This window comes from Mustela nivalis (genome assembly GCF_964662115.1).
Source record: "Mustela nivalis genome assembly, chromosome: 17".
In the NCBI taxonomy this organism is placed as follows: Eukaryota; Metazoa; Chordata; class Mammalia; order Carnivora; family Mustelidae; genus Mustela; species Mustela nivalis.
In genome coordinates, this window is record NC_139036.1 from 3399028 (window position 1) to 3535136 (window position 136109).

General features: G+C 50.9%; 7 protein-coding genes and 1 long non-coding RNA gene across 23 annotated transcripts; 6 read left to right on the plus strand and 2 right to left on the minus strand.

The window, feature by feature from the left end:
- The first annotated feature begins 8489 nt into the window (after window positions 1–8489).
- On the plus strand, window positions 8490–14277 carry LOC309851950 (polyunsaturated fatty acid (12S)/(13S)-lipoxygenase, epidermal-type-like). 2 transcript variants are annotated; one of them, XM_082707904.1, is made up of 14 exons: window positions 8490–8669; window positions 8846–9044; window positions 9214–9292; window positions 9377–9499; window positions 9589–9692; window positions 9836–9996; window positions 10766–10909; window positions 11003–11212; window positions 12295–12381; window positions 12541–12710; window positions 12830–12952; window positions 13377–13476; window positions 13581–13748; window positions 13824–14277. In XM_082707904.1, exons 1-14 carry the CDS (start codon window positions 8535–8537, stop codon window positions 14031–14033), a joined length of 2013 nt encoding a protein of 670 aa, XP_082564030.1. In that variant the 5' UTR covers window positions 8490–8534; the 3' UTR covers window positions 14034–14277. The 2 variants fall into 2 exon arrangements, with proteins under 2 accessions (XP_082564030.1, XP_082564031.1); XM_082707905.1 differs by having other exon boundaries at window positions 13854–14277.
- Window positions 14278–38808: 24531 nt separating this feature from the next.
- LOC309851955 lies at window positions 38809–93175 on the minus strand. 6 transcript variants are annotated; one of them, XR_014305009.1, is made up of 5 exons: window positions 93003–93152; window positions 91063–91143; window positions 90787–90893; window positions 39949–40054; window positions 38809–39695 (listed from the first exon to the last, which is right to left on the minus strand). It is a non-coding gene; the product is annotated as an uncharacterized lncRNA (long non-coding RNA). The 6 variants fall into 6 exon arrangements; XR_014305014.1 differs by lacking the exons at window positions 38809–39695; window positions 39949–40054 and adding exons at window positions 85960–86793; window positions 88402–88544 and having other exon boundaries at window positions 90684–90893; XR_014305010.1 differs by lacking the exons at window positions 38809–39695; window positions 39949–40054 and adding an exon at window positions 77739–77930 and having other exon boundaries at window positions 93003–93175.
- Window positions 78401–91757, plus strand: ALOX12 (arachidonate 12-lipoxygenase, 12S type). Of its 2 annotated transcripts, XM_082707909.1 has the most exons (14): window positions 78401–80758; window positions 81225–81426; window positions 82333–82414; window positions 82517–82639; window positions 82753–82856; window positions 83107–83267; window positions 84095–84238; window positions 85016–85225; window positions 87527–87613; window positions 87820–87989; window positions 88473–88594; window positions 90738–90838; window positions 90960–91130; window positions 91252–91757. In XM_082707909.1, exons 1-14 carry the CDS (start codon window positions 80624–80626, stop codon window positions 91429–91431), a joined length of 1992 nt encoding a protein of 663 aa, XP_082564035.1. In that variant the 5' UTR covers window positions 78401–80623; the 3' UTR covers window positions 91432–91757. The 2 variants fall into 2 exon arrangements, with proteins under 2 accessions (XP_082564035.1, XP_082564034.1); XM_082707908.1 differs by lacking the exon at window positions 91252–91757 and having other exon boundaries at window positions 78402–80758; window positions 90947–91130.
- A 15-nt stretch (window positions 93176–93190) lies between the features above and the next one.
- RNASEK (ribonuclease K) lies at window positions 93191–94937 on the plus strand. The gene is made up of 3 exons (XM_082707916.1): window positions 93191–93620; window positions 94221–94297; window positions 94603–94937. Exons 1-3 carry the CDS (start codon window positions 93543–93545, stop codon window positions 94742–94744), a joined length of 297 nt encoding a protein of 98 aa, XP_082564042.1. The 5' UTR covers window positions 93191–93542; the 3' UTR covers window positions 94745–94937.
- A 117-nt stretch (window positions 94938–95054) lies between these two features.
- On the plus strand, window positions 95055–97887 carry BACC1 (BPTF associated chromatin complex component 1). Of its 6 annotated transcripts, none has more exons than XM_082707915.1 (6): window positions 95055–95288; window positions 95498–95592; window positions 96089–96190; window positions 96856–97046; window positions 97257–97361; window positions 97616–97887. In XM_082707915.1, the coding sequence occupies exons 1-6, from the start codon at window positions 95268–95270 to the stop codon at window positions 97678–97680; spliced, it is 579 nt and encodes a 192-aa protein (XP_082564041.1). In that variant the 5' UTR covers window positions 95055–95267; the 3' UTR covers window positions 97681–97887. The 6 variants fall into 6 exon arrangements, with proteins under 6 accessions (XP_082564041.1, XP_082564040.1, XP_082564037.1 ...); XM_082707910.1 differs by having other exon boundaries at window positions 95129–95288; window positions 97620–97887; XM_082707911.1 differs by lacking the exon at window positions 96089–96190 and having other exon boundaries at window positions 95108–95288.
- A 4627-nt stretch (window positions 97888–102514) lies between these two features.
- BCL6B (BCL6B transcription repressor) lies at window positions 102515–109292 on the plus strand. Of its 2 annotated transcripts, none has more exons than XM_082708322.1 (9): window positions 102515–103577; window positions 104110–104300; window positions 104547–104768; window positions 104879–105226; window positions 105462–105586; window positions 106365–106529; window positions 106613–106743; window positions 106861–106998; window positions 107318–109292. In XM_082708322.1, exons 2-9 carry the CDS (start codon window positions 104122–104124, stop codon window positions 107432–107434), a joined length of 1425 nt encoding a protein of 474 aa, XP_082564448.1. In that variant the 5' UTR covers window positions 102515–103577; window positions 104110–104121; the 3' UTR covers window positions 107435–109292. The 2 variants fall into 2 exon arrangements, with proteins under 2 accessions (XP_082564448.1, XP_082564447.1); XM_082708321.1 differs by having other exon boundaries at window positions 103499–103635.
- A 1128-nt stretch (window positions 109293–110420) lies between these two features.
- SLC16A13 (solute carrier family 16 member 13) lies at window positions 110421–115136 on the plus strand. The gene is made up of 4 exons (XM_082707920.1): window positions 110421–112264; window positions 112408–112551; window positions 113167–113904; window positions 114643–115136. Exons 1-4 carry the CDS (start codon window positions 112066–112068, stop codon window positions 114837–114839), a joined length of 1278 nt encoding a protein of 425 aa, XP_082564046.1. The 5' UTR covers window positions 110421–112065; the 3' UTR covers window positions 114840–115136.
- A 494-nt stretch (window positions 115137–115630) lies between these two features.
- Window positions 115631–118273, minus strand: SLC16A11 (solute carrier family 16 member 11). 3 transcript variants are annotated; one of them, XM_082707919.1, is made up of 5 exons: window positions 118093–118273; window positions 117642–117849; window positions 117245–117388; window positions 116277–117044; window positions 115631–116191 (listed from the first exon to the last, which is right to left on the minus strand). In XM_082707919.1, the coding sequence occupies exons 2-5, from the start codon at window positions 117841–117843 to the stop codon at window positions 115962–115964; spliced, it is 1344 nt and encodes a 447-aa protein (XP_082564045.1). In that variant the 5' UTR covers window positions 117844–117849; window positions 118093–118273; the 3' UTR covers window positions 115631–115961. The 3 variants fall into 3 exon arrangements, with proteins under 3 accessions (XP_082564045.1, XP_082564043.1, XP_082564044.1); XM_082707917.1 differs by having other exon boundaries at window positions 118098–118176; XM_082707918.1 differs by lacking the exon at window positions 118093–118273 and having other exon boundaries at window positions 117679–117808.
- Between the last annotated feature and the right edge of the window lie 17836 nt (window positions 118274–136109).

Here is a 136109-nt window from a genome sequence, read left to right on the forward strand (position 1 = left end):
AATAATAGACTTTATGATTATTTTTGATTCAAATTCAATTTAGTTGACATATAGTGTATTTTTAGTTTCAGAGGTAGAGGTCCATGATTCATGAGGTGCGTGTAACACCCAGTACTCCTTCCATCGCGTGCCCCCGCCTTGCCCGTCACCCAGTTACCCCAGCCCCACCCACCTCCCCTCCAGCAACCTTCTTTGTTTCCTGTAGTTAAGAGTCTCTTACGGTTTGTCACTTTCTGTTTTTATTTTATTTTTCCTTCCCTCCCTCTATGTTCATCTGATTTGTTTCTTAAATTCCACATATGAGTGAGATTTTATGGTATTTGTCTTGGAGAAAGGGGAACCCTTTTACACTGTTGGTGGGAATGGTGCAGCCACTGTGGAAAACACTATGAAGGTCCCTCAAAAAGTTGAGAATAGAATTACCCTGCAACCCAACAACTGCACCACAAGGTATTTGTCCAAAGGATACAAAACAGTGATTCAAAGGGGCACACCCACCCCAATATTTATAGCAGCAATCTCCACAGTAACCAAAATATGGACAGAACCCAGACATCCACCGACAGATGGACAGACTTTTTATTTATTTTTATTTTTTTTAGGATTTTATTTATTTATTTGACAGACACAGATCACAAGTAGGCAGAGAGGCAGGCAGAGAGAAAGAGGAGGAGAGAGAGCTGAGCAGAGAGCCCGATGTGCGGCTCGATCCCAGGACCCTGAGATCATGACCTGAGCTGAAGGCAGAGGCAGAGGCTTAACCCACTGAGCCCCCCAGGCGCCCCCAGACTTATATTTTAGAACAGTATTAGATTTACAGCAAAATTGAGTAGATAGTACAGAGAGTTCCCACGTATCCCTGTCCCCCATGTTATGCACAGTTTCCCTATTCATGTTACAGACTAATAATAATAACAATATATAAGGCGTCTTGCATTGATGTTATACATTCCTTATGATCACTGAACTGATACTGACATCGTAACTAAAGTAAACACACATAACCATAATTAGTGTTGAATTTTACTTAAGTCCAGAGCTTCCATTAAAGCTGACTGTGGTGTACACCTGAAAGGGTCAGGCGAGGGCGTAATGATCTATTCCCAGCATGACAGTATCACACAGATGAGTTTCACTGATCTAAAGTCTCCCTGTGTCCCGCCGGTTCATCCTTCCTGCCTGCCTCCCCACCACCTCTTTGGCAACCAGTGTTTTTTTTACTGTCTCCTTGGTTGTGGCTCTTTGAGAGTGGTATGTAGGTGGAGTCGTGCAGGACGCGGCCTTTTTACACTGGCTTTTTCTTTTTTTAAACTTAGCAATACACATTTACATGCATTTAGGGTTTGTCTGTCTTTTCATGGCTTGAGAGCTCATTTGTCTTCATTGTTGGGTCACAGTCCATTGTCTGCAAACACCACAGTCTGTCTGTCCACGCACCTATTGATGGGTTTTGACCATCAGGAGGAAAATGACTATAGAGATTCATGTGCAGGTTTTTGGGCTGAGATCATTGCTTACCCGCCAGCAGCGGAAAATTGCTGAAATTCAGGTTTGTAAGAAGCTGCAACTTTCTTCCAAAATGGCTTCTCATCAGCAACGAATGAGTGTTCTTGTTGCCCTACATTCTTGTCGGTGTTTAGGGCTGTCCCTTTTTTTGTTTTTTGTTTCAGGCAGCCTAATCTGTATGCAGTGGTATCTTGTCATTCTCATTTACAATCTCCTAATGACCTGTGACATCAAGCATCTCTTCATATGCTCAGTTGCTGTCTGTCTATAAACTTCTTTCATGAAATGTCTGTCCAGATCATTTGCCCATTATTAAATTTGTATTCTTAATGATGGTAAAATGCACATAACATAAAATTTACCATCTTAGCCATTTTTAAGTGTATAGTTTGGTAACATTAAGTGCATTCGCACTGTTGTGCAACCCATCCCAGAACTCTGTTCATCTTGCAAAGCTGGAACTCTACATCCGAGAACACGTGCCTTTTCCTCTAGTACCAGCCACCCCCACCCCCCAGATGCCTGCAACCAGCGTCCTAGTCCCTGTCTCTAGAAATCTGACTACCCAGCTACAGGTACTCTATTAAGTGGAACCATGCAGTACTTGTCTATGTGTGACCATTTGTAAAACTTGTTTTCCTGATTGTTGAGTTCTCTGTATACTTCAGAAACAAGTTTTTTATCAGATATGTGTTTTGCTAATATTTTTGCCTGCTCTGTGGCTTGTCTGCTCATGCTTTTTTAACAGAATCTTCAGCAGACCATAAGCTCTTAGGAGTTGTACGTGGAAAATAAAGGTATTACGGGGTCTGCAAATAGGAACGAGGAACTCTCTTCAAGGAGTCCTTGAATACTAGGTCTGAGGCTTTCAACTGCTTCAGGTTTTAAAGGATACTGGGATGGTCCAGGGAGGGGCATGTGGGGTCTAGTTCCACTCTTAAGGGCTCTGTTTCCCAAATATGTCGTATGTCTGTTGATCTTGTAGCCAGAAGGGACTCAGGAATGTAAGTTCTGAATGAGGGACTGTCAGAGGGCCTGGGAAGTGGGAGGGGGTAAGATGTCCATCATCTGGGATTGCTGTTTTAACCCGTGTGTTTAAGGATGTCTGGGGAAGACAGGGCAGATTCCTGAGTGCAGTCTGATGCATTCTTCTCCTCCTGCTTTCTTCTTTTCCTTCTTCTTTCTCCACCACCTCCTCCTACACCCCCTACTTCCTCTTCCTCCTCCTCCTCCTCTTTCTCTTCCTCTTTCTCCTCTTCTTCCTCTTTCTCCTCCTCCTCCTCCTCTTCTCCTTCTCCCTACTTTTAACCCACTATCTTGTTTCTGGCAGTACTGAGTGGTGTCCTAGCATATTCAAGTTTGCAGGAAAGTCAAGGGTGGCCTCAGGGCCTTAGCATGATTTCTCTGGAGTCGTCCAGCTAGAGAGCCACGAGCTCACGTAGCTCAGCTCCCTCACCCTGTGCGTCTTCATGGTGTTGTGCTCAGGGGGAGGGGCACTCTCTAGTCAACCTGATGGCTTTGAATAGCCTTTCTTTGGCAAGGAACCCATTGACAACCCTGGTAATGACAGTGGATGTCACATAACCATAGAGTTAAATAATCCTTCCAGATGTTTTGTCAGTGGTATTTACAGCTACAGACCGATTCTTTGCGGTCTGCACCCTTGAATCTTTGACAAGCCAGTTTTAGATGGAAGTCCACGGGTATACAATGTAAAGCCTTTTCTCTGATCTGTCCAGCTCCAAAATAGGTATTTTGGTTCAGCTGTACGTCTTTATTAATTTTGGTCTTCCCAAACTACAGGGAGACATCTCCAGGTCCTGAAACTGCACTATTGATAAAGATCTGAAAGCCTGGAGAGTAGGACCCTAAAACTAACCTAAATAGTGCAGAAAATCCCTGCCCTCACTAGTTTCACTCTCAGACCCTCACAGAACCACAGTCTGATTTGCAACTGCAAACCACTGTGATTGATGACTTCACCTTGGTCCGTCTGCGCCCTGTTGGGTCCCTTCAGCTCAGTCACACACTCTGCTCGGCTTTAAATCCGGGCATTTCCTTGTGCATAGTGATGATCTCTACTATTTGCTGAGTGCTTATTAAACCTTACATATCATGTTAATAGCGGTGCTCATGGTAAGTCTTTTAAGGTCCAAGCAGCTCTAGGGTGTAGGTGCTGTAGGTTTTATTTTGTAGACGAGTGTGCAAGGACTCTGAGAATCTCAGTAATGTATTACAGATCTTACAGCAAGTTAGAGGCAGGGCCAGAAGTGGGCTCAATTGTGTCTGGCTCAAAACTTGTGGCTTTAACCACTACTCGGGACCCCTTCATCGTTTCACACTCTGAGATTCTTCCCTTGAGATGGTCTCACATTTTTAGGTCTCACTCACAGCAGAAGACCTTGTTTGAATATGACTTAACCTTGTTTTGACCTGGACGGTTTGCCCACTGCCTAAAGGTTTTGCCGTAGTAGGGATGGAATGGAATTTCCCAAAGTCACCACAAGTTTAATATTAATTTTTAAAGAAGATTTTGTTTATTTATTTTGACAGACAGAGATCACAAGTAGGCAGAGAGAAGGGAAACAGGCTCCCCACCAAGCAGAGAGCCCGATGCGGGGCTTGATCCCACCTGAACTTAAGGCAGAGGCGTAACCCACTGAGCCACCCATGCACCCAGGATTTCATTTTTTTTAAAAAAAGACTTTATTTATTTGACAGACAGAGATCACAAGTAGGCAGAGAGGCAGGCAGAGAGCGAGGAAGGGAAGCAGGCTCCCTGCTGAGCAGGGAGCCATACACGGGACTCAATCCCAGGACCCTGGGATCATGACCTGAGCCAAAGGCAGATGCTTAACCAACTGAGCCACCCAAGCATCCCAGATTTCATTCCTTCTGATGGCTGAGTAATATTCCATTGTGTATATACACTACATCTTCTTTATCCATTCATCAGCCGATGGCCATTTGGACTCTCTCCATAGTTTGGCCATTGTTGACAATGTCGCTGTAGACATTGGAGGCATGTATCCCTTCGAATCTGTATTTTTGTATCCTTTGGGTAAATACCTAGTAGTGCTTTTGCTGGATCCTACAGTAGTCCTATTTTTAACTTTGAGGACACTTTACACTGTTTTCCACAGTGGCTGCACCAGTTTGCATTCCTACCAATAGTGCGCAAAGGTTCTTTTTTCCCACATCCTCGCCAACACTTGTTGTTTCTTATGTTGTTAGTTTTAGCATTCTGACAGGTGTAAGGGGCACCTCATTGTGGTTTTGATTTGTATTTCCCTGATGAGTGACGTGGAGCATCTTTCCATGGGTCTGTTGGCCATCTGGATGTCTTCTTTGGAAAAGTTTCTGTTCATGTCTTCTGCCCATTTCTTCACTGGATCACCTGGTTTTGGGTGTTGAGTTTTGTAAGTTCTTTACAGATTTAGGGTACTAGCCTTTATCCGGCACATGGCTTGCAAAATATCTCCTCCCCTTCCACAGGCTGCCTTCTAGTTTCATTGATTGCTCCCTTCCCTGTGCAGAAGCTTTTTATGGGTTAATTAATGGGCTTTCATATCCCCTGGCTTCTAGCTGGGTCTGTCCAAAGGAGAGCCTTAGCAGGAGGTCTTAGGGAGGGAGGAGAATGAAGTCAGCATGTTTAATGCCCTGGGTCCCTCCCTAAAAGTTCACTGTAGGCTGTGTGACTTGACAAAAGGGCATTGCTCCATTCAAGGAAGCCTTCCCCTAGAACTTTCTCTTTCTAGGCGTTAGTCACCTTTTCCTTCACCAGGCCCATGAGTGATGGCAGCTTCGGGGCTGATGGGCTCAGGCCGCATACCTCTGTGGTTCTCTCGCACCCTGCCTCTCCATCCGTTGTCTCCTCCAATTAGCCTATTTTAAATGCCTCACCTGTCTTCTACTGGGTCCTTGGCTGCTGCAGGGAAACCAGCAGAACGTGACTCTCCCAGTGCCATCGCTGGCATGTAGGACAGTGGAATAAAAGTTACCAGAAGAGGGGTGCCTGGGTGGCCCAGTGGGTTAAAGCCTCTGCCTTCAGCTCAGGTCATGATCCTAGGGTCCTGGGATAGAGTCCCGCATCAGGTTCTCTGCTCAGCAGGGAGCCTGCTTCCTCCTCTCTCTCTGACTACTTCTCACCTATTTGTGATCTCTGTCTGTCCAATAAATAAAAATTAGAAAAATTTTTTTAAAAAGTTACCAGAAGTGTTCCAATGCCCCAGGAGTAGGGAGCACTGCCATTTCAGAACAGGGAATGATTTATCTTCCAGATTTGGTGGCATATACTAAAATAGTGTTTGCTCTTGATCTGGAGGCTTTTGAATGAAGGAATGTTGCTGGAGAGTTTTGAGTCTAGTAAGGAGTTCCAAGAAGGCCTGAAAGAATCTTAACAAATGTGTCCATTGTCAACTGAGTCTACCTCTCCGCAGTCCTTACAGGGTACAGGGTTCAGTGATTCCTGTACCTCTACATGAACAGACAGAAGCCAAGAGATTGCAGTTGGGACATCCGTCCAGCCTGACAATGGCCTTGGGATATGGCCCTGAAGGAACTTACTCTAGGAGTTCTTCCAACAGGAAGAGTGAGCGTGAAGTTAAACGTTACTTGTATAGACCATCATATCCACACAAGCAACCAGCAGTGGATGGCAGAGGTAACCTCTGAATTTCTCCACGCCCTCCCTCAGAGGATGTGTGAGAGCACAAAGTTCAAAGACAGAAAGATGAACTACAGTAAGAGTGACACTGCAGGTGGGTTTTACGTGACAATAAATGACACATAAATTGTGATTAGATGGGTGGGCAAGTGACATGCGAAACGTAGGGATCTGGAGGCAGGGTCGGTGGAGGGCACACGGGGCCAGGCTGTCAGAAAGTTCTCTAAGGAGATGTTCAGGCTCTGGAGGACGATGGAAGTTTACAGAGTGGAGGGGAAGTCGGCCAGGGGTTGGAGCCGATGCAGAGGAGAGGAGAGGGCTCGCAGTTTGGGGGAAGGAAGAATCAAGGGTTTATTGACAACAGTGTGACTGCGGAAGACAGTCCCCGAGGGATGGGACGGACATAGCTCCGTGGACATGTTGTGTGGCGAGTGCCAAGATCGCTCGTGGTCCCCGATTCTCGAGTGTCGGGAGAGGTGGCTGAAGCGGACAAGGCGGCATCAGAGAGCAAGTGGATCTTACAACGAAGCTTCCAGATCACCCGTGGGGAGCCACCTTAGCAGGTGACCGACACAGAGCGTCCCCTACAAAGACCCACAGGACCACCGTGTGCCAGAAGCACGTGGCTGGGAGCCTCATTCCTGCCACACGTGGCACTTCGACGACCACGGCTGAGCCTTCTGTTTGCCGAGAAGAGTGTGTACACCTGCCCCGACTGCTGTGTCCCGTGTAAATGTTATTGTAATTGTGCAATTTACAAACTGAAGCAATGGGTAAACAAAAAGGTATTGTTCTTATTAAAACCAACTTGGCTATTTTATGACTATAATCAAGGATCGTTTAAAAATCGCCATCAAATTAATGATCAGCAGACAGGACGGCTGTAATGGTTTGAGGAAGACTAAAGATCTGGGGAGACGCTGAATTTAGTCTTTCCCCCAGAAGAACATTTAGGTTTGAGTCCCTCCTTTTTGTTTTCTTTTTTAAATTTATTTAAATTCAATTAGCTAAGGGACAGTACATCATTAGTTTTTGATATAATGTTCAATGATTCATTAGTTGAGTATAACAGTCACGTCCCTCTTGAATCACCCAGCTACCCCTTCCCCCACCCACTTCCCTTTCTGCAACCCTGTTTGTTTCCCGGAGTCAAGAATTTCATATGGTTTGTCTCCCTCTCTGATTGCTTCCCATTCAGTCTTCCCTCCCCTCCCGTTGTCCTCTGCACTATTCCTTTTGTTCCACACCGGAGTGAAACCGTATGATAATTGTGTTTGTCTCCTTGCCTTATTTCACTCAGCATAATCCCCTTCAGTTCCACCCATGTGGATGCAAACCATAGATCTGAGCTCCCTTTTAAACGTTGTGAATGCGTCTGGGTGTGGTTTACACGACAAAGACCCTGAGAAGCTCTTTCTGCGGACCCGGACCCCCCACGCTGGAGAACTCCTGCCCTATATAAAAACATTCGTGGGTGGAGAGTCATTTACGGTTCTGCTTTCAAGCAAAACGCTTACGGTTTTCGATTCCCTCTGGATAAAGTGATTTGGACTAATTTAACGTGCAGAACTAGAAACGATATTTAAGCAAAAGGTTATGGACCCAAGACTGTTTGTTCACAATAGAGCAGGAGGGTCAGGAAAGAGGCAAGCCCACCGGAGCAGCAGTTCTGGGGAGGGATGGAGAGAAAGGAGCACTGGAAGAAGGAATTTGGAGGGGTCCGAGCAGAGCACAGCAACCGCCTCCAAGGAGGGCGAGGAGAGCCAAGGATCAGCAGGGGCCTGTGGTGGGCGGGTGCTGGTGGGGCCCCTTACAGGTGCTCGGGCAGGGCGCTAGCCTCACAGAGCCTGGCTCAGGAGAGCCCCAGGATGCACTTGAAGGGGAATTCCCCATTCCCCTCTCGGCTGGGAGTCTGGACAACAAGCCCATCTCGTGCACCTGTGTGGCACTATCTCCTGTTTGTCCTCAACGGAAAGCCCCGGATCTTTGTCAAGATGGTTACTCACTTTCCTCCGAAAACACCCCCGCGCTTCCAGCCTCCCTCCTCTCCACTGTCTGTTGCTACCACATTCACTATCTGTTTATTCACTATTTGGGTGGGCCTCGAGTGGGCGCTGTGCTGGCACCAGGCAGTGTCTCCAAGAGGACCAGGGTGGGGTGCACCTTGCCAAGAAACCTCGTCCAGCCGGTGGCAGGGACACATGCATCCAATCCAAGCGCAGAGGAGCCTGTGGGTGGGAGGCGGAGACCCTGGGAGCTCAGGCCCCAGGGACACTGGTCTGGGTGCGGCTTCACTGGGGGTTGGGCCTCACACGCTTTAAATTGCTAATCTCCCCCAAGCCCCCCTCCAAGTCCGAGCGCGATGGGCAAGTACACGATCCGCGTGGGCACCGGGGACTCGCTGCTGGCGTTTTCCTGCAACCAGGTGCAGCTGTGGCTGGTGGGCGAACACGGGGAGGCCGACCTGGGGAAGCGGCTGCGACCGCTGCGCCGCGAGGTGGGTGCGAAGCCGACGGGACGCGGGGGCAGGCGGGGCGTCTGGGGCGGGGATCAGGCTGGGCACCTGCAGCCGGACTCGGGTCTGTCCCGGGAAGTCCGGGCTCGGAGCTGCGCCCACCCGCCCGTCGGGGGAGCAGCAAGCCGGCGTCTGAGCTCGCGCGGGTCCCGCGACAGACGGAGTTCAAAGTCCGCGTCGGGGTCCACCTGGGGCGCCTGCTGCTGGTGAGGCTGCGCAAGCACAAAGACCTGACAGACTCGGACTGGTTCTGCACCTGCATCTCCGTGCGTGGCCCCGGAACCCAGGGCGAGGCCCTTTTCCCCTGCTACAGCTGGGTGCAGGGCAACCGGGTCGTCTGCCTGGCCGAGGGCACCGGTGAGGGCGGCGGGGCAACAGGGGTGGCAGGGAAGGAGGTGGCACGGAAGAGGGAGTCGGGGATGCTGGGACGTAAGAGGGGCAGGGTTGGGGTGCAGGAGAGGGGAAAAGGGGGGACCCGCGCAGACCGAGGTCCGGGGAGACCTCGTGCTCGTGTGCCCCTGCCCAGCCCGGACTGTGAGCAACGACCAGAGCCTGTTGAAGACGCACCGGGAGCAGGAACTCCAGGAAAGGAAGACGGCATACCGGTGAGCCGGAGCAAGTCTCCGATCCCCCTACCAGAGCCCAAGAAACCCAACCCCCTTATCACTGAATTCGCCTTCCTCCTCCAGGTGGGGCTCCTGGAAAGATGGGTTAATCCTGCCTGTTGTGGGGAGAACGCCGTGGGACCTTCCCAGGAATGAGAGATTCCGCGAGGACAAGGATCTCGACTTCTCCTTCTCGCTGGCAAGAGCGTATGTGCGGGGTAGAGGGTGGGCACTTGGTCCCTAGATGCCAGGTTGGGTCCTTCCTGGATCTCCCGGCACTGCCATTCTTTCCACAGGCTGGAGGGCTTGGTGCTCAAGGGGGCACTGGACCTCACCAATCCAGTTAGAAGACTGGAGGATTTCCAAAGACTGTTCCCTTGCGGGAAGACCCCGCTGGCTGGTGAGTTATCGCCTCCCCCAAACGTGTGTGCATATTTCCAAACCAGGGCTTCGAGAGAAGACAGGGAGAGGGTAACGGGGAGGATCTGTGAGTAAAATGAGGGGCTCCCAGCTCACAGCATGCTCCCCGACTGGTGTCTTTAGAGCGGGTTCGAAATTCCTGGAAGGATGACACGCTTTTTGGGTACCAGTTCCTCAACGGTGCAAACCCCATGCTCCTGAGGCGGTCGGCCAGCCTCCCAGCGCGGCTGGTGCTGCCTCCAGGGATGGAGGACTTGAAGACCCAGCTACAGAAAGAGCTCCAGGTACGGAGCTCCCTGAGTGCACCCAGCAGCCCAGCCATGGTGCCTCTGTCTCCCACTGCCTCACCATTCTCTCCATCAATACTCTGACACACTCCTCCATCTACACTCAGCGTCCCCCAGCTTTGACACTGAGATCTGGGGCCAGAGAGATTGTGGGGCTGTCCTGTGCATGTAGGATGCTAGAACCCCTCACGCCCATTGTGACAACCAAAAATGCCTCCGGACATTGCCAAATGGCCCAACATCCTGTGGTGGGGGGAGGTGGGACAAAAACCACCCTGGTCAGAAGCAACTGAACTAACCATCTCCCTGTCTTATTCCTTTCTTTTCTCCCTCCTCTTCCTCCTTTGTTAGATGTGTCCCAGCCTTGGGGAAAAGCTCAGGTTTCTGGAGGGAAAGAGGAAGAGAGATGGAATGAAAGCCCCAGAGAGAGAGCTGGAGCTGTGGGGGTTTGGAGGGGAGGATGGCGGAACCGTTCAGTGTTCCATCCGGCTAAATCCTGAAGGGACGTAGCAGGGAGGACTCTAGTTGTGGGGGGAAGGGGTCATGGTGGAAAACCAGAGAGTTCACCTCAGGGAGCCCCAACTCTGATGGGAAAGGCCGGGCATGGAAACCTTGAGTTCGGGGCTTGGGTTGGGGGAGCGAGATTGGAGTTCAAAGGAAAGACTTGATGGGTAGAGAAAGGAGGGGCTAGGCTCCCAAAGGAAATAAGGCCAGTCCAGAAGTGACCCCAACCCCTTTATCGATCCCTTCTCCCCCCCCCCTCCAGGCTGGGTCTCTGTTCGAAGCCGATTTCTCTCTGCTGGAGGGAGTCAAGCCTAATGTTATCATCTTAAAACAACAATACGTGACGGCCCCTCTGGTAATGCTGAGGCTCCAGCCTGACGGGCAACTCCTACCCATGGTCATCCAGGTGAGAACCCCCAGGTGCATGTCATACACACGGGTCCCCTCGAGAGACCCTGGTGCACAGGTCCTGAGCTCCCCGCTCTGTCCCCTGCTCTAGCTGCAGCCTCCTCGTCCAGGATGCCCCCCACCGATGCTGTTCCTGCCCTCCGACCCCCCTATGGCCTGGCTGCTGGCCAAGACCTGGGTCCGGAGCTCTGACTTCCAGCTGCACCAGCTCCAGTCCCACCTCCTGCGGGGACACCTGATGGCGGAGGTTATTTCTGTGGCCACCATGCGGACCCTGCCCAGCCTGCATCCCATCTACAAGGTGCGTGTCCGCGTCTCTTCTGTATCTGGCTACCCTTCGGAGCCTGGGGAAGCACCTCCCGGAGTCTAACCTAGTGGCGTGCGAGGTCCGTGGCCGTCTTCGTGGACAGGCACACACACGGCCGTGTGCGCACATGCGGACACACTCCCAGGCCCGGGGAAGGAGCGAGCGTGTGTCTCACAAGGGCACTGTTGAAATGTGGTCTCCGGAGGTTGCCAGGTGGGCGGTGAGGGATGGGGTCGTTCCCGTCGGAGAGGTCCGGAGAGGGCTCTGGGGAGTGACTGAGGAGGAGGGTGTGAGGGACTGAAGGCCTGGGTGGGAGAAGGGATGAGAGGAAGCCGTGGTGCTCCGTGGGGAGCAGAACGAGAGTTGTTCTGGGGCACGTGCGGGTTCCAGACCCTGTAGACAGCCACACCCGAAGATGTCGGAAGCGGGTCAGATATAGGAGTCTGGGGAGCCTGGACCGGGGGAGGGTTGGAGACACAGATCTTAGGGTTGTGAGAACACGGGGCTACTGAAAGCCATTGTGCTAGATGGATTGTCCGGGGGTTTGTAGCCAGAGCAGAGAATTCGGGCCAGGACGAAGTGTCAGGTGCCCGGCCTTCACTCACTGGGAGGGAGTGGAGGAAGACGGGGACCAAGAGAAGGGGCATCCACTGAGGGGGCAGGGAAACAAGACGCATGATGTCAAGGCGGCCGAGAGGTGAGAGTGTAAAAGGCGGGCCGCGATCCTCTGTGTCCGAGGCTGCTGAGAAGCCAACCATGTCCCAGGGAAGCTGGGTCTGGAGGTCGGTGTGGCAGCCAGGATGGTGTGAGACAGGAGATCCCGGGGATTCTTAAGAACACCGCGAGACTGTGCAAATAAGTGAACCTGTAAAGCCCTCGACCTTGGAAGGCCTTGGGAAGACGTTGCTCCATCTCTGTTTTCCAAATCTTAACCTGACCGAATCCAACGCAAAGGGAGGTCTCTCATTTTACGGAGACCCACCCCCCCCTTCTCTATCCCTGGTCCTTTAATTTCCATTCCGCTCACGGATCCTGGGATTCCCCCCTCACGGTCCCGTTTCTTTCTCCCAAATCAGCTCCTGGTCCCCCACTTCCGCTACACCATGGAGATCAACGTCCTGGCCCGGAGTAACCTTGTCTCCAAATGGGGAATTTTTGATCTGGTATGGACAGGGATGGGTGAAGAGGGCACAGGGCTCCACAGTGGAAGGTTTCCCAGGGTTGTCGGGCCTGAGCAGGACCATGGACCTGGAATCTGACCCTGAACGCCCTCCCTGCGGACATGGCTGACCCTGGCTTACGTGCTGCGGGGTCACCCTCAGGTGGTGAGCACGGGCAGTGGAGGCCACGTGGACATTCTCCAGAGAGCCACGGCTTGCCTGACCTACCGTTCCCTCTGCCCCCCTGACGACCTAGCTGACCGCGGGCTCTTGGATGTGAAGGCTTCTCTCTACGGCCAAGACGCCCTCAGACTGTGGGGGATCATCAGCCGGTGAGGAGGACACAGCGCGGGGACCCAGCGGGCTTCGCAGCGAGAACGAGGGGGGCTACCGGTCCAGTTGGTCCTGCGTTGGCCGCCTGAGACCGGGGGCTTTCTTGCCTGGCGAGCAGGTACGTGGAGGGGATGGTCGGTCTTTTCTACAAGAGTGATGCGGCCGTGAGGGATGACCCCGAGCTACAGGCTTGGTGCAGAGAGATCACCGAGACCGGGCTACAGGGTGCCCAGGACCGGGGGTAAGCTCAGACCCCTCCCCACCGGCCTGTGTGGACCCACACCCACCCGCCAACCATCTGCACCATCTCACAGCGCCATCATAGACCACCCTGCCTCGGTTTCCCCGAGCATCCCAGGCACCCCTCCAGAGCACCCTTCAGAAATCTGAACGGTCGCTCCTCAGTCCCCAGCCCCTTCCCTCTGCATTGTCCGGCACAGCATTCCCTGCCCTCACACACTCAGAGCACCCCCTGGAACCAGACACACTTCCCTTAGGCACTTTCCCTCCTTGAGCGCCTACACGTACATCGCGTGCGAGCTGTGGACTCTAGGGGCCACAGCCACGGACAGAAACTTCTCTGAATCTCCAGATACCTTGCACTGACTGAGGCCTGGGGCTCATGTCCTGGTCTCAAAGCCTCTTCTTCTCTTCATGTCACCCAGGTTCCCCGTCTCCTTAGAATCCCGGGCTCAGCTCTGTCACTTTGCCTCCATGTGCATCTTTACCTACACGGGTCAGCATGCTTCTGCCCACCTGGGCCAGGTAGGCTGCTGGGGTCGGTCCCAGGGGCTCCCGGGATGGAGGAGATGGGGGACCAAATGCTTGGGTCGTCAGCCTGGACTTCGGAGAGGCTCCCCTCCTTGCAGCTGGACTGGTACGCCTGGATCCCCAATGGGCCGTGCACCATGCGGAAGCCCCCGCCCACCTCCAAGGACGTGACAGAGAAGGATATAGTGGACTCACTGCCCACTGCCCACCAAGCCCGCATGCAGAAGACCTTCACAAAGTTCCTCGGCAGACGCCAGCCCGTCATGGTTAGAGACAGATGCCGGGTCCTGGGGGAGGCGGCGGCTTGAAGGAGGGGTGCTATTCTCAGCCAAGGGGTCCAGGGCCGAGCCGTCTTGCTGTCCCCTTCTCAGGTGGCCTTGGGGCAGCACAAGGAGAAATATTTCTCGGGCCCTGGCCCCCAGGCTGTGCTGGAGAAATTCCAGGAGGAGCTGGCTACCATGGACCAGGAGCTGGAGGTCCGCAATGCAGGCCTGGAGCTGCCCTATGAGTACCTTCGACCCAGCATGGTGGAGAACAGTGTCACCATCTGAGGGGCCCCAAGCTTCGCCCTCCCTAAGTGCCTTTGAGGACCTCCTGTTTCTTGGTTACACCCTCTGGGGAAGAGACTGGCCCCACAGCTGTGTTGTCAGGGTCCCCAGGCTGCAGCCTCAAACGGCTCTGGGGAGTTCACCAGGAGTGGTTCCCAGTGACTTCTGGAACTCAGCACCCCCGCAGTCGCCCTACCTCAGTTTCCATCTGGTCCCACACGTTGTCACCCATGGACTCCTTGCATCCCCGTCCTTCTCCCCAGAGAACTTGACTTTCATATTCATAAAAAGGTCTGATTAAATAATAAAGTCGGTGATACATGCTCTGTTTCCTGCCCTCTCACTCAGATTTCAAGGAAGAAAAACAAAGATGGTGTCTTAGAACACAAATGTCTTCCTGTAGTCAGTGCTTCCTCCAAGGGTTTCGTAAGCCCCTGGAAGCTAAGTGACAGAAGTTCCCAGTGCGTCCCGGGATCTGGCTGCCAACAGCAGCTCTTGGCCTCAGGCTTTTTGGAATCCTCAACCAACCCGTCCCAACAACGCCCCTCCCCAGCCCTGCCTCCCCTCCGCCATGCTCCCAGCGCCCCCCCTTCCCTCCCCATGCCTCTTGATAAACCCTCACCACATTTCTGTTCCTCCTCCTTCCCACCATCCAAATGCACACAGAAGCCCACAGTCGGACGCAATGTGAGCAGGGGACAAGTGAGGGACCAGCAGAACCGGCACTCTGGGGTTTCAAATGCACAATCTTGATGTATCTCAGTTTGACTTTTTTTTTTTTTTTTTTTTTGGCCCAGTCACTTCTGCATACAGCAGGCTCACGCTGCTTCTGGATCTTCCTCTGTGGTGATTCCTACAGCGGTGGCTCCTCTCTAGCTCGGGAAATGCACTAAACCGCAGGGCCCTGGCTGGACCTGCAGTCCGGCGCTGTCTGTGTGCTGTTTTATGTGAATGGCATTCCCTGCACTTTACTCCAAGAAGCTAGGTAAAAATGTGCGAGAGCACCCTGAGTTCTGGAGCCACACCTGTTCTGTTAGGCTGGGCACCCCGTGCAAGTTCATCTCTCCATCTCCTTCTTATTTTATTCCAACAGCAGGTCCTCTGTAGTTGTTTCTGGTGCATAGAGGGATTTCGATTCAAAATCACAGGATTGTCCAAAAATTAATTTATATAAAAATTATATATATATATATATATATATATATATATATATATATATATATATACATATGGTCAAAGAACTGTCTCCAATCTTCTACCAGGCCCCCAAGTGGCCTTAGTGTGTTTCCTTCTTTGGAGCATTTGCATTTTTTTTTCTTTCTCGTTTGGTACAACCCAAAAGCAACATAACAAAACTAATCTCCTGTTATGTCAACAGCAAGCAGTTATGGTTAGAACTGAAAGGATAAAGGACCACAGCATTCAGCCAGGCTGGGCTAAGTATTTTGGACCAACTCCTTCTATTATATCTGGGTTAAGTCTGTTAGTGTAGCTGTCTTTCTTTTTAAGATTTTAGTTATTTGAGAGAGAGACATAGCAAGAGAGAGCACGAGCAGGGGGAGAGGAGAAGCAGGAGTCCCGCTGAGCGGGGAGCCTGAGGCGGGGCTCGATCCCAGGACCCCAGATCATCACGTGAGCCAAAGGGAGACGCTCAACCGACTGAGCCTCCCAGGCACCCCCATTGGATACTGGGCTTCAGTCCCTATGAGGTCAGATTTCCAGCTCCCCCTTATTCCTCGGAGGTGTAATCTCTCTGGTCAGCGCCAAGTGAAAGAGAGTGAGTCCATCAAAAGCAACAGAGAGGGCAATTACTCAAACACATCCACATCCACAGACTGAAATACCACCACAAGTCCCAAACTGGGTGAAGAAAAACCAAACCAAACCAAACCACGTGTCTTCCTAAAGAGATGGGGGGGGGGGGAACCCAAGAGAAATGTAAAAATGCTGGAAACCAAAGATGGGAGAAAAACCTTAAAAGTAGTCAGAGGGAAGGGAAAAAAAAAACGTTAACTTCAAAAGGGACGTCTTGGGTAGTGATTTTTCAAATGAAACAATTCGAACTGAAACACTGGGTGCCTGAAGGCAAAGGCATCCTTTCAAGTGGTAAGAGTACCTGCGGGCTAGAACAGATGAGGAATTTCTACAGTCTACAAGACAAAGCAGACCACCCCATCTAGAAAAGAAAAGAAGACTTATGGATACTCTACAGGAGTCCCAAATGTCCATAAGTGGATGGAAGGGATTGTATTTGCTGATTATGTCTGCCTCGCTTTAATACATCTGAGCAACCCGGAGGCAGTTGCAGGTCTCGGTGCGCCCCCAAAGGTACTGGATTTTAAAGATGAATAAATAACCCTCCGGGCTGAGGGACAAAAAGATCAAATCACTTATGAGAGAAAAATGAGTCTGGACTCAGACGTCTCCATGGCAACAACCAGTGCCAGACAGTAGTGGGTCCGTATCATCAAAATACTCAAGGAGAGAAAGGGGAACCCTCCTACACTGTTGGTGGGAATGCAAGCTGGTGCAACCACTCTGGAAATCAACATGGAGGTTCCTCAGAAAGTTAAAAATAGGGGCACCGGGCGCCTGGGTGGCTCAGTGGGTTAAAACCTCTGCCTTCGGGATGCCTGGGTGGCTCAGTTGGTTAAGCAGCTGCCTTCAGCTCAGGTCATGATCCCAGGATCCTGGGATCGAGTCCCACATCGGGCTCCTTGCTCGGCAGGGAGCCTGCTTCTCCCTCTGCCTCTGCCTGCCTCTTTGTCTGCCTGTGCTCGCTCTCTCTCCCTCTGTCTCTGGCAAATAAATAAATAAAATCTTAAAAAAAAAAGGGGGGGGCGCCTGGGTGGCTCAGTGGGTTAAGCCGCTGCCTTCGGCTCAGGTCATGATCTCAGGGTCCTGGGATCGAGTCCCGCATCGAGCTCTCTGCTCTGCAGGGAGCCTGCTTCCTCCTCTCCCTCTCTCTGCCTGCCTGTCTGCCTGCTTATGATCTCTGTCAAATAAATAAATAAACTCTTCAAAAAAAAAAAATAGGGGCACCTGGGTGGCACAGTCAGTTAAGGTGTCTGACTCTTGGTTTTGGCTCAGGTCATGATCTCAGGGTTGTGGGATGGAGGCCTGTGTCAAGCTCTGTGCTTAGCATAAAGTCTGCTTGTCCTTGCTCTGCTCTTCTGCATACTCGTACTCTCTCTCAAGTAAAGAAATAAAAAATTTTCAAAACTTAGTGAAAAAAAAAAGTTAAAAATAGAATTACCCTACAACACAGCCATTGCACTTCAAGGTATTTATCCAAAGGATACAAAAGTAGAGATTTGAAGGGGCACATGCATCCCAATGTTTACAGCAGCTATGTCCACAATAGCCAAAATAGGGAAAGAGCCCAGATGTCCATCGACAGATGAATGGGTAAAGAAGGTGTGGTGTAGGGACGCCTGGGTGGCTCAGTTGGTTAAGTGGCTGCTTAGGTCATGACCCCAGCGTCCTGGGATCGAGTCCCACATTGGGCTCCTTGCTTGGCAAGGAGCCTGCTTCTCCCTCTGCCTCTGCCTGCCACTCTGTCTGCCTGTCCTTGCTCTCGCTTCTCTCTCTATGACAAATAAATAAAATAAAATCTTAAAAAAAAAAGAAGGTGTGGTGTATATATACACAATAGAATATTACTCATCCGTCAAAAAGAATGAAATCTTGCTATTTGCAATGACATGGATAGAACTAGAGGGTATTACGCTAAGCAAAATAAGTCAGAGAAAGACAAATACCAGATGGTTTCACTCATATGTGGAATTTAAGAAACAAAACAGGTGAATATAGAGGAAGGGAAGGAAAGACAAAATAAAATAAAAACAGAGGGACTATAAGAGACTCTTATCTACAGGAAACAAACTGAGGGCTGCTGAAGGGGAGGGGGGATGGGGTAATTGGGTGATGGTCATTAAGGTGGGCACTTGATATAATGAGCATTGAGTGTTATATGCAACTGATGAATCACTAAATTCTACCCCTGAAACTAATAATACACTATACGTTAAGTTGAATTTAAATAAAAAAAATTTTTAAAGGAATAAAAAATAAATAAATAAAACAGTCTGAAAAAAAACCCCACAATATAATAGATCAATGAAACCAGGGGAAGTTTCTTTAAAAAAATTAATAAAATTGATAAACCTCTAGCCAGACTTATCAAAAAGTAAAGACTCAAATAAATAAAATCACAGATGAGAGAGGAGAAGTAACAACCAACGCCACAGAAATATAAACTATTCTATGAGAATATTATGAAAAACTATATGTTCACAAACTGGACAAACTGGAAGAAATGGATAAATTCCTAGAAACATATAAACTACCAAAACTGAAACAGCAAAAAATAGAAAACTCGAACAGACCAATAACTAGGAAAGAAATTGAATCAGTAATCAAAAAACTCCCAACAAACAGGGGCCCCTGTATGGCTCCGTCAGTGAAGCATCTGTCTTCAGCTCAGGTCATGATCCCAGGGTCCTGGGATTGAGCCCCACATCGGGCTCCCTGCTCATCAGGGAGCCTGCTTCTCCTTCTGCCCCCACCCCCACTCATGCTTTGTGCTGTCTCTCTCTCTCTCTCTCTCTCTAAAATAAATAAATAACATCTTAAAAAAAACAACAACAAGAACAAAAACAAACTCCCAACAAACAAAAAAGTCCAGAACCAGTTGGTCTCATAGGCAAATTCTACCAAACATTTAAAGAGTGATACCTATTCTTCTCAAACTATTCAAAAAAATAGCAAAGGAAGGAAAGCTTCCAAACTCCATGTGACCAGCATTACTCTAATACCAAAACCAGATAAAGATTCCACTGAAAAAGAGAAGTACAGGCCAATATCCCTGATGAAAATGGGTGCAAAAATTCTCCATAAAATACTACCAAACATAATCCAAAAATATATCTTAAAAAATCATTCCTCATGATCAAGTGGGATTTATTCTCAGGTTTCCAGGATGGTTTGATATTCACAAATCAATCAGTGTGATATACCACATTAATAAAAGAAAGGATAAGGACAATATTATCATTTCAATAGATGCAGAAAGAGCATTTGCAAGTCCATTCACGATAAACATCCATTCATGATAAAAACCCTCAAAAAAGTAGGGGTAGATGGAACATACCTCAACATCGTAAAGGTTATATACAAAAGACCCACAACTAATATCATCCCCAATGGGGAAAAACTAAAAGCTTTCCCCCTAAGATCAGGACCAAGATAAGGATATCCACAGTCACTGCAGTTATATAACATCATACTAGAAGAGCTAGCCACAGCAATCAGACAAGAGAAAGAAATAAAAGCCAGCCAAATCTTCAAGGAAGAAGGAAAACTTCCACTATTTGCAGATGACATGATACTCTATATAGGAAGGCTTAAAATTGTAAAGATGACAATACTACCTAAACCAGTCTGCAGGTTCAATGCAATCCCTATCAAAATCCCAACAACATTTTTTTTTTTTGCAGAAATGGAAAAACCTATTCTAAAATTCATATGGTATTTCAAGGGATCCTGAATAAGAAAAGTCTTGAAATACAACAAATCTGAACACTTATATAAACCTACAGTAATCAAAACAGTGTGTTCATGGCATGAAGATAGACATACAAATGGAATACAAGAGAGAGCACAGAAATAAATCTCCTCATAGAGTCAACTGATTTTCAGCAAGGGTGCCAAGGCCATTCACTGGAGGGCAGCCGGGGTGGGAGGGAGGTAGTGAAAGTCTTTTCAACAAAAGGTGCTGTCTAGGAAAACTGGATGTCCACATGCAAAAGAATAAAGCTGGAACCTTACATTAAACATATAGAAAAATTAACTGCATCAGGGGCCTAAATTTTATATCTAAAGCTATACAATTCTTAAAAGAAAACCTAAGGGAAAATCTTCATGAGCTTAGATCTGGAAACAGTTTTAAAAATATGATATTAAATGTGCAGGGAACAAAAGAAAAGTCACGGTAAGATTACCACTTTTTAACACCCACTAGGATGGTCACAATTTAAAACAACAGAAAATGGTAAGTGTTGAGAACATGGAGAAATTGAAACCTTGTACCTTCTGGGGGTACTGTAAAGTGGCACGGCTGCTGTGGAAAACAGTTTGGCAATTCCTCAAGAAGTTGTACACAGAATTATGATACGATCCAGAAATCCTACTCCTAGGTACGTACTCAAAAGAATCGAAATCACGGGCTCAATACTGTACACCAATGTTCATGATAGATTTGTTCATGGTGGCCCAAAGGTGGAAAAGACCCAATTGTCCATGCACAGATAAATGGATTTTGAAAAATGTGGTTCAGATACACAGTGGAATAGTATGCAGCCATAAAAAGGAAGTTCTGATACATGCCACAACAGGAATGAACCCTGAAAACATTATGCTAAGTGAAATAAGCTAGATAAAAAAGGACAAATATTGTATGATTTGCTTCTATGTTGTCCCTGGAATAAGCAAATTCATAAAGTCCATAGAGGTTCCCAGGGGCTGGGGAAAGGGAAAGTGGGGAGTTACTGCTTAATGGGTATAAAGTGTTTGGATGATGAAAAAGTTCTGAAAGTAGTGGTGATGATTACACACTGTCATGTCTTCCTAATGCCTCTCAACTGCACCCCTAAAATAACTGGAATATTAAATCTTCATGTATATATTTTAGGAGACTTTATTTTAGTTTATTTTTTTAGAGAGAGAGTGAGCAGGGGCGGGGAGAGGAAGAGAGACAATCTCAAGCAGGCTCCACCCTCGGCACAGAGCTGGACTCAGGGCTCAATCTCACCACCCTGAGATCATGACCTGTGCTGAAATCAAGAGTCAGACACAGAACCCACTGTGCCACCAGTCGCCCCCTAGTAGATTATCTTTAAAAGACATTTTAGGTCTGCAGCAGAATAGCAGAAAATACAGAGAATCCCCCAATTCCCCACATTACCATACTGCCTCCCCCACCACTGACAGCCCCACACCAAAGGGGTCATTTGTTACAATCAATGAACCTGCACTGACACTTCATTATCACCCAAGGCCTGTAGGTTACATTAGGGTTTGCTGCTGGTTTCGTACACTTCATGGGCTTTGACAAATGTATAACAACATGGACCTGCCATTACAGTGTCCTAGTTTCATTGCCCTAAAAGTCCTCTGAGCTCCACCTAGTCCCTCCTCCTAATCCTCCTAACTGATCTTACTGTGCCCATAATTTTGGCTATTTCAGAACATTACTGTCTCAGTCAGTTGGGACTGCTGTAACAAAAAGACCACCATCTAGGCGGCTTAAACAACCACCTCTCCCTCGCAGTTCTGGAGGCAGCAAGTCCGAGATCCAGGCATGGCGGATTCTCTGTTTGGTGAGACCCTGCTTCGGAGCTGGCTGTCTTCTCACGGTGTCCTCATACTGCCAAGACTGCTAGAGCTCTAGGGTTTCTTTCATCATTCGAGAGGGCTCTACCTTCATGACCTAATTACTTCTCCAACACCCTACCCCCTAATACCATCCTGTTGAGGGGTAGGATTTCAGCATGGGAACTGTGCGGGGACACAAACATTCAGTCCATGGTAGTTGTACAGTTGAAATAATTCAAGATCTAGCCCTTTCAGATTGGCTTCTTTTACTTAGGGAGAGGCACTAAGGCTCCCACGTGTTCTTTCATGGCCTGATAGCTCTTGTCTTCTTGGTACTGAATCATGCTCCGTTCCTGGCATGGACCATAGTTCCTTCCTTCTCTGTATATCCACATTTCTGGCCTGACTGTCCTTTGCTGTCTGGGCTCTGGTCTCTCAGCCTCAAACTTCTGATTTTACTCCCTTAGAGTGTCCCAGCTCCGCCATTTTGCTACCAGGAGCGTCTTCATACATGCTGGTCAGTGGGCTTCTGTTAACCCGGGTCAGCATCTCGCTCCCCCTTGGCAGCAAGCTCAAAGCTCCCGCAGGAATCCTGGTGGCATTTCCTCCAGCCGACTCAGAGCTTCGCTCTTTCTCCTTCGGTGTCCCACACAAGTCCAGGGAGGGGCACTTATGCCACATTCGTCGGGATGTGGCAGTGCACTGTCCACTGCAGCTGGGCGACACGGTGGCCCCGGAATGGGAAGAGAGAGGACCGAGGGTTCCCAGGCCAGGCCTTCTCTTTCGGCCAATTTAGCTCTGGGCTGGAGCCCATCAGGCGGCCTCCCCATCTTCCCCCCCCCCCCCACCCCACAGCAGCCACCGCAAGTCCTGTTGTTCCGTCGCTGGCCCCCAGGGGGCTCTCTGTTTCAACCACGGGTGACAAATTCGGGAATTAAAATGTGCGGTCAGGGCCTCACCAGCTGGCCAGGTGGGCCCCCTTTCCCACTTTGTGGACTGGCTGGAATCAAAGCAATAACACAGGTTCCTCAAAAAGAGGACAGCTGGCGCTTTTAGGGGAAAGGGTCCACTGTGACAGCACGAGCCCACACATGCTGGGTAATGAGGAAGATCGCCCTGCTGGTTCTGCAAATCAGGGATTCCAAGGGCGCTCCCCCTTTTCTATCCCCGCTGTGGTGTTCTTGCCATGTTTTTAAAAAACCAAACCAACCTATGCTATGTAAGTACTGTTTACTGCATCCTTTTTTAAAAAAGATTTTATTTATTTATTGGACAGAGAGATCACATGTAGACAGAGAGGCAGGCAGAGAGGGAGAGGGAAGCAGGCTCCCTGCTGAGCAGAGAGCCCGATGCGGGGCTTGATTCCAGGACCCTGAGATCATGACCTGAGCCGAAGGCAGAGTCTTAACCCACTGAGCCCCGCAGGCGCCCCTACATATCCTTTTTAATGCAGTTAAATTTTGCTCTCTCACGTTGTGCAAAAGTAAAGCTTGAGATTTGCTTGTTTTATTTTAAATGTTTTCTACATATTCTTGTCTCTCCATTTCCTATATGATCAATTGCTGGTGTCTGCCTCCTCCTACTCTCTGTACTGTTGAAACTGTACTTCTCTTTCTACATTTACAGAACTGAATCCTTAACCCATTCACTGCGGCAGCCGTCAGCTTCAGGTATGAGAGACCCAGGAGGCCGGGGGCTTGTTTTTCTTATAGAAGGTGTGGGTAGTAGGCTGTCCACAGCCACTGGCCTTTGTGGCTTTTATCTTCGTGTCACAAATGGCTTCTGAGTCCCCAGGCAGCCAGAGAGAGTCAAGGAGAGAGACATCTGTTCTTTGTTCTTATTTCTTTTTTGCGGGGGCGGGGGGCACTGGCTTTGTCAAGCAACTGTGCTCTGACGACTCCTGTCTCTTCTAGGGAAGATGTCACTGCCGAAAAGCACATAGCTCACAAGTGCACAGGTCAGTGATTGTCCTGGGGGGAGCATCCCCGTGGAACTAATATTCATTCAAGAAATAGAAACGCCCAGCATCCCAAAAGTCCTCTGGTGGCATCTTCTCCAATCGCGTCTCTTTTCTACCTCCTCAAAGCTAACTGTCAGTTTCAGTTTTAGCACCGTAAATAGTCTGGTATTAATGGAATCACACAGTAAATCGTCTTTTGGTCTGGCTCTTCTTTTTCGCTCAACATTTGTTTCTGAGGTTCATCTAACTTGTATTTAGCAAGAATTTGTTTACTTTCTTTTTTTAAAAGTATTTTATTTATTTATTTGACAGAGAGATCACAAGTAGGCAGAGAGGCAGGCAGAGAGAGAGGAGAGAAGCAGGCTCCCCACCAAGCAGAGAGCCCGACGTGGGGCTCCATCCCAGGACCCTGAGATCATGACCCGAGTGGAAGGCAGAGGCTTAACCCACTGAGCCCCCCAGGCGCTCCAAGAATTTGTTTGCTTTCATTGCTACGTAAGGTTTGCCTGGCTGTTACAAATGTTACCAGTCTTTTATAATCGCAAACTCTTGTTTTTTAAATATTCCCGGTTATGACTTTGTTTCTGTTTTATTAATTTCTGCTCATTACTATTTGCTCTTTTCTACTTTCTTTGAGTTCATTTGGTGTTATTTTTCCGACTTCATGCGATGGTACTCAAATGGTTGCTACTGAGCCTGGACTTTTTTCTGGTTTCATTTAGTGTTATAAATCTTCCTTTAAACATGGTTCTAGCTGCATGTTTTGACATATATTTTCATTTATATTTAGTTAAAATACTTTTTAATTTGCAGTGTTTTTTTTTATAGACCCATGGTTTTATGACGGTTCTTTTTGTTGTTGTTGTTGTTGAGCATCCTGCTTCATTTCCCTGTATTTGAGATTTTTTAATGATATTTATGTCATTTGATTCTAAATAATACAATTGTGGTCAAAAAAGTTACTCTGCATGACAAAATCCTTTGAAATTTATTGTGCCCCTATTTCTTCAATTATGGGAAATGCTGCACATGTACTTGGATATATATCACATGTTTTAGGTCAAATTAGTTACTTATGATTTTTATGACCTCACTGATTTTCTGTCTACTCGTTGCATCGGCTACTGAGATAGGTGTGACATCATTCCTTTCTAAAACTGAGGATGTGTATATTTTTCATTATGGTTATGCCAATTTTCACTTTATCTATTCTCAGACAATGTTATTAGGTACAAAGCAAATTTAGAAGTATGGTATCTTCCTGGTGGGTCTTCAGACTAGATCAGCCTCTTTGCTGTTAATGCCTAATGTTGTATTTTTCTCTTTTTACTTCTGGCATTTCTGTATCCATAAGCCAGCCCCCTTTCGGAGAGTATGTGGGTCTCCTGTGAGTTCTCTGCTGTTACAAGGAATGCCACCATGAGGAGTTTCACACTTACATCATTTCTTCTTTCTGTCCACATACTTTGGGGATGGATTCCTACAAGTGGGATTTCTATCTCGAAAGGCAAATTCATGTATGATTTAGCCACAGATTGCCAAATTCCCATTTTGCATTCACACCAACATGCATGAGTGTCTGTTTCCCTAAAGTCTTGCCAACAGAGGATTGACAAACTTTTGGATTTTTGCAAATCTAACAGAAGAGAAATGACACTTTGGTATGATTCTAATTTGCATTTCCCCTATTATGAGCAAGATGGAAAATCTTTTCTTCTAAGGGCCATTTAAATTTTTTTTTCCTATAAACTATATATATATTTCACTCATTTTTTTCCTATAGGGTTCCTGGTCTTTTTCTTCTTAAATTTTTTAAGTTCAGTATATAGTAAAGATAATAGCCTTTTGTGGTACAAGTTGCAAATTATTTCCTAGCTTACCACCTGTCTTTTTACTTCATTTGTGGGGTTTTGCTGTGCAGGTTTGTTTATTTGTTTTGTAATTACATAGTCAAGTTCATCTTCTTGCTTTATGGCTGCTGGAATTTTGGTCAGGGTTACAGAAGTTTTTCCACTGCCAAATTCTGCAAGAATTCACCCACACTTTCTATTACCACTTACAGGGGTGGGGGTGTGGATTATTTGTTTGCTATTGTTTTTTCACATTTAGTCACTTGACTCATTTCAAAATTTCCCTAATTTATGAAAGGCATAGGCTGGGTCCCTCATGTTTGGCTTAATATAGATACTACTATAGAAGTAATTATAGATAAATTATACATATTTATTACATATTTATGTATTTGTTTATACATTACTGTATATTATATAAGATACATATATTATAACATATTATAATACATAATATATAATACATATTATATATAATTGATATGGGTATAATCAATATCAATAATATCAATATATAATCAATATTATATATAATGTATATTATATTATATTATGGTATATCTATAATGACTGGTGGTAAGTACTGAATATTTATGTACTGTAGAACTACAGTACATGAAAACAATGAAGATGAAAACAATGGTGGGAATGAAGGTCACATAATAGAATATAAATACTTTGTTTTATAATGTGGAAATTCTATTTTACATATATATAACTATATATACATATATATACCATTGTGCAGTCAGCTGAGAGGGTCTAGAAGCAATGACACTCCAAAAGCAACATGCTCAGAACTTGGATTTAAATGCCATGCTCCAATAAAAAGAATTACGGCTACTTAGGGAAATGAATGATTCTACAACCAGAGCAGAAACTATGCAAGACTAGCTTAGCGTATTTTGTCATGGGAGAAAGTAAGGAAATGCTCACACACACACGCGCGCGTGCACACAAAATGATGGGTATACTTTAGGCAACATAGGAACCTACTGAAAACGTTTCTGATGGCCAAAGCTGAAACAATTTGAGCAACAAAATGAATAAAGCAGTTTAGGTTATAATTCAAATTATAAAATAAATATTTATGAGTGCATAGTCATGATACAGATAAACGATCAAATAAATAAGAAAATACAAATTCCAAAGAATTTATGTAGATACTCTGCTGTGAAGAAGAGAGAGCATAACTCCCCGTCCTTTAAGTGTGGACTACTCATCGTAACTTCCTTCCAAAGAGTACAATATGGGAAGGGGGTTAAAGAGTAACTTTACAGGGGAGAAGCCTGACAAAAAAAAAAAAAAGAAAAAACCCTGATCAATAGTGGTAAGTCATACGGATCACATGTACCCTTGATATGATAGGAATGGCATTTTACGCCTGTGGGCTTCCTCCTCCAAACTCATAACCTCCATCTAATCATGAGAAAAAAATGCCAGACAAATCTCAATATAGGGATATTCTACAAATACCTGACCAGCACGTCTCAAAACTGTCGAGGTCCGGACAGATCGTCCAAACAGAAAATTGACAAGGAAACAGTGGCTTTGAATGATACATTCGACCAGATGGATCTAACAGATATAGTCAGAACATTTAGAACATTCCATCTGGAAACAGCAGAATACACATTATTTTCAAGTGCACATGGAACATTCTCCGGAATAAATCACATATTAGGCCACAAAACAAGTCTCAACAAATTCAAAAAGACTGAAGTCACCATTCATCTCTTCTGATTACAATGCCATGAAATCGGAAATCAACCACTGTGGAGTTATTCTTAAAAAAATGTACTGTTGGTTGGACGACTGCTTTCGGCTCAGGTCATGATCCTGGAGTCCTAGGATCGAGTCCCACATCAGGCTCCCAGCTCCACGGGGAGTCTGCTTCTCTCTCTAACCTTCTCCTCACTCATGCTCTCTCTCACTGTCTCTCTCTCAAATAACTAAATAAAATCTTAAAAAAAAAAAAAAAGAAAAAAAATGTACTGTTAAATCCCAAGAGGTGACTGTGGAAACAACTGAGACATCAGCAGCACTCCTGTTCTCAGGCTATTCAACTCAATGGCCTGGTAGGAGCAGGATCCCATCATCTCCATGGAAGAGAGCTTAACCAACTGAACCAGCCAGGTGTCCCAAAGGAAGAAAATTTTTAAATAAACAACCTAACCTTACACCTATAAGAGCTAGAAAAGAAGAATAAACAAAACCCAAAAACAGTAGAAGGAAGAAGAGTAGAAATGATAAAAATGAGGGCAGAAATAAAGAAATAGAAACTAAAAAACCAAAAGAACAGAACAAAGAAACCAGGAGCTGGTTCTTTGAAGGGATCAACAAAATTGACAAACTTTTAGCCAGACTCATCAAAAAAAACAGGAGGTGGCGAGGTAGGGGGAGAGGACTCAAACAAAATCAGAAATGGAAGAGGAGAAATAACAACCAGCACCACAGAAAAACAAAGGTTTATAAAAGAACATTTTGAAAGATTATATGCCAACAAATTGGACAACCTAGAAGAAATGGGTAAATTTCTAAAAACATGTAACCTCCCAAGATCGAATCAGGAAGAAACAGAAAATTTGAGCAGACTGATTACCAGCAAAGAAATTGAACCAGTAACCAAAAAAACTCCCATCAAACAAAAGTACAGGTCCAGATAGTTTCACAGGTGAATTCTGCCAAACATTTAAAGAAGAGTTAATACCTGTTCTTCTCAAAGTCCTCAAAAAAAAAAAAAAGGAAAAGAAAAGAAAAAGAAGGAAAGCTTCCAAATTTATTCTATGAGGTCAGCATTACCCTGATACCAAAACCAGTATCCATGATGAACACACATGCAAAAATCCTCAACAAAATATTAGCAAACCCAATCTAACAATACCTTAAAAAGTCATTCACCACAATGCAAGGTGGTTCAATATTCACAAATCAATCACTGGGATACATCACATTAACAAGAGAAAGATTAAAACCATATGATCACTTCATAAGTGCATTTAACAAAGTACAACATCCATTCATGATAAAAGCCCTCAATAAAGTAGTTTTAGAGGGAAAATACCTCAACACAATAAAGGCCATATACAAAAACTTGCAGCTAACATCATACAAAATGGTGAAAAACTGAGAGCTTTTCCCCTAAGGTCAGGAACAAAATAAGGATGTCCACTCTCGCCACTCTCATTCAACATAGTACTGGAGGTCATAGCTGTAGCAATCAGACAAGAAAAAGAAATAAAAGTCATCCAAGTTGCTAAGAAAAAAGTAAAACTTTCACTATTTGCAGATGACTGAAAACCCTAAAGACTCTCCCCAAAAGCTACTACAACTGTTAAATGAATACAGTAAGGTTACAGGATACAAAATCAATATACAGAAATCCCTTTGCATTTCTACACACTAATAATGAAGTAGGTGAAACCAAAATTAAGAAAACAATCCCATTTACAATTGCACCAAAAAGAATAAAATACCTGGAAATAAATTTAACCAAGGAGGTAAAAGACACAAACAAGTGAAAAGATATTCCATATGGATGGATTGGAAAAACAAATATTGTTAAAATATCCATACTAGCCAAAGCAATCTACAGATTTAATGCAATCCCTATCAAAATACAAACAGCATTTTTCACCGAACTAGAACAGTCTTAAAATTTGTGTGGAACCACAAAAGACCTCAAATAGCCATGGCAATCTAGAAAGAGAAGAAAAAAACTGGAGGTATCACAATCCCAGATATCAAGATATACTATAAAGCTACAGTAATCAAAACTGTATGGTACTGGCACAAAAACAGACACTAGATCAATGGAACAGAATAGAAAGCCCCCAAATAAACCCACACTTACACGGTCAATGAATCTTCAACAAAGTAGGAAAGAATATCTAGTGGGGAAAAAGTCTCTTCAACAAATGGTGTTGGGAAAGCTGGGTAGCTCCATGCAAAAGAACGAAACTAGACCACTTTCGTACACCAGACACAAACATAAATTCAAAGGGATTAAAGACCTACACGTGAGACCTGAAACCATAGAAATCCTGGAAGAGAACACAGGCAATAATGCCTCTGATGTCAGCCATAACAACATTTTTCTAGACATGTCTCCTGAGGTGAGGGAAACAAAAGCGAAAATAAACTACTGGGACTACATCAAAATAAAAAGCTTCTGCACAGCAAAGGAAACAATCACAAAACTAAAAGACAACCTACTGAATAGGAGAAGATACTTTTAAATGATAGATCCAATAAAGAGTTAATATCCAAAATATATAAAGAACTTATAAAACTCAACACCAAAAAACAAATAATCCGGTTAAAAATTGGGCAAAAGACATGAACAGGCATTTCTCCAGCGAAGACATCCAAATGGCCAACAGACACGTCAGAAGATGTTCCACATCACTCACGGGCAGAGAAATGCAAATCAGAACCACGATGAGACGTCCTCTGACACTTGTATGAATGGCTAGAATCAAAAATACTAAAAACAACAAGTTTGGGGATTAGTTTACCCTGATGTTCAAAAGACATTATTATTACTATTTTTTAATGAATCCAGTAAACATACCAAGTACTTTTCTACCATTATCCTTTTATTTCTCTGAAACAAGCAACCAGGCCTTCCAGCGGGGGCTTCTTTGAATCTTTATTCATAGCCTCCCACAGTAGAGCTGAGGGGATCCAACCCCACCTCATTTCCTCTCGCCTGAGGCCTGTGTGGGCCTCGGAGAGCCTCCCCATGACCACTTCCAGTGGGGCTTCTAACCCCGGGCCTTCCCAACAATCTTACCCTTCCTTCCCAATACCCACTTCCATGGCTCCTTCAACCTGCTCACTTTATCCTGTGCCATGACTTTTCCCTCTTATCTTCCCACATATCTCTCTTATTTATCTCCCAACTTTGTCTTCTTTGTCTCCAAACACCAAGTAACCGCCCCATCCCCAGGCATCATCACTGTGCACACTCGCTAGGGAACATATCCCCAGGCATCATCACTGTGCACACTCGCTAGGGAACAACTATGGTGCCCACGCCCTGAGCCAGGCCCTGAGATAAACAGAATGAGGCAGAGTCTCCGCACGTGGGAAACTCCAGGAGGAAAACATGGATCTAAAGAGATTTATGTAAAGACGGACAAGCATCCTCAGGTTTTGGAAGGGAAATACCATGGAGACTGGAGGTGGTCAGAAAATGCTTCTTGTTAGAGATAAGGCATTGATGGGGAGCAGAGAGCTAGCTGAGGACAGGCAGAGGACAGGCTGACACCCCACAACAGCAGCTCTTTCTGCCCACGGGTCCTGTCCCGTGCTTTAATAAACCACCATTTTGCACCAAAGATGTCTCAAGAATTCTTTCTTGGTCATCGGCTCCGGACCTCACCCCGCTGAGCCTCCCCTGTATTCCAAAACCCCATCGGCATGACTGGGTTTTGAGCTAGGAAGAAAAGCTCTTGGACAAGTTCAGAGAAAGGGAATCAGAATTTCAGACCGAGTCAGTGGCCTGAGCAGAGATCCAGGAGCCAAGAAGTACAAGGTGTTTTAGCACAATAGTTAAATTATTTAGGCTAGAATAAAAAAGGAGGTATGGGAAAGCTGTGGAGGTGAAATTAGAAAGATAACTTGGTGCCAGACTATGAGAGGCCCAGCTGCCAGGCTGAGGAACTGGGCAGTGGTGGGAAAGCAAGAAAAAGATTTCTAGGTTGAGGAAGAACAGAGGACTCAGATTTCCATAGTGATTACAAAGGCTGGTGTGGCAAACAAATGTCTTTTAAAATATGAAAAGAGTTTTCAACCTCATTCACAGTAAGACAAAAGCAAATGAAAAGACACCAAGGTACTATATTGTTCCACTAATCAGACTGGGCGGGGGAAATCTAAAGATAATAATAATAAAAGTAACTCTCTCTTGCTATGTCCCATTCATTGTTAAGTGCTTAATTTTTTTTTAAGGTTTTATTTATTTATTTGACAGGCAGAGATCACAAGTAGGCAGAGAGGCAGGCAGAGAAAGAGGGGGAAGCAGGCTCCCTGCTGAGCAGAGAGCCTGATGTGGGGCTCAATCCCAGAATCCTGAGATCATGACCCAAGCCGAAGGCAGAGGTTTTAACCCACTGAGCCGTCCAGGTGTCCCATTAAGCGCTTTAGACACACTAACTCGTGTGTGTGTGTGTGTGTGTGTGTGTGTTAGCACATTCTCGTGTGTGTAACAGGATAACAGATAGTCACAGTCTCATACAGTGCTAGGGGGTTATGTTTATTGAGTAGAGCTCCAGAGGAGGGCGACTGGGAATATCTAACAAGATTACAGATCTGTATCTCCTTTGAGACAGCAGTAATGTCTCTGAAATGTCGGTATTCAAACACACTTGCACACAGGCGAAATAATGTGAGTAGAAGGTTAATCACCATCTCGTTCGCTTTAGTAGAAAACCAGGAAAACATCTAAATGTCTGTCAGCAGATGACTGGTTGCGTACCTTACAGTAAATTCGTACGATGGAATATTCCAGAAAGACTATACAAGAAATGAATATCGTGGTCTCCAGGAAGGAGGCCTGTGGGAATTAGACCGGGACAGGAAGAAGATTCTTCATTCTATCCCTTGTAATTCATTCTACAAATTGAAGGGAAACTAGTTCATTTGTAAGTTCTTGGAAGCAGTATGCATTGGTACCATAATATGGAAACAATTTGCCTCTGAGTATGCAGAAACATAAAAATATACATGACCTTTCCCCATTAATTGTTTTAAAGATTTTAAGTCATCTCAACACCCAACGTGGGGCTCACACCCACAACCCTGAAGTCAAGAGCTGCGCGCTCCAGCGACTACGCCGGCCAGGGGCCTTGCCCGTGAATCCTTCTCCTGGAAACTGACTCTACTTTCCAGAAAAAGCGACTTTATTTTCCCAGGGAAAATCTGCAAAACGATTTTTTAACACGAAGAGTCATTCCTCCTAAAGGTAACACTGAGAAAGCCTGAGTCGGGCATTGTAACCTACTACACAGAGTAAACAAGTGAAAACAACAGTCATAAAAACCAGGTTTCCTAAAACTGCCCTCCAAACCAGACGAGACGAGTCGCAGCACCTGACAGTGCTGGAGGTAAGGAAGCGCTAAAAAATAAAAATAATCAGGGAAATACAAACCCGAACCACAACGAGATACCACCTTGCACCCGTGAGAACGGCAAAAATTAACAAGTCAGGAAAAGACATGCTGGTGAGGATGTGGAGAAAGGGAACCCCTCCTACACTGCTGGTGGGAATGCAAGCTGGGGCAGCCACTCTGGAAACAGCATGGAGTTTCCTCAAGACGTTAATAATAGAGCTGCCCGATGACCCAACAGTTTCACTACTGGGTATTTGCCCCAAAGATCCAGAGGTAGTGAAAAGAAGGGCACCTGCTCCCCAGTGTTCATAGCAGCAACGTCCACGATCACCAAACTGTGAAAACAGCCGAGATGTCCCTCCACAGATGAATGGGTAAGGAAGATGTGGTGGTGGGGGCCGGGGGGCAGCTGCCCAAACCTCTCCTGCCAGCCCAAATCCTCTTCCACTCTCCCCATGAAAGATCCACTGCACTTGCTGGAATGGCTCCCTTCCCTTTGTGCTAAATTCTTCCTGCCTGCGGGTGTTCTGTGCCCGGGCCACATCTTGACTTCGCTGTAAGACAGGTCATACCCATTGCTTCTGTGCAGCAGGTGCAAATACAATTGCTCAGGGCAGGTTAGGTCCACCAAGGGCTGGATACCCGTGTGAATCCTTTACCACATTCTCACTGCCCGTGCACCTGCATCAGCGAGACCCAGGCTGGTTCTCTTGAGCCCGGCATCCCAAAATGAGACCACAAGGAGGCAGGAGTGAGGCCAAGGCCCGTCTGAGAGAAAGCTAACTCAGTGTGTGGGGGGATTCCTGGATCTCTGTGCATCTGGACGCAGAGAGGAACACGGTGCTGCAGGCCAGGATCCCTCTTTATCCTTCTTTCAACACCCCTGATGGCAGAGCAGATCTCCCCCAACATCCCAGCTCAGTCTCCCTCGCCAGCAGGCGCCATCCTGAACAGGCTGCGTCCTGGCTCTCCTTGGTCAGCCTTCTCCAGCTCTAGAGCAGAGATGCAGGATGGAGGAGAGACGGGATAGAAGACGCAGGGGACATCACTGACCCCAGACATCAAGGCCACACAGACAGTATGAGCTGAAGGCTGGAGGCTAGGTCTCTCAGAAGGAGGCCGCTACAGAGAACATGGAGGACAGGGGCTAGAAGCTTCCAGAAGCTTGAGATCCCTTTTCTCTGGTTCCCAAGGGGTCCTGGCTATGCAGTCGAGGACTACTTCTCACCAAGCCTGTGCTGACGGGGAGCCGCTTGCCCTGAACAGTGACAGAGTCCGGACCTGAGTGTTGGATCTTCCGAGGAGTGCCCCCAGCCAGCCCCCAAGTCCACAGCAAAGGTTCCAGCTCACTCTTGGTGGTGTACATTGTCTGGGTATGAGCAAATGCTACAGGGTATTCCCACTCCCTGGGGGTCTTCTGTGCTCTGCTGGTCCATTCCTCCTCCTCCCCGCCAAGCCCTGGCAACCACTCGTGTTTTCCTTTCTCCCTGGCTTTGCCTTTGTCATACATCTGGGATCGCACAGTACGGAGAATGCAGACTGGCCTCTTTCTCTCAGGGGTATGCACTTAAGGTTCTTCATGTCTTTTCATGCCTTCACAGCTCACTTGGTTTTAGCACGAACAATATTGCATTGTCGGGCTGTGCTAGTTTACTCACGTAGTGAAGTGACGCTCCGTATGGGAAGTGAAAATAAATGCAGTTCGTTTATTTATTTATTATGTTCATAAATGAACATCTGGGTTATGTATGACTTTTGGCAATTACGAATAAAGCTGCTACAAACATCCGTGTGCAGGTTTCCATGAGAACATACGTTTTCAATTCCTCTCGATGAGTACCAAGGAGCATGACTGCTAGATCATATGGAAAAAGTACTTTTTTGTTGTTTCGTTTTGTTTTGTTTTTCAAGTTTTAATTTAGATTCCAGTTAGTTAACAGACAGTGTAATATTAGTTTCAGGTATACAACTTAGTGATTCGACATTTATATACAACACCCCGTGCTCATCAGGACAAGTGCCCTCCTTCACCCTGTCCCCTATCTCACCCATCCCCCCACCATCTCCCCTCTGGTGACCATCAGTTTGTTCTCTGGAGTTCAGAGTCTGCTTCTTGGTTTGCCCCTCTTTGTTCTTTCTTTCTTTTTTTTTTCTTTTTTTAGAAAGCATTTTTTTAAAATTTTATTTATTTATTTGACACAGAGAGAGAGAGATCACAAGTAGTCGGAGAGGCAGGCAGAGAGAGAGGGGGAAGCAGGCTCCCCGCTGAGCAGAGAGCCCGATGTGCGGCTCAATCCCAGGACCCTGAGATCATGACCTGAGCCAAAGGCAGAGGCTTAACCCACTGAACCACCCAGGCGCCCCCCCTTTTTTCTTTTTACCCCTACGTTCATGTTTTGTTTCTTTAATTCCATGCAGAATAAAATCATATGGTATTTGTCTTTCTATGACTGATTTATCTCACTTAGCATAATATACTCAAGTTCTATCCATGTCACTGGTAAATGGCAAGATTTCATTCTTTTTGATGGCTGAGTAATATTCCACTGTGAATAGATATACTACATCTTCTTTATCCATTCAACAGTCGATGGACATTGGAGCTCTCTCCATAGTTTGACCGTTGTTGACAATGCTGCTACAAACATTGGAGTGCACATACCTTTCTGTATCTGTATCTCTGTATCCTTTGGGTAAATACGTAGTAATCCAGTATGTTTGGTTTTGAAAGAAACAACCAGACTGTCTTCGCAAGTGGCCTCACCATTTCCTATGTGAAATGGGAGGTCCTGGTGCTCCTCACCCTCGCAGTGCTTGCTGTGATCAGTGTTCTGAATTTGGGCCACTCTAACAGGCGTGCGGTGGCACAAGGTCACTGTTTTAATTTGCATTTCCATAATGACACATGAGCATCACCTCCCGTGCTTACTGCCAGCTGCCTGTCTTTATTGGTAAGGTCACAGTTAAAGTCTTTGGCACATGTTTGAATCACGTTGTTTGTTTTCTTATTGTGGAATTTTAAGAGTTCTTCCATATTTAGAATAACAGTCCTTTGCTGGACATACTGTTGCAAATATATTCCCCCCAGTGTCACATAACTGAATACGACAGTGACATATAACAACATGGATACACATCAAAAAGTACCGTGGGGCAAAAGAAAAAAGACCAAAAAAGTATACGATGGCATATATATGAGATGTAGGAACAAAGAAAGTTAATCTAAAGGGATAGAAACTAGAGCAATGGTTGTTTCCAAAAGTGGAAATATGGACAGGAGGGAACATTTGTGAGTGATTAAAACAGTCTGTATTTTTATTTGGGTAGTGGAAAACAGGTGTATAATTATGTTAAAAAAACTAATTAAACTTGGAGCTGTGCATCTTACTCAATATAAAATACACCACAACAAACAATACCAAAAACTTTTATTTTTTTTATACTACAAGAGGTGAGTTGGCCTGAATCAGTGTCAAAGGTCATTTTATGTAATCTTCTCAGATGTTCCAAAAACATCTAAGGCAAGTGGAACAAAATGAAATGAGACCTCCTAGGACCCGTGCAAATATTCTTCCACACTGCTTCCCCTTTGCCACCAGCAACCCTTCAATAATGAAGATTCTTTTTTTTTTTTTTCAATTTAAATTCTGTTAGCCAACTCATGATGGACTGTGAGTTGGATAATGAGGTTTCTACATGACACCCTTCAGGGGAAAAGAAATTGGTCCTAGATGGAAAGTCAGAATTCCATGAATGAATAAAGAACAGAAAATTGCAAAGATGTGAGTAAATGTAAGTGAAAATGGATTCTATAAAATATTGATATTAAGGAGGATTTTTAACTGTTTAAAATTTTTTATTATCTGAAACTTCACTGTTTTTTAAATAGCTACATTTTTTTAAAAAATTTGAGTCTTGTTAATCCACTATATTACATTACATTTCAGATGTATAACATAGGAGGATTTTTTTTCTTTTTTTCTTTAGAGATTTTATTCACTTATTTGAGACAGAGAGAGTGTGTGGGTACATGAGCAGGGGGAGTGAGAGAGGGAGAAGCAGACTCCCCACTGAGCAGGGAGCCCCATGTGGGGCTTGATTCCAGGACCCTGAGGTCATGACCTGAGCCAAAGGCAGATGCTTCACCAAGGCAGATGCTTCACCCACTGAGCCACCCTGGTGCCCCAAAGGAGGACATTTTTAAGTGAAAGACACCCAATAACAACATTAAAGTCCAGAAAGAGAAAAAAAATAATTTAAATATATTCTAAGGTTTGTGATTATCTGGGATGAGTCTAAAGACATTGATTAAATTTAGATTTTGATACATTGATAGCACATGTTGTAATTCCCAAGTAAAAACTAAAAGAAAATGAAACAGTGAAGATCTTCCAAACAACTGACAGAGAGGTTGGAATGATTTAACAAGTAATCATCAATCCAGAAGAAAGTAATAAAGGGTAGGTGAAAAGCACATAGAACCACAGGACAAATTGAAAGCATAAAATTAGGAGATATATATATATATATAATTGGTATGTATATATATCACTATATATATAAAATCATATATATATATATATATATACATATATATATATATATATATATGTATATATATATATATATATACACACCAATAATTCCAATAAATATAGATGGCCAAAATGCTCCAGGTAAAATAAAAAATTGGCAGGCTGGTTTCTGAGAGAAACATACAAGTTTTTAGAAGAGCTGAACATTTTTATTTATTTCTTTTTAAAAGATTTTATTTATTTATTTGACAGAGATAGCACAAGTAGGCAGAGCATCAGGGAGAGAGAGAAGCAGACTCCCCGCTGAGCAGGGAGCCCCATGTGGGGCTTGAATCCAGGACCCCAGGATTATGATCTGAGCCGAAGGCACTCGCTTAACCAACTGAGCCACCCAGGCACCCAGGGTTGAACATTTTTAGATGGAAAATATTATATTAAAAATGTGTATGTGTGTGTAAACCCAAGAGAATTGAAAGAAGAGACTCAAACACATTCCTTTCACGCCGGTGTTCAGGGTATCATTGTTCATAATAGCCAAAGGATGGAAACCTTCCAAGTGTCCATCGACAGATGAATGGGGAGAAAACACGTGGCCTGTGGGAACAATGGAGCTCTATTAAATCAGGAAATGGAATGAAATTCTGATACGTGCTACAACACGGCTGAAACTTATGAACATTATGTTACGTGAAAGCGCCAGGCACAAAAGAACAAACACTGTAGGATTCCGCTGACAGCAGGTTCCTACAAGAGGTGATGGGGGAATTTCCCCCCGGAGGAGGGGACGGGGAATCACTGTTTCATGGGTACAGAGTTTCTCTCTGGAATGATAAAAAGCTCTGCAAATGGAGGGCAGTGATGGCGGCACAACAATGTGAAAATCCTTCGTGCCACTGAGCTGTACACTTAGAAGTGCTAAATGGTAAATGTGACGTTATGCATCAGGTGTTTGTCACTCGGTTAATTGTAGAAACAAAAAAACTGACGGCAAAAGCAGCATTTCTAGAGAAATAAAATAGTGTCATTTCATATTGATAAAATAAATGCTCAATTCGCCAGGAAGATATAATGATTTTTTTAAAGATTTAATTTATTTATTTGAGAGAGAGAGAGCACAAAGGGAGAAGAAGAAGCAGGCTCCCTGCTGAGCAGGGAGACCGATGTGGGACTCAATCCCAGGACCCTGAGATCCTGGCCTGAGTCGAAGGCAGACGCTTCACTCAGGTGCCCCATGATTTTAAATACATATGAACCTCATAACATCATCTCAAAATACATGAAATAAAAATTGAGACAACTGGGGGGCCTGGGTGGCTCAGTCTGTGAAGCGTCTGCCTACAGCTCAGGTCATGATCCTGGGGTCCTGGGATGGAGTCCCATGTCGGGCTCCGTGCTCCGTGGGGAGCCTGCTTCTCCCTCTCCCTCTGCACCTCCCCCTGCTTGTGCACTTTCTCTCTCTGTCAAATAAATAAATAAATAAATAAAATCTTTTTAAAAAATTGACATAATTATGTTGAGAAGCAGACAAGTCCACAATCGTACTGGGGATATTTTAATACATCTCTCTTGGTCGTTGATAGAACAAACAGATGAAAAATCAATAAGAATATAGAATCACAACTGAAGAAAAAAAAAGAATCAACTGGAAAAATAAAGTGTATGTTTGAACAACACTTGAACTTGGCCAGGTAGGCACTTGTAGAACAACACACCCAACACTGCATAACACATCCTCTTTTCAGGAACACACAGGACCTTTACAGAAATGTCCTATACTGGACAATAAATCAAGTCCCAACAAGAGATGGCAATCAGACAAGCCATGTTATGACTACGACCAGTAATCAAGCCAGACACCAACAGCCTGCTTACAAAGACAGCTTGGTTCTAGCACGAGAGCCACTGGTGTAGAAAGAAGAGCCCAGAAACAGACCCAGGCATATCTGCCGTTTTTTAAAAAAGATTTTATTTATTTGTTTCCACAGAGAGAGAGAGAGAGAAAGAGAGTGAAAGCACACACAAGCAGGGAAGGGGGCAAAGGGAGAAGCAGACTCCTTGCCGAGCAGGGAGCCGGACATGGGACTCAATCCCAGGACCCCGGGATCATGACCAGTGCTGAAGGCAGACGCTTAACCCACTGAATCACCCCGACACCCCATGTCTGTGATTTTTTAACAGAAGTGCTGACCTAGGTTAGGTGGGGAAGGACGGGCTCCTTCAGAAAGGGTGCTGGGACAGCGAGGTCTCCATATGGGAAAAAAGGAGTCTTTTCCCTTATTGTACATAAATCAGCTTCAAGTAGCTTTAAGCTTCAAGGTCTAAATGTAAAAGATAATATTAAAATCTTTCAAAAGAAAACGTAGAAGAATACCTTCAAGCCCTCATCTTAAACAAGAGGCAGACAGTACTAACCCTGAATAAAGGGGTTCACAGAGCGGCTGAAACAAAAATTAAGAAGTTCTGCTCATCACACAACATTACACAATTGTTGAAATGGGTGACGGGAGTGGAGGGGTTTATTGTGTTTTCTGTCTGCTTGAAATGACAGTTAAAAAGTTTCTCATACAAGTCTCATAGGGCAAACTCTAAGAGCATGATGCAGAACAGGATATCTGTAGCTCACGTAACCCCCCAAAAGTGCGAGTACCTAGAACACAACAAGAACTCTAGTAATCAACAAGTAAGAGACAACCTCATAATAACTAGACAGAACAGGGGGCACCTGGGTGGCTCAGTCAGTTAATCGCCCAGCTCTTGATCTCAGCTCAGGTCTTGTCTCAGGATCGTGAGTTCAAGCCCTGCATTGGGCTCCACACTGGGCACGGAGCCTCCTTAAGAAACAAAACAAACAAAGTTATCCATTTATAAAAAATAACTAACTAACTAGACAAAACACTCGAACAGGCACTTCACAGAAGAAGAGATCCAAATGGCCAATAAGCATATTTTAAAATTCTCAATCTCATTAATAATAAAAAAAAAAAAAACGAAGACTTCAATGAGCTACAACGAACACTTACGGAATAGCTAAAATAAGAACACTCAGCATGCCAAGGACTGCCAAGGACGTGGCACAGTTCTCACCTACGACAGCCTGGCTTCCGTTGGCCACTTCGGAAAGTCAGGGGCATCTTCTACTGGCGAATCCAATTCTAGGCACACGCTGCGCAGAAACTCCAGCCCATGCGCACTGCAGGCACAAGAGAGATTACGTTATTCTCAGCAGTAAATAGGAAACCATCCAGCGTCCATCAACAGGAAAATGGAGGGACTGTGGGACATTCGTGCAAGAGAGCACTGCAGAGCAGCGGAAGCGAGGGAGCCACAGCTACACACCGCAGCACATGGCGACGCGAATTACCGTTACAAACATAACATCAAGCTGAAGAAGCAACACAGTAAATGCTTTAGTATGATTCCAATTATATAAAGTTTAAGCGCAGACAACACTAAATAATGCAATAAATAACAGCAAGTGTGGCATGAAAATGGTGGCGTAAAAGATAGAAGGTATAGAACCAGCGACTTACAGCCTTGTGATTTTTTTTTAATTTATTTATCAGAGAGAGAGGGGGGCGGAGAGAGCGAGCACAGGCAGACAGAACGGCAGGCAGAGGCAGAGGGAGAAGCAGGCTCCCTGCTGAGCAAGGAGCCCGATGTGGGACTCGATCCCAGGACGCTGGGATCATGACCTGAGCCGAAGGCAGCTGCTTAACCAACTGAGCCACCCAGGCGTCCCAACAGCCTTGTGATTTAAGGCAAAACTATCAGGTAGGGATTTTTGAGGGGCACTGATTTGCACTTGGTGATAGGCTGTAGGCTTATTGGTTATAGACATCGAGTTTGTTATCACAAACTCACTGGAATAGCAGCCCTGGAGCTTCGTGAGCGCTTAGGAACGTCTGTTCAAGGGGTGCTTGGTGGCTCAGTTGGTTAAGCATTGGACTCCTGGTTTGGGCTCAGGTCATCATCTCCGGGTTATGCGATCAAATCCCTGAGTCGGGCTCTGCGCTCAGTGGCGAGTCTGCTTGAGATTCTCTCTGTCTCCCCCGCCCCCATACCCCTCTCCCCACTCACATTCTCTCTCAGAAGGAGAGAAGAGTGACAGAGAGGGGGAGGAGAAGAAGGAGAAGAGTGATTTCTGTTCAAAAATAGGTTCCGGGCGCCTGGGTGGCTCAGTGGGTTAAGCTGCTGCCTTCGGCTCAGGTCATGATCTCAGGGTCCTGGGATCAAGCCCCGCATCAGGATCTCTGCTCAGCAGGGAGCCTGCTTCCTCCTCTCTCTCTCTGCCTGCCTCTCTGCCTACTCGTGATCTTTCTCTGTCAAATAAATAAATAAAATCTTAAAAAAAAAAAAGGTTCCTACTTTCTTCTCAGTTTTCCTGTAAATGTAAAACTGCTCTAAAAAACAAAACGTATTAATTTAAGAACTGTATACTCTGGAAATGAAGGGTATTCTTAAAAAAAAAAAAAAAAACCCTTGGAATCAGCATGGTCTTCGTTAAACAGGCACAAAATATAAGTGATAGCATTTCTGATCTTCATTCTCGGAAACGAAACCGGGTCTGTCTTCAGAAAGAATGTAAGGACGCCTAACTCAGGAAGTATGTGCTTCTTAAAATGGAGAGGAATTCCGGGTCCTGGTTGGAGAAACCAGGAGAGGAGGTTCAGCTGAGTGGGCAGGAAGAAAAAAGAAAAAAAGAAACAGATTCTGTAAGATGTGCTTTCTGAGGACACCTAAAATTGACTGAAATGCATAAGGTGAGGGACCTGGTGAAGTTTCATTGCTGGGGGAGCAGCAATGATCTAAAAATATTTCTGCTCATGCTTAATTAACACGCTCTAAATGGAAGCATTTTGGAGTGTTGACAGGGAGTATGATTACTCTAGGGAGGATTACGGGCATACATGGCTGTCGTATTTTGTTTTCAATTTATTTATTTTTTTTTCTTAAGTAAGCTCTACACCCAGCGTGGGGCTTGAACTCATGACCCTGGGACCAAGCATCGCACACTCCAGCTCTACTGACTGAGGTGGCCAGGCACCACCCCCCAACCCCCCAGCTGTTGTATTTTGACAGAACTGCGCGACAGGAGCTTTCAAAAGGGAACCATGGAGCGACCCCAGTTCAGATGTATTTTCCATTCAGATGCCTGTTTGATACCTTGAGGCCTCGGGTATTTCCAGAAACACCAGCCACTGTGCTCAGAATGGTAGCACACCTCTCCTCCGGATTACCCATGACAACACATCCAGGGCTGGGTACTTCAGAGCATCTCCCGCAATGTGGAAGACAGTCAGATCCAGAATGTCCACAAACAGAGAGGGAAGCGCTGGGAAGCAGAAGTCTGAGCCACACCGTTGACAAATGCACAATCTGTGTTCTCCCCCGGGGAGTGCTGGGCAGGCTGAGAAGGCCGGAGAGGCCCCCTCCCGGACCAGGGGGAGTTTCCCGGTGTGTCGGGAGGCTGTCATTGCCGTCGAGCCACTTACGCACAGTCTCTTTCAAGCAGCGGATATAACTGCCATGAGACGTTCGCTCGGGATGAAAGTTGGGAGAGAGTAAAGATAACAGAACAATCCGTCCGGAGATCTCAGCCAGGATCCACACCAGCACCGGCCGAGACTTGGCAGCCTGCGGACCACACGGCGCAGATCACCTTCTCCCGTTCTGTCCACCAAGAAGGAGAAGACCCCCAGGGTCAGGGATGCTTCTTCGAGCCTCGCTCCTTTCTCGGTGAGGGTGGGAGAGACAACCAGGCCTGATTCCGGCTGGACACCTCCCTCTGTGTTCATAGACTACAACGCTACACACGCACTACGAAGGGGTCATCGTAAGTAACCCACAGCACAATGTGAGCTGGTTTCACTTGCTTACTCAGACACGTCCTTTCGGGCGGCATTATTAACCATCTTCTAACATGTAGCACCCTGGGAGTCCAGTGGACATGCTCTTGAGAGAGCCGTAATTAGACCATGACTAAGTGCAGGCTTAGGCAGGTGGAAGCAGGTTGAAGTCAAAAGTCTGTTGCTATGACTCACTGACAGTCACTGACAACAGTAAAACGTCCAGGAAAATGTCTTCTTTTGATTGTTGCAGACACTCTGCAGCAGACTGCTTGGGGTTGCGTGGAAAGCAGGTTTTGCTGTGTCCTTAACTTGCAGTGCATATTTTCCACGCGAGGCTCTGCTGTGAGAACCGCTTGTCGACTATTCCAATCCAGTACTAGCCAATTAACCCCGTACTTTTTTCTTTTCCCATTTCCGACATTTCATTTTCTCTCCAATGATTCCTGTCTTCCTTGATGCAGTTTTTAATTTTTTAAATTTAAATTCAATTAGCCAACATAGAGTACACATTACTTTAGTCTCGATTCCCATTTAATCTTTCCACTGCTCTTTCTTGAGACTTTTCACTCACTTTCTCAGATTTCTTTTTTTTTTTTTTAAGATTTTATTTCTTTATTTGACACAGAGAGATCACAAGTAGGCAGAGAGGCAGGCAGAGAGAGAGGGGGAAGCAGGCTCCCTGCTGAGCAGAGAGCCCGATGTGGGGCTCCATCCTAGGACCCTGAGACCACGACCCGAACCGAAGGTAGAGGCCTAACCCACTGAGCCGCCCAGGCGGCCCACTTTCTCAGATTTCTAACCCATGCCTCAGTTGCTTTAATATCCCTGTGAATCCTTCAGTCTTTCAGCTAATACATTTCCAAAACCCCCAGGATGATCTGATTACGAAGCCTGCAAAACAGGCCTCCAATTCTTATAAACAATCACACAAGTCGCCTGTTAAGTGTACACATATCCACATGAACCAGCAAGACTTCCCCGCTCACTACAGACTTGCTCATTTGTGGGCCTGCGTGGTTATGTGCAAATCACCCTCAACAACCGAGCCGTTTCTCCTTTTTATGGTTACAGCACCAGATTTTTCAAATTATCCAATTATTTATGAAGTGCATCAGATAAACAAGAGTATAAGCAATCTTACATAAGTCTCACAAGAGAAATCTCCTGTTACTCTCATATTTTATCTTATACGGAATGCCTCTCATTATTATTATTATTATTATTATTATTATTATTATTTAAATTTAGAAGATTTGTGGGAGCCAGGTGGAAAAAGACATATACTGCTTGGCTTCACTTATATGTGAAATCTAAAAAAAATTTTCAAGTGGAACACACAGAAACAGAGGAGAGACGCGTGGCCGGGGTCTGGGGGTTGAGACGAATAGGGACTGGCTGGAAAAGGGCACGGGGGTTTGGTTATGCATGAATAAGGTGAGTAAGACAAAGATTCTGAAGGTCCAGTGTGACTAGCTGGTGACTAGACTTGGCAACGCTGCCTTGTGCAACTGAAATTTGCTGAGAGTAGAACGTGAGTGTTCGCACCACAACAAATCAGTACATGAAGGTACGGATGGGAGCTGATGACGCGCTCGTTAACTCTGTCGTAGGAATCCTTTTTCATTGTACGTGCGCAGCACATCATCACGGTGTACACTTCAGATCCATCACGATTTAACAGCTGGAGAAAAAGACTCAGGACCAATGTGGTTTTTACGGGGGTCAACCGTTTCCTTGTTCTCTGGTGTATCTTCTTTCGCATGGAATGATGACCGTTCCCCCTCACTTTCCACATCCACCACTGTAGAAAATGCAGGTAATATGGGGGGCGCCTGGGGGGCTCGGCTGGTTTAAGTGTCCTTCTCTTGGTTTCGACTCAGGTCATGATCTCGGGGTCGTGAGATGGAGTCCTTCGTTTAGCTCTGCACTCAGCGCGGAGTCTGCTTGTCCCTCTCTCTCCGCTCCTTTCCCCTCCCCCTCTCCCCCCTCCCCTCTTGCCCGTGCTCACACTTGCTCTCTCTCTCAAATAAATAAGTAAATAAAGTCTTGAAGAAAGAAAAAAGAAAATGTGAGTAATTTGGATAAACAAAAAAGAAGAAGAAGAAATAATATAAAATCATCTAAAATTCTATCCAGATATTATTCTCGTGTACATTCTCTTCCTGTGTAAGCAGGGAGGGGCTACAGTACTAACCCCTCTTTGTGAAGGAATCTCCCCTCTTAGAGCCCCCAGTGCTGCCTTAGCTGATAGCACATTCCACACGTCGCTTGGATTAGACCGAGGATGGGCGCCCTATCTGTATTAGTCAGGGTGTAGTCAGGAAAACAGACACCACCCTGGGCTCTTCAAGCCAAATAAAGAAACTTGGCTACACAGGAAATGGAAAAGCTGAGAGGCCAACCACAGGATGGTGAGGCAAGGGAGAGGCTGGCCACAGACGGACGCCATTGCTACCCTAGGGCTGAAGGGGCAGCAGGAAAGGGAGGTTTTATTGGAGCATGGAGGTTGGGCCAGCTGGAGCCAGAACCAAGGAGAGGGATCTCCAGGGAGCTGGAACCACAGGGGGAGGGTCTGTTTGGAGGGAGCAAGAGAGCACAGAAAAGAAGGAGCTGTAGTCAAGGACTTCACAGGAACAGAGAAATGGGAAATGTGTCATTCTCTCCCCTTTCCCCACTCTCCGATCATCTGCCACTGCCACTTCTTAGCCAAATTTACCCAGAAGCCTCCAGGCTAAGGAACTCGGGAAACACAGAGTAGGGAAGTGGGGATAGGAGCAGTAGGGTGAGCACAGACAGGCGGACGTCCAGCCGTCGTCTAAGGGCTAGTCACACAACATCACCTGTTCCTATCAAAAGGGGTTAAGCGGAATCTAGCCATGAGGAAATAATTAGGCAAATCCAAAATTGAAAGACATCATGCAAACAACTGGCCTAGACTTTCCGAAAAAGTCAATGTCCTGAAAGATGAAAGATAGCCAGGGAGCTTGCCTAAATAGAAGTACTTTAGGGAGACATAACTAATTCCTACTTGTGATCATGGTTTGAATATTGGATCCAAAAAATCATGTATGAAGGACATTATTGGGGCAACTGCGGAAGCAAAAAGGGGAATTGAACCAACCGGTTCTTAGGAATTTGGACCTAAAAACACTAAACGAATTTTCAAGTTAGCAGTAAAATTGGAGGTGACAGAAAATCATGGGAGGATCGTGAGTGGACGATGAGTGGACCGTGCAATCCAAAATATGTGCTGGGAGAAAAGACAGGGCAGATTATTTGCAAAAACAGCTGCCAAGGATCCTTCCCATCTTTGGAAGCACAAGCCACTTCTCCATTCAGGAGGTGAAATCCTTACCACAGGGACTTGCTCTCCCAACAAACTGCAGCGGAAGTGACATGGTGTCGGTTCTACACCTAGAGCTCAAGGCACCTGACAGCTTCTGCTCTACCTCTCTTGGAGCCCTGAGCTACCACATAAAGAAGCCCTGCTGGAGAGACTGGCCCCACTAGCCCCTTGCTGCTCTGGACACCTTAGCTGAGGAGCTACACATGGAGTGCAGCCCTCCACATCCTCCAGGCCCAGTCCAGCTGGCCCAGAGATGAGCAGAGATGAGCCGCTCTTGCTAATCCCTTGGCCAATTACATCATCATGAGCCAATAAATAAATGGCGATTGTTGCTTTAAGCCAGTGAATTTGGGGAAAGTTTACGATATGGCCGATATCGTAATGAGAGCAGACAGAGACACAGAGATGCCTGGAGGGAGAGTAAAAAACCGCTGGAGTTTTATCTTTCCAGTTCATTCCTCCTGCAGGCTCAAAACAGCCCCTTTCCTTCCCTGAGTTAAACTGAACAAGTCTCTGTTCCTTGCAACAAAGACAGGCAGGCACATATGTCCTTCCCTGTCCTTTCTTTTCTCGGGTGTTTTCGTCTTCCAAAGATTCTGGATGAGCATCTCCTATTTCTGCTCTCCACATTCATCCCCCTTTACTGAGTAACAGCCCTTGGTTTTTAAAAATGGTTTGTGGCGAAATGCATCATGCAAATAGAAGGGGAATAAAATCATTTGTGCAATACAGATATTAATAGGGCATACAATCACATGGCCAGTTTGAGATATAAAACATGGCCAGTCCTCCTGGGGCCTCTGTCTGCCCCTCCTCGGTTGTAGTCTCTTCTCTACCTGCAGCAGTGACCACTGTGATGACTTCTGTGTCGATCATTTCCATTTTCCCTTTCAGCTTTCCGCCCACATAGGCATCTCTAAGTATCTACTACGTTTGGAAAATCTGAGCAGCAGGCAGCCCTCAAGGACTGTAAGGAAAGGCTGATGCCACCATTGTTGGACAGAAGCTCATGGAGAAGCATGGACCAGGTTTTAGGTGTCTGGCCAGGAGCGGGAGGGTCAGGGGGTGACAGTTCTGCATTTTCAGTTCACCATGTTCTTCCCTTCCAACATTTCTAGATGACACATGCAGAACATCAGGCAGCGGGACATGCAGAAATGAGCCGGAACTTCACAAAAACTCGGGTCGGACTCTGGGCATTCATCCTTGGCTTAAGGTCAGTGTGGTGGTAGCGGGTTAATAAGAGACACCGCAGCCGTCGCCATGTCTCTCTGTGGTCACAGTGCTTCGATTTGAACTGTCACCTTCTGCCTCTAGGGCACAGCTGCCCCCTTGGACTCTCCCACCACTTTTACCCTAAGGATCCCCTCCACCTCTCCCCTGGCTCGGATGCCGATCTGAGGTGCCCCCATGCCTTCTTGTTCAAGAAGCACAGCCTCCAGTAGCTTTGCTCTGAGTGCATGGGAGGGAAACACTTTGAAATCTGGCATGTCTGAAATGTCTTTACTCATTTTCATATCTGATTGATAATTCAGCTGGGTGACGAGTAGTAGGGTGGAAACCACTCTTCTTCAGCATTTTGAAGGCGCTGCTCACTGTCCGCTTGCTCCCAGCATTGGCTAGCTAGAGCACGCAAAGACAAGCCTCACTTTCCATCCTCTGCCCACGACCCTTACATTTCTCTCCACCCCCGCCATATTGTAGGATCTCTTTGCCCCAGTGTTCTGGAATTTCATGATGAGTATCTTGGTGGGTCTCTTTTCATCCTTTTCTCTTGGGCATTTGAAGGACCCTTTCGATTTGGAACCTCAAGTCCTTCAGCTGTGGTAACTGCTTCTGTTTTGTTTCATTGATGACCGCTTCCCCCTCTCTCTTTCTAGAACTCTATTATTCAGATGGTGAATCTCCCGGGCTTCTCGTTTTCTCTCCCATTTCCCATCTCTTTGTCTTCCTCAAGGATTTCCTCAAACTGACTCTTACAGTACATTTTTCAGGTCTACTCTCCTGCTTTAACTTTGAAGGGCTCTTCTCTTGAAGTTATGATTTCATCGTCCTCTTCTTATAATATGAGTGCAATACATTCTTATGGCTTTATGAATATATGAGTGATAGATTTACAGAGTTTTCAAATACCTATATTCTGTGGGGTTGTTGGTTTTGGTTTTGTTTGCCTCTGTTTGGGGCTGCTTTTGATGTCCGAAGGAGCCTCTGCTTCTTCTGAGAACTGCCTCCTCTCACATTCTCAACCCACATGAATGGGTTCACCATTTGCTAATTCTTTTGTTGTGTATAATATGTTTTACTTGGCCAAGCCTTGGTTTCCTCATCTGTTAAAATGAGGACAGGATCTATTTCCACAGAGTTGTCAAGAGGATTAAGTGAAATAATACTGAAGACATGAACTGTGTGTCTTTGGGTGTGGGGAGACTGAACTGCCCAAGGTCACACGTCTTATCATAGAACTCAAACTCAGATTCCTAATCTGACATGGAATTAGTACTCAATAAATTTTAGCTATTGACATTATTTCATATTTCAGTTGGAACCCACACCATCTCTCAGCTGAAGAGGGAAAGGAGTACATGACCCAGGCCCGGTGAAAGAGATTTAGCACTGGGATTTCGGCTGGAACGATTTGGAAGGAGAGACTCTTTTTCTGTAATATAACCGCAGAGCTGCTGGTAGGCCCTCTGATGGCTAATTTTACATGTCAGCTTGACTGGGCCACAGGATGCCCAGGTGGGTGGTTAGACATAATTTCTGGGTGTGTCTGTGAGGGTGTTTCCAGACGAGATCAGCATTTTAATGAGTGGATTGAGCAAAGCAGATGGCCCTCCCCAGTGTGGATGGATGTCATCCAACCTGCTGAGGGCCTGTGGAGAACAAAAAGGTGGAGAAAGGTTGAGTTCATGGTCTGCCTGACTACTTAAGCTGGAACATTCATCTTCTGCTGACCTCAGCACTCCTGGCTCACAGCCCTCCAGAACCAGCCTGGATTTACACCATCAGCTCTCCGGCCCCGAGGCCTCCAAACTACACCCCTGGGCTTTCCTGCCTCTGTTTGTCTGGAGAACTCTGATGCACCTGTTTAACGACACTTGCGGAAAGTGTACCTGAAAATAACACCAACACAAAATAAGACTGAACTAAGAGACAGAAGCATGTTCCTGAAGACGACCCCTGAGCACCTGTGTCCAGCCTGCCTGAAAGCATTCTACTTCCTGACCTCCCAGGATTATGAATCAAGATATTCTTTTTCTTTCTCTTAAATCACTTTTAGTTGAGTTATTGCAATAGAAAGAATCCCTTGTAACACAAAAACTGCTTCAGAGCCATGATTTCACTTTGCATATCACTATCATATTTTCATGGTGCTCTTTTGCAACATTATTTATGTCTGATATTATAATCTCTCCTATCAAGCCCATATTAGGGCAGACAAATTATTTTCAATTTTTCAGTGCTATAAATAACAATGAAATGAATGTCCTTATACCAAATTTGTGCATATATCGCAATTATTTCCTGAAAAGAAAATTCCTAGAAGTGGAACTTCTGGGTCAAAAGATATGAAGACTTTGGCCACACAGAGTGAAAGTGACCCCCAAAATGCGATGCCAATTTACTCTTACACCAGAAACACAGGAGAATGCCTATTTCCTCTGCCTGCAATGGCTAGTACCTTTCTTTAAAAATATATATATATATATATATATATTTATTTATTTGACAGAGAGAGGGAGAGAGAGCACAAGCAGGGGGAAAGGCAGGCAGAAGGAGAGGGAGAAGCAGGATTTCCGCCGAGCAGGGGAGCCCGATGCAGGCCTTGATCCCAAGACCCTGGGACCATGACCTGAGCTCAAGGCTTATGCTTAACCAACTGAGCCACCCAGGCACCCCAGCTAGTATCTTTTTTTTTTTTTTAAGATTATTTATTTATTTATTTGTCAGAGAGAGAGTGAGCGAGAGCGAGCACAGGCAGACAGAGTGGAAGGCAGAGTCAGAGGGAGAAGCAGGCTCCCTGCGGAGCAAGGAGCCCGATGTGGGATTCGATCCCATGACGCTGGGATGATGACCTGAGCTGAAAGGCAGCTGCTCAACCAACTGAGCCACCCAGGCGTCCTATATCTTTTTTTTTTTTTTTAAGATTTTATTTATTTATTGGACAGAGAAAGAGATCACAAGTAGGCAGAGAGGCAGAAAACAGGCTCCCCACTGAGCAGAGAGTCCGATGCGAGGCTCGATCCCAGGATCCCTGGATCATGACCTGAGCCAAAAGCAGATGCTCAAGGCACACCCCCCCCCCTTCGGTAACATTTTATTCAGGAATCCTGCAACTATATTCTGAAGCTGGTTCTTCTGGTATTTCTATCCTCTCAGGTTTCATTCTAACGTCATAAAACGAAGTAACAAATGCAGAGGTTTGAGGAGGGACAAATCTGAGTTTGGGTCTGAGTGATTCGATGGTCCATTTAATCTTCCTAATGTGAAGAAGGGCACCCTGTGGGAAGGGGGACGACTGAATCCCACAGAACCTGGGAAGGCTCAGTCCTTGCAGAGTCAAGACACCACAAACGCTGTGGATAAGACCCAAGGCCAAGAGGAGGGGGTTCTTCAAAGCGAGGCACTAGGGCATCAGACCACCAAACACCTCCCTAGCCCACCTATACCTGCTTGCCATGGGTCTTCCCACAGCAAGATGAGAGCACACGGAAATAACTGGGGGAGGAGGGGTGTGCTGAAAAAAACTTTTAAAATACACTTCTTGACAAGGTGAACAGTCGTGTCCTTCTTCTGATGTTTCTTTGATGGGAAGGAAGCTTAGTCCCTATAAGGTTCCAGGTCTCAAGGACAATGGAATGCCATATCTCGTTGGTAATTACGGGTAGAATAAAATGGGAATGCCTCACTTAAGCCCTCCATTTATTTTCTTCTTGGGGCCCAGCATGCCTACAGAGACCACGAGTGCTCAGCTACTGCCCTCCAAGCTTTCAGTTGTATGGAGAGGTGTGGGGAGGCCCCGTGTGGCAGATGTTCTCCTTACTCTGGGTTGACCCAAGTTCACCCAAAACATAAAGGCTTCAAACAAACATTTTATTTTGCTCACGGATTCTGTGGGTCTGGAATTCAGGTGGGGACACAGCAGAAAGGGCCCGTCTTTGCTCCATGATCTTTGGGGCCTCAGGTGGGAAGGCTCGCTGGCCGGAAGACCCATCTGCTAGAGGCTGGGTTCACATGAAGCTGCCTTCACTCTCATGTCCAGCACTAGATGCTGGCTGTCTGCTGAGACCTCTGCTGGAGCTACTAACTGTGGCACCAACACGCAGCGGCCTCTTTCTATGGCCCAGGCTTAGATGTCTGACCCTGCAGCTCCGGGCTCCAAAAAGGAGTGTAGAGCCAACAGAGGTGGAGCTGCAGTATTGTTTCTGACCTGGTGCCAGAATTCAAACAAAGTCTCCATCAGACTCCACTGGTCACACACGGAGTTACAAACCCGCCTGGGTTCCCTGGATATCTCTTCATACAAGGTCCAGGGCGAGGGGGAGACACATACCCCACCTTTCCATGGACAGAGTGTCACAGGATTTGTGGACATGTTCTAAAACTGCCCCAGGGCAGAATCTTAAGGACCCTAAGAACTGGTACGAGGGACAGAGAAACAGACAAGGAGCAGCTCTCCAGAGCTACACGGCTTCTCCCAGCTGTACCTCCAGGTGACCGTGGGCAACAGAAGGGAACTCAACCATCTCCCACAGCGACCATCTCAAAGGAGGGAGGGGAAGGGGGGGCGGGGGCAAACTCTCCCAGCACCCTTCCCCCATCCTTCTGATACTACCCAAAAGCTAGTCGCACAACCAATCCAACCACAGTTTCTTTTAGGACTTTGCCCAAACCAAGAAAACCTTTCTTCAAGAACTGGACCTTTTTCAGGATAAAAAGAGGTGGTATAAGTCAACGGCTTCTTTCTGTAATGGTCTCTCCTTTATTATCAAGCCAAATTAGAACTAAGAGATATTCACAGTATCTACAGGAGTTTCAACCCTCCCCACTGAGATAAATCTCTTGTTTCTCAACCTTCAGGTATTTTGGGTGCTTCCCTCCCGTTTCTTGGAAATGTGCCTCTGGGCTGAGGGGGAGTGAGCACGCAGATCCTTCCAAGGGACAGAAACGAGGGACAGCGGCGACGGCCTCCTCGCTACACGTGTGAACGCCTACTCATGACTGTTCTTTCATGGGGGACGGCCAGGGGCCAGTTCGAGGACAACTCCCTCTTCTTCTTGAATAGGCACAATAAAGTGGAAGTAAGCACAGCTGCATAGGGTGGACAGTCAAAGAAGAGAGTTCCAGTGGGAATTCTGCAAACAGCCACGGTCCTGGATGCTGCAACATCTGTTCTCTGCGAGGAGGGTAGGACCCTGCTACCGGGGTACACGTACCGTCGGTCATCTCCACCTTTTGCTCCATGAGGGAGAAGCAGTTTTATGGGGAATGTCAGGTGGTCTTTAGGCTCATAAAAAGGAATTCTGAGAATCATGAGGTGGAATTATTTTGAGTGCCAGTTACAGAAACTCACAGAAGCCAGCTTATGTTGGTGAGGGAAAGCGTGCTGGAAGGGCCCTGGTGTTAGGCAGAGCTACATCAGGGTCTCCAAAACAGGTGCAGAGAAGGCCTGGACTGGGACCCAGGAAGTCCCCTTCACCTCACTGGTCTGAGCTGGCGTCTCCTGGCCTTCCTTCCAGATTCCTGGCAATGACCGGCCAAACCCTAGTCAGGTGCTTATCTCTGCAGCAATGAGCTGCCCCCAGGAACAGGGCGTGAACCTGGCTCCTCTCCTGGTTCCCCTGGGGATGAGGGAGGTGAGGTTCCGAGAAATCTGGGGAGGGGAACAGCGCAGTAGATAAGCAAACCCTCTGGGTGACTCAGAGCCCCCAAGCCTCACAGACACAGAACTTAGAGAAGGAAAAAAAAAAAGTGGGGAATGGGCAGACTTCTTGATTTGGCCACATATTCTTTTTTTTTTTTTAAACGTGGCTACTAAAAATTATGTTAGATTTATTTTAAATTAACATAGGAAAACTATCACTTTATGGCCCATAAAAAGAAATTTCACCTATATTGGATGTATATTAGTCATAGGTTATTAATTTTATAATTAAAATTCCACGGGGACGCCTGGGTGGCTCAGTGGGTTAAGCCGCTGCCTTCGGCTCAGGTCATGATCTCGGGGTCCTGGGATCGAGTCCCGTATCGGGCTCTCTGCTCAGCAGGGAGCCTGCTTCCCTCTCTCTCTCTGCCTGCCTCTCCATCTACTTGTGATTTCTGTCTGTCAAATAAATAAATAAAATCTTTAAAAAAAATTCCACGTATACAGTACATGGACTTGTTTTTTCATATTTAATATACAATGGGTATATGCATGGCACACAAAAAAATGAGGGATCGTAATTGAAAGCCAGAGCCCTAGCCCAGTCCATTGCCACTTCTCACCCATCTGTTACCTCCATATCACTGAGTAACATGTCTGTGTTCTTTATCTAGCTTTAGAAATTTTCTCATGATTTACAGCTAGGATGGCCAAGAATGCAGATCAAACTCACCATCCTTTCACTACTTGTATCATTTAAAATTTTTTACTTCTGGGATATTTAAAAGATAAATTGTAACTTCTATTTTTTGGTCATAACTGGTTCACGTGTTGCCTCTTGATTTGCCTCTCAGATGAAGAGAATTCCTCCGTCTACAGTTCTTTCTCCTTCTCATCAATCCTTTTTTGGCAGTTATAATCTTTTACTTTCATGTTGTCTAGGTGGATTAAAATTTACACTGCTGAATATTGAAGTTTTTGGCCAAGACGAAAAGCAATAAATATTAATTCTATGACTTAGAACCATGCTACTTGCACAGGCAGCAGTATCCTGAAGCCAAACTTGATTTTCTGTGGGCCAGTGGCCACATATTCTAGATGCTCCCCTGGGGGCGGATGAGGCTGGATTCTGTCCTAGGAGTAACCAGCATCCTGGCCATTTCTCATCTGGCGACCAGCTGCCCCATGAGGTGGTCTTCTCGTCACAAAACCATACTCGCTGAGGCTCCTCCTTCCCAGTGCCTTCCAATACCACCTGTGCGGGCAGTGGGGTCACGCAGCTAGCCGGGTGGAAGCCTGGAGGCACGGGGGGCCCCCACCTGGGAAAACCCTCCTGAGGATGATCCAACCGCGAGAATTCTGAATGATTCAGATCCACTGGTGGTAGTGCGGCCAGGGAACGGGATGCAGGTCACAGCAGGCAAAGGTGTATGGATTCGGACCCTGCAGTGGGAGCCCAGGCACCTTCAGCCAGGGCGACCTTCAGCCCGGGCGAAGGTGTAGAGAAGCTGAAGGAGTCAACAGACCTTTAACAGATGATACCAGCAGGGCTTGGCAGAGGGAGGAGGCAAGAGCGACTCCCAGATTCTGGCTGGCACGACTGAATGGGTGATGGACAGGATCCACGGGGCTGAGAACACTGCACCAGGACCAGGATCCGGGAGTAAGATGATGAGTCGGGTTGGACATGTTGAGGTGGAGGTGCTTCTGTAAGGGCATCCCTGGAGGAGAGAGTGGGCTGACCCCCACCCCGACACAGTGCTCTAACCCAATGGAATCTTGTGCCACAGCCTCCCGACTGCCCTGCCCAACTCCGATGGCCTCCTCCATTCCACTGACACACCAACTGCCAGGAATGTTCCAAAACGGCACTGCCCAGATTGAAATTTTCATTCATTTCATGGTAATATTTCCCAGCAAGGCACACACACCTGTTGTTTCCCTGGTACATCAGACTGGACATGACAGAGGGTCAGATATTATCTAACCTGCCGCTGGCATAAACAGGCATGATCCTAAAAATCTCCATTTTTAACTCTCCACCGTCCACAAACCTGCTGTGTGAGATCTCCCTTCTATACATCTGGATTACACGACAACCTGTCACTTTCTTTTAAAATTTTTATTGAACCTGAAGATGCATGTAAGAAAGTACACCCTGGGGTACATGCTCAGTGAATTTTCACAAACTGAAGATAGCTGCATCATTAGCATCTAATCCTACAGGTTTCCGTGTCACTCTGGCTGTTAGAACAATGACAGTTTTGGATATTAATAGGTCTAATCTAGGACCAAATGTCTACTTTTCATCCAGTTCAAAGCTTATTCCCTTTCCCCCGAACAAGGCCTAAGACTCAGAAACTCATTAAAATTCTTGTCCTGATGTGATTTAATATATATCAAATTATATAATAATATATAATATTAATAAATAAATTACAAATAATATAGAATAATAAATTAATTAATATTTATAATAATATATAATATAAAATAATAATATAAATAAATAAATAAACGAATAAAACTTTTCGAAAAATGACCATATAGTCTCTTCCTGATTGAGCCTTTCCTTCCGTTAAACGTATATCAGAAGAGAACTAAAACTGATCAATGCAAAAGAAATGCCAGAATTAGAAAATTGGAAAGTCACCATTCTGGAATCCCTAATGAAACAACAGATCTAGTGGGAAGCATGTGGCCATGAACTGCAAGGAAAGTCATCAGGTGAGGGGCCGATGGGGTGAGCTCCGGCGGAGGGATTGAGCTGATCACAATTAAACTCAGACTAAACTCAGTGATGAAGTCCAGCATTCGTAGAAGAGATTCAGCCAAATACCATGTTCCTTCTGATATGACGCAACAGGAAAACCACAGTTCCATCTGTCAGGACTTTTACCAAAAGAAAGAAAGGGAAAACTGCACCCAAGTCTAACCAAACTTCTAGATCTATTACCAGAAAATTACAGAAGCGCACTACACCACGTTGTGAGAATGCTGTCAGTCCAGTCCAGCTTGTGGGAAATTCTACAGAACACGTGGCTCAATTTTCCAACAAATATAAAGGCACTTAGAGGTGTGAATTAAAAGGGATAGTGCCAGACAGTTTCTGAGGGGGGTGAAGAAATGGTTCTGTAACCTGAGTGTGGTAGGAGTTACATGAATCTACCTATGCGTTAAAATATAATTATATACCCAAAAGTCAATTTTACCATATGATATTTACTTTTTAAAAGATTATTTGAGAGAGAGAGAGAGCAGGGGGAGGGAGAGGCACAAGCAGACTGTCCTGAGCGCTGAACCCCAAGTGGGACTCAAGCTCACAAGCCCAAGATCATGACCTGAGCCGAAACTAAGAGTCAGACACTTAACCGACTGAGCCACCCAGGCTCCTCTACCATATAATTTAAAAACAAAAAAAAATTTCAGCAGCATGAAAGGTTACAAAAGGGACTAAGAAGGGATGCCTGGATGGCTCAGTCAGTTGGGCATCTGCTTTCTGCTCTGGTCATGCTCCTGGGGTCCTGGGATCAAGTTCCGCATTGGGCTCCTTGCTCAGTGGGGAGCCTGCTTCTCCTTCTGCCTGCTCGTCCTGCTTGTGCTCTCTCTCTCTCTCTCTGACAAATAAATTTTAAAAATCATAAAAGAATAAACTGTGGAGAACTACTAGAGATTACTAAAAGACACAAGTCGAGCAAATACAGCATGCAGTCCTGTTTGACTCTGGATTAAAAAAACTGACTTTTTAAAAATTAGAATTCAATTTCATTAACAGAAATTATATTATTAGTTTCAGAGGTGCAGTCTAGCAATTCATCAGTTGCATGTAACACCTGGTGCTCATCACAGCGTGTCCCTTCCTTAATGCCCATCACCCAGTCACCCCCTCCAGCAACCCTCAGTTTGTTTCCTAGTTAGGAGTCTCTCATGGTTCTCTCTCTCTGATGACTTCCCATTCAGTTTTCCGTCCCTTCCCCTATGATCCTCTGTGCTGCTTCTTATACTCCCCGTATGAGTGAAACCATATGATAATTGTCTTTCTCTGATTGATTTATTTCACTCAGCATAATCCCTCTGGTTCCATCCACATTAATGCAAATGGTAAGTATTCATCCTTTCTGATGGCTGCGTAATATTCCACTGTATATATCAATCACACCTTCTTTATCCACTTATCTGTTGATGGACGTCTTGGCTCTTTTCACAATTCGGCTATTGTGGATTACTGCTGCTATGAACATTGGGGTGCACGTGTCCCCTTCTTTTCACTACATCTGTATCTTTGGTGTAAATACCCAGTAGTGCGATTTCCTGGGTCATAGGGTAGCTCTGTTTTCAACTTATTGAGGAAACTCCATGCTGTTTTCCAGAGTGGCTGCACCAGCTTGCATTCTCACCAACAGTGTAGGAAGGTTCCCCCTTCTCTGCATCCTCACCAAAACTTGTTTCCTGTCTTGTTAATTTTAGCCATTCTGACTGGTGTGAGGTGGTATCTCACTGAAGTTTTGATTTGCATTTCCTTGATGCCGAGTGATGTGGAGCACTTTTTCATGTGTCTGTTGGCCATCTGGATGTCTTCTTTGCCAAAACGTCTGTTCATGTCTTCTGCCCATTTCTTGATTGGATTATTTGTTCTTTGGGTGTTGAATTTGGTAAGTTCTTTACAGATCTTGGATACTAGCTCTGTATCTGATATGTCGTTTGCGAATATCTTCTCCCATTCCATAGGTTGCCTTTTAGTTTTATTAACGGTTTCCTCTACTGTGCAGAAGCTTTTGATCTTGATGAAGTCCCAATAGCTCATTTCTGCCCTTGTTTCCCTCGCCTTCAGAGACGTGTCTTGCAAGAATTTGCTGTGGCCGAGGTCAAAGAGGTTTGCTGCTTGTGTTCTCCTGTAGGATTTTGATGGATTCCTGTCTCCCACTTAGGTTTTTCATCCATTTTGAGTTTATTTTTGTGTGTGGTATAAGAAAATGGTCCATATTTAATTGCATCAAAAACTGTAATACCTAGGAATGAACCTAACTGAAGAGGTAAAGGATCTGTACTCAGAAAACTGCAGAACATGCATAAAAGAAATTGTGGAGGACACAAAGAAATGGAAAAACATTCCATGCTCATGGACCGGAAGAAAAAATATCGTCTAAATGTTGATGCTACCAAGAGCAATCTACACATTCAGTGCAATCCCTATCAAAATACCATCAACATTTTTCCCAGAACTGGAACAAATAATCCTCAAATTTGTATGGAATAAGAAAAGACCCTGAATAGCCAGAGGAGTGCTGAAAAAGAAAACCAAAGCTGGTGGCACCATGATACCTGACTTCAGGCTCTATTACAAAACCGTCATCATCAAGACAGTACAGTACTAGCACAAAAACAGACATGTAGATCAATGGAACAGAATGGAGAACAAAGAAAGTGACTTTTTAAAAGACTTCTTTAAAACACTAAGGACACTACATCTGGAATGAATGATGTACTATATGTTGGCTAATTGAATTTAAATTTAAAAAATAAAACACTGGGGAAAATGTCAATGTGTACTGACAAGTAAAGAGCATGATGCTATTATACAGCATGGTGTGATAAATGAGATGCTGATAATAAAGCCCTTATCTGTGAGACAGACTTCAAGGTGAAGTGATGTGATGTCTGGGATGTCTGGGATGTGCCTTCAAATACACACAGTATAGTAAATGCATAGTGGAGGACAGAATGAAGCAGAAGAGGGGGTTTTGTCTCTTTGTTCAATCTGTGCCCTCAATATCTACCTATTGGGGTGTGTGGCACACAGTGGATACTCAGCCAACATTAGCTGAATGGAGGAATAGCCCATATGAGTTGTCACTCCTGTCACTGCCTGTTCCCCAAACTGCCACGACACACGGCTCTACCAACCCTTCTCCGTCTTAGCTCTCCTGTCACCCCTAACTCCTCTGGCAGCCAGCCCTGCCACTGCTTGTTGGTGAACCCAGGTCTAAAGTCATGCTCGGTTTGCCTTCAGCTCAGGTCATGATCTCGGGGTCCTGGGATCGAGCCCTGTGTTGGGCTCCCAGCTTAGCGGGGAACCTGCTTCTCCCTCTCCTCTTGCCTCTCCCCCTGCTTGTGCTTTCTCTTCCTGTCTCAAATGAATAAATAAATAAAATCTTTTTTAAAAATTAAAAAAAGAATAAAGTCATGCTCAGGAGCACCTGGGTGGCTCAGTCGATTAAGAATCTGATTCCTCAGGGGCGCCTGGGTGGCTCAGTGGGTTAAGCTGCTGCCTTCAGCTCAGGTCATGATCTCAGGGTCCTGGGATCGAGTCCTGCATCGGGCTCTCTGCTCAGCAGGGAGCCTGTTTCCTCCTCTCTCTCTCTCTCTCTCTCTCTGCCTGCCTCTCTGCCTACTTGTGATCTCTCTGTGTCAAATAAATAAATAAAATCTTAAAAAAAAAAAAAAGAATCTGACTCCTCAGATACATTCGTTAGATTACTCCTTTCTGCCCGTGGACAGAGCCGAACAAGCATCGCTCAAGTCTCCCCTCCCACCACCGTCATGTCCAAATCAGAGTCTCCCAAAGAGCCTGAACAGCGGCAGAAGCTCTTCACGGGAGGTCTGAGCTTTGAAACAACTGATGAGGGTGTGAGGAGCCGTTCTGAGCACTGAGGAGCACTTACGGACTGTGTGGCTATGAGAGATCCAAACACCAAGTGCTCCAGAGGCTCTGGGCTTGTGACATATGTCCCTGCGGAGGAGGTGGAAGCAGCCATGAATGCATCCACACAGGGTGGACAGAAGATTGTGGAACCAAACAGGGCTGTGTCGAGAGAAGATTCTCAAAGATCTGGTGCCCACTTAGCTGTGAGAAAGATTTTTGTGGGTGGCATTAAAGAAGTCACTGACGAATGTCATCTAAGAGATGATTTCGAACAGTGTGGGAAATCGAAGTGACTGAGATCATGACTGACCAAGGTAGTGGCAAAAAGAGGGGTTTTGCTTTTGTAACATTGGATGACCCTACTCTGTCGACAAGACTGTCATTCAGAAATCCCATCCTGTGCATGGCCACGGCTGTGAAGTGAGGAAAGTGCTCTCTAAGCAGGAGGTGGCTCGTGCTTCATCTGGCCAAAGAGGTCGAAGTGGTTCTGGAAACTTTGGTGGTGATCGTGGAGGTGGTTTTGGTGGGAATGACAACTTTGGTCATGGATGAAACTTCAGTGGTTGAGGTGGCTTTGGTGGCCGTCAAGGTGGTGGTGGATATGGTGGCAGTGGGGATGGCTATACCGGATTTGGTAATGATGGAAGCAACTTTGGAGGTGGCGGAAGCTATAATGATTTTGGCAATTACAACAATCAATCCTCAAATTCTGGACCCATGAAAGGAGGCAATTTTGGAGGCAGAAACTCTGACCCTTATGGTGGTGGAGGCCGATAATTCACCAACATGGCTATGGTGGTTCCAGCAGCAGCAGGAGCTACGGCAGTGGCAGGTTTTAATTACTGCCAGGAACAAAGCTTAGCAGGAGAGGAGAGCCAGAGACGTGATAGGGAAGCTACAGGTTACAAAAGATTTGTGAACTCAGCCAAGCACAGTGGTGGCCAGGCCTAGCTGCTACAAAGAAGACATGTTTTAGACAATACTCATGTGTATGGGCAAAAAAACTCGAGGACTGTATTTGTGACTAATTGTATAACAGGTTATTTTCGTTTCTGTTCTGTGGAGGGTGTAAAGCATTCCAACAAAGGGTTTTAATGTAGTTTTTTTTGCACCCATGCTGTTGATTGCTAAATGTAATAGTCTGATGATGCTGAATAAATGTGTCTTTTAAAAAAAACAAAAAGAATCTGTCTCCTGATTTCAGCTCAGTTCATGGTATCAGGTCCTGAGATCAAGCCCCGCATCCTCCACACTCAGCACCGGGTCTGCTCAAGGTTCTCTCTCTGCCCCTCCTGTCATTCTCTCTCTCTCTCTCTCTCTCAAAATAAATAAATAAAATCTTTTTTTTTAAGATTTTATTTATTTTTTGACAGAGATCACAGGTAGGAAGAGAGGCGGGCAGAGAGAGAGGAGGAAGCAGGCTCCCCACTGAGCAGAGAGCCCGATGCGGGGCTCAATCCCAGGACCCTGGAATCACAACCTGAGCCGAAGGCAGAGGCTCAACCCACTGAGCCGCCCAGGAGCCCCAAATAAATAAGATCTTAAAAAATAAATAAATAAAGTCATGCTCAGATAGAAGGAAAAAGAAAAAACTCATCGTCTTCACGGGTACCGTCTCCTCCCAAAGTTCAGTGCTCAGGCTCAACACAAGTTGTGCCTTTTCTTTTATGGCTTTCGCTACACCTGTGAGCTCAGAGCAGTGTGGCCCTGTCTTATCTCCACGACGGCACCCTCCTACTGTCTTCGACCATGAATCCTACACCGCAGCCCACAGACCACTTACCATCTACCATGAGCACGTGACGTATCAAACTTCTCCATCTTTGCACTCGGACTTCCCTCTGCCAAGGACACTCCTTTCTCCTTACGCGGCTGGTGAGCTATGATCATTCTTCAAGAGTCTGTCCAAACATAAACTCCCCTCTGAAGACTCCCCCTGACTCCCCCATCTCTGTGCTTTCACACCTCTATTAGAACTCTTGGGCATTTTATTTTCATTGTCACTATCGGGCTGCTTCCCCCGATCATAACAACGTCTCATCACGTGCTAACCCAGTGCTTACTAGTCACAAGTCCGGTCACTTCACATATACTGACCTTTGATCCTCAAGGAAAGTCATAATATAGCAGATGTAATTTCCCCAGTTCTACAAAGGAAGAAATAGAAGCACAAAGGAGATGAAACAGCTTTCCTCAAGCGACATCCAGTAATAATAGTATAGCAGATGCAGATAATCTGGACAGTCTGCATCTTTTTTTCCAAATCTCCCAAGACTGCTCTTTAATCCAGTGTTCCCCAAACTGCTTTTTGTGATGCAACTGTTTCAAAGCCTAGGTCCCTAGACATTCCTTTATGGTTTTTTTTTAATTTTTTAACTTTTTAGGGGTGCCTGGGTAGCTCAGTGGGTTAAAGCCTCTGCCTTCAGCTCGGGTCATGATCCCAAGGTCCTGGGATCGAGCCCCGCATCGGGCTCTCTGCTCAGCGGGGAGCCTGCTTCCTCCTCTCTCTGCCTGCCTCTCTGGCTACTTGTGATCTCTGTCTGTGAAATAAATAAATAAAATCTTTAAAAAAATAAATTTTTTAACTTTTTAAAGTAACTCCCAACCCCATGATCGAGAGTTGCATCTCTACCAACTCAGCCAGCCAGGTGCCCCTCTTCATTGTGTTTTCATCTGCTGATTGATGTGTGCCCTGGTGGGGAGCCAAGCTATAGCCCACCCTGTCTTACGTGGCTATCCTCTGCTGCCAGAAGGCCAAAGCTCACAAGCTAGTGGGGCTGTCAGTGGAGAAGACCCACATGTTCCTTTATTCTAAAGGACTCTGTAATGGCCAGGGACATTGTAAGAAATATGTAACAGATAATCTCTAATCTTGTTAAATACCTTTATCCCCTCTATCGTTAGGTAGCATCTGTTTCTCTCCAACTTGAAGTTCTGCTGGGCCTGCAGCCTTGGATCTCTACTGCCTACATTTGGATCTCAAAACAACAGTTGTTGACTGTCCCCCCAAAATGCAATCGGAGAGGGGCACGTGGGTGGCTCAACTGCGTAAGCGGTTGACTCTTGATTTCAGCTCAGGTCATGATCTCAGGGTCATGGGATCAAGCCTCGTGTTGGGCTCTGCTCTCAGTGCACAGTCTGAGAGTCTCTGTCTCCCTCTCCCTCTGCTCCTCCCCCAACAACTATAAATAAATAAATAGGCATGCAATCAGAGAGATTCCTGAGTCGTGGCTGGGCACACGGACTCATCAGCCTCCCCTGCAGGGAACTGTGGTCATGGGGCAGAGTGCCCACTCCTGACAGTGACCCCACACTGCCTCTCCCACATGAGCAACCTCCACGGGCTCTGGTGTGAGGCTTCCCGGATGTGTTTATCTAGAGAGCACATTGTCAGTTTTAAGAAATTCACTAAATGACCACCATTCGTGGCCGAATTTCAAAAGGAAAAAGGAATTAAAGGCCAAAAGGAAGGCCAAAAGAACACAGGGAGGAAGGAGGAAGGGAGAGATAAAGAGGGACAGAGAGAGTGAGGAAGGAAGAAAAGGAGGAAAACTGGTCCCAAAATGCAAGAAAGGACCAAATCTGAAAATTAAAATCTACAAAATATTGTGTGCAACATTACCTAAATGAAGAGGTATACCACGTTGAGAGCTCAGAAGACTCAGTATAGTGATGTCAATTCCCCCAAATTGATCTATAGATTAACACAATGCCCATAAAATACCAGACAGCTGTTTGTTTGTTTGTTTTTTAAAATATTTTATTTATTTATATGACAGACAGAGATCACAAGTAGGCAGAGAGACAGGCAGAGAGAGAGGAGGAAGCAGGCTCCCCGCCGAGCTGAGAGCCCAATGCAGGGCTCGGTCCCGAGCCAAAGGCAGTGGCTTTAACCCACTGAGCACCCAGGCACCCCAGACAGCTGTTTTGAAGAACCAGACAGCCTGAATCTCAAATTTAAATAGAAAATCAAAGCATCTAGACTATTCAAACAAACTGGAAAAATAAGAGCAAAGTTGGAGCACATATACTACCTGACTTTGAAGACTCACTACAGAACTGGCTAACCATAAAGCTAATCTACTCTGTTATTATTTATTAACATAAGTTAATGTATGGAATAATAATATATATCATTAGCAATGTGATATTGGCACAAGGATTGACATATAAATCGATGGAAGAGAGTCCAGAAATAGACTACACAAAAATAGTCAATTGATCATCAACTAAGTCTCCAAGGTAATAAGGGTTACCTTTGCAACAAGAGGTGCTAGAATTACTTGATACTCAAATGCAAAAGAGTGGATCTCACCCTTACCTCATACCACATGCAAAGATAACTCAAATTTTTAAAAAACCTCAACACAAGAGTTGAAACTATAATACTTTTACACAAAAAATGTAAGAGAAAATTTTTTAAACTTTGATTTGGGTGAAGTTTTCATAGGACAAAAAAATATCAACAATAAGAAAAAAAAGATAAGCCAGACTTCATCAAAATTTAAAAACCTGCTCTCTTCAAAAGACACTGTTGAGACAATGAAAAGCCACACCACAGACTGGGAGAAAATATTCGTAAAACGTATATCAAATAAAAGAATTGTCTCCAGAAAATATAAAGAACTTTTATAACTCCATAATAACAAGACAAACAACTCAATAAAACAAAATGGGCCAAATATTTTAATAGACACATTACCAAAGAAGATCTGTGAATGGCAAATGAGCACATGAAAAGATGTTCCACGTCGTCAGTCACCAGGAAAATCAAATTAAAACCCGAATGACTAAAACTTAAAAGCCTGTCAATACCCAGTGTTGGTGAGGATGGACAGCAACTAGAGCATGGCTGGTGGGAAAGGAAAATGGCACAACTGCTTTGGAAAACAGTTTGACAGTTTCTTGTAAAGTTAAACATACAATTACCATATGATTCAGCACTTGTACCCCGAGGTGTTTATCCCGAGAAATGAAAACATATGCCCACACAAAGACTTGACGATGTATGTTAACAGAAGCAGTAAATCACGTTCAAAGCCAAACACTGGAAACAATCCAAATCTGTGTCAACAGGTAATCAGATAAACAAATTGTGGTATTTCTATACAATAGGATATTACTCCCCCCAAAAACGAAGGGACTAAAGATGAAATAGAAATAGATACACATGTCCCTGTTCTTCCCACTAAGTATGAACATTACCTAGAAAACACACATGCACAGACTCTACAAGGTAGAGATAAGAAGAAAGACTGGCTAGGGACCTCGGGACCTCAGAAATGACATGGTAGTGAGTTTGGGGTTTTTGTCTCATGTATCTGAGTCTGGATGCTGGAGAAACTGCTAACCTGGGAACACCAACAGATACAAACAAACAAACAAAAATCCCCAAGAAATTTCTCTGGCCAAAGGAAAAAGAAAGGGGCAAACTAGCAAGATGGAGAACTTCTAGACACAATTGGTCTACGCCAGCTGAACACCATGAAAAGGACCACAACCCCATCACCACCCCCATCAGCAAATACTGAATGGACGGTCCCAACCTCTACTCTTGTCTGGCTGTCATGAGGCATCTCTAAGATCCCCTCCTGTTGGGGTATCAGACAACACTGGGTGGAGAGCAGGGACTTTTATCCCTACGTGGTGTTGATAAGGTTGTCCTTCAAAAACATCAGGGGAGACCGTATGGGGATCCTAGACTTCCACCCCCACCCAGCCTTAAAAAGGTGCCACTCCCACCCCACCGAGTCGGAGGCGGCCGACTGGATTGGCGGCGTGGATGAAAACACATGCCACGGAACCACACAGACCCATTGCACCAGTGTCAGCTTCCTCTGTGAAACTGTCCTAGAGCTAACAGCAATATGTGCATGGGACCTCTTTGTCCTCTTTGCAATTTCCTATGAATTTATAAATATTTCAAAATAAGAAAGCCTTTTTAAAGAAAGGAACAACTGATACCCATAGTAAAGTGGATAAATTACAAAGACATTATGTTGCGTGGATACAAAAGGATATATGAGGGCGCCTGGGTGGCTCAGTGGGTTAAGCCTCTGCCCTCAGCTTAGGTCATGATTCTGGGGTCCTGGGATCGAGCCCCGCATCGGGCTCTCTGCTCAGTGGGGAGCCTGCTTCTCCCTCTTTCTCTGCCTGCCTCTCCACCTACTTATGATCTCTCTCTCTGTGTCAAATAAATAAAACCTTTTAAAAATCCCAAAAGGATATATGATATATGATTTCACTTACATATAACCCTAGATACGACAAATCAAATCTATGGTGACAGAAGGCAAACCAGTTATTGCCTAGGGCCAGGGAGGTTGGCTGGTATGGGGCACAAAGAAAGAGAAATATTCTGAAGTAATGAAAACATTCCAGTATTTATGTGATCATAAATATAAGAATGTATAAATCTTTCAAAACTCATGGGAATTATAATACCTGCATTTTATTGTATATAAACTATACCTCACCAAAGTTGACTTAAAATTACTTCACAGTAAGACCAAAAAAATCCTGTCATAATTTCATGAAGAAAAGAAAAAAATTCTAATATACAGTAAAATATGTAATTGTACATTTTTGCTATAAAATATGGCATACTTGGCCATCTGAGTAACAACTGGCTGAGAAAGTCAAGTCCAACTATAATATCCCATATGCGCACAGAAGCCTTACTAACATAGGTACTTGGTCTGTAATACCCTCCAAAGTCACATCCATACACTGGATACCCTCCTGTTATCCTCGAAGACTGACAGGTGGACATCTAATGGCTCATTTGCGTAGAGGGGCACGCAGACGTGTACTCCACCAGACAACAGAAGGTGACCACAGCTGCAAATACAAGGAGGGCAAAAGGATTCCTCAATATTAAGATTTCTCATACAATCCGCTCCCATCACAAGAGACTGAGAGGCCACGACTGCTTAAAGTATTCTACTTATCCAGTATACAAAAGTACAAGGTCACCACCAAGTAACTCCAGAGAAAACCCCCAACCTAAAAAAATTTCAAACAAGTTTCAAAATATGGGGGACAGATTCTCTGTACTATCTTTGCAATTTTTCTGTGAATCTGAAACTATTTTTAAAATTTAAAGTTTATTTTAAGAAAAGAAACAATTCTTGGGGTGCCTGGGTGGCTCAGTGGGTTAAGCCTCTGCCTTTGGCTCAGGTTATGATCCCAGGGTCTTGGGATCGAGCCGCGAATCAGGCTCTCTGCTCAGCAGGGAACCTGCTTCTCCCCCGCCCCACCTGCCTCTCTGCCTACAAGTAGGTCAACAGGTAATCTGTCAAATAAATGAATAAAATATTTTTAAAAATAAAATAAAATAAATTTTAAAAGAAATAATTCCTTTGTGGGTTTTTTTAAAAGATTTTATTTATTTTAGAGAGAGAGTTGGGAGAGAGGCAGAGGGAGAGGGTCTCAGGCAGACTGTGCACTGAGCAGAGCCCGTTGTGGGGCTGGGTCCCACATCCCTGACCTGACCTGACCAGCTCCCTGACCTGAGCTGAAACCAAGTCAGGTGTTTAACTGAATGTGCCACCCAGGCACCCCAAGAAATGATTCCTTTGTAAAATAAACCGCTGAGTTGTCTTTTCATTGTTTGTTTTTTTTAAGTTGGTGACACTGTGGCCTGAGCAGGAGTTATGACATTTCTGGAACACACATCAGTGGAACCTTAATAATGTCACTGACTTCACATGCCACTTTTCGATGCTAGGTGGAAACCACAACTACTCACGGATGGACGCTTTTAAGTGGATTTGTGGGAGGGAGATTTGGAAAACTGTACCCAAAATACACCCCCCCCCCCAAAAAAAACATACTGGTTAGCAACTGCCACTGCTCACAGAAACACCTCCAGATGCCAGGAACAATGGAAAAGGCAACAAGTGTTACTACAGAATTAACATAAAGGAGTTGGCCAGTGGACAGGTGCTCTCTTCCTAGAGATGTCTTTATCTGTGCACAAATACAAACCGAATGGGAGAAGCCAGATCAAGGTGACCTACTTTTTTTTTTTTAAGATTTTATTTATTTATTTGACAGACAGACATCACAAGTAGGCAGAGAAGCAGGCAGGGAGAGAGGAGGAAGCAGGCTCCCCACTGAGCAGAGAGCCCGATGTGGGGCTCGATCCCAGGACCCCGAGATCACAACCCGGGCCAAAGGCAGACACTTAACCATCTGAGCCACCGAGGCGCCCCAAGGTGATCTACTTTAAATGACCTCCTCTAGGAGAGCAGATGGACACCCTTCCCCAGCTTGGGGGGGCAGGCAGCAGGACAGAACTTGACCCCCCAAAAAACAATTCTTCAGGGGGGAAAAAAACAACAACACAGGATTTCTCCTTCTGAATACATAAAGGAAAAAAAGTGAAAATTTAAGGCCAATCACTGGGTAAACAGTTTTCTCAAACCCAAATGCACTGTCTTTTAAATGCTCCAACACATCCAGAGAGGTTCTAGAAACATAAAAAAAAGCCAGCAGATGCCAAATTCCTGCCCCTGAGAGAAGTTCCCAAGCAACTAAGAGAAGAGAACCATCAGGAAAAGGACGGCAGGAAGAGAGCAAGAAGTTCACTTCACGTCCAAACTCACATAGGCCCCCAGGCCATCTGGGGAGAGTGCTGCTCAAAGGCTGGCACACGGTTTTAAGTCCGATTTCTCGGACCCAGGACCCCTGTGCAGAAACTGTGCCCCTGCCTTACCCCTTGCATTATTCAGGATTCTTTGTTCACATGTAACAGAAAGTCAATTCAAAGTGGCTTTAAAAAAAGAAAAGAGATTTATTGGTTCCCATAATTTAGAAAGTCAGAAGTAGTCTGACCTCAGATGTGGGTGGATCAAAGGGTTCAAACAATATCATGAGGACTCAGTCTTTCTCGTCCGTGACCCAGCTCTGCTTTCCTCCACGTCAGCTTTCTTCTCTACAAGTCTCCCTCCGAGTGGAAGGCACTGTGGTCGGCTGGCCTGGAGTCTACAAGCTCTGTGGAAACACGAAGACTTCATTCCTCCTATTTCCATCAAAGTCTCAGAAGCCTCAATGGCTCCGAGGAGCCCATTCTGGGCCATGTGTCCCCATCTTGGCCAATCCCAGTCCTAGAGCACGGGACTATCACTGACTGGTGTTCAGTGACTCGGTTACCAGTAGACAAGGAGCCAAACCATTGGACACCCTGGGATCTGCCAGCCAATCCACATTCCAGGAAAGGCAACAAGAGTCCAAAAACAAAATAAAAACAAACAAGCAAACACACAAATCTCTGGCAGACAAGCAGGTTTCCGGATTTGTTCTCCTCAAGAAGAGAGTAACAAGCACTGACACGTTAAACTTCGTAAGCTTCTTTGAGGAGTCTGGAATTATGGGTTCATATGTGGAAAAAGCACGCAGATGAACGTGTGGTCCAGGGTCTGGGAGGAACATCATCAAGGTGAGCACTACGGAACTGTTAACTAACATCGCAGAAGCGTCTAGAGAAGGAAGAAATAACATACCCTAACAGGTAGGGTGGAGGTGAAAAATAGTTTGATCCAAATATTTAAAGAAATGTATGTCAATTTTGTAACAAACTGGTGAAGCAGGATATATTAGTTGAACTGCCTTTGCTTCTTTGATTCATAGTTTGAGAATCATAAGACGGTTTCGAAATATCTTTTCAGTCCCCAGTACGAGGGGAGTTGGTAAGGAGGAAATATCACTAGTGATGACAAACTGGCAGGCTCAAAGAAATGGGCATCTACCTGCTACACCAAATTCTAACCAGGGACACGACAGGAAATATATTATAGATAAATGAATACCTATGCTCCAAAATTGGAAAGTGAATGGCTGGTGGGGAAGAGAGGGACAACTTGCTAAAACACAGAAGTCATGCTAGCCTGAAAGGGAAAAGCAGCCTAGAACATCAACAAGAATACAGAGAGAGCATAGAGTCCTTTCCCCCGGGGAGGAAACAAGACTGGTGCCCTAAAGTGTGGGAGCCACGTGGAAGCCGCCGTAGAGGAAAATGGAGCAGTCACGCTCTGCACCTTGCCAGCAGCACATCCATCTACTTCAGCTTCCAGTGGAAACAAATACAGAGAGCCACCCTCACAGCGACACCAGCCCCTCCCCCAAGCTGGTCTGTGAAAAGCGAGACAGCACGCAATGGAGCAGATGCCATCAACTGTGAAGAGGACTGCACAGAGAAAGAATTAGCAGGCAGTTGAGAAGCTTCTAGCCTCAGAAGATACACACTCAAAAACCGGGAGAACTCGCTGAACTCTACCTCTGAAACTACTAATACCCTAAATGTCAATGAATTGACTTTAAAGAAAATAAAAATTATTTTTTAAAATTGGAAGAACTTAAACCCAATGAAATACAATTAATAAAGTGCCAGATTGGAACTTTAAAATAAGTGTAAATGGTATCTTCAGAGAAATATGGGTGGGTGGTGCAGTCACAAAACAGGAACTGAAAACTACTAAATGGAGCAAGTTGCAGAGCTGGAAATTTAAAAATGTCATTGAGATTGCAAGTCAGTGGCAGAATGGACAGAGCTGAAGAATGGCTTTGTGAGTTGGAAGACTCAGCCAAGGAATTCTCTTAAAGTACAAAACACAGTAATATCACTTTGATTACAAAGTAAAGAAGAAATATTAAGGAACATGGAGAATAAATCCAGAAGTTCTAACATCCACCCAAAAGTTCAAGAAGGAGAGGTGAGAAAAAAGTGGAAGAGTGGCACTATTTAAAAGAAAAAATGTTTTTGTAAGTAATCATGAAGGACAGGAGCTCTTCCCCCCTCTTTGCTCTCATTCCTTTCTCCACTAAAATGCCAGTTAGGGAACATTTTTAAAAGCATAATTATGGGATGCCTGGGTGACTCAGTTGGTTAAGCAGCCACCTTCAGCTCGGGTCATGATCCCAGGGTCCTGGGATCAAGACCTGCATCGGGCTCTTTGCTTGGCGGGGAGCCAGATTCTCTCTCTCCCTTTGCTGCTGCTTTCCCTGCTTGCACTCTCTCTCTCTCTCTCTCTGTGTCAAATAAATAAAATCTTTTAAAATAAATAAATAAAAGCATAACTACAAAAGGAACAGGAGATTGCTGGTTTGCCAACTGTATGCAGAGGGGGCAGGGAGAGACGGAAAAAAGAGGCTGTTTACCCTAGATTGGTAGGTGGCAGTTTTAATAAGCAAGGGAACTTACGAGGCTTGTCTTGGGTGGCAGCAAGATGAGCAGATCTCCACACCCGGCTGCCAAATCTTAAAAGTTTGTAAAGAAGCCATAAGTGGGTTGAGTCCCGTATACTCCCCAGAGGGTGTCAACAATACATTACTCTCTGTGTCCCTGAAAATGGCTCCCACCACAGGAGTGGTCGGGAGAATATTCATCCCAGGGGAGGTGGGAGGAGTCTCTGATTGCCAGAGTCCAGCTCTTGGGGGAACTGTGATCACATTCTCTCGATCACCTCTCCCAACAGAGATGGTGCAAGGGTAGATAAGAGACGACATCTATGGCTTGGAAGCTGAAAGCACATGGACAGGTGGTAACCAGGTTGGCAGAATAGAGAAAGTTGAAAGTCAAATGCCTACCGGGTGGGGGTGAGCCCATCAGCACCGATCCCCCAGGAAGGCTCAGGAACTGGAATACCAAGGAACCTTGCCGTTATAGGCCATGATCCCGGGGTCCTGGGATTGAGTCCCGCATCGGGCTCCCTGCTCGGCGGGAAGCCTGCTTCCCCCTCTCCCACTGCCCCGCTTGTGTTCCCTCTCTCACTGTGTCTCTCTCTGTCAAATAAATAAATAACATCTTTTAAAAAAAAAAAGTCTTTCTTGGTTTGTCTCTCTCTCTTTTTCCCTTTGCTCGTTTGTTTTGCTTCTTAAACTCCGCTATGAGTGAAATCACGTGGTATTTGTCTCTCTCTGACTGACTGACTTAGCATAATACTCTCTAGCTCCATCCAGGTCACTGTGAGATTTCATTGTTCTTAACGGCTGAGTAATACTCTACTGTAGCTGTATCCTGCATCTTCTTTACCCACTCACCAACTGCTGGGCACTTGGGCTGTTTCTGTAATGCAGCTATTGTAGGTAACACTGCCATAAGCATCAGGGAGCGTGTAGCCCTCAGAACCAGTATTTTGTACATTTGGGTAAACACCCAGTAGTGTGATTGCTGGATCCTGAGGTAGCTCTGTTTCTAACTTTTTGAGGAGCCTCCACACTGTTTCCCACAGTCACCGTGCCAATGTGCACTCCCACCAACAGTGCACAAAGGTTCCTTTCTCTCCGCAGCCCTGCTAACACCTGTTCTTCCTTGTGCTGTTGATCTCTTCCGTTCTGACAGGCGTGAGGTGACACGCATTGTGGTTTTGATGTGCATCTCCTTGATGACGAGGGATGGTGAGCATCTCCTCATGTGTCTGTTGGCCCTCTGGATGCCTCCTTTGGGAAAACATCTTGTCATGTCTTCCGCCCATTTTCTAACTGGATTATCCATTTTTCGGTGTTGAGTTTTATACGTTCTTTATATACTTTGGATACTACCCTTTATCAAATGTGTCATTTATCAATATCTTCTCCCACTGCAGAGGTTGCCTCTAAATTGTGTTGTTTCCTTTGCTGTGCAGAAGATTTTATTTTGATAAAATCCCAATGGTTTATTTCTGCTTTTGTTTCCCTCACCTCAAGAGACACGTCTAGAAAGAAGTTGCTACAACCGATGTCAAAAAATTACTGAACATGTTCTCTTCTAGGAGTTTCATGGTTTCAAGTGTCACATTTGGGTCTTTAATCCATGTTGAATATGTTTTTAATGTATGGTGTAAGAAAGTAATCAGTTTCATTCTTCTGCACGTTGCTGTCATGTTTACCCAACATCATCTGTTGAAGAGATGGTCTTTTTCCCATTGGATATTCTTTACTGCTTTATCCAAGATTAGCTGATCATAAAGCTGTGGATCCATTTCTGGGCTTTTTCATTCTGCTCTATGGATCTGTGTGTGTATTTTTGTGCCAGGGCTGTACTGCTTTGACGACTACAGCTCTGTAGTAGAGCTTGAAGTCGGAACCATGATGCCACCAGTTTTGCTTTTCTTTTTCAAGGTTGCTTTGCCTAAGGGGTTTCTGGAGTTCCACACAAACTTTAGGATTGTTTTTCCTAGCTCTGCGAAAAATACTGACGGTATTTTGATAGGGGTTGCACTGAATCTGTAGATCGCTTTGGGTAGTATGGACATTTTAGCACTATTTGTTCTTCTAATCCATGAGCATGGGGTGTCTTTCCATGAAATTTCTTTCATCAGTGCTTTATGGTTTTCAGAGAATAAGTGTTTCACCTCTTTGGCTGGATTTATTTCTAGGTATCCCTGTTTTTGGTGGAGCAAAGTGCTTTTTAAAAGTAACAAAGAACAAGACAGAAAAGATCCAATAGGAAAAACATTTTTAGTTTAATAGAAAAAGTGGAGATGAAGTTGAGGAGATCTCCAGGAGAGCAGTAAAAAAGAGCTAGAAATTAGAAGAGGCAATATGTGGACTATTTCCTTTTTCTTTTCTTTTTTTTTTAAAGATTTTATTTATTTATTTGTCAGAGAGATGGACAGAGCACAGGCAGGCAGAGTGGCAGGCAGAGGCAGAGGGAGAAGCAGGCTTCCTGTGGAGCAAGGAGCCCGAAGCGGGACTCGATCCCAGGACCCTGAGATCATGACCTGAGCCGAAGGCAGTGGCTTAACGGACTGAGCTACCTAGGCACCCCTTCTTTTCTTTTTTTTAACTAAGCACCACACCCACCCAGTGTGGAGCCCAATAGACGGACTATTAATTGGAAGTTTGAGTCACTGTATTTGGAGATTTCTTTGTTATGGAAATTAGCCTATACTTAAACACTAACAAAAATACCTTCCAAAATCTAAGGAAGTTCATTTCCCATCCTTGAGTCTAGTCCTAGGCAAATTACCAAGCAAGTGTGAGTTGAATAAAGACATTTTCAAATACGCAAGATCTCAAAAAAATGTACCTCGTGAGCCCTCCTTCTCAGATAGCCCCTGATGTCAGATTCCGCGTGCACTGGCCGCCCAGTAAGTAAACGTGTAAGGACTGTCTCACTAACCACGATTCTATATGTCACTGAGAAACCATCCTATCCTACATGGGCCCATGAATTCCGGAATACATTTTTAATCAAATCATCTATACAGACAGCGGGCCTGCAGAAAAGTATTTCCTTGAGACCCTGCACCCTCCAGAGGCAGCCCTAATGGAGACTTTTAGAACATTGAGGTTGTACATAATCTTTGGGGAGGGATTCATGACAGGGATCAGGGCGGAAGGCGACACTGAAGGGGTGAAGGGAATGGGTGCTGAGGCTGTCAATCATGCCATGACTGCTCCGGGCTGTTCCACCTGTTCTTTATATGTGTGGCTTTGAGGACATCCCTTCCCCAACTGAGCCTTACTTAGTACCTTCATTTACAAAAGAGGAGCAATGACATCGACTACTCAGAGTCTTGTAGAGGCATTCCTTTTCTTTTCTTTTAGTTTTTAAAGATTTTATTTATTTATAAGTAGGCAGAGAGAGAGAGAGAGAGAGAGAGAGGAGGAGGAAGCAGACTCCCTGCCAAGCAGAGAGCCCAACTAGGGGCTTGATCCCCGGGATCATGACCCAAGCCGAAGGCAGAGGCTTTAACCCACTGAGCCACCCAGGCGCCCCTAGATGCATTCCTTTTCTTATGTTCTTCAAACACACACACACACACACACACCCTGACAATTGTAGCCAATTGTCTGGGGCCGGGAAGGGCAGGGCATGAATCTTAAGAGGGTCGGTCTCTGTGCTCTTCAGTTTACAGACACTCATGGTAAAGACATCGATACCTGAGAATTCCATCTGGGGAAGTCATTTAGGTACGTGGAGAAAGTAGCAGATGGCCTGTTAGTTAGAAAACACCTTGAAGATACATTTTGGTTTCAGAAAGCCAGGAGGCAGAGCAGAGTCTGAAGAGGAGGTGAGACTATGAGAAATAAGTGTTTTACACAGTAAGAAAAATGGGGATTTTTCCCCAAGTACGCCATTCCGGAGGAGAGGGCGGAAGTGGGGAGAGGAGGTAAGAGAGCCTGTGAATAAACAGAAATAAGATCAAGTAAGAAAATTCCAGATTTTGTGGATTGGGTAAGAGGATGCCAAGGATCAGGTCAAAGAGAAGTTTCGAGTGGAAGGAATGACTGCAAAAAGGGTTAAGAATATAGATGGCTAATACGAAGCCTTACAGGTGATCCTGGCTTTATTTTAAATTTTGATATCATGTTCATCCCATATTTTTTCTTTGCATTCCTTTTGATCTTTTAAAATACTGTATCAGGGCACCTGGGTGGCTCAGTGGGTTAAAGCCTCTGCTTTCGGCTCAGGTCATGATCCCAGTGTCCTAGGATCGAGCCCCGCATCGGGCTCTCTGCTCAGCAGGGAGCCTGCTTCACCTCCCCCTGCCCCGCCTCTCTACCTACTTGTGATCTCTCTCTCTGTGTCAAATAAGTAAATAAAATCTTTTTAAAAATAAAATAAAATACTGTATGAAAATATACTATATCTTGATTACTGAGTTTTGGGGGGCCCCTGAAATGTTGTGCCCAAGGTGAGAGTCTCACTTGCCTCATCCTGGTCCCTGCCCTGGCTGTTACCTTTCGAACCTTCAGTACCAGTCTTTTACATGGAAGGAACACCTGAAAGCCCAGGAACAGAGACCATCACGCAAGACATGAAAACTTTCTGGGAATCAGCGAGTAAGAAATTTGAATTATGTAGGATTACACAATAAACGTTAGAACCAAGAGAAAGGCAAGCAGTGGCTGGGATCCCAGAGAAGGAGCGGGATTTCCATATCCCCCATGGCAGACCCCACACTCATTTGTCCTCTACCCTTTGTTTCTCTGAGACGGAGCGTAGGGTGCAACACGCGTGGGGGTGACCCTCCAGAGACGTCCTGAAAAGATCAGCCAGGAATCGGAGGTTGGTGCTCTAAGAAACTGGAAGTTGCAGTTAGGGTGGAGAGAAGGCCCAGGATTAACTTCTCAACCTCTTTACAGAAATGCGGAGAAGAGCCAGCTTTCGACCAAGTAAATCTAAGCAGTCTTGTGAAAGTGGGCCCAGGAGGCCTACCTTGACCCCATGTTTGCTTAAAATGCAAGTTGACAACATGTGAGAACGGGACCCAGTGCCCACGCCTGCTTTTTACCACTGACGCAGGGGTGGGAAGAGCGAGGGAGGGGCTCATGTCAGCCTGTGACAGCCTCGGGATCCCTGTTCCAACGATTAACAATCTGGATGATTGCAACCTTTTCTCTTCCTTGTGTCTAGCAACCAAGCAGTGAGCACTGCTGAGGAAATCACAGCCCTGAGTCACGTTTCTCTACCTTCTCCATTACCACCCCCTTACAAAACCCAGAAGACATTGGTTTCTTCATTTCCCTCTGTCCCTACCGCTTGAAATGTTCATACCTTCATGTATCTGTTCACCCGTGTGGTCCTTTGGAGGGCCACAAACCACCATTAACATCTGAGACGTCACGTGGGTCCGTGTGAGCATGCAGCGTCCACACCCATGTCCTCTGCGCCTTGCCCGGATTTTATCTGCCCTCTCTGGGTCTTCTAGAGCAACCGTCAGATGAGCCACCATTGAACTCCAGAGGCTTCCATGAGCAACATGTCTTAAGCGAAAACTGCAAGCTGTAGAAGTGTGGACAGTAGGGCAGAGATTTTCTGAACAACCCAAACCAAGCACCCCTCGAAGCATATTCATGATCGCAGATGATTCTCAAATGCACAGAAACCTGAGCAGACCCTTGGGGCTCACCGCGGGCATCCCTGCTGGGATTGGGGTAGTGAAATCAGTGGGAAAGGAGGCAGCTAAAGGGTAAAAATCTGCCAGCTTTTTTCCTCTCTGAATGGACACGGCTCCCTGAGAGGAAACCATCTTTGACTCTTCTCTGAGCCTAGAGCGTGTCCCCCTCTCTGGCCCCTTCTGAGGTCCCCCAAAGGCTTGTCCTTCCTGGCCACACCCTCCCCATCTCCCACGCCACCCCAATCTCCCTTGGTCTGCAGAATGGGTAGGTGAGGAGGAGGGGGTAAATTTGCCTAAAGGGCCCAAGACACTGCCTGAAAGAAAAGAGACTGAGATTTAGAATTTCTTTTACACGGTTCAATAGTACTCAAGTCCTCTGTGGAAGCCTGAGAAGGTTCTATCACAGATCCACCAACAGGAAGGAACACAAGGGGTCCCAAAAGGGGGCCCTCTGTGAGGAAAGTGGCCACTCAAATGACCAGGCTCAATGCCAAGGCCTGACAGTTTCAGAGGCTAAAGCTGGACACGGCCTTGGCTCAGTCCCCTCGCACCAGAGTCACTCTTGGGAATGGTGCCCGAGCCCGTGTGAACTAAGAGCTTGGAAAGCCTGAGCGTCTATCACTATCGGTGGCCTATGCGGGGATGCCTGCACCCATTAGATGGTGCAGGACAGAATTTCTGCAGCTATAGCCCCGAACAAGGACAGAAGCGAGCGATGACACTGAGACAGAAGTGCCAGGCGTCTTACAAGGAGCGAGTCCTGAAAGGACTGACTGGAAAACCGGGTATCGTTTCTCCCCCACAGTCAGGTCCTATATCTGCACAGCCTAACGTGACACGGTTTATAACGTGACATGTCCGCATGTCCCAGTCACCCTCAAGGAACAAAGAGACACCGTACGTGGGTTACCGAGTACGGGCTCAGGCACTGCTGTGCCGGGCGCAGTGGGGTTACCCTCTCGGGGGGCTGCAGCTGGGACCATGCTGGCACACGAGAAAGGAAGGAGATGAAATCATTCCTCGGTTTAGAAAAACACTTGCACAAGCCTTTCTGGCCATAAAACCTCAGGGCCACCCCCCACCCCCAGGCCCTGGCGGTGACCTAGTGAGGGAAGCTTTGATCAGGAAGTTGGCTGCCCTGGGAGGAGAGGTCACGGGAACGTGGGAGCCGCTTGGCTGCTGGCGCGGGGAATGGGGTCTGGGAGTCTGGAAGAGGGGGCGAGCTCAGCTTGGGGGTGCTCATGGGGCTGATGAGGCCTTCCTTCCCACCGACAGCGAGGCAAAATCCAGCGTTAGGCCCTTCCAGCAGCATGCGGAACAGAATGGTCACATAAGGGAAAAAAAATTAAGTAAGAGGTTTAATTCTCTGTATTGAAAACAAGAGACTGCTCCCCAGTGCCCTTGTCTGAGGACATTTACGTTACAAAACGTGTCATTTGGGGCAGCTCAGTGCCTGCCTTGGGCTCAGATTCCGCATCCGGAGCTCTTCTCCTCTCCTTCTGCCCCTGCTCGTGTTCCCTCTCTCATGGTGTCTCTGTCAAATAAATAAAATATTTTTTAAAAAAGAAAACGTGCCATTTTACGCTCTTTCTCTGTCTCTTTGAAATGTGTGTGAATCTTTTTAGAAGCTAAACAAGCTTCTTGTCTGCTTTATGATCCAGGAATGTCTTTCCCAAGGGCCTGGGATCTACCCCTTTGAAATGTTCACATCAAAGGACATAGTGCCCCTCTCTCCTGCTTCTGTGGGAGCCCAGGAGCCTAACCCAGGGGGGCTCCATGCTCCAAGCTGCACAACCGCCTGCGGTCATAAAGATACAAGAACTCTGGGGCGCCTGGGTGGCTCAGTGGGTTAAGCCTCTGCCTTCGGCTCAGGTCATGATCTCAGGGTCCTTGGATCGAGCCCCGCATCAGGCTCTCTGCTCAGCAGGGAGCCTGCTTCCCCCTCTCCCTCTGCCTGCCTCTCTGCCTACTTGTGATCTCTGTCAAATAAATAAATAAAATCTTTTAAAAAAGATACAAGAACTCTGTGCTTCTCACGATCAAGCTAGCAATCACATGGATGGTCATCCATTACCAGGTGATGGCAGGATGAACGGTGCAAAAGGTGCCATCAAGCCTCTGCCTTGAGGGCTGGTTCCTGGCTATCTTGAGGGGGTGGAATGGGCTGCACCTGCCTGTCCAGAGGGAAGGGGGAAGGTGTCTTTCTGTCTTTGTGGTCTCATTGTGGGTTACCTGGGAGGCACATCCTATACTGGTTTAATGCTTCTTCAGAAAGAAAACTGGTTTTCTCTGCTACCTTTGTTTTCGGGGCCAGGAATTGTATTCCCCCAACATAACGCAAGTGCTTAAAAAGGAAAAAGAAAAGAAGTGGGAGGAAGGTTCTAGAGGAGTATGACCCCTAGTGGGAGTCTGGGGTCTCTGGAGGGACCTGGAGAAACTGCGTGGTGGTAGGGCAGAGGAATTTCTAGAAGGGACGCAGACATTCAAGTGGAAATTGTTTCCCATGAGTAAATAACAGCATAATTGCAGATAAAACACACTGGCTTCAGCTAAGTGTTTTAAACATACTAACACTTCGCATATGCATTAACTAGGATGATTCTCGATTATTCCTTCCCCCTCTGCCATGTGACCCTGCTATGCGCTAGACAGGGCAGAAAAGGTGTCACGAAACAGCGGGGAAGCAGGTTCAGGGGTGAACTGATTTGGCAAAATCAAACAGCCTCTCCTATAGGCAAAAGCAACCTTTTGGGGTCTGTGTGGGAAAGGTCAGATACATCTACTACATAGGAGACAATGTGAGCCATTTTACTGGGTGAGCCCCCAAAACTGCAAGAACTGGCACACACCCAGTTCTGAACACAGATGATGAAGGGAGGGGTCAGCCTGGGAGTAAGAAAGGGAATGGCAGCCTGGTAAGGACCAGACACTTCTGTGAGGTTGGGAGGCTGTCCGCGGGCCTAGAAGCCCTCTTATCCCCAGTAACCACCATGCCATATCATTTTGAGGGTCAGGCTCAAAAAAGAAGCTTTAACTTGCCCTGCCCTAGCATCACCAGGCATAACCTGGGAACCAAATGTTTCTAAGGGACCTGGAGCAGGGCCTAGACAGGGACCTGCCGGAGGCTTCCTCAGATGCCTGGGCAGGGGTGAGCGTGACAAAGCCTGAGTCCCGAATCGGCCTCCCAGAGCTTACAAAGTCCCTAACCAGCACTGGCCCCCAGTTTCCTGCCCTTAGAGTCCCACAGGAAATATCTGGAGGGAGGGGAGAGATAAGGACAAGGAGGCTGATGAAAGAAGTGGGATTTAAGGCCCAGTGAAAGCCGTTTACATATAATTTTTCAGGAGAAAACAATTTGGGTAGGGGAAGAACTCATCAGGGTCAGTGAGACAAATTAATCTCAAACCGCAGGGCACGGGGCTGCATTCACCTAGCAAGGACAAAGGTCATGAGAATCACCCTTGTATGCTGGGTTCCTACCTGACTCCGTACGGCAGGCACACCTGAGTCCCTAATATTTTCTGCACCCACTAAACGTGGGACAAAAGGAGCTTTGACTGCCCTACCTGTCAGGCCTTTCTGTTTCTGGTGTATCTAGGATGTGCGAAACTGGGCTGCGGGACAGAGGGGAGCAAGTCCCTGAGCTGCTACTTTTCCAGGCTCTAGGGAGCCCCTGGTCATTTCCTGCAGGGCTGGGCTCCGGTGAGGTAGAAATCAGGGACCGGAGGTCTTGGTGGGGAGGGGCGGGTTGCGGGTGGGTCTGCGGGAGCCCAGCACGGCCTTCCAGGGCAGCCTTCCCCAGATGCCAGCCCGGAGAAGGGGAGACTTCCTCCCACTTTGGAAGACCCACTCACCCTCTCTTCCTCCCGCCTCCCCAGAGGCCAGGATCCTCAGCCTCGCTCCCAATACACCGGGGCCACCGCGACCGGCGACCCCCGCCCCTAAGTGCGGGCAGGGCGCCTCCATCCTCTCGGCCCCGCCCAGGCCCAGACCCCTTTATCTTCCGGCAGCGACGCCCCACCCGGAGCCGGGCCCTGCCCCGCAGCCCCGCTGCCGCCGCAGGTTCGGGCTAGTCCAGGGCGGGGAAAGGGCGTGAGGAGGGCGGGCACGCAGAGCATCTTTAAAGGCCCACGACACCCCGGAGGCGCCTCGACAGCCGCCGGCGGCCCCGGGCAATCCCCACCAGCGCGTAGGACCCGGCTCCGCGCCCGAACTGCCGGGGGCGCCATGGGCCGCTACCGCATCCGCGTGGCCACCGGGGCCTGGCTCTTCTCCGGGTCTCACAACCGCGTGCAGCTGTGGCTGGTCGGGACGCGCGGGGAGGCGGAGCTGCAGCTGCGGCTGCGGCCGGCGCGGGGCCAGGTCAGCGGACGGGGAAGGGGACCCCCGACCTTGGCCCGGCCTGGGACCGCGAGGGTGGGGTGGCGGGGTCGCGGGGCGGGGCGGGAGGGGGCGGACGAAGGACAGCCGGAGCGCGTGGGAGAGGACTTGCCGGGGCAAGGAGAAGATCCGGAGCCAGGGCCCGGGCTGGACTCGAGTTCCTCCTCCCTTCCGCCAGGGTCCTCGCAGCCTCCACGGCTTCCCCAAGTAACCCCAGGGCCAAGGTCGATGCGGGACGAGCGGTCTGGTCAGAGGCTGCTCAGAGAGCGCCGCGCGGGGACAGCTCAGGGACGGACCGAGGTCGGTGACGTCGGACCCTGGGGCGCAGGTGTCTGGAGCAGGGAACAGGTGTTGTCTCTAAAGGCCTTCGGCAGCGGAGGCTCACGCACACCAAAACGGCCTCTCCGGGGCCCCTGGTGCTCAGTGTCGTGGGCTGTGGTCCCCACAGGAGGAGGAGTTTGATCGCGACATCCCCAAGGACTTGGGGCCCCTACAGTTTGTGAAGTTGTGCAAACACCACTCCCTGGTGGACGACGCGTGGTTCTGCGACCTCATCACGGTTCAGGGCCCGGGAGCCTGCGAGGAGGCCGCCTTCCCCTGCTACCGCTGGGTGCAGGGCCAGGGCGTGCTGAGTCTGCCAGAGGGCACCGGTGAGGGCTTGGGGGGCGGACGGGCAGGAATGCAGGTGAAGTGGCCCTCCGAGCTGGGCACAGTGGGTGGTGGGCACAGGAGGTGGAGACAAGACAGGGGTCAGGGCAACGTCCCTCAGTTCGGAAGTTACAGCCAGAATGAAGGGCAGCCAGGGAGGCTGGAAGGGAAGGTCGTGATCTGGAGACGCCCTCTTCCAAGAAGGGGGCGGGCCTGGGGTCGGAGCAGTAACGGAAAACAGGAGAGCAGAGTGGAAAGGAGATCCGTGTGTGGCCAGACTAATGGGGGGGGGGGGTGGCTGGAATGGCGGCAGGTGCAGAAGGAGACAGGGACCCCTGGGCAGGTGGCAGCTAAGGCAAGAAGATAAATGCTCTGAGCCGTGAGCCCAGAGCAGGTGTGGTTGGGGAAGCATGAGAGGAGACTGTGAGGGACAGGGAGCATCGCGACAGCGGGGCAGGGACCATAGGAAATTGTTAGTGTTGGAAACAGGAGATGAATCAGGAGACACAGGAGGGCAAGGACAGTAAGGATGGAAACGTGGAAGATACGGCTTTGACACAGGAAGGGATGGGCCCAGAGAGCAGGAGCAAGTCAGCAAGGTCTGTGGTGGGAAGTCTAAGGAGGGCAACCCTGGGAAAGACAGCCGGCACAGCTGCTGCACAGCAGCCTTCAAGGACAGTGGAAAGTGCGACAGGTGAGGCTGGAAACATGAAATCGAGCCAGGCGGTACGTGGTAGAAACAGGTGTGGTCCCATCTCAGCCTGATGAAGGGTATGAATCCGACCATAGGTAGAGATGATTAGGATCCGGGAGGGATAGACAAATCGAGGAAGAAAGGGGACATGCAGGGGAGAGCACAGGGCCGCACAGACCCGTGCGGTCAATCATCTTAATGCCCGACCCCCCAGCACGCCTGCCAGGAGACAATGCCCTGGACGTGTTCCAGAAGCATCGAGAGAAAGAACTGAAGGAAAGACAAAAGCTGTACTGGTAAGCACTGGCCCACGAGCCCCCCAAAGGTCCCCTCTTCCCTGGCCCTGCCTCCATCACTGACCTACACACCCTCCCTGAAGCCTGGGCCCCATCTCCTAGCTGGGACACCTGGAAGGAGGGGCTACCCCTGACGATAGCAGCCGGGTGTCAAGACGATCTGCCTCCGAACATGAGGTTCCACGAGGACAAGAGGCTAGACTTCGAGTGGGCGCTGAAGGCAGGGTGAGGAAAAGCCTGGGGCTCAGAGAGGAAGAGGGCCAGGAGACCCAGCAACGGGGGCGACGAGGGAGGGGCCGAGAGCTCGGCGATGGGTTCACGTCCCCACGCTTGTTTAGGGCGCTGGAGATGGTCCTCAAACGTGTTTACACCCTCCTGAGCCCCTGGAACCGCCTGGAGGATTTTGATCAGATCTTCTGGGGCCAGAAGAGCGCCCTGGCTGGTCAGTGGTTCCCCAAGATGATCCTTATAGACTCTGAGGGCCCCTTTGGATGACCCGACCACCACACCCCAGAGTCCCCCATGACCCCTTCCCTTAGGAGACCTGAACATCTCACAGAGGCCTCCAGAATGAAAAGCCAGGGGCTGGAGACGGGGTAGTTGTGTGCCGGGACCACTGGGGTAGGGCCTGGGGGAGAGGGACCTCTGGGCTGTGATAAGCACCTCCTCCTCCCCCCCACCTGACCCCACAGAGAAGGTTCACCAGTGCTGGCAGGATGACGAGCTTTTCGGCTACCAGTTCCTCAATGGGGCCAACCCCATGCTGCTGAGACGCTCTGCCTCCCTGCCCTCCCGGCTGGTGCTGCCCCCAGGGCTCGAGGCCCTGGGGGCCCAGTTGGAGAGCGAACTCCAGGTACTGCCTCCCATCCTGCTGGTTCCCCTAGCGGGGGGGGGGGGGGGGGAGGCACCGTCAGGGGGAGGGAGGCTGTGGGCACCCACCCCGCCTGGGTGCAGAGTCCCGTGCTGGAAAAACCTACAGGTGACAAAGCGTGCAGGGGAAACTGAGGTGCTCCGAGGGTGGAGGGCAATGGCATGGGTTCCCAGGGCACAGGTGGGGCCAGCGATGGTAACAGGGACAAGGAAATTCGCTGGCTGCTGTCCAGACTCCCGACCCAGCGACTCAGGCGTTGGAGGGAAGGTGAAGGAGGCGCTGCTGGAGGTGAGAGCGGGGAGGTCTCTTGGAAGAGAGCTGGGTTCAGAGGAGAGGAGCTGGGTGTGAGCGTGCATGGGCATGCGCGGGTGTGTGCTGGATTCTGCGACAGTAGACACTAGGGGCCCTGGGGGTGGCTGGCAGCAGAGCAGAAGTTTGGACACATGGGGAAAGAGCTCAGTTTGCTGAGCCTGGGGGTCGCTAGTGGCAAACACAGGGAGCAGCCACGGAGGGGTGATGGAGAGGGAGCCGGCCAGTGTGGCCGAAGGACGGCTTCCAGCACCTGCACCACGGTCAGCACTGTGCACAGGCCGGGTCCTGACCCCGGGACTGCTCCCACACACGGGGCACTGTTTGTCCATTCACATCTATAAACCAAGAGGCACTGGCCCAGATGCTCCAGTCCCGCCAACAGGATGCTGGTACCGACACGGGATGGCGGCCAGAAGCTACATCAACGTATCCCCCTTGGTCCTGGCCCTGGAAGTGTGATTTCCACTCAAACCACAGCACCTTCCTCCTCTCCCCAGAATGGTTCCCTGTTTGAGGCCGACTTCATCCTGCTGGATGGAATTCCAGCCAACGTGATCCGGGGTGAGAAGCAGTACGTGGCCGCCCCTCTCGTCCTGCTGAAGATGGAACCCGATGGGAAGCTGCTGCCTGTGGCCATCCAGGTGAGGTGCCCTGGGCGCGCCCCTCCCCGCACCACTCTCTGTTGGCCCCAACCTCCGCTCCTGGGGATGCAGCCCCCACTCCTTGGCTCCCAAACGCTTCTCCTCACACAGTGAGACCTGTCTCCTGTCACTCCGTTTGCCTGCAGTCTGCTTTCCCCTGACTCACCCAACTGGAAGTTCTTATTCTGCTCAAGAGTCACAATGGCCTTTTGGATACTCACCCTGGACCCGCTGGTTCTCAGACTTTAGAGGGCATCGCAGTCACTGGCGGACCCATTAGCGTATGCGGCTGGGGCCTACTGCCGGACTTCCTGATTCCGTAGGTCTGGGCTAGGGACGGAGTGTGTATATTTATAACAAGCCCCTGAGTGATGCTGGTTTGGGAACATACTTTGAGAAACACCCTAATCCCCCTGGAGCCTTTCTGACTCCACTCACCATCGGACGAACACCCTTTCTCCCGCGGTTCTCAACAGCTACAAGTACTGTCCGCTGTCTCACCTGTCCGGCTTCCTTTCCCACTGGCCAGCCCTCCGCAGCATCTCCTCCCTGCAGCCCCTGCTTTGACACTCCTGCCTTCACCCCCTCCAGCCGGGCACTGGTGTGGCAACACCGCCAGCGAGAGGCAGGGCAGAGATGGCCTCAGCCCTCCCCCTGGATTGTAACCCCCGGGGAGCAACCGTCTTCCTCACTCCCCCGCCATTCCCACTGACCCCCCCCACCCACCCACCAAAGCAAAGCAAAGTCTCCGTAATGGGCTTGATTTCCTGTTTACAGATCCAGCCCCCCAGCCCCAGATCCCCGACCCCGCCGCTGTTCCTGCCCTCAGATCCCCCACTCGCCTGGCTCCTGGCAAAGACCTGGGTCCGAAATTCCGACTTCCAGCTCCACCAGCTCCAGTACCACCTCCTCAACACTCACCTGGTGGCCGAGGTCATCGCTGTGGCCACCATGAGGCACCTCCCGGGGCTGCACCCTGTATTCAAGGTACATGCTACGCTCTATCCTCTGTGTCCCAGTTCAGACCCCAGGGACAGGAAACAGCCCAAGAGCCAACGACATGGCGACCACAAAAATGTTTGTCAGTTTGTGAGAGCAAGAGGGGAGACGAACTGGAAGACCACCTACCCCCAAATCCCCTTTCAGTTGCATCATTTAGGGTTCCTTGAGGACATCTTACTGAAGGAGCCCCCTGAAATGCTCAGAGAGCTGCCGACCCAGCAATGGGCCTATATTCTAGCAGGAGTGTTGTTAGGAAAACAGCAGCCTTGTTCCTGCCTTAGGAGCCTCTCTGTGCAGCCAGAAGGACACGTGACGCCCATGAGACCATCCAGAGACCGGTATCTGGAACTAAAAATTACAAGAGACAGCCCACAGACACCAGAGAACTGATGGGAGAATGTTCTACCCCAGCCAAGGAGTTTGCTAAGTAGGAACAGATCAGAAGGCAATGCCCAGGAGGCAGGTGGAAAAAGACACACATTGGAAAGATGATGATCTGGAAGAAAAATAAAAAGAAACCAAGGACTTGGCTGGGGGTGGGGAGCCACAGTGCGCCTGGGCACCACACCAGAGAAAGAAAGGCCAGAGGACCGTGCTGTCGCAGCATCCAGCAACCCACAAGCTGGGGGTGTGGTAAAAACCTAGAAATACTGAAATCTGATAAAAGAGTGAGCTCAGTATCCATTGCTAAACAGAAGGCAACAAAATAAGACTCATGGTTGCATAAAAATGTCCTCAACATCTTGCACAGGGACATGGCCGAGAAGGGACAAATCCAGGGATAATTGCCAGAAACAACCCACTCGGAGGGAGAGCCAGTCTGGAAGCAAAGAGCAGGGCTTCCATTTTAGGTGCCAGGAGCGGAAATGTTGGCAAGATATGCACACGAGTTCCAGCCGCGGGGTTTCAGCTGGGGGCTTCCCGGCACCCCCGCCCCCAAGCCTGGCCACCAGTAGCCATGGCCCCTCTGGGTCTAGGGTAGCACAGATCAGATGGATTTATGGCTCTCAGGGTGCTCCTACATCGCAATCTTCTGGTCTTCGGGAACAGGTCAGGCTTCTATTCGGGCTCACGCTCCCACATCACGAAGTCAGCCCTGTCTCCACCTATGTCAGCCTTGTCCCAGGGCAGACGGCTAGGGGAGCAAAGTCTGCTTGCTCACAAAGATTCCATGCGTAGGCTGGCTCTGGCCTCAGATGCTGGGGTGTGCATCCAGAATCCTGACCTCCTGATTCAGAATCCTGAGCACCACGGCGGGGTTGTGAAAGGACGGAACAACAGAACACAGCCGCATGACACTGGCTAAAAGCTACGAAAGTCCTTCGTTCTTGCAAGGACCACTCCTGTCATTAGGGGCTGCTTGTCCTCAGGTAGCTCCCGTGGACTCTGGGCTTTCTAGGACACTCGGCGTCTCTCAGGAACTTTCTGGAAAGTTTCGGGCCAGTGCGAACTGCCTTCACATCTTGACCCTGGAGGCCCCGCTTGGGTCGTTCCCTGAGCGCGGCACCCACAGGTGTGACAGACAGCAGCACCGCATGACGGCCGCACATACGCTGGGTGCAAATAAGACAAGACAGTCGGGGGTCAAAGGCATTCCTGCGAGGACCAGACAGCCTTCTTCCATAGCTAGCACGAGTGTTTGCTAAAGCTATACAACAGAGGGATCTGACCACCCAGCTCGGGGTGGCAAGGGTCTGATGTCAGGCCCCCTGCGGGGTCAGCAGGAGGCTCAGTGCCCCCCACCCCGTAAGTGGCTCACGGCACCCACCCCGAAAAGGGGCCTCGCACTGCAGCCCCTGACAGGGAAGCAGCCAGAAGACAGCTTCAGCTGTGAGGACATGAAGGACAGAAACATAAAGTCCATCACAGGGGCTGGTTCTTGACACCAGCAGTCAAGGTGGGAACAGAGACAAACGGCAACGGCTCCAGCACCAGCGGCTCCATGGGGGCCCGACGGCTGGAGCGCTGCAGCCCCCGAGAAGGGAGGCCCCGTCATCACCCGCAGTCCACAGGATGGGAACCGACACAGATCAACACTCAGAGGGCCCGTGACCCTGGACGAGCACAGAAGCGAGTGCTTTAGTACAGCATGATGGGCAGCAGGGGGCAGAGAGAGCAGGAGAGGGAGCGAGGGGAGTGAGGGGAGCAGCAGAAAACCAGACCTGCGGGGCAGGCAGGGCAGTGAGGAGAGCCTCCAGCAGGGAGAGGCCACGAGGCTGGGCCCCATGCCCCGTGAGGCAGGACCCTGCGTGGCCTCCATAACCACCCCCACCCCCTCCACCCCAGCTCCTGATCCCACACATCCGCTATACCTTGGAGATCAACACCCGGGCCAGATCCCAGCTCATCTCAGAAGGAGGGATATTTGATAAGGTGAGGAGGTAACAGGGCCTTGAGGGGGTGGGGCCACTTGTCACCCAGCTCTCTGTGACCTCCTGCCACTTTCAGGATCCCAGACCAACCCTGGGGAGTGTCCCTTCCCCCCATGTCCGTCAATGAGCAACCCCACCTCGGAGCCCCTTGCTTGGCTCCATCCTGTTGCTCAGGGCCTCCCCTCTCTGCCCTCTCTGGCATCGCAGGCGGTGAGCACGGGTGGCGGGGGCCACGTGCACTTGCTGCGTCGGGCCATGGCTCAGCTGACCTACTGCTCCCTCTGTCCCCCTGACGACCTGGCTGACCGGGGCCTGCTGGGAATCCCAAGTGCCCTCTATGCCCATGACGCTTTACGGCTCTGGGGGATCATCGCCCGGTGGGTGACGGTGGGAGTGGGGCCAGGGAGGGGGAGAACGGGGCTCCCACCTGACGTCAGCATGGGCCCAAACTCCATGTGGAAGCAAGAAGGGCCTGACAGGAGGGGCAGGAACTCAGTCCTCGGCCGAGAAGGAAGAGTCAGGAGGCAGCAGGGAGGGTCTGAAGCCGGGGAGACCGAGACAGGAAGTACGGGGAGGGGAAGCCGCCGATGGCTAAACCACAGGGTCCCAGGGCCTGGCTGCGGTCAGCGGAGTTTGTCAGGAAGAACACCTTTCAGCCATGCGGCCAAAATTCATAAAACAAGGCCTTATAATGTTTCCTTCCTTTCTAAACCCATGTTTAGAAAGAGCTAAGGGATGTCCGCAAAGACGAGTCTAGTAAAATCTGTCCCCGGACACAGCGGGAGTCACCTGGGCCCAGGCCACAAAAGCAGTCGAGGCTCTTCTCGCGGGAAGCTCACCTCCCTTCTCCCCCGGGGCAGATACGTGGAAGGCATCGTCCGCCTCTTCTACCACAGGGACGACATTGTGAGAGGGGACCCGGAGCTGCAGGCCTGGTGTCGGGAAATCACCGAGGTGGGGCTGTGCCAGGCCCAGGACCGAGGTAGGACCCTTCCCCAGGGACTGGGGCCCTTGGGCCGCTCTGCCCCTCTGGGTTCAGGACCCCAACCCCGCATCCCACCTCGCTTCCAGCCACGTGCGTAGCATCTCAATCCCATTCCCACCTGCTAAGACTCAAGCCACTTCTAGACAACCAGGGGCTGTCCTCCTCAGAGATCCTGGCCATCACCCTCTGCTGCCATCCCCAAGCCCCAGGCACATCGTGGGGCCCAAGCATGGGGAGCCATAAGACCAGAACCGCAGCCAGGGCGGGATCTGCCCAGGCCCTGCTGGGACCCCTGTTCTCCTCCTGGTTGTCTGTTTTCTCACTTGAGGACAGAGATACATGGGAAGAGCTTCCAGCAAGGCCCATGATGTCCCACGCTGCTTTCCCTCCCTGACTCTCCCACCCGCCACTGCCCAGCACACACACATGTCCAGGGTGCACAGCGCATGCCCCACATGCCCTGGTCCCATCCCGTCCCACCCCAGGTTAGTACTGTACAGGTTCGCGCCAACTGGGACCCTGCGCGTGGCCCCTTGGGGCCACATTTCCGGGGCCAGTCCAGTTCCCCCTCCCCTCGGGTAAGATCCGGCTAGACCTGGGACACCCCTACCTGCGTTTTAACCTCTGGGGAAGGAACAGCCTTTCTCAAGCTCTTGCTAGGTTCATCCCCCCCACCCCCCGTCTAACACACATGGGCCTACGGGGGCTGCTTAAGATCATTCTTGGGGTACATGCCAGCACCTCTGGCTCTGTGAGACAACTCCAGATGTTTACTGGGGAGAGCCAGGCCCCAGGAATGCGGCCAATGATAAACCAACACCTGCATTCACCCTTCCGGGCCCAAACTTTTCTTGGACACCTCAGAACTGTCTCTCAGATCCCCCAGGCCCCCAGAAGACCCTTCCCCCTCTCTCCCCGCTCAGCTTCTCCCCAACCACTCTTTACGTTGGGAAAACAAAAATAAATATTCACATGTCAGCTTTAATCTCCACCAACTGCCTCTCATCCTCTCTTCCTCCGCTCACCTCGGGTTCTCATCCCGCACTTAGCCTAATTTTCCCAACAGCCTTTTTAGAGGAAATGTGCTAAAATTAAAAACAGCTTGAGTAGCAGTCAGGAACCCGAGTTCAAGGTCAGCCTCTGCCTTTTCCGGACCATATGATCCTGACAAATAGTTCTCTCTCTCTGGTCTTTGATTTTTTTAAAATTGATAGAAAGGGAGTGATTATATTTGTTCCACTTAACTCAGAGGCTTAGTGGCTCTAAGTCACCATCTCCACTGTAGAATCAGTGGCCTGAGATAACCTTTGTGGAAAGCCTCTCTTGGCTGTGACACTGTAAATACACAACTTCTTCTGTTCCTCCCTTTATAACTCGGGCATTCACAATCCTCTATTGGGGAACAGGAGGAAACGTTCCTAAATTCCTAACCACTTTTTGAGGCAGAAGATATTCAACCACTCAGTGCTTTTTAGCCCCCGATAATAACAATCCCATAATAATTCTATAATAACAATAATCGTTATTTACCGAGCCTTTGTCACGTACAAGGTGATTTCAATATGTTATCACCCACATTTTATAAGCGAAAAAATGGAAATTCAGAGAGATTAAGTAATCAGCCTAAGACACCCAGATTATATTGCTTGAACCTGAAGTGAAACTCAGGTCTAATGCCAATGTATTTGAATAAATAAGTGAATAGACACCCATCAAAGCCAAAATACAGTGGACCCTCAAACAGTGTGGGATGGGGTGGGGGGGTTAGGGGCGCTGACCCTCCCCCGCACATGCCAAGCAGTCAAAAATCTGCCTATAACTTTCGACTCCCGAAAAACTTAACTACTAAGAGTCTACTGTTGACTGGAAGCCTTCCCAATGATGTAAAGAGTCTATTTACCCCGTCCTGTGTGCCGTATGCATTGTATGCTATATTCTGACAGTAAAGTGAACTAGAAAAGAGAAAACATGAAGAAAACCATACAAAGGAGCAAATACATGTCTGTACCCACTATAAAAAAAGCCATACGTAAATCGACCCACGCAGTTTGAGCGCGACTGATGTAGACACCTCCAAGACGATCACCTGCATTTCTCTCCTCTCGCACTGGAGCCCCTCAATCCTGTTCCTCTCTGGCAGGTTTCCCCGTCTCCTTCCAGTCCCAGAAGCAACTCTGCCATTTCCTTACCATGTGTGTCTTCACATGCACTGCTCAGCACGGGGCCATCAACCAGGGCCAGGTATGAGAGCCGAAAGCCCAGGTCCCTGAAGGCAGGCATCTGGACCTTGGGATTCCTAAGGGAGAGACAGGGGTTCAAAGCATAAGTCTCAGGATCCTAGGGTTGCAGTTTCTTCCCCCAGCTGGACTGGTATGCCTGGGTCCCTAACGCCCCATGCACAATGCGGATGCCCCCGCCCACCTCCAAGGAAGAAATAACGATGGCCACGGTGATGGCTTCACTACCTGATATCCGACAGGCCTGTCTTCAAATGACCATCACGTGGCATCTGGGTCGCCGCCAGCCAGACATGGTAAGAGGGGGCTCTGGGGAAAGGGAAATGACAGTTGGAAGGGAAACATCGGAACAGGGGCTAGGCCCTCCGTGCTTCTGCCTCTGGACTAGAAACTGATGCATCCTTTGTCCTTTCCTAGGTGCCTCTGGGGCATCACAAAGAAAAGTATTTCTCAAGTCCCAAGGCCAAGGCGGTATTAAACCAATTCCAAACAGATTTGGAAAACCTAGAAAGAGAGATCACGGCCCGGAATACGCGACTCGACCTGCCATATGACTACCTGAAACCCAGCCGCATAGAGAACAGCGTCACTATCTGAGGCCTGTGGCATCCCCACCTCCAAGACTTCAGATCAGCTCCAGGACTGTTTCCAGTTTGAATGTCATGGTTTCCAGAGTCTCTGCAGCTAAAGCTCTATTTTCTCCCCCAACCAAATCCCCAACGTTGTTATCCACCCTGCCCAGGGAGGGCAGCAAACCTTTTCCATAAAGGCCAGATGATAAATATTTTAGGATTTGTGAGGCTGCATCATCTCTGTCCTAATTCCTTAGCTTTCCCGACAGAGCACAGAAGCAGCCGCCAGATGATGTGGAAGTTAAGGAGCATGACCGTGTTCCCATAAAAAATTACTTAAGAACAGTGAAATATGTCACAAAATTCTCTTCTTCCTTTGGTTGGGTCCACCGTTTAAATATGCAAAGAGGATCTGTGCTTTGCCAGATGGACAGGCACAGGCTGTGGGTTGGATCTGACCTTCAGGGGCCATCCTCTCACCGGGTAACCCCGCATTAGCCTGAGGCACTGACCCTACTTGCCAAACAGCCAGAGGATGCTCTGAGGGCGGATGGGGAAGATTTCCTGCATAAATCAACTACCTCAACTAATTCTCCTTTCCCAGGAGCTAGATCCCCTACACCGGCGGCCAACCTAAAACTTCAGGACTCTGTGCTTTGGCAATGTTCCCTCCACCCTGTTCCCCCTCTTCAGGCACCTACCCCAAAAGTCCTCCAGTAAGAATGGTGTTCCTGGGGAGAACAAAAACCTGCCATCCCTGGATGGCTCCCTCCCCTCCCCCGGCAGCCTCGAGCTAAGGAGACCTGAGATTCCTGTCCCAGGGCCCCTTTCCCAGCCCCTGCAATAGTATTCCCGAGTCTGTATGTGTTTCCCTGGGTCCGAGTTTTCTGTCACAAGCTGTTTAAGAACAATAAGCATAAAATAAACGGGAAAAAATGTTCGAGTCATATCCATTGCTGACCAGTGTGTCTTTGTGTGATTCTGGGGTCTTGGAATCCAAATGACCCCTCTCGATTATGCTGCAATCGCTGTCCTCACTAGAACGTGTACAGACAGCTCAGTGCAGAACTGAATTCTTTCAACACCCGATTTCCCTAAATGACCATCACAAAGCTGCCTCTCACTGCTGAAGCATACAAACTTTTCCCCCCCAGAGGGTGACCTATTCATGTTTTTAAAAAACTGTGTACCCTCCCTTATCCAAAGGACCTAGGGTCGGTCTCCTTGGTGTACACGGGGAGGCAAAGCGACACCGTTGCGTCCTCTCTCCTCTGTCCAACACGACCGGCAGGACCGCTCTCCATCACCACTTGTTCTCTGTCTCTGCTCCCCCCGCACTCTTCCGAGCGCCCGCATTCTTCTGGACTCGGCCTCCAAGACCATGCAGCATTCTGTGCTCGGGAACAAAATGGCACTTCATGGGGCACCCCTGGGGCGAGGGACCCGCAGCCACTTGAAGACGTCCTGGCCACAGCGGTCCTCGGGAAGGGGCTCCTAACCCCCGCTCCCTGTCGGAACAGCTCTGCGCCAAGGCAGGGTGAGAAGACAAGAGACAGGGGAGTTCTTTCTCGCTGTCAGTCTCCGTGTCTCACTTACCACGACCCCGTCCAGGCCAGCACCCGAAACTAAGCCATCTGCGGGCAAACCCCGCGAGCTGCAAGCCTCCGCACCCAGCAGCCCATAGCCAGGGTAACCAGGCCGACGAGCCCCTCCCTCCCCACGCCCGGCGCCTGCGGGCTCCTCATCACGTGACTTGCCTGGTTGGTCACGTGGCACGCCGGGTCCTCCCATTCCAGCCTGAAAGGGGGGGGACCAGAAACGGGAGGCGTTGCTGCTGCAACACCGCACCCCGGCTACAAGGGTCCTAAGGGGCTTCTGAGGGGCTGCTTCGGCCTCACACACCGCCTTTCCCTGCCGGAGATCAGGGAGGGCCCGGAGGCGCCCCGCGATCCCCCGCGGCCCCCCCGGCGCGATGGTTGGGGCCTGAGGCCACGCCCCCTTGGCGGCGCTCCCGGCTGCCCGTCCGCCGCGGCGCAAGCCTCCGGGTCCAGCTCGCTCTTCCCGGGCGCGTCCCGGCCTTCCTCTCGCCGCCTTCCCGCTCCGCCCGCAGCTAGACGAACCCCGACCCCCTTCTTCATGGCGTCGCTTCTGTGCTGTGGGCCCAAGCTGGCCGCCTGCGGCATCGTCCTCAGCGCCTGGGGGGTGATCATGTTGGTGAGGGACCGCCCGGCGACGGCCGGACAGGGCCCGAGGGGCCCCGGTGTTGGAGGGCTGGAAGGCTGGGGGACTCCGGGCCTTAGAAGGCAGCAGGCAGGCCGGAGGGGGTGGTCGATGCGCCGCTGGAGAAGGAGACAGCTGAGAGAGAGAAATGGGGAACTCGAGCGGGGCGGGGGTCGGGGGAGCCCTCGAGGTAAGAGGGAGAGGAGCTGGGCCCTTGAGAGATGCCTGCGCTGAGCGGAGGGCAGCGGGAATGGGGGGCGCTGCTTCTCGAATGGGCAGCCGCGGCCTTGTTTCCCCGGGGTGACCCGCCCCGCTCTGGGAAGAAATAGTACGTGAATCCACGACCCCCTCCTCCCTGTCCCATGACAACGCCGCCTCTGGAGAGGAGGACAGTCTGGCTTGCTCACTGTTCTGCCCTTGCACTGCCCCAGTCCTGGTGACGGAGTCCGAGCCCCGTAGCGGCCACCCCAGTCCCAGCGCGTTCCGGTGGCTCCCAGACCCGGGCGTTGTGGCAACATTAGAAGTGGGAGGAGCTTGGAGAGCGACCAGGTTGGGGGCTGGGGTTCAGGGAACCCGTTCGCTGCCTTTTTGCAGATCATGCTCGGAATCTTTTTCAATGTCCATTCGGCCGTGCTGATCGAGGACGTCCCTTTCACCGAGAAAGATTTTGAGTAAGTAGTCAGGTGGCAGAGGCGAGCCGGGGGCAGGGGGAGGTGGCCGAGGCCCCGAGTCGTAGGCGGGAGCTGCTGGTGGCGAGGCTGGAGAACTGAGTGCGCCGAGCTTTTCCTCTTAGCGCGCTCGGAGTCAGCCCCCGCAGCCCCCCTCCCGCCCGGGGCACGCGATCCTGGAACTCGCCCCGGAGGGTTGGAGGAAGCTTGAGTAACGCGAGTAAAAGCGCTTAGGCGGAGCCCGGCGCCCGGGAAAGGCCGGCCGCCACGAGTGCTGCTGACCCTTGTGTACCCCATGCCCGCCGCAGGAAGGACCCCCAGAAGATATATGACCTGTACGAGCGAGTCAGCTACAACTGCTTCATCGCCGCGGGCCTCTACCTCCTGCTCGGAGGGTTCTCTTTCTGCCAAGTCCGGCTCAACAAGCGCAAGGAGTACATGGTGCGCTAGCGCTCCGCCGGCCCCCCGTCCGCCCCCCTCTATTTAAAGACTCTCTCCAGGGGCTCGTGCCCCCACCTCCGCCCCCATGCCGGCGCCCCCGGCGGAACTGAAGCCCTCGCTGGCCGGCGTCCTGGCCCCGCGCGGGGAGGCTGGGGTCGGCCGTCCCCGGTTCCTCCACAATAAAGCGGAACTGTCCTGCTGAGCCGTGTGTCTGTGCTTGGGGCCGCGGCGGGCACCGGGGCGGGCGGGGGCGGGAGGGCTGCCGTGCGCCGCGAGCCGACCCGCCGGCGGAAGTGGAGGGAAGCCGGGCCGGAAGTGAGGCGGCGTCCGGCCCTCGGGCCTCGCTCGGCGGGCGCCGCCGGAGCCACCGCGGCGGGCAAGGCGGGGAGCGGCCGCCGGGGAGCCAATCGGCCGCGGGGAGGGGCGGGACTTCCTGCGCGGGGGGCCCCAGCGGCTCGGTCGCCCGGCTCCGTGGTCCCCGGCTCGGCGGTGGCGGCGGCGGCGTCTCCTCCGTGGGGAGGCGCGCGGGGCCATGACGTCAGCGTCCACCAAGGTTCGGCCTCGCTCGCGGAGAGCGCTCCCTGGCGGCCGCGGGCGGGCGGCCCCATCCCCCTGCCGGCGGCGCCGGCTCTTCCGCCCGGGGCGGGGGGCGGGGGGCGGGGGGCGGGGGCCAGGCGGGAGCCGCGCTGGGGTGGGGCCAGGGGCTCCGGGCGGGACGGCGCGGGGTGTGCGCGGCCCCCCGTGACGCCGCCCCGCCCCCAGGTCGGAGAGATCTTCTCGGCGGCGGGCGCCGCCTTCACGAAGCTCGGGGAGCTGACGATGCAGCTGCATCCCGTGGCCGACTCTTCCCCCGCGGGGTACGTGAGCCGGGCGGGCGCGCCGACTCGGCCACTGGCGCGGACGCTCTGGGCAGGGACAGGTGGCGGAGTGCCCTGCGCCGGGCGCCGCGCTGAGCGGGCGCGGAGACGCGCGGGTCGCGGAAGGCACGGCGGGTGCCCCCGCAGCCTGCGGCTCCCGACCCGGGCCCTGCGGGCTGACCTGAGCGCCGCTCGCCGCGATCGCGGTTCTGAGAGCCCCGCGGGTAGGGTTGCTTCCAGGGGACCCCTCACGGCCGCGGCCGCCCGGGGCTCAGGCACAGGCAGGCTTTCCTTCGATCGTGGCTGTCGGGACAGGTGTGGTTGCGGTCCTCAGGATGCCCACAGGGCTTAAGGGGGAGGAAACCCTCTTTAGGGACCCACGGAAGGGACCCCAGGGACTGGAGGGAGGAGGCTGGCGGCTGTGGAATGCACTGCCTGTGGGCTGGCTGCACACCCCCCTCTTCCCACTTTCCTGTCCCCCTCTCCCCCCTGACAGTGCCAAGTGGACGGAGACGGAGATAGAGATGCTGAGGGCTGCCGTGAAGCGGTTTGGGGACGATCTTAATCACATCAGCTGTGTCATCAAGGAACGGACAGTGTGAGGGAGGGTGGCCGGCAGAGGAAGGGGGGTGGGCACCGTCTTCCTGCACACCCGTGGTCCATCATCCTGAGAACCCCCTTCCAACTCAACGGCCTTTCCTGCCTCGATGCTAGTTGTGTTAGCAAGAGCTAGAGGACTGAGAATAAAAGAGTGGGTCAGAAGTTACTGAAATGCTGTCCTAACCAGGACCTTACGAGAGTTTTATTTCGGGTTGCCTTGAGATGCCCAGCAGCCGAGTTTGGTGATGAGAGTCCCCTGGCGGTTTACACAGCTCCTTCGAGCTGCTGCTGCGGTGTTTCTGGGGGTGCTGTAACACTGAACTAACTGATTGGGGTCTACTCCTAAGTCTCGGTCTGCCTGCGGGTCACCAGAGCTCACCTGGTAGCCTTGCGTGCCCCCACATCTGTCCCACAAGAGAAGTAGGAAGCGGGCCTTCCCCACTGCACGGTTGAGGTAGTCCACTCTTCACATCCCATCTGCCCTGAGTGTGTGCGAAGCTTCAGGAGAACACGAGAACCCTACCAATGGCTGGCGCCCTAACCTTGGTGCTCACGAAGGGCTCCCCAGTATTCCTTCACAATGGCCCGTTAGCCCTGCCCTTCCCCTCCCTTCTTCCCTCCCGCACTCTGATGACTCCCTAACCTGCTCTCTCTTCTCTTCAGGGCCCAAATAAAGGCCACTGTGAAGCGCAAGGTTTACGAAGACTCCGGCATCCCTCTTCCAGCTGAGTCACCCAAGAAAGGACCCAAGAAGGTGCCCTCCGGTGTCCTGTCACCTCCTCCAGCTGCCCCTCTGCCAAGCAGCTCCAGTGTCCCTGAGGCCGGGGGGCCCCCCGTAAAGAAACAGAAGGCCGGTGAGGGCTGCCGAGTGGCTACCTGGGAGATCAAGGTCCTGTCTGAGGTTCAGGGAGAGAATCGGGTGGGTCAGAGAAGGACCCATCTCTTTCCCTTTCCCTGTCAGGGTTCCCTGAGAGTGGGTCAGGTGGCCGAGGGAGGGAGAGCTGGGGGACAGTCGCAGAACCTAGAACCTAGCTTATGCCGCGCCCCCCGCCCCCGCTCCCCAGATGTGACACTCAGTGCTTTGAATGACTCGGATGCCAACAGCGACCTGGTGGATATTGAAGGGCTAGGAGAAACTCCTCCAGCCAAGAAACTCAACTTCGACCAGGGTAGGAGTCCTCCTCCTCCCACTCCCACACCAGCTGGAGGCGTGGGGGATGGTCTCCGCAGGAGCCCCCTCCCCCGGTACAGAGGCTTGGGAAGAGCAGGTTCCCTGGTACCCTGTGCAGGGCATTGGGTCAGCAAGGAGCCGGGGGCTCAGGGGAGGTGGGAGTGGTCTTGGAAGCAGGTGCTGGGGTGGGGGGTGTCTTGGAAGCGTACTTGGGGCTCGCTCCATCTCGGCCCATTTTGCTTCCTGTTCCAGACAGCCTGACCCTGGATTCTGGCCTTCTCGTGACCTCTGCTGACCCTCCTTTACTCTCTCGCTGAGCCTCCCACCTCTGACCCCTCTCACTGTTCCCCCTGGACCTGTGGATCGCCCGGGACTCTGAGCAAGCCTGCACGAGAGGGACAGTCACAAGGCTGCTGGGGCCACGCCGGCCACGCCGTTCCTGTACGCGCATCTGCCCCCAAACCCCTCTGACCTCCACCTGATGGACTTTTTTATACAGAAAACAATAAAGATTGCCCTCTCCACCTGGTGCCTGCAGCGTCACGTGATTGGGGCACGGTGGGCGAAGGCCTCCCTCCTGAGGCCCCGGGGCTCGGCCCCTCCCCGCAGGTCTACCACCCTGCCTGGAGCAGCACAGCCCATATTGGCAGACTCTGTGCCCAGTGCCAATATTTCTGTGCTGCTAGAGCCAGGGGAGCTGGGTGTGGGCAACAAAGACTCCAGTCCACTCTCCGGAGGCCGAGCCTAATCCCAGGACCTCTGGCAGTCCGTATTCCTGAGGCCGTCCCGGGGAGTTGAGAGGGGCCATTTCCAGTGCTCCCAGGACCACCCCCCCCCGCCCCCCAGCTCACAAGAAGGCCCAGATGTTTTCTGTGTCGCTTCTCCAGGGTGGCCTCCCGGGGCCAGGCCTCGGCGGTGCCTCCCCCACCCTCGCTCTAACACCACAGTGTGGTTTGGACGTGGCCACAGAGCCGTGCAAACCACAGTGTGCTGCTGGGGCGGGAGCAGGACTGGGGTGGCTTGAGAGGAAGGGAGCACAAGATGGTGCCGTGAAGACCCCCACCACCAGGAGCGGGGACCTAGAGAAGGCTCAGAAGGCATACACGGCCCCAAGAAGGGTTGCGGGGGCAATGAGGAACCGGGGTGAGGAGCTGGCAGGCCACAGGAGGGAGAGGGGCCTAAGGGCTGAGCCCGCCATGGGATACGACTGGAACCACCTTCCCTCCGTAGCAACTCTGCTCAGGGGACCCCTCGGGTGGGGTCAGAGGCAGAGGAAACGGGATGACTGGGGGGGCCACACACTGCCTCCCGACTCAGCAAGGGCAAGGACCCAAGGCTTCCTGTGTCCGTTCCTCCCCTCCCTGGGTCAGAACCCAAGAGAAAGCAAGGAGAGACAGAAGGCCAAGGACAGCAGGGTTGGGAGTTGGCAGTCCAGAGGTGGTGGGGCCGGAACATGGTGGGGAGAGGGGGGCCGGAAGTCGCCCTGGGCCCTGGGCCTGCCACAAGATGGAGGCCAAAGGCAGGAAATGGAGGCCAGGGGGAAAGGGGAGCAGCAGGGCCCAGGAAGAGGGCTGTCTGGACCTGGGGGCCAGGTACTCAACCCCCAGCACTGTTCCCACTCCCCACTGCCCCCCAGGGCCCACACCCGACCCCCCATGACAACCCCCATCAGCCCATCCACCAGGCCCAGGAAGGCGGGCCCACCCCAGAAAGCCACGTTTAAGCTGAGACAAACATGGCTCTCCCCACCCCCACCCTAGGCCTTCCCTCAGCCTTTCCCTCCTGACCAGGACATGATTTTTAAAAGCACCCCACAGAAAGCAAACTCCAAGGGCCAAAATTCCTTCCACAAATCAAAATAACACCTTCTGCAAACCAAAAGTTTTCCTCCTACCTCCCATGCCGCCCTGTACCACCCCCCCGCCGACACACCCCCCAAAACTCTTAGCAATCAGAAAGATCTAAGATGGTGGGTGTAAGCAGTCTTTTCAGGCCCCAGGGGACGCCGGACCCCCTCCCTCGAAACCCCTGTCTGTCCTGCCCCAAAGCCTGCCAAGGCCTTCTGCTCCTGACTCCAACCTCCACGGCCCCCCCAAACTCAGCAGCTGCCCCCAGCTCCCAATCTCGGCAGAGCCTTTGTGGGGGTGAGACAGAGATGAAACACTGTGCTAACGGCTGGGGACGTTGGGGGGGCTTCTGATCTTAGCCTTTGGTTTCTATCTGGGGGACTGCGGTTCGGGGCATAAGGGAAAGCCTCTCCGATCATCCCCCCAGTTCCAAGACTGACAAAGCCCAACCCCACCCCAGCACGCACCTCCAAGCCTCCCCCCCAACCGCCACGTCTCTCCTGAAAACAGGGGACACTTTCCTCCCCACTTACCTCAGCTACTCTCCCCTGAGATCCTGGTCCCCTATTTTGAAGGGAGCAAAATTTGGGGTGCATCCCTCACATTTGGGGTGCAGGAGAAAGGAGCCGCCCCAGTCGCATCGCTGGCCTCCTTCCTTTCGGCTGGCTCAGGGAGTGGGGAGTGCCCTAGGGAGGGGGGACCCCCATAAGAGAGCTCAGAAGGGGGTTCCTCCATTCCCAGTCAGAATTGGGGACACCCCCCCAAACCCGTCCCAGCCCATCCGTCTCCAACTCGGCGGGAGAGGCAGCTGCAATGCCCCAGTCAGATTCCCCCAACACTACATTCCTCACCCCATCTAGAGGGGTCCCGGGGGCCCCAAAAAATCCCAAAAAAATCTAGGATGTTGGCAGGACGGTCCTGGACTAGCACCCCAAATTTGGGGTCCTCAGATACCCCCGTTTTTTCAGGAAAATTCCGTCTTTCACCTGCCTCCCGCCAGCCCTGCTCTGTCCCGATGCCAATTTTGGAAGTCACTCCCTCCTTCCTCCTCCCCGTCTCTCCAGGCCCCCCCGCTCGGGGGCGAGGGTCCAGGAAACCTGGCTTCCAGACCGGGGGGCACTCCTCGAAGGGCCAAGGGCCAGGAGGTCAAGCTCATAGCCCCAGTCTTAGGGAAGCAGGAAAGCCCGATCCTCCCCTCCCCTCCCCCCTGGCTGGTCTCCGTGGTGGTTTAAGGAAAGCCTGGAGGATTGGAATCTGCCATTGCTGTTGCACAGGCAGGTTTTTTGCCTTGGGTTGGGGGGGTGGGCGGTGGGAGGGAGGGAGGGGAGGAGAGCCGGAGAGAGCAGGGACCCAGGCGTGCAGAGCTGGCCTGGCTTACCCCCTCGCCCCTACTGCCGTGGGGCACCCCTCCCCCCACCCACCTCACCCACATTCCCAGTCCTCCGTCTGCTTTCTGTTTGGGGCTCTCATCCTGGAAACACAGGGTACAAGAATCACCTCCTTGCACCCCCTCCACCACCTCTCCTTGCCAAAGTTCCAACAGCACTATCCTAGTCAGGGGTGTTCCCGTTACCACGGGCTACCCCATCCCCCCCCATCTTCCCAGAAAGTGAGGTGTGCTCCCTTAAGAAATTGGGGTTCAGAGTCTGAAACTGCCTTCTCTCCGTCAGATCTATCCAGGTCACATAGAAATAAGAGGAGATACACTACCAACTACCTTTCCAAATTTCTCCCTTCAAGTCCTGGGCATAATTGGGGGTTCAGTAAAGAAAGAGACTTCTAGAATCTGGGGTGAGAGGGAGCTAGCTATAAGCAAAGGACATCCCAAACCAGCTTCATGCTCCAAATTAAGTGAACCCCCAAATCAGGCTCACCTTACAACCCATCCCTCGGCTTCATCAAATACATCCAAAAAGTGACAAAACACCCCCAAATAATGACACCCCAAAACTTTAGTCTCCTACCCTGCGCCCTCACCTTGTTTCTCCCCCTGGGAAAAGCTTCGTGGCTATCTATGTATACACAGGCCACTCTGCCTTCAAAGTAAGTTTCCACAACATTCAAGTACCAAGGTCCGTTTCCCCTCAATGACCCACAATCACACACAAGGCCTTCAAACCCGCTCCCAGCTTCCTATTACGTTCCACCTCAAGCTAACAAAAAACGTCAGATTGAATTTCATGTTCCCCCAAATCTAACCCCAGCCTTGAAACGTACATGGCTTCCCAAAACAGACTGTACCCCCAAATCAGCATGACTACTCTACTTGAAATCAGATTGTCCATACACACCAATGACTATCGATCCGCAACACAAAACCCTCATCGACCTCCCGAAGCACGCCTAGCAGGTTGTCCTGACATTCCAAGATGACAATCTCCAGATTATGGGGGTCAGGGTCCCCAAAACTAACACAGCTTCAAAATCAGCTCCCTGCCTCAAACGTACCACTGGAGCTCAGGCTCAGGCCTTCTGAGTGCAGCCCCCAGTGCCCAGAACCATCCTACTAACTCAACCCATAAAAAACATATACTCCACAACAGACCAGGTAACCCAAAATCAACTCCACCCTGATACCAAAGGGAACCCCCTGTTGGACTCCCACCTCCAGACTCAGCAGAGGTCACAGTAACCCTCACATACAAAAGCCACAGCATGGTCCTGAATCCCGAGGGGTCCCGGATTCCCAATTTCTCCGCAGTTCTTTCCTGCACCCAAATAAAGACACCCTCGGGTCAGATAAAGACACCGCAGGCCCGTAGGCAGCTCCATGGATAATGGCCAGTCATTCCCAGACACCTATGGACTCTCTTGAACCCAATGCAAGTCCTGCTTCACAGCTAGAACTCAGCTCTGCACCCCTCCTCCAAATAAACATCGCGTCCCCCCAACCTCTCCCCAAACAAAATATGAGGGTGGGACTCGTGCCCATCTCCCAGATCAGGAACCTCCAATTAGGGTTATCGGTGATCGGGCCCCTCCTGCCCTGTCTCTCTCCTTTTACCCCTGAGGCCCTCCCTGATTTTCCTTCTCTCTGTCCATCCCACCCAACCCTCAGATTAATGTTCGCTAAAAATTCACCTCTACCGACAGATAACAGGGTATAGCTTCATGAGAAAAGAGAACCCTGAGCTCCCAGGGCTCAGACCCCACTCCTGGTCCCACCACTTCCCTTGCTCCCAGAGCCCACGGATTTCTCACCCCAGATTAGGAACCCCAGCCTCGGAGGGAAGTCCCCTCTGTCGCCTAACTCTCCCTCCCTCCGCCCAGCCTTCGTCCCCCCCCACCCCACCCCCCAGGAGACAGAGGAACAAAATCAACCAGCGCAAAGGGGAGGAGGACGAAGGCGTCCGCCTCTGAGACCGAAGGGATCCTGCGCCCTGGTCCGAGTGGACCCCAGCCGGGTGGAGACGGCAAGGCGAGGCTAGTGCTCGTCCGCCCCCTCGTGGAAGGAGTCGAGCATTGCGGGGGGTTTGCCTACTTGCCGCGCTGGAACGGGGCGTCCCGCCAGCCTCCGAGCGTAGCCGACGGGCGGGTGCCCGAGGCCCTTAGTGAGCTGGGACTGGGGGAGGGCGAGCGGGCTTTGGGCGGGAGTCTGTGTCTCTGGATCCCTACAAGAATTCAGAAGGGAGTCGGGAGCGAGGGTCCGGACGCCCAGGTCTCCTGAGCGTCTCTCGACCCCCAGCCGGGGCTTTCCCCACCTCCTCGAGGGGAAGCAGCTGGCGGAGCCGTCCGGTCGCAGGACAATGGAAGGAAACGAACTAGAAATCATATCCGTCCCCTCCCCGCCCCGCCCGATCAGAGCCCCCCTTTCTGCAGGCCCTGCTAGAGGACCCTGTCATTCGCACCGCGCCCTCCCGCTGTCTGGGACCCCACGCGAGTGCGCCGGGGCCTCCCCAAACCGGGTGCCCCGTTGGGTTCCCCTTTATCTCCCCTGACACCGTCCGTGGGAAGGGGGAATACCGCTGTATTCACTCTCCAGTTGACAGGCACCCCCCTTTCAAAAGCCAACACACGGATTTTCGCTGCCTCCGGCCCCTCGACGACCCGGGTCGCCCCTATTTCCAATATCGCTATCCCCCGCCTCCTCCCCAGTGCCAGTGTCCCCTCGCCGGTCCCACTTTACGTTGCCCGAGACCCCTTACGTTACGACCACCCAGGGTTTCTGAGGTCCCGCCCTCTGGCCGGAGACCCCGCCCCGGGCTCGCCATCTGGAGAGCGAGGGAGGAAGGAAGGATACAGACCCAGGCGTTCACCCCACCTCCACCCCCGCCCCCGCCATCCCGGCCAGATAAAGGAGCCGACGCCAGGAGGGGAGCGAGACCCCGCCCCCCGAGAAGAGCGGCCGCAGCCCCTGCGGGACGGGGGTAAGAACGACGGACCGAGGGAGCCGGACTCCTGGGTTCCCGAAAAGGGTTGCTGATGGTAGGAAGATTGAGGCCCGGTGTTTGGGCTGAACTAGGGGTCCGGGACCAGACAGGAGTGGAATTCTGTGCTTCAGAGAGGGTGCCTGGGTGGGATTTAGAGGGGTGTGGACGCGGGCCGCCCGGGGTGCCCGGGCAGGCCGGACACCTGAGATTGAGGCGCGCGGTTAGGCTGAGGGGAGCGGGGTGCTGCTGCGGCACGAGCAGTCGAGCCGAGGGCGCCGTGGGCCAGACCCCACGCAGGCCGTCGACGCCGCGGCGTAGGAACATCCACCCCGCGCAGGTACAGTGGAGTCTAGCCGGGAGGCGAGCGCCGGTGGGCTGGGGGCGGAAAGCACTAGACGGACTCCATGAGGCTGCGCGAGCCGGGCTGGGGGGCTCGGCCCGGGCTGCACGTCGGCCGGAGGGGCGAACTGCGGAGGGAAGGTGTCTGAGCACCGCCCAGGTCGCTGAGCCCTTTCTCGGGCACCCGCAGGCCTGCGTCGCCATGGGTTCCACCCGCACTCCGGAGGGCGCGCTGGGCTACGTGCGCGAGTTCACCCGCCACTCCTCCGACGTGCTGGGCAACCTTAACGAGCTGCGCCTGCGCGGGATCCTCACCGACGTCACCCTGCTGGTCGGAGGGCAGCCCCTGCGAGCTCACAAGGCGGTTCTTATCGCCTGCAGGTTCGAGGAGGGTCTGGGGGGGGGGGGCGTGGGGCGGGACCAATGGGAAAGGGTGGTGTCATAAGGTCCTCGGGAGGGGATCCGGGAGGGGATCCGGAGCCAAGCCTTCTGGGAGCAGGAGGCTGAGCGTCGAGTGGAGCGCGTCGGGGAACTGGGGGGATGATGGGGAGGAGATGGAGCTTCCTCGTGTTGCGTGTGTCGGTGGATTCCTTGGGCCTTGACGTAGCCTATCTGCCTTCTCTGCAGTGGCTTCTTCTATTCGATTTTCCGAGGCCGCGCAGGCGTGGGGGTGGATGTGCTCTCCCTGCCCGGGGGCCCCGAAGCCGGAGGCTTCGCTCCTCTCCTGGATTTTATGTACACGTCACGTCTACGCCTCTCTCCTGCCACTGCACCGGCGGTCCTCGCGGCCGCCACCTACTTACAGATGGAACACGTGGTTCAGGCCTGCCACCGTTTCATCCAGGCCAGGTGAGGGGGCCCCCACTCCGTGTCCTCTGTTGAGTGAGGTGGCATCCCAGGTGTCACGGGTAGATGTCAAGATCAGGAAGGAGCACTAATATCCATCACACTTTTCCCAGCTATGAACCTTTGGGCATCTCCTTGCGGCCTTTGGAGGCGGAACCCCCGAGGCCCCCAACGGCCCCTCCACCAGGCAGCCCCAGGCGCTCTGAAGGGCATCCAGACCCACCTACCGAATCTCGCAGCTGCAGTCAAAGGTCCCCCAGCCCAGGCAGCCCAGACCCCAAGGCCTGCAACTGGAAAAAGTACAAGTTCATCGTGCTAAACTCTCAGGCCGCCCAAGCAGGGAGCCTGGCGGGGGAGAGGAGTGCTGGCCAACTGTGCCCCCAAGCCAGGCTCCCCAGCGGCGACGAGGCTTCCAGCGGCAGCGGCAGTGAAGAAGGACCCATTCCCGGTCCCCAGAGCAGGTACAGACCCTGGAACCTCAAGAACTGGCAGAGGCTGGCCTCAGCTGGGAGATCAGGAGCCAGGAGGGAGGGGGTGGGACTTCCAAAGCACCACCAGTTCTGGCTCACTGGTCAGTGTTGGCTAACCTCCAGAGGGTAAGCCAGCCTCTGGCTCCGAATTCTCCAGGCCAGAATGCCTCCCCCCCCCCAATAAAATCTCTCCTAATCCTTTTCTCTGGGCTTGCCACCTGCCTAGGCTCTCTCCATCTGCTGTCACGGGACACTTCAAATGTGGGGCTCCAGTCAATAGCCCCCACCTCCTCACAGCCCCGGCTCAAGAGACCTCTGCATCGCAGTCTGGGCGGGCTTGTCCGCCACCAGGTCAGAGCCCTTCCTTTTACCAATGTCCTTGGCTTTTCTCCTCAGGCTGCTCAAGGCCAGTTTGGGCTAAAAGGAAAGGCCGGTCCCAATTACTGCAAACTGGAATCACCTCGGGAGCTCTTAAAAACCCCATTGCCCAGGTCACATCCCACAGATCAGAGTGTCTGGATGTGGGAGCCAGGAATCAGTATTTCTTTTAAAGCTTCCAATGAGCCGCCAAGTTTGGGAACTTCCGGCCTATTCCCATCAGGGCTGAGTGGTGGGCCCAGGCTTGGCAGGGCCTCTCTGGCAAGCTGTTGAGCAGAGCAGTGGTCCAAGAGAGGAGAGAGAACAGAATCTTAACACAGCACCTGGGACCTCTACCTACCACCACCACTATTTTTTTTAAAGATTTTATTTATTTATTTATTTGACAGAGATCAAAGTAGGTAGAGAGGCAGGCAGAGAGAGGAAGGGAAGCAGGCTCCCTGCTGACCAGAGAGCCCGATGCGGGGCTTGATCCCAGGACTCTGGGATCATGACCTGAGCGGAAAGCAGAGGCTTTAACCCACTGAGCCACCCAGGCGCCCCCACCACCACTATTGAAGAGATTAGCAGAGTAGTCTGAAGTCAGACACACGAAGTCAGATCCTGGCTTGGCCTCTTATGAACCATGGGACCTTGAGTAAGTCGAATGAGCTCCAGAGCCTTAACAGTAAGTTGGGGGGAAAGAAAACCCACTAGGAGTGTGGCTTGAGGACTCACTGGAATTGTCACTACCCACCCACCCCCCTCCCAGGAAGTGAACCGTTCAGCTGCCAGAACTGTGAGGCAGTCGCTGGGTGCTCATCGGGGCTGGACCCCTTGGCTCCCGGGGATGAGGACAAGCCCTACAAATGTCAGCTCTGCCGGTCTGCCTTCCGCTACAAAGGCAACCTGGCCAGTCACCGCACGGTGCACACAGGTAAGGGAGGAGAAAGTCCCGGCCCTCGTGCTCGTGGGCGTCCTAAGGCCGAGGACCTGATCTCCAGGCTTCCCTGCCCTCAGGGGAGAAGCCCTACCACTGTTCCATCTGCGGAGCCCGCTTTAACCGGCCAGCCAACCTGAAGACGCACAGCCGCATCCATTCGGGAGAGAAGCCCTACAAGTGTGAGACCTGCGGCTCGCGCTTCGTGCAGGTGCGGGGCGCGTCTGGGAGCGGGCTCCGGGCAGATCTGCCGGAGGGCGGGGCTCGCCGTGGGGGACTGGGGGTGTGCCTCTCGGACGCGCGGTCTGAGGTCCCCCTGCCTTCCCAGGTAGCGCATCTGCGCGCGCACGTGCTGATCCACACCGGGGAGAAGCCCTATCCTTGCCCTACCTGCGGCACTCGCTTCCGCCACCTACAAACCCTCAAGAGCCACGTTCGCATCCACACGGGGGAGAAGCCCTACCACGTGAGTGCGGGACCTGGCCTGGCTCTTACCTGGGGGCGGGGCTCCCGGAGCTCTCCGAAGTGGGCGGAGTCCTGGAAGATAAGGGGCGGGGCCGGGGCTGGGACGCGCGCGCGCATAGAAGTTAGGCTCCGGACTGGGCCGCGTCCGGGGGGCGGAGCTAGGAATGGAAGGGGCGGGGCCTAGCTCTGCGGCCCCAGAGGAGGACCTAGGGAGACGCGAGGACCGAGGAGCCTCTCTCCCGTGGAGAGCTGGCCTGGACTGCTGTCCCTCCGGGGTGGTTGGGGAGGGGGCGGGAGCTGACCTGGCTGTCCCCGTACAGTGCGACCCCTGCGGCCTGCATTTCCGGCACAAGAGTCAGCTGCGCCTGCATCTGCGCCAGAAGCATGGAGCGGCGACCAACACCAAAGTGCACTACCACATTCTGGGGGGGCCCTAGCTGCGCGCGCCGGCCGGATCCCACGAGCTTCCCGGACACCCGGAGAGCTGCGGGCTTGGGCGTGGGGGGCGTGCGAGGCCCCTCGGGTGTCAGAAACAGCCACCACCTTGAATTCTCGCTGGGGAGAGCAGGGGTGGCAGGTCCGTTCTTGATCTGCCTCCGTTTTGCTGGTCAAAACCTCTTCCCCACAATCCAAGTTGTTTCCGAGGAGACAGCCAGATGGGAGCTGCGGGTGGCGGGGCGGGCAGGGGGCGAGGCTGGAGGGACGGCCCTCCACCTGCAGCGCCCCTCTCCTTTGGTTTCTTTGTAAATATAATTTATTGAGGCCTGTGGGTGGCACCAGGGCCTTCATCCCATGGCATTTCCCACATCCCCCTTCCAGAAGTGTGATCCAAGGTGGCCTGAAGCACAAGTGTGTGGGGTCACAGCTCTGCTGGCAGAGATGAGCACTTGGCTGTCTCCTTTGGCTTGACTGTTTCATGTGTTTGCTTGTGGTAACTTCATCTTCAGAGTTGTTTCTCCTGTGTGCTTGTCCGTGCTTTGGGAATGGAGAAAGGGTCTCTCTGTATACTGTCCCTCCCAGTCCTAGGTCTGGAACCTTATTTGTTCTAGGGCAGCTCTGGGGACATGTGGGGTTGTGGAATTGGGTCAGGAACCCTCTTTGGTATTCTGGGTATTGTAGGTTCTCTAGCGGGCTAGAACTGCATATAGACTCCCCTCTAGTTCCAAGACTTAGAGGACCATTTTTTGTTTTTGTTTTTGTCTTTGTCTTTGTTTGGTGAGCCGGAAATGGAGGTCTGGTCACCTCGGTATGGCTCCACTGTGTCGATCTGCCATGCGCTCTGCTTTAGTTGAGCTCAGAATCCTCCCCCTGGGGCCTGTTCTCAGCACTGGGTTGATCCCTTCCTTATCAGAGATGACACAGCCTTTTCTGATTCTGCCCAGACTCAAAGAATGCTATGACCTATGGGAGAATTATTAAACTCTATCTTGACTAAGAGATAAAGAGCCATGACCAGTCCTTAACTGTAGAGGTGTCTGGGTTCCAATGTTCCTTGGGGTTCTCTCTACCTGAGACAAGTTCCTTCTTCATTTAGTGGGTTTTTGGACATCATCTGGCAAGTGTCCAGATTTCAGAAACTTCTTTCCCTCTAGAAGTTACAGGTATCTTTCTTACCTTAGAAAAGCTAGGTCTGTGACCTGGCCTTCCTGTCTGGAACTGGTGAATGCACTAGAACCTTCCACAGGGAGAGAAAAGGGGCTGAGTTCCTTTCTGGATTTGCTGTAGTTTGTGATTATGATTGGGATTACTGCTGGGATTAAAGATTTACAAGATTTAGAAAGTAATTGACTGGTGGTCCTTCTAGTTGACCAAGTATGTCTGGGTAGGATTAAGAGGTTGGTTGAGGGGCACAGTCTCCATTGTAGGTCAGGTAAGTAGAAAGTTGGGAATGGGGTTGCCTCTTAACTAGATGGAATGTCTGGAATGTGAGATGATACTCTGAAGCCTTCATTTACAGTCCTTCCCCTGCTGTCTTGGGACCTGTTTGATTGTGGGGTATGGATGGAGGGTAAGGGGCACTTTGAAATTTGCGAGGTGGGCTTCCATGAGCTGGGTCAGGACTAATCGCTGCCACTTGAGAACCAGCGAGAAAGCAACTTTTCTTTAACATTCCCTCTTCCTCCCCACTGCAGAACGGAAGCAGGGAGAGATCACAACAGAGAGATACTAGAAGGAACCATGATTGATTTTTTTTTTCCCCTAGTTGGATGGGCAGGTGGAGGTCGCTCATAGGGGTGGAAATGTTAGATCTTGCAAGATTTGAATCTTGGAATAAAGATGACTCTCTGTGCTGCCTACTGTGTCCCGGGTTATTGCCTGGGAGGATCTGGGAATGGGGTGAAACGTGGCAGGGGGGGAGGGTTCTTCCCTCCTAGATCCCGTCTCGTGTTCTGTGCCCATTCGACTGCCCCATCCCATCAGACGCTTCAGATAGCCCTTGTTCTCCCCTGCCCTTGCCTTCCAGCTCATTGTGTAGGAACCAGTGACTTCATGAAGTTTCTCCGGAGCCACCTGCATCCTGTGGCTCTGAAGTCACTTCCTGCCTGAGGTGTGGAGGCAGCAGGGAGAAACCAGGAAGCCACTAATAATACCAGGAGCCTGGGGGATGCATCCGTGCAGGAATCTGAATGCTTGGGACAACCCCCCCCCCCAACACCAACACCAGCGCCCCCCAAGGAAAATGGACAGGACTTGGGTCCCCTGAGGACAGAATAGCATGCAGATGGCAGGGAGAAGGTGAAGCCTGTGGTCAGGCCCCTCTACCCCTCCCCCCCAGGCCCCTCTGCCCCTCCCCCAGCAATGGGGCCTTGGAATCTACCCAGCACCCAGGCAGTGCTTCTCTCCCACCCTTTCCCTGTCCCGTTGTGTCCTGGGTGTGCATCTCTGTTCGGCTGGGGGGCAGAGGGTCACAATTCTGTTAAGTTCCCTCCCTTTTCAGACTTAAAATTCCTCATCTGGGGAATAAGTCTATTAACATGGCCTTCAGTTCCTGCCCACATTTACAGTGTGGGGTTTTGTTTCTCCATCTTAAAACTCATGACCTAGATTAGAGCTATTTCTAAGTAAAACATAAAACAAAAAGCCTACACTAAAACCTCCCTCCCCACCTGGACCCTGGCCACTTCAGTTTATGCCCCGTTGAAAATGAAATCAGCCAATATTACTTAGCCTGCAGTACCTATCAGGTCCTAAACTTAAGCATTCTTGTGCATGGCCTTTCGAATTCCGCTCCCCTGATAACCCTCAAGAGTAGGTACCATTATTATCCCCAATTTATAGTCGGGAAAACCAACTGAGAAGCTCGACATCTTGGTGATCCTATGTCCTCTGTGCACTTGTGTCCCTGTATACAGCCACATTGATGGCCTCGTCTTGGCCTATTTCCCACCACCCAACATGTTGACCCCACTTAACAAAGTTTGGGGGGGTATGATAATTTTTATTTCCTGCATATAAAATTAAAACTATAGGACTCAATATGCTTTTTTAAAATTACACAGCCCAGGGGTGCCCGGGTGGCTCAGTTGGTTACGCCCCGGAGACGTCATCTCAGCTCTGGTCATGATCTCAGGATGGTGAGAGAGAGAGAGCCCCATGTCAGGCTCTACACTCTGCAAGGAGCCTGCTTAAGACTCTCTGCTCCCAGGTCTCCTCCCCAGAGCCCCCCCCCCACCTTCGCGTGCACATGCACACTCTCTATAAACGGACAAAAAACAGCCTCTCATGTGTCACTTGTCTGGATATGAGCCCTTGAGCCCAAGTTGCAAGGTCAAAGTCCTGAGGGGCAGGAATTAGAAGGAAGAAACAAAGCCAAGCCATTAGTGTTATGTAAAGTGGAGAGACTGGATACTGGTTGAATAGGAGGGGCTGACCACCCCGTGATAAGAGCTACCCTCTTTCGACAACCCCATCACGAGATCAGAACCTGCTGTTAGGAAATAGTTTTACCAGAGGGCGGAGGAAAAGCTTTCAACCCCACTGAAGAGGGGGTGTAGGTGGTGCTGGGAGGCCCTGAGTGCATCCACGGCCGCCCTTCCTCTCCCGAGTTATTTTTGGTCTCTGTGACTTGTAGATTTCCTGTTAGCGAGGACAGAAGCAACAGGAACCGAGTCGCCACTGAAGACACAAGTGCCCGCAGTCCAACAGTCCGTTTCCCCAGTCTCTTCCTCGGCCCCGGGGCCCCTCGGGGATCCGGGCATCGGGGTTCTAGTGTGCACGGGCGCTGGGACAGGTATTTCGTTTGAGTCTTAGGGAAGAACCCCTACACTCACCCCGACCTGACCTTGCCAGTGGGCCCCTCATTCAGAAAGTTAGTGTCCTCTCCTGAACCGGTTTACCCCCCCAACCCTCCCCAACCCCCATGAGCTCCCTCCGTGAGGGTCTTGGTGCGGGATCCTGGACCGATCGGCTGGTGAGGTGGACGGGAAATGCAACAGCCTCCGGGCAGGTCCCTCCGTCACGCGGGGCCCATCGAGTCCGCCTTCCGAGGGCCCCCTCCTGACGCATGCGCCCCACTCACTGTCCGGGTCCAGAACCGAGCTCTAAGCCCCGCCCTGCCCTCCTGGCTCCACCTCCCCGGCTCCGGGGGTCCGGCTTCCCCACTGGCCAGCGGTGAACAGGCATGACAGCTGGGACCGGCAGGTTGCTGATGACCTCAGGGACCGCAGCGATAAGGCGGCGGGATAACCCGCACGGAGGCTGGCGCGCTGCAGAGCCGGCGCCCAACCCCAGAGCCGCCTCCGGACTCCAGGCTGAACGTCGGGGCCCCGCCCGGGCCGGTGCCGCCCAGGCCTCGACCAGCTGCGCTCGGCCCACGGAGCCCCGCCCCCGGGAGCCGCTGGCGCGGAGGCCGCCCGCTCTCCCCACCTAGGCTGCCCGGCCCGGGCCCGGGGAGAGGCTTAGGCGTCCACCGCAGCCTCCCTGCCTCCGGGGCTCGTCGGTGCCTTCCTCAGCAGCGGCAGCAGCCTGGCCTCCGCCGCGCGGGCGGCCGGGAGAGTAGAGGTGGGGGGTCCCGCGCCCTGCTCCCAACCGGGCTGCGCGGAGTGTCGGCAGCCCCGTGCCCTCGCCGATGGCACCCAGGGCCGAACCCCCCGACGGGGGCTGGGGGTGGATGGTGGTGCTCTCCGCGTTCTTCCAGTCGGCGCTGGTGTTCGGGGTGCTCCGCTCCTTCGGCGTCTTCTTCGTGGAGCTGGTGGCAGCGTTTGAAGAGCCGGCGGCGCGGGTCTCCTGGGTCGCCTCCATAGGGATCGCCGTGCAGCAGTTCGGGAGTGAGTGCCGCGCCCGGGTCCGCCTTGCTCCGTGGGACCGGGAGGGGGATGCGGGCACGCTGGGGAGGAAAGGACGGGGCTGGGGAGGCTACTGGCCAAGGACGCCGGAGAGATTCTCGCACGACTGTCTTCCTCTTTCTCAGGTCCCGTGGGCAGTGCCCTGAGCACGAAGTACGGGCCCAGGCCCGTGGTGATGGCGGGGGGCATCTTGGCTGCGTCGGGGATGCTGCTCGCCTCCCTTGCTACCTCCTTGACCCACCTGTACCTCAGTATCGGGCTGCTCTCAGGTGAGACCCTGGACAAGGGCAGGAGAGGCCAGCTGCCTCCCGACTTTCACCTTCTTCCTGCCAGCTCTGAGCGGCTAAGGAGGAGCCGATGGAAGGTTTTGGCGAGCGCCTGTGCCCGGAAGGGAAGGACGTCTTGAGAGCGTTGACTAAAGTGATCAGCATGAGCAGGGATATTGAGAAATTCAGAGATGTTGAGACCAGAATTTGCAAGCCTGGGGCTGGTGGGGCTGGAGTGTCTGAGGAAGAATGACCATGAAGTTATGCTAGGCACCGTGGCTGCAGAGTAGAAGCCATAATCCTAGTTTACAAGCAAAGAAAGGTTCTCGAAGCTTGTGTAACTTGGCAGACGGAGATCACACAGCCAGAAGTGGTATAGCCCGAGGTATAGATCCGAAGTTGGGATCTAGTTACTGTGCATGCAGTATTTCTAAGCCTCCACAGTCCCATCGGGTGTCTTAAGCCTGTCTTGCAGAAGAGGAGACCAAGGCTGGGAGAGGAAATAAAATACACAGGGTCGTACTGCTCGAAAACCAGGCCTGTGCTACCGTGGTGGGATTACCCAGTGCCCCGGGAGCCCTAAGAGTCCCCCAACCCCTCTCTCTTCCTTTTTGACAGGCTCTGGCTGGGCCTTGACCTTCACTCCGACCCTGGCTTGCCTGTCCCGTTACTTCTCTCGACGGCGATCCCTGGCCACAGGGCTGGCACTGACCGGCGTGGGCCTCTCTTCCTTTGCCTTTGCCCCACTCTTCCAGTGGCTGGTCAGCCACTATGCCTGGAGGGGGGCCCTACTGCTGGTGTCTGCCCTGTCCTTGCACCTGGTGGCCTGTGGTGCTCTCCTCCGCCCGCTCTCCCTGAGGGAGGACCCTATTGTGGGCGGCCCCGCGGCCCAGCTCACCTCCCTGCTGCATCACGGCCCCTTCCTCCGTTATACGGCTGCCATCACGCTCATCAACACTGGCTACTTCATTCCCTATGTGCACCTGCTGGCCCACCTCCAGGACCTGGATTGGGACCCACTGTCTGCTGCTTTCCTACTCTCAGTGGTGGCTGTCTCTGACCTCGTGGGACGTGTGGTTTCTGGGTGGCTAGGAGATGCAGTCCCAGGACCCGTGGCACGAATGCTGATGCTCTGGACTGCCCTGACGGGGGTGTCCCTGGCCCTGTTCCCTGTGGCTCGTGCTCCTACGGCCCTAATGACTCTGGCCGTGGCCTATGGCTTCACATCAGGGGCCCTGACCCCGGTGGCCTTCTCCGTGTTGCCTGAACTGGTAGGGACTGGAAGGATATACTGTGCCCTGGGACTGGTGCAGATGGTCGAGAGCATTGGGGGGCTGCTGGGGGCTCCTCTGTCAGGTAAGGAGGATCGGGTTTCCTGGGGTGGGCGGGTGTGCATCATAGCCATGTCATGCAATTTGGGGAGGGGACTAGTGACATTATAATGTGCATGAATATTGCCCTTGGGGATGGCACAGAACACGGCCTCCGTGGCCAATCTGAGCAGCCCCAAAGTGGGTCCAGGGACAAGGAAATAGGGGCCGTGGAAAGACTCTGAGGAGCTATGAGGGCCCCGTGGCTGGGTATCTACAGATACCCGGTGCTCAGAGGTATCTGTACCTTGGGTGCTCAGAGGACCTGGCTGGACCCAGCCAGACGTTGCCTGCAGGTGTCTGGCTCTTCCCTTAGCCTACTGGGCCCCCCGCCAGCTGTCTGAGCTGTTGGGTCAAAGTTTTCCACAGCCCAGATGCCAAAACCTTCAGACCCTTAACTTTCTCCTCTTAACTATTAACTGAAAGTGTAGACACGAAGGCCACAGTTGCTTGAAAGAAAGGCACAGGTGCACTGGCCCCATCTGGATACCCAAGTCTCCGCTGGCTGGCTTGGAGGCCCTTCCTGAAGGCAGGAAAGAGGTTGAAATTTCCCTACAAAAATGACATGTAGAAACCTTGGGACACCAGAGTTCTCGAGCTCATCCCATTCTGTCTAAGTGAGTTCAAACTCTTCCGAGATGACGGGCTCAGGACTATGCTCTTCCCTTCATAAGTGTCAGGAAGTGGGGCACCCACGTGTGTTCTTTTTCTCTCTTGGACCTAGGTTACCTCCGGGATGTGACAGGCGACTACACAGTTTCTTTCGTGGTGGCCGGGGCCTTCCTTCTGGCAGGAAGTGGAATCCTCGTCACTCTGCCTCACTTCTGCTCCCCGGCCTCTGCCTCCAAGCCCCGGGACCTTGTCACAGAGGCAGTGGACACCACAGTCTCTCGGACCAGGGACACGCTGGGAGAGGACTGAACTGCACAAAGGGGCTGTCAGACCGAGAGGCCAGAGCTCGGCAGCTCCAGATTCTCCTCCTCTGGCCCATCCTGGTGCCCACAGAACCACAGTGCCTTAAGCATCTTGATCCGCTCCCCCACAGGGCAGGCCTGGGCTGGGCGGTGATCCTGCCTGGTGTGCACCAACCCCCTAGTATTTTGCTGAGGACTCTCATCTCTTCTTTGCTCCCACAACCTTTATGGAAGGATCCAGGAGCTCGGCCTTCTCCCCGGGGGCTGTGAATCAGCTGTGACAACTAAAGGCCAAGAGACTTAATATGTTTTACATGTGATCTCTAGTGTCGCCCACCAGCTTCCTTCTCTGCGGGCAGGTGCTTGGGAAAGGGGGATGCCCTTTTGAGATAAAACAATAAGGAAATGGGGTGATCATCAGAACCTCAAAAAGAGCTGGGGCCTGTGTGCTTGGGTTGGCCAAGTGGGCTCGTGGCTAAGAAGTGGAGGGAAGGTCCCCACTTTAACCCTGGACTCTGCTGTCTGGACCACACCCCCTCCGTCTGGCCCGCAGACCTCCCCTTTCCTACTGTCTCCCGAGACTTAGAGGACAGTGGTGAGGACACAGGGGTGGGAGGGTGGCTTGGGAGAAGGAGCTGCTACAGCAAGAGCTGAAGTCAGGTCCAGCATTTTCCTTGGGCTAGGGGAAGGAGCCTGAAATGCAGGGAGGGGTTAGCTGGGGGGTCCGGATGGGGCAGATGGCCCCCTCCCTCCTGAGCCCTCATCCCAACACACTGAAGCTGACAGGTAGGCAACTTCTCCGAGCTTCCCTGTGTTTTTATTGTTTTTTGAGAGAGAGAAAAAAAGAGTGACAGTGGAAGAGGGGCAGGGGGGGGAGAGAGAGAGAGAGAGAATCTTAAGCACGCCGCATGCCCAGTAGGGAGCCCACTCGAGGGTTTAATCTCAGGACCCTGAGATCATGACCTGAGTGACGTCAAGAGTCAGAGGCTTAACTGATGGAGCCCCCCTGGGGCCCCCTTTAATATCTTACGTAGAAGGAATGTTTGCATCCTCCCAGATTGGCTAACAGTTGGAACTTGCAAGAAACTGGATAGAAATTCTTTGCTGGGGGTGGGGCTCGAACTCGTGGTCAACAAGCAGTGTCCAGAGCGGACTGGGGGCCTCCAGGGGAAAGCAGGGCGACTTGAGGAGCTGGGAGCAGCTCCCCCCTCTCGGGGAGAGGCGTGGCCGGCCTGGAGGCTGGCCGGCAAGAGGGCAGCGCCCCGGGCAGCCCCATGTAGATGAAGCTGCCAGAGAGGATAAAAGAGCCGCAGGCGAGGAAGGAGGCGGTGAAATCTCCCGTCTCGTCCCTTAGGAAGCCTGTGAGGAAGGGGAAAGGAATTTAGGGGCCTGGGATCCCGGGCAGAGGACGGTTGCGAGCAGATCTGTTCGCTCGGGCCCTTACCTGACAGCGGAGGGCCCAGAAGCCCCCCGAGGCTCATCAGCATCATCACCAGCCCGGTGGCCTGGACCACGCCTCCGACGCCCACCAGCCCCGGGAGCACCCCGAACACCAAGGGCGCGTAACTTCCTGCGCTGAGCCCGTAGGCCCCGGCCGCGGCCAGCAGGGCCCCTTCGCAGCCCTCCCGGCTGCCCACCAAGGGCACCAGCCCAACGGCCAGCAGCCCCAGCCCGGTCAGGGCCCCGAACACCGCCAGCAGCCTCGAGAGAGCCACCCAGCCCTGGTCCGCCAGCCACCCGCTGATGAGCCGCGCGCCCGCATCCCCCACCGCAGCCACCGCCACCACCAGCGCCGCCCCATACCCGCCCAGGCCCAGGTCTAAAGCGTGAGGGGCCAAGTGCACGTAGGGGACGAAGTAGCCGCCCCCGACTAGGGCTGTGCCCAGGGCGAACACCAAGAAGGCCCGGCGCGCGAAGAGGTCCAGGCCGAGGGCGGCTAAGGGCCCGCGGGGTGGGGCCGGGGGGTCGTCAGGGAGCACCAGGGGTCTCAGGAGGGCGCCACAGGGGGCGAGGTGGAGGGTGATGGCGCCGAGGAGGAGGAGGGCGCCCCGCCAGCCGAAAGAATCAAGGAGGAGCTGCAGGGTGGGCGCCAGCAGCAGCGAGGAGGCCCCGTTGCCCGTGAGGGCCAGCCCCACGGCCAGGACTCGACGGCGGGAGAAGTAACGGGACAGGGTCCCGAGCGCCGGGGCGAACACCAGCGCCCAGCCGGAGCCTGCGGACGGACGGCACGGGATGAGGACCGGGATTCAAGACGCGGGCTCCGGCGATCCCGGCCCCGCCCCTCCGAGGCCCCGCCCGTCGCGAGAGGCCCCGCCCGTCGCGGAAGGCCCCGCCCCTCGGGCCTCCAGCCCCCAAGAAGCGCGCCCCTCTCCAGCATCACCCCTTGGGGACCCGGTACCCCTCTCCCCTCACCGGCAAGGACGCCCAGGCCCAGGTAGAGGTGCAGCAGACTGCGGGCGAACGCCGAGAAGACGAAGCCCAGCGAGGTGAGGACGCCCCCGACCATCACCACGGGGCGCGCCCCCCAGCGGGTGCTCAGGGCGCTGCCCACTGGGCCTGGAAGGGGGCGGAGTCAACGGAAGACACGCCTCTGCGCCCCAAACTTGATCCAACACTTCTCCTTGGAGGCTGGCCAGGCCTAAAACGTCTCCCCCAACCTAAGAGCTCCTCCCCTTGACCTAGAGACCCTCCGTTTTCTGGGACTCGGTCCCACCGGGCGCCCTTTCCCAGGGAGTCCGGTCATCAGGTGGGTCATCCATCTCCGCCAATCCACCCCAGTTCCCGCCTCCCGCCTCGGGGCCCCCCTCACTGGCTGCCTGCTGCACCGCCAGGGCCAGGGCGCTGACCCACGCGGTGTCCTGTGTGCTTCGGTCAAAGTGCTCCGCGAGGTCAGGGAGAGCAAGGCCCAGCGAGCGTAACAGCCCGTAGGAGAGGCCATTCACCGCGAAGGCTGCGGCCGCCACCACCCAGCCCCAGCCCCCGTCCGGGGGTCCGGCCGGCTTGGGAGTCATCGCCGTCTGGGGAAGGGGGAACACACCACGTCTGTGCCTCCTCTAGGGTCCTGGGCATCCCTGAGATCCGGGTTCCCGTGGCTGGCCCGGGGTGGGCACGTCCCCGGGGCACGGTAGGGCGGGGCGGAAGGAGGGGGAGCTAGGCCTAGGGATACATCTCCAGGGTGCGCGCGAGCTCCCGGGCCCGGGTGACAGCCGGATCTCCCGGGCCTGGGACTCCCCCTCCCACACGCATCCCTTCCCCCTTACCCGACCTCTCCGGGCGGTGGGGGGAGGGGAAGGACAAGGAGCAGCTGGGCCAGGTGTCCTCCCCGCTTGCTGCGCGGGCGGGGCCCCCCGAGGGGAGTGAGCGCGGAGATGGAGCCCCACCTGGACCGGCTCTCTCGGTAAACAGAGATCGCCACTGGGGGCCTGAGCCGCCTGGGACGCGGGGGTGCGGAGGGCGGGGAGCTGACACCGTCAGCCAATCGGCCGAGCTGCGGGTGAGGCCAGACTCTGAGTCCCACGGGGATTGAATTATACACACGCGCACACACACACACACACACACAGCCCCCGCAGAAGGAGCGGCGGCGGGGGGGGGGGTGAATGCAGGCGGCCCCTCCCAGCTCAAGCGCACGCACCTGCCGCCTGCTGCTCGCGGAGGAGACGCGGGGATCACAATCCCCAGGAAACCCAGGGCCCGGAGGCAACAGTTGGAAAGAAGGGTGACCCCCCCCCAAAGCCTGCCGCGAGGAGTACTTTTGTTCTCACGGAACTTTGCTGGGGGACCAGGTCATTCTCGGGTATCAAATCGCTGACCTCCACTCCGGGCTTGTTCCTTGCTCAGCAATAACCGGCCGTCCAGGGCAGACGGGGAAGAAGAGGGCTCCCTCCCTATGAGGAGCTGGGATGTGCCGGGCATCAACCCACGTCACCTGTTCCTGCCCAGGAGGAACCCCTCAAGAAGGCGTCCTGCCCATTTTCCAGATGAAGTCACTAGGAATAGAGAGGTTAGATGCCTTGTCCCCAAAGCACCGAGGTTAAAGATGGTGAGGACATACGAATTTGGGTTTGTCCCTCTGCGGAAGATACAGGGAGACCAGACCCAGCACGGAAACAGAAAGCCTCCCCACCCCCAGAGGGAATGGCCTGGGCACAGTGTGATACCTCACTGGCCTGGAAGGATCCCTGGGATGGGAATCGCTGAACACTTAGATTCAGCGTTGTAGAACAAGGTGGGAAATCCGGGACCTGCACCCAGGCAGTGGCTTCTTGAAGAAGTTGATTTGAAAGCACCGTTTCCACATTCAGGAGGCTTTTCTTGAGCTGTTTGAGTAAGACTGTTTCAGGTTCAGCGATGACACAGAATCAGAGAATTTGACGGTGTGCGCCTGGGAGCCACGCGGTGGCAGTGTTTCCTCGTCCTTGAGAGCGCGTCTGCAAATCCGAGGAAAACAGCCCATTTCTCTCCTTTGGCGATTAGGCCTTTCACCACGGAAGGAACACTCCCTCCCCATTACACACACAAGTCTCATGCCCAGCTTTTACTCACTCCTAAATTTGTGCATCTGCCGTCCCCTCTCCCTGCAATGTCCTGGATGGGGAACAGGTGTCCTTGAAGGTAGCCGGTTCTGCCCAGAACGCCCTAGGAGAGTGGTCTCACTGGTTTCCCCCACCTGGGCTGCTGTTGTGGGAGACACCCGGCAGGGGAAGCGGGCCAGTCCTCAGCCACGGGGCATGCAGAAGGAAGCCTACTTCCTGAGCTGGCAGCTGAGAACTCTGAAGCAAGTAGGCCCCCTCCCTACCCCCAACCCCCAAACAGATCACACCCACAGCCAAAGAGGAGACTGGACCCCCTGTGTCTGGGAGTTGTACAAAGTAACGCTGGGCAGCTTCTTATGAACCCAGAGGGCATCCCAGAGCCTGGGACTGGGATGGTTGGTCGTCAAAGGGCACGGTCCGCCTATGCCTCGTGCTTCATACTCAGCCAAAACGACCATTACGGTGCCAACACAGCAGTGAGGCTGGGAGAATGCACTCCCGAGCTCGACTCTCTGAGTTTCACTCCCAGCTGTCACTTATCCTCCGTAGGGTTGTGAGCAAATTACGTGCCTCACCTTCCTCATCTCTGAAATGGGCTCATAACAGCAGCACCACAAATGCGGGACCTAGCACAGGGCCTGCAATGTGGTGTGTGTCGCTCCCTTTTTTGGAATTGTTGGACGACCCGGCTGGACCCTCCAACGCCCCATCCTCCCCCCACCTGGCCACTTCGATTACTGCCTTGAAGGCAAAGAACCACGTGGGTCTGGTGAGTTCCCAGTAGAACGACACGGGTTACGAGATGTGACTGGTGGCAAAAAGAGGTGGAGTTAATTTTGTTTTCTTCTTTATGACGAGTGGCTTTCTGAGCGTTTTCCAAAGTTGGTGAGAAAATGCTAGCGTCCCTATCTGGGCTCCAAAAACAAAAAAGAAAGGCGTCAGAATAAGTTTTGTTCATTTGCTCCTTCAAACAAAGTATTTTTAGATGCTTCACCATTGCTGGAAACTATGCTCAGGGCTGAGGAAATAACTATGAATGATCCGCCTCTCCCCTCTGAGCCCCCACCATCAGATTAGGGGAAAGGTGAAATGCAGAGAGCCCCACACGAGGACGGGGACAGACACTGCTGCCTGGAAGAGCTGACTCATTCCGCTCGGGCCTGCTGGGAAGGCTTCACAGAAGAGGAGCCCTTTACGTGGGGTCTTGAAGGATGAGTAGGAGTTTGCCAGATGGTTGCGTGGGCAGGAGCATTCCAGGCAAAGGGAGAAGCTTATGGAAAATCACAAAGGCACCAACCAGCTTGACATACTCTTTATTGTTTGGGGTGCTACGAAGAGCAGCTCTGTGGGGACGAGATAGGGTATAGGAGGGTGGCATAGGGCAGAGGATCCCGTCGTCACGGGTGTTGAAGGCCAGGCTAAGGAATTTAGATGTTTCTCCAGAGTCTGATGGTTCTCAAAAATTTCCACTGATGTAGCGTTCACTAGTATTCCATAGTATTTGATGCTGAACACAGAGGGGAAGGATTCATACAGGTCAGCATGGGGCAGGGGCGGGGAGGGGGCGCGCAGGAGAGTCTGGGGTTAGACAGTTTTTCTCGATGTGAGAAATTTCTTTGAAACATCTTGTTTTACGTTGAAAATTCATCTGGAAGTTTGCATCCTACTTCATTCTACTTTCTAACCTTTTTTTTTTTTTAAGTTTAATTTATTTACATAATCTCTATATCCAACACGGGGCTCAAACTCATGACATGGAGATCGCGAGTCTCACGCGCTTCCCGCGGAGCCAAGGGGGTGCCCCTCTACTTCATGATCTTTGACACGTAGGAAAATAATGTTTTAAATAACTACATAAATTATTTCCATTTTTCTGCCCAGGTCCCCACTGGCGGTGGGGGGTGGAACTCCCCTGCGGGAAGTCATGCCCCATCCCTACCCACTGCCCCCCTCATCCCTCTGGGAGCCGTCTCAGCCTGCAGGGACACCATCCGTCTTTGCCTTCTGTCCCTCGTCTCCACATAGCACTGGAGGTGGGACCTTGAGGAACTGATCTCTGGGCAAAACTGGCTGAGACAGAATTGAGCTGGAGATTGGCAGACTGAGCAGACCCAGGGTCTGTGCTCCAGGGATGGGCCAGATCCTACGGAACTGTTTGGAGGCCCTGGACTGCTAGTGGCTACCCACCAGGAGAAAGCTCCAGAAGCAGATGCTGGACCAGCTCAGGTCTTTAAGGGAGATCAAAAGAGAGGTCAAACTCTGTCCATAATTTGCTTTGGGGACCCGGGGATGTGCTAGTGTGTCGCTGTCTGTGAGCTCTAAAATTGCTTTGGGACTTTTTCTTGGGAGCCCCTGCAGGAGGTCCGGTCCTCAGCGGAGGAGGCCCGGCCATTCCTGGGGCCCACCTGCTAGGGGGTGGGAGGTGTACCCTCTGCAGAAGGTAGGTGGGAGGGAAGGGGAGAGGCAAGGGAAAATGGCTCTACCTGAGGTACACAAAAATAGAAGGCTTTCCAGAATTTGGCCCAGCTGACCTTGGGCTTCTATGTGCCCAATTAAGGGGCCTCTTAGCCCTCACCCCAAAGTCTCCTCCTTCTTCAGCTCACCCAGATACAAGGCTTTGGGAAGTCAGCAGAGACCTCCAGGGCCAGACCCTGGAAGAGTGGAAGGAAACGGGGCACAAAGGTCAGATGTGTGCTTTGGGGCCCGGGAAGCAGAGATGCTGAGATGCTCTGGGAGGGGGAGGGGATGGGGACGAGGCTTCGGGGGAAAGGAACCCACTCAGGGCAGTGGGGCTCACTGCGTGCAGGGAACAAGTCTGCCTGGGTGACTACATAGGAATGGAGACCGAGCTGGGTCCCTTGAACAGTGGGGACTGGGACAGGGTGAGGAGTTGCTGAGTCTGCAGCTGGGGGAACCTGGTGACGGGATCACAGGGCTGAGGCTAGAGCTGGGCTGGAGCCAGGACCTGGGTGGGGCTGCACCGGCCTGGGAGTCCGACCCCACTCCTTACTCCACACTTACTCCCTCTACCAAGTTTGCCTCCCGTGCCTCTTCCAGGCCCCCTGCCACCACCCCCACCTCCCGAGACCCCTCCCCAAGGTCTGCAGTCTGTGGCTGCTGGAACTCTCCCGACAGCCCAGTTTCCAAGGATGAGGATCAGGATGGCGGGAGCCCCCAGTGAAAGGCTCTGAGCCTGGGCCATGTGCCTAAATATCCAAACGTGTCTGATCTGGCATCTTCTGGGGACTTTGGCTAACGTCTGTGTCAAAATTCTGAATTATAGGCTGTGGGCACCAACTGTGACTTACTGAGGGACAGAAATGATGGATTCCAAAATGCTACGCAGTGTCAGAATTACCCAGAGGGCTGCAGAACTGGGTTTGGCAGAATGTGGGTCTGCCACTGCTGTCCCCAGCAGACGCTAGATGTCCCTTCCAGCTCGATGCCACCACTGCGCCTGGAAACAGAGGCTCGGCGTGTTCTCTGCCCCACCCCCCACAATCTCCAGATTCAAGGCCAGGGTCGGGGTTCCTGACCGCCTGAACCCCAGGCAGGCACTCTCATCCTAGCTGGAAGGGACACCGGGGCAGAGCACCTGGGCTTTCAGCGTCCACAGATGGCTGGATTCTTCCTCCGTCAAAAGGAACCAGGGACATGTCAATCATATCTCAACAAAACACAGAACAAGTGTAGGTTCGCCTGCATTCTGTTTCCTCCCATTGTTCTGGACACACGCAGCCACCGCTGCATCCCCCCCCCCCCCATCCAGTGTCTTCTCCAGCTCCCTGTGGGCCTCCTGACTTGATTTGAGAAGGGGGGGTTGCACGAGAAAGGGCAGGGGTGAGGCCTGTCATTTCTCCTCTGCCGTAAACCAACCTCTTAGCTACCCCTGCATTTGCTGGGCCCATTGTCTGCCTTCCCAGCCCCAGCCTGGGACCTCACCCTGGTCTCAGAGGACCCAGCCTCTTAGGGGACTCAGCTGACAACACCTGGACTGCCCTCGGGAACCCAGAATCTGCTTCCTAGCTGGGCACTGTCAAGTGGGACCAAAGCCAAGGTGGGAGGAGACACAGAGTCAAAGAACAGGTTTTCCCGCCCCCGGGGATGTAATTTAGACTTCCGGATTGTGTCCCGTGTCGGGTGGAGTCTGGAAGGCCAAGTAAGGGCGAGGGAACCTGCTTTCTTCCCCCCTGGAAGAGCTCCTTGCGTGCACACTGGGAGGGGTGGGTGGGCAAGTCCTAACACTGCTGGGAGAGTGTGCGGCCCCCAGAGTTCCAGAAGCCACACGACCTCTTAGTGTCTGTGCACAGGGTGGGAAAGACCTCCAAAAGAGCTCAGATGGTCGGCCCCAATCTCTGCCCCTCCCACACTCCACAGTCCTTGCCTCTGCAAAGCCCTTTCCAGCATCTCCCTCCTCCCAAAGCATTCTCAGCCCGAGCAGTCAGTCTCTCTCCCTAAGGGTCCCTTCCCTCTATCCTATCAGGCAACCAGCTTTACCCAATTTTCTTCCCTGAGCCTCAAGTCTGGTCTTATCTCTCTTGAATTACAATCAGAACCTCTGCAAGTGGGATGGATCCTAGCTTAAAGCACATTTGTGAGTCTAATAGCTTCTGTCTATTTGAAGATGCTGGCGGCTGGCCCAGAGGAAGGTCACACCTGAATGGGCCAACAGAGGTGAAGGGGGGTCTGGCCAGCCGGCTGTCTAGCAGATGCACCCTGATTTATGGGTTATGTCCCTACCCTGGACCCAGATATCTGGGAGGTGGAAAGTTGGTGCTGAGAGCTGAGGGGCAGAGGTTCTGGGGGACAGTGGCCAGCGGCTGGTGAGAGCAGTGAGCAGCAGTATGGGCTAAGACTGGGGCCCAAACTCCATGGTACGTAAAGCCTGGCTGTTCTTGGGTGGCTCATGGCTTCTGGGTTTATTTTCATGTCGTCCTTGAGGAGAGCTGATTTATCCCCTGAGTATACAGGGCTTAGGGCTAGAAGCTTTCCAAGTGTTTACAGATAGCTTAAAGACCTAAGAAAAGTTTATTAAGTCTAAAATACAAAAAGAAGGGGCCCCTCAGGGGCTCAGTTGGTGAAGCACCTGCCTTGGGCTCAGGTCATGATCCCGGGATCCCAAAATGGAGCCAGGAGTTGGGCTCCCTGCTCAGCAGTGAGTCTGCTTCTCCCTCTTCCTCTGCTCGCTCTCTCTCTCACTCAAAGAAAGAAAGAAAAACATTTAAATATAAATTAAACACAAAAAGAAAACTATAAGCACCTAAACTGATAAATAAATGTGTGCAAAGCATCACATTAGTCAATCACCTTCTTTGCTAAATTTCATATTCCTAAAATTTCACAACACTGGAAAACAATTTGTGGATAGGTTTTATTCACGTCCTAGAATTTCCTAAATATTCATGGGTTCAATCAGTTCCTTGTAGGCAATTTTTTTTAAGATTTTATTTATTTATTTGAGAGAGAGCACAAGTAGGCAGAGCAGCAGGCAGAGAAAGAGGAGGAAGCAGGTTCCCTGCTAAGCAGAGAGCCTGATGCAGGGCTCGATCCCAGGACCCTGGGATCATGACCTGAGCCGAAGGCAGAGGCTTTAACCTAATGAGCTACCTAGGCTCCCCCCTTGTAGGCAACTCTAAAAAAAAGAAAATCCTTTTTTTTTTTAAAAGATTTTATTTATTTATTTATTTGATAGACAGAGATCACAAGTAGGCAGAGAGGCAGGCAGAGAGAGAGAGGAGGAAGCAGGCTCCCTGCCGAGCAGAGAGCTGGATGCAGGACTTGATCCCAGGACCCTGAGATCATGACCTGAGCCGAAGGCAGCAGCTTAACCCACTGAGCCACCCAGGCGCCCAAAAAAAGAAAATCCTTTAAAAAATCTTAACAGCCAAAAAAAAAAAAAATCTTAACAGCAAACGTATTTTGTAGGGAACATAAGTGTATGTTAGCACACAGGATTCTGACAGGTACCAGGGACCCTGTAACCAGACTGCCCAGGTTTAAATTCTGGCTTTGCCACCTTCCAGCTGTATGACCTAGAACAAATTATTTCACCCACCTGTGCAAATAGCTACCTCCTCCCTAAAACAGGTGGTGGTAAGACAGCACCTACTTCGGAAAAGAAAAGGTGCCAGTGACGCTGATGGTGACAGCCAGGAAAGCTCCTGGTTGCTGCCAGCACAACTTTGTGGGACTGTTGTGGAAATTCAGTGGGTTAATATCTGTAACGCATCTGGAACAATTCCAAGTAAGACTGAAGCTCTATTTAAATTGTTTGTTTAAAAAAGCAAACAAATGTGGGAGAGCTGTGGATTTCTCCCTGTTTGCTTATGTCTTTAAGAAAGTTCCGTCCCAGGGGCGCCTGGGTGGCTCAGTGGGTTCAGTGTCTGACTCTTGGATCTTGGAGTCATGGGATTAAGCCCCCCATCGGGCTCCACAATGAGCAGTCTGCTTGGGACCCTCTCTTTCCCCCAAATAAATTTATAAATCATCTTTAAAATATGAATAAGAAAAGGGAAACTTAAAATTACTAGAAAGATTTCCAGCAGAGAGCTCCCACAGCAGGAGCAAGCGTCCCCCACTCTGGGCATAACAGTGAGGCTGAGACCTGAGCTGGTCCCCCACAAGGACTACGTGTGTAAACCGTGTGTCACCAAGCGGGTGTGGATCTGGCCATGGTGGGTGGTTTCCCCTCAGAGGAAACATAAGTGTATGTTAGCACACAGGATTCTGACAGGGTCCAGGGACCCTGTAACCAGACTGCCCAGGTTTAAATTCTGGCTTTGCCACCTTCCAGCTGTATGACCTAGAACAAATTATTTCACCCACCTGTGCAAATAGCTACCTCCTCCCTAAAACAGGTGGTGGTAAGACAGCACCTACTCCTCTGCACCTCAGAGGAGTGCAAGAGATGGATTGAGTCCTCCCAGATCCCAAACAGATCAGGAGTTTGATTCATTGCCTGCCTTACCATAATTCTACAAAATGCACCATGTGGATGTGACCATGTTGATACGGGCAGCTTCCAAGGGCCAGGCCAGGAAATGGGGTGACTCTCAAGCAGGAAGACACAGAGGACATTGTAACCCAGTCCTTCTTTGGCTTCACTTAATGTGATGGAGCAGACCTTACCTCGAAGAAAACAGACATCCTAAGAATCCAGGAAAAATCCTTTAGAGCAGCAGTGGAATGAGGACCGGGAAGGCAGGAGGGGGTTAATCCCAGGCCCAGCGGTTAACAGAGACCTGCTGGGCTCTCAGGACGGGCTGTGACTGGTGGTCGGTGAGGGACGCTGGGACTGGTCCCATGGGCCCTGCAGGCCGGCTCCCTCCCACTCCCCGCTGCCCCCCCCCCACCCCCCGCGCCGGCTCCGCAGGGCCCAGGGAAGCTGCGGCAGAGCAGAGCCGGACAGACGTGCTGCCCACGGAGGACAACCAGAAGCGGCCTAGTGTCACACACATCCGGTCCTCTCCGCCTTCCGGGGCGGCGCGACTCCTCTCCGGGCCGCGCGGTCAGAGGGTCGCGCACAGACTCCCGACCTGGGTCACTGCAGGCAGCCGCGGCCGCGCCCCGGAGGGCAGGTGGTGTCGGGCCCCGATTCTCGGGCGCAGCCTGCGGAAGGCGGTGGAGCCGGAGCTGCGCCCGCGGACCGGCTCACCGGACGGTCTCGCTCTCGCCCCGCAGCCGCTCCATCCCGCGGCAACGCCCAACCCCGCGGCCCCTCGCCGCAACCGAACAGCACGCGGAGGAGACGCGGCCAGAGCGGCCAGCTCGGGCCCTCGGACACCCGCAATCCCAGTAACTGGGGCACCGCCGGTCGTCCCCCCGGGCCCGAGGCCTCGGCCAGTACAAGCCGGCGCGACGCCCGCAGCCCCAGTCCCGCGCCTTTTCCCTCTTCCCACCCGGAAGACAAGCTTTCACACAACCCCACGCCCAGTGCCAGACCCTCGCGTACCATTGGCCAGAATGGAGTCCCGTGTCTACGCCTGAGCCAATCACCGGCAAAAGAGAGTGGGCGTGTCCTTCTATGTTTAAACCAATCCTAACGGCGCTTGGCCGGGGAGGGGGCGGGGCTGCCCCGACCTGCGTCCCTGACCACGCGGGAAGAGGCGGTGGGGCATGCCGGGCTGCAGGGCTCGGCCGGCGAGCGAGCCGCGTGGAGGACTGCGAGGCCCCGCAGGCGCCAGCGCTCCTTTCCGGCCTGTCTCGGCTTCAGCCGCTTCCCAGCCGTGGGTGGGCTGTTGGTCTCTAGGGCGACCAAGGAGCGACAGAGCCCCAGAAGGGGACCGCTGTGTGCCGGAGGCTGCAGCCTCCAGTCCCGGGCCAGCGGGGCAGCGGGGCCCTGAGGCCAGCAGGACCCGGAGGCCAGCGGGGCCGGCTCCCTCCACATCCCGGACGGGACACCCCCACCCTGGCCTCTTCCTGGCCCCCGTGCTTCGCGACGGTCCTTGCCGGGCTGCCTGGGTGGCCCCTGGTGTCCTCCCCTCTGTGTCTGCGTCTGTCCTCCCCCGGGGACCGCGGCCATCCTGGATCAAGCTACAGCGACCCCATCGTACTAACCGCATCCGCAGCCGCCCTGTTCCCAAATAAGGCCGCAGTCACGGATGCGGGGGGGGGGGGGGGGGCTGGGACTTCAACACCTCCTGGGAGGACACAGTTCAGCCCTGAACAGGTGTGTGGGGCACCCTGGTCCCAGGATGACCTTTCTGCATCACCCAATCCACAGGTTTCCTGCAGCTTTTAACCAGACAGTTCTTCTAAGTAGGGTTGCCATGCGGGTTCCAACGAATCCAAAGCTACAAGGGCCACACCCTGTTCCACAGTCTCATCCCCTCCTCACCTAAGCCTCCTTGTTTCCAGAAACAACTTAGAAAAGCCGGTAGGATCACCGACGAGCAGTTCTATCTTTCTCAAACCCAAGTCCTTTATCAGAAGAGGGTCTCAGGTAGCTCCGAATGCAGAGGGTTTATTTGCAAAATCAGAGAGCCAGCACGGGCCAGCTCTTAAAATTAGGTAACAGACTTCTCTCAATCTCTCTCTCTCTCTCTCTTTTTTAAAAATTTTATTTATTTATTTATTTATTTGGGAGACAGAGGCTCCCCACTGAGCAGGGAGCCCAGGGTGGGACTCGATCCTCGCACCCTGAGATCGTTGCCTGAGCCAAAATCAGACGCTCAGCCAACTGAGCCACCTAGACGCCCAGGAGCAGTCTTCTTTTGAAATATATTCTTGCCACTCAGAAGAAAGTTCAGGGTGCTGATTGTTATTGTTTTGCTTTGTGAAAACGTAGCTTTAACATCACACTTTTTTGTTCAGTCTTTGAGCTTTCTGATGCATCAGCTGTCCCAGATTAGTTGAGCTTCTCCTAGTCCCTACCCTACCTTCTGGACATTAATATTCTTAATATCCAGACCCTGTCACCAATCACACACACTCATCTAACCAAGCCCACCCCCAGGATTCTGACTCTTCGGAGCTGGGGCAGCTTCCTCTTGGTGGCTCCCCATGACTCTGCCTCCCGCAACCAGGCTGTAGTTGATTTTGTCTTTGTTGTTGATGTGTCTGTGTGTGTGTGTGTGTGTGTGACAGTTACAGCATGACCTGATGCACTCATTCCAGACCTGGAGAGCTTGTAAGAACTGGTGAAAATTTCTAATTAGTAATTTCAATATCATATATTTATTGTTCTTAATTTTAAAAAATACACTTTAGTGGAACCTGGGTGGTTCAGTCCATTGAGTATCTGACTTCAGCGAAGGTCATGATCTTGGGGTCCTGGGATCAAGCCCTGTATTGGGCTCCCTGCTCAGTGGGGAGCTGCCTCTCTCCCTCCCCCTCCCCTAGCTTGTGTGCTCTCTCTCTCAATCTCAAACAAATAAATAAAATTTAGAAAGCACATGTTACGCAGTTAGAAAATCCAAGATATTAAATGAAACGTTTGCAAGCAGGCAATACCATTTGGAGCAGTCGATGAGGCCTCTCTGTCCCCAACATCAAGCCCCACTTAGCTACTCCCTCCTGAGTTGGGCAGATACGCACATAAACCAAGACAAAATTTCAGCTGGATTTCTGAATGTATTTGCAAAACTCATGATGGAAGCCACATTGTGAAGAGCAAGGTGACTGTAAATTTGCAAGAGGCAGTCTGTGGAGGAGAGAAAAGCTGTTTCGATTTCCAGCACTTTGACTTTCAGGATGAGCAGACCACAACAGCAGTGACACGGGCCACAGGGCTGACTGCGTCCAGAGAGAACGCCGGGACAGAGCCAGCCCCCAGGGGCTTGGAGATATGTGGTGCCACCTGGGGAGGGGGGACCTGCAAGGAAGCGGGGAGTCGTTGCTGTGCGTCCTGTCCCAGGGATCTGAGCTCAGACCATTGATGGGGTCGGATTTCTGGGGACAGGAAGACTGAGTGTGCATTGGGTTGGTGGTTCAGCAGATCAGAGACAATCTGTGCTTATCAGATGAGAGGCTGGCAAAGGACCTCAGAGGGAAACGCTCCCCTCCCCCCACAGAGCCCCCCCCCCCCCACAAAGTAGATGTGGCAGACGGTGTGTGCGGGCAAAGGGAGCTCAGGACAAACCCTGAGTCTCCCATCAGGACAGTTATCTAAAGATTTCTGCGTCCTTAAAGGAATTTGTGGGAGGCTAAGAGTGGCCAGCAGACCCAGGGGCCATAGGCTTTGGAGCTGGGAGAAACCAGGGTAGTGGGTGTGGACCAGCAGCCCAGGAACCTTGGCAGATCCCAGGGTGGGGTGTGGGCGCTTCAGGAGACCCCAGTGAGGACACTGTGAAGCCCTGCTCCAACAAGCTAGGGCCCCTGGACCCACAGGGGGAGAAGAGGGAAGGGAGAGAACCCAGAGTTCACCAAGCCGGAAAAGGAGGGAAGGCCACACGTGACTGGGGTGTGAGAACGGCCAGGTGACTGTCCCAGATCAGGGCCATGGCTGCTTGAAGAGAAGGCAGTCAAATCCCCTTATAGGGTTGGATCACACCATCTGCTTCTTGAGGCACCCTATCCTGGGTCCTGCAGTCTGTGTGGGCGGGAGGGGGACAGGCGGGTGTGGGGGCAGGTGGGGCTGCTCCCCTCCCCCCACCTCCATCTCCACGGGTGGCTGACACTTGGCACCACCCTCTGGGGCTGCTTCCTCTCCTTTCCCCCTTCCCCAGCTCCCTGATTCCTCCTTTGGGCCTCCCAGGGAGAAGGAGCAGGACTGGAAGGGGCCAGAGGCCGTCTACCCTTCCTCCACCTTCTGCCTTTCCTGACCCTGAAGTCTCCGGACTGTGATGGCTCCAGATAAGTTTGCCCGGGTCCAGGGGAGCCACTCACCTTCCTCTCACCAGTGCAAGTGCTTATTACAGAGCTCTTTCGTGACTGTGGCGCCTGACTCAGGGCTCTGCCTGGCACAGCCACCTCCCAGGCAGTGCACAAGATCCACGAGCCCTCACGGGCACCCCAACAGACTAGCAGGACAAGGCAGGAAGACACCCCCCCCCCATCACAGCCAGTGACCTATGGGCTGGCTGTGCTGAGGGTTTGTAAAGAAAAGGATGAATGAATATCCTGAGGGTTTCCCAGTCTGGACACCTAATGCCCCAGGGGGACCAAGATGGGGGAGGGTGGGAGGGGCCAACCCTCCAGGAGCCGAGGCCCCTGCCCCTGCTTGGGCTCCTTGGTGACAGGCTAATGGGCAAGGGCTGTCAATTCTTTGAGTTGAGCAATGAGCAATGAGTTCTGGTTACAGCCCAGCTGCACTGCTGTGTGATCTCTGGCGAGTTGGTTAGCCTCTCTGAGCCTAGGCGTCCTCTTCTCAGAAAGGGGAATGATCAACCTTGAATGCATGCATCTCTCATGTGTGTGGCCAGATCTCCTCCTGCCTCTCCTCCTTCCACCCCTCTTCAAAACCCGCTCATCTTTTGGGAGGCCTGGTTGGCTCCATTGTTGAGCCCCTGACTCTTGACTTCTGCTCACGTCGTGCTCTCAGGGTCCTGAGATCGAGCCCTCTGTAGGGCTCTGCACTCATCATGGAATATCATAGGGCTTAAGACTCTCTCCCTCTCCGTCTGCCCCTCCCCCCTAAAATAAAGAAATAAACCTAAAAAATAATAAAATCTGCTCAGATTTCAGATATCACTTAACATCGATTCTTCAATGTAGGCTGCTTCTTCCTCCACTCCTCCCCCTGCTCATGCTCTCGCTCTCTCTTTCTCTCCAATAAATAAACAAAATCTTCAAAAAAAAAAAAAGAAAAGAAAAGAATAACCTAGTTATTTTTAAGATCAAGGAAACTCAGCTGTACACACGGACCAGCTCCTAGATCTTCTGCATTTTTGTTTTGTTTGTTTAAATTAGTAACATTGGTGTAGGACAGCAAGGCTGAAAGACAGAGGACACCACGGAGATTTTCCCTTCCTTTGCTTGTCTACCCCTCAGTCTCCCCTGGAAGCCCAAGCACCATCCTTTCACATGTACTCCTCCTGGGAGACCCTATGCATCCACAAATGTATTCATTTATTTTTTTTACCCAAAGAGTAGCATGTTTCGTACACCGCTCCTACCTGGATTTTCCCATTTCACAACTTGGAAATCTTCCTCTGTCAAGCGGTTTCCTTTCTCACGGGCATGACATTCCACTTGACAGCTTTGCCGTCCCCGGGATTTACAACGTTTAGGTTGTAAATCGACTGGCTTGGGAAGGATACACCGTGTATCTGTGGGAGACATGAGCGGTGATTGTTTGCTGTTTCACGTTAACTGCTTTTGTCAAACTGTTTTCTAGAGGGGTTGTACCAACACTCCCAGCAGCTCTGTGGGCCAGTTACTGGTTCCCCCAAACCCCCACAGATATAGTGAGTTTAAAAAACCTTTTGGTCTCTGGGCGCTTGGGTGGCTCAGTGGGTTAAGAGTCTGCCTTCGGCTGGGACGCCTGGGTGGCTCAGTTGGTTAAGCAGCTGCCTTCGGCTCAGGTCATGATCCCAGCGTCCTGGGATCGAGTCCCACATCGGGCTCCTTGCTCTGCAGGGAGCCTGCTTCTCCCTCTGACTCTGCCTTCCACTCTGTCTGCCTGTGCTCGCTCTCACAAAAAAAAAAAAAAAAAAAAAAAGTCTGCCTTCGGCTGAGGTGGTGATCTCAGGGTCCTGGGATCGAGCCCTGGATCCCACTCCCCACTTCACTAGGATTCTGCTTTCCCCTCTCCCTCCTGCTCATGTGCTCACACTCTCTCTCAAATAAGTAACCTTAAAAAAAACCCTTTTTATTCTGTGACAGCTTGATAGAAAACGAGGGTCTTTCTATGTGTTTAAGAGCCATTTGCACTTTACTTATAGATTTTATTTATTTGGCAGAGAGACACACTGAGAGAGAGAACACAAGCAGGGGGAGTGGGTGAGGGAGAGGCAGGCTCCCTGCTGAGCAGGGACAGGGATGTGGGGCTTGATCCTGGGACCCTGGGATCATGACCTAAGCAGACCGCAGATGCTTAACCGACTGAGCCCCCCAGGCACCCACAGCGTCATACTTTTTAAAAGGCTCCTCACTCTGAGATTATGGGAGAATTATTCCCGGTTTTCTTTCAATGCTTCTATTATTTCCATTTTTACATTGACCTCTCGAGTCACCTGGAACTCGTTTACGTTAAGGACCAAAAGAAAGATCTGATTCTCATTCTCCACGTGCCCGTCCACTTGCTAACACGTTACTTGTAGAATCTTCTTTCCTCTGTGGAGTAAACCACACTTTTATCACGTGCTGAGCCCCTGTATGTACCTGGGCTCTTTGTTCAGCTCTTTTGAACTGTCTCTGTTCACGTACCAGCTCCGCACTGGTTTAACTATTTCAGATAATCTACCCACATTACTTTCCTTTCTAGAACTTGCCTCGTTCTAGATATCCTCACTTCTAAGGCAACTTCATACAATCCGTAGAATCGGCTTATCCACTGCCATGTTTATCCTCCTTTGACTGTCTGTACACGATCTTCTCTGATGTGAAGTCTGTGCCGCTTTCCTGTCCCGTGGACGACCTTAGCAGATCGACCTGCTGCCGGTTTGCCATCCGTCTCCTCCAGCTTTTAGATTTTGTTGTCCTCGAGGTGCAAATAACTCTCCTTATAATTCTCCCATATCTATGTATGACTTGCTCATTAGGTAGGTGCTATATGGTAGGGAACAATCAAGAAACAGCTTTCTTTCTCTCCCTCCCTTACGACAGTCCAAACGCACACCTGCTTCAGTCTCTCTTCCCCGCACAGCTGGAGAGTGTCTTGGGTGTGCTTACAATTAAGCGGTCGTTTAAGTTTTGCTCACGGTCTCCTCTTCAGCTGTGACATGCCCAGGCCAGCCGGAACCCAAGCTGGGACTCCTAAGCATTGGTCCGCTCACTGGGGGCGGGGCAGTGGGGGCTGCGATGGGTGACATGGCTGTGCTGTCCCTGTTCTTCCTCCTCTTTCTCTCCCCGTCCCCTTGCTATGTTTCTCTTTGCTCCTCCAGGGCTGAAGTGAAGGAGGGAGAGAAATAAAGGGGAGGGGGGCTCTGGATGATCTTTAAGGCGGGCTTCCAAACACTGGCTCTTCCGTGGGGTCTGCTGCTGGTGCCTCCAAGACCCCATGGTATGCGCCCGCACCAGCGGCCCTCAGGAGGAGGAGGCGGCCCTCCCTGGGACTGTCACCCCCAGCTCTGCCCACTCCTCCCCTGCAGGGTCATCCCTACAAGTCTCAAGCCTGAGCAGGAGCGTGTAAACCTGCACAGGCCCTTAAGCTTTGTAGGCACTGTTCCCTCGGCTGATGCCGGGGCCACTGGGGAAGCTCACTCCTTCCATGAAGCCCTCCAGGCTTGCAGGTTCTCTGACGTCCCTGCCCCCAGAGGCAGCCTAACCCCGTAATACCCAAGGCAGCTCCAGTCCCGGATCTCTGCTTCCAGCCTGTTCCTGCCAAGAAAGGCATGTTGGCTCTCAAATTTCCCAGGACGCATCCAGAGTTTTCTCTTAACGTCTCCCAGGTGCCACTCAGAGGGCACCTCAGGGTGGGCCCAGGAGTCCCTGGGGTTCAGCTGCCACTCAACCCGGTGGTAGGAAATGCCCAAGGGAAAAAAGCCAAGCCCAAAAGGTTCATATCGTAGGACTGCACTTATGTAACCTTGGCAAGGTGACAAGATTAGCCTGTGGAGAACGGACCGTCACCCCCCAGGGTGGAGTCCTGCGGGAGCAGTACTCAGTTGCTCTGACCGAGCTGCAACCTGAATCCCGTCATAGCTGCTTCATCTGCACAGGTGGTAACATTTCTAGAACTCTCCAACAAAGACCAACAAATCAAAGAATGCATTTAAAACTGGAGAAACCGGGGCCCCTGGGCGGGGGGGGGGGGTGCTCAGTCAATTAAGCACCTGCCTTCAACTCAGGTCCTGATCCCCAGGGTCCTGGATCGAGTCCGCATCGGGCTCCCTGCCTTAGCCTGCTTCTCCCTCTCCCGATGCTGCTCCCCTTATTGTGCTCTTGCTCTATCTTTCTAATAAATAAAATATTAAAAAAATTAAAACAGGGCGCCTGGGTGGCTCAGTGGGTTAAGCCGCTGCCTTCGGCTCAGGTCATGATCTAGGGGTCCTGGGATCGAGTCCCGCATCGGGCTCTCTGCTCGGCGGGGAGCCTGCTTCCCTCTCTCTCTCTCTCTACCTGCCTCTCCATCTACTTGTGATTTCTCAAATAAATAAATAAAACCTTTAAAAAAAATTAAAACAAAACTGGTGAAAACCCCTTGAAAGTCCTGTGGTTTGGTTAATAGTATTGTAGCCATGTCAATGTTCTGGTTTTGAGAATTCTACTACAGTCCCATAGGATGTCGTCATCGGGGGAGGGGAGGAGGTACAAAAGAACTCTTTTTACTATTTTTGCAACTTTTCCTTTTTTCTTTTAAGATTTTATTTATTTATTCGACAGAGAGAGAGAACGCACAAGGGGAAGCAGCAGGCAGAGGGAGAAGCAAACTCTGGGGCTCGATCCCAGGACCCTGAGACCATGACCTGAGCCGAAGGCAGAGGCTTAACCCACTGAGCCTCCCAGGTGCCCTATTTTTGCAACTTCTATGTGAATCTAAAATTATTTCAAAATAAAACTTTGACTCAAAAAAGAGAGAGAGAGAACCCTACTGGGGTTTGACTTGAAATGGCATTAAAATTACTGGGAGAACCAACGTTTTGATGAAACTGAGTCTTCCCACTCCAATGGCAGGCGTGACTGTCCATGCGTTTGGGTCTTGTTTTCTGTCCTTCAGTCAGTGTCAAGGTTTTCTTCAAAGACATCCAATGCCTATATTTCAGATTTTGAAACTATTGTGGGTAAAATAGATTCCCATTTTCATGTTAATAGGTTTGTGTCATGGGACTGTTTTTTTCTGTACATTTGTTTTTCTGTTTTTCTTCTCAAAAACCATCACCCCAACGTGGTCCCTCCAGTCCAAAAACCAGATCTTCCTTCCACCTCCCTCTTATCCATGCTAATTACCTGCCTGTCCCTTTGCATTCTGCTCTCCCCAAAGTCCATACTCCCTACCTCAGCCATACTTTATGTTTATGGTATTTATTTCTGTTTTTAAAGATTTTATTTGTTTATTTGACAGAGATCACAAGTAGGCAGAGAGACAGGTAGTGACAGACAGAAGCAGGCTCCTCGCTGAGCACAGAGCCCGATGGGGGGCTCGATCCCAGGACCCTGAGATCATGACCTGAGCCAAAGGCAGAGGCTTTAACCCACTGAGC

Excerpts from the sequence above, each read along its gene's own strand:
- SLC16A11 (XM_082707919.1), bottom strand. The coding sequence starts at position 117,843 with ATGACTCCCAAGCCGGCCGGACCCCCGGACGGGGGCTGGGGCTGGGTG. Across the intron at positions 117,389-117,641 it reads GGCGGTGCAGCAGGCAGCCA|GCCCAGTGGGCAGCGCCCTG; the intron begins GTGAGGGGGGCC and ends GCCCCCTTCCAG. Across the intron at positions 117,045-117,244 it reads GGGCCTGGGCGTCCTTGCCG|GCTCCGGCTGGGCGCTGGTG; the intron begins GTGAGGGGAGAG and ends GTCCGTCCGCAG.
- RNASEK (XM_082707916.1), top strand. The coding sequence starts at position 93,543 with ATGGCGTCGCTTCTGTGCTGTGGGCCCAAGCTGGCCGCCTGCGGCATC. Across the intron at positions 93,621-94,220 it reads CCTGGGGGGTGATCATGTTG|ATCATGCTCGGAATCTTTTT; the intron begins GTGAGGGACCGC and ends GCCTTTTTGCAG. Across the intron at positions 94,298-94,602 it reads TTCACCGAGAAAGATTTTGA|GAAGGACCCCCAGAAGATAT; the intron begins GTAAGTAGTCAG and ends TGCCCGCCGCAG.
- BCL6B (XM_082708321.1), top strand. Across the intron at positions 105,227-105,461 it reads ATTCCCGGTCCCCAGAGCAG|GCTCTCTCCATCTGCTGTCA; the intron begins GTACAGACCCTG and ends CCACCTGCCTAG. Across the intron at positions 105,587-106,364 it reads GCGGGCTTGTCCGCCACCAG|GAAGTGAACCGTTCAGCTGC; the intron begins GTCAGAGCCCTT and ends CCCCCCTCCCAG.
- ALOX12 (XM_082707909.1), top strand. The coding sequence starts at position 80,624 with ATGGGCCGCTACCGCATCCGCGTGGCCACCGGGGCCTGGCTCTTCTCC. Across the intron at positions 80,759-81,224 it reads TGCGGCCGGCGCGGGGCCAG|GAGGAGGAGTTTGATCGCGA; the intron begins GTCAGCGGACGG and ends TGGTCCCCACAG. Across the intron at positions 82,415-82,516 it reads GAAAGACAAAAGCTGTACTG|CTGGGACACCTGGAAGGAGG; the intron begins GTAAGCACTGGC and ends CCCATCTCCTAG.
- LOC309851950 (XM_082707904.1), top strand. The coding sequence starts at position 8,535 with ATGGGCAAGTACACGATCCGCGTGGGCACCGGGGACTCGCTGCTGGCG. Across the intron at positions 8,670-8,845 it reads TGCGACCGCTGCGCCGCGAG|ACGGAGTTCAAAGTCCGCGT; the intron begins GTGGGTGCGAAG and ends GTCCCGCGACAG. Across the intron at positions 9,997-10,765 it reads AGCTACAGAAAGAGCTCCAG|GCTGGGTCTCTGTTCGAAGC; the intron begins GTACGGAGCTCC and ends CCCCCCCTCCAG.
- BACC1 (XM_082707915.1), top strand. The coding sequence starts at position 95,268 with ATGACGTCAGCGTCCACCAAG. Across the intron at positions 95,289-95,497 it reads TGACGTCAGCGTCCACCAAG|GTCGGAGAGATCTTCTCGGC; the intron begins GTTCGGCCTCGC and ends CCCCGCCCCCAG. Across the intron at positions 97,047-97,256 it reads CGTAAAGAAACAGAAGGCCG|ATGTGACACTCAGTGCTTTG; the intron begins GTGAGGGCTGCC and ends CCCGCTCCCCAG.
- SLC16A13 (XM_082707920.1), top strand. The coding sequence starts at position 112,066 with ATGGCACCCAGGGCCGAACCCCCCGACGGGGGCTGGGGGTGGATGGTG. Across the intron at positions 112,265-112,407 it reads CGCCGTGCAGCAGTTCGGGA|GTCCCGTGGGCAGTGCCCTG; the intron begins GTGAGTGCCGCG and ends CCTCTTTCTCAG. Across the intron at positions 113,905-114,642 it reads GCTGGGGGCTCCTCTGTCAG|GTTACCTCCGGGATGTGACA; the intron begins GTAAGGAGGATC and ends TCTTGGACCTAG.